The sequence below is a fragment of the Haematobia irritans genome, chromosome 5 (genome assembly GCF_050003625.1).
Source record: "Haematobia irritans isolate KBUSLIRL chromosome 5, ASM5000362v1, whole genome shotgun sequence".
Classification (NCBI taxonomy): domain Eukaryota; kingdom Metazoa; phylum Arthropoda; class Insecta; order Diptera; family Muscidae; genus Haematobia; species Haematobia irritans.
Window position 1 is genome coordinate 154479100 of NC_134401.1, and position 111839 is coordinate 154590938.

The 111839-nt window shown below is 29.4% G+C and overlaps 3 protein-coding genes across 5 annotated transcripts; 1 reads left to right on the forward strand and 2 right to left on the reverse strand.

Moving 5' to 3' along the window:
* Positions 1 to 4824: 4824 nt before the first annotated feature.
* On the forward strand, positions 4825 to 88444 carry LOC142238395 (uncharacterized). Of its 3 annotated transcripts, none has more exons than XM_075310031.1 (6): positions 4825 to 4979; positions 6872 to 7121; positions 60749 to 60920; positions 74110 to 74405; positions 85023 to 85145; positions 88090 to 88444. In XM_075310031.1, exons 2-6 carry the CDS (start codon positions 7065 to 7067, stop codon positions 88141 to 88143), a joined length of 702 nt encoding a protein of 233 aa, XP_075166146.1. In that variant the 5' UTR covers positions 4825 to 4979; positions 6872 to 7064; the 3' UTR covers positions 88144 to 88444. The 3 variants fall into 3 exon arrangements, with proteins under 3 accessions (XP_075166146.1, XP_075166147.1, XP_075166148.1); XM_075310032.1 differs by having other exon boundaries at positions 4831 to 4979; positions 6894 to 7121; XM_075310033.1 differs by lacking the exons at positions 4825 to 4979; positions 6872 to 7121 and adding an exon at positions 19636 to 19781.
* On the reverse strand, positions 42533 to 48292 carry LOC142240464 (uncharacterized). The gene is made up of 2 exons (XM_075312166.1): positions 47432 to 48292; positions 42533 to 42938 (listed from the first exon to the last, which is right to left on the reverse strand). Exons 1-2 carry the CDS (start codon positions 47780 to 47782, stop codon positions 42717 to 42719), a joined length of 573 nt encoding a protein of 190 aa, XP_075168281.1. The 5' UTR covers positions 47783 to 48292; the 3' UTR covers positions 42533 to 42716.
* Positions 88445 to 97805: 9361 nt separating the features above from the next.
* LOC142240141 (uncharacterized) lies at positions 97806 to 98798 on the reverse strand. Its single transcript, XM_075311850.1, has 3 exons — positions 98711 to 98798; positions 98560 to 98667; positions 97806 to 98506 (listed from the first exon to the last, which is right to left on the reverse strand). Exons 1-3 carry the CDS (start codon positions 98796 to 98798, stop codon positions 97806 to 97808), a joined length of 897 nt encoding a protein of 298 aa, XP_075167965.1.
* Between the last annotated feature and the right edge of the window lie 13041 nt (positions 98799 to 111839).

Genomic DNA, 111839 nt, shown 5'->3' on the forward strand with positions numbered 1-111839 from the left:
TAAAAATATTGTGGAAAAATTTGAAAGATTTTAAATTCAATTTGGGAAACATTATAAAGCTTAGAAGAAATTATATTCTATTCAAATAAACGATCAATTCAGCATCCAGGGCCGATTATAAACTACAGACAAAACCCCTCCGAAGTGGACACCCAAATTGCCTACCTCTTGTCCACATTTGGGAAATCTGATAGTTCATTTTAATGTGATAATCTATCAAATGTCTCACGAGTAGTGATATTTTGGAGAGTATGATCTCATTGTCTGATATGTGAATGGAGACGGGGGATTCCCCCTATGACTAACTTTTGTAAAGTATAGTTGGAAAAATTATCTTCTCCTTATAAACCTCTCACAGGAAAATCAGATACAAATCGGGATATCTGTATATACGGGGGCTATTTGTTGTCCTAAAATACCTCCAGATTTCCATTTAGAGGAAAATCGGATAAAAACTATGGGGGCTATATCAAATCCTGGCGATATAGCCCATCTTCGAACTTGACCTGCCTGCCCATAAAAAACGAATTTCGGGAGGATAGCGCCATTATTGAAGGATGTAGCATGATACAACAGACAGACAGACAGACAGACAGACGGACATGAGTATATGGTCTTAGAATTTCTACCTGATCAACTTTATATAGTTGGAAATCGGTATTTCGATGTGTTACAAACGGAATATCAAACTTATTATACCCCCATAATCATTCTATGGTGGTGGGTATAAAAATAATTTTTAATATGGGATTTGTAATGAAAACAAGTATATATGGCCGTAAGTTCGGCCAGGCCGAATCTTATGTACCCTCCACCATGGATTGCGTAGAAACTTCTACGAAAGACTGTCATCCACAATCGAATTACTTAGGTTGTGGCAATACTTACCGATGGTAAGGTATCTTAAAACATCTTAACATCGTCTTCTAAATTGTAAGTTAGTCCATATGTGGTATATGTTAGACAAAAAAGGTATATATAGCTAAGTCTAGATAGCCAGAAGTGAAATATAACGGTCGCTTTATATGGGGGCTATATACAATTATTAACCGATATGGACCATTTCTTATGTGATTAGGGATCGATTTATCTGAGTGTTATATATAACAATAGACCGATATGGACCTAGTTAGGTATGGTTGTTAACGGCCATATACCAGCACAATATACCAAATTTCAACTGACTCGGATGAAATTTGCTCTTCCAACAGGCTCCAAAACCAAATCTCGGGATATAACAATTATGGACTGATATGGACCAATACCTGCATGGTTGTTAGAGACCATATAACATACTAACACCACATACTAAATTTCAGATTGGATGAATTTGGCTTCACCAAGAAGGCAGCGGAGGTCAAATCTGGGGATTGGTTTATATGGGGGCTATATATAATTATAGACCGATATGGACCAATTCCTGCATGGTTGTTAGAGACCATATACTAACATCACGTGCCAAATTTCAACCGAATCGGATGAATTTTGCTCTTCCAAGGGGCTCCGCAGGTCAAATTTGGGAATGGGTTTATATGGGGCTATATATAATTATGGACCGATGTGGACAAATTCCTGCATGGTTGTTAGAGACCATATACTAACATCACGTATCAAATTTCAACCGAATCGGATGAATTTTGCTCTTCCAAGGGGCTCCGCAGGTCAAATTTGGGAATGGGTTTATATGGGGGGGGGGGGGCTATATATAATTATGGACCGATGTGGACCAATTTTTGCATGGGTATTTGAGGCCATATATTAACACCACGTACCAAATTTCAACCGAATCCGATGAATTTTGCTCTTCCACGAGGCTCCGGAGGACAAATCTGGGGATCGGTTTATATGGGGGCTACATATAATTATGGACCGATGTGGACCGATTTTTGCATGGTTGTTAGAAAACATGTACTAACACTTTGTACCAAATTTCAGCAGGATCGGATGAAATTTGCTCTTCCAAGGGGCTCCGCAAGCCAAATCTGGCGATCGGTTTATATGGGGGCTATATATAATTGTGGACCGATGTCGACCAATTTTCGCAGAGTTGTTAAAGACCATATACTTACATCATGTACAAAATTTCAGCCGGATCGGATGAAATTTGCTTCTCTTAGTGGCTCTGCAAGCCAAATCTGGGGATTGATTTATATGAGGGCTATATATAATTATGGACCGATGTGGACCAATTTTTGCATGGTTGTTAGAGACTATATACCAACACCACGTACCAAATTTCAAAGGGATCGGATGAAATTTGCTTCTCTTAGAGGATCCTCAAGCCAAATCTGGTGATCGGTTTATATGAGGGCTATATATAATTATGGACCGATGTGAACCAATTTTTGCATGGTTGTTAGAGACCATATACTAGCACCATGTACCTAATTTCACCCGGATCGGATGAAATTGCTTCTCTTAGAGGATACGCAAGCCAAATATGGGAGTCCGTTTATATGGGCGCTATACGTAAAAGTGGACCGATATGGCCCATTTGCAATACCATCCGATCTACATGAATAACAACTACTTGTGCCAAGTTTCAAGTCGATAGCTTGTTTCGTTCGACATGCTTAGATCGACTCAGAATTTCACCACGACCCAGAATATATATACTTTATGGGGGCTTAGAGCATTTTTTCGATGTGTTACAAACGGAATGACAAGGTTAATATACCCCCCATCCCATGGTGGAGGGTATAAAAAGATCAAAATAATTATAAAATTCCTTTTTATACCCACCACCATAGAATGGTGACGAGGGTATAATAAGTTTATCATTCCGTTTGTAACACATCGAAATATCGATTTCCGACTATATAAAGTATATATATTCTTGATCAGGGAGAAATTCTAAGACGATATAACGATGTCCGTCTGTCCGTCATTCTGTCTGTCTGTTGTAATCACGCTACAGTCTTCAATAATGAAGCAATCGTGCTCAAATTTTGCACAAACTCGCCTTTTGTCTGCAGGCAGGTCAAGGTCGAAGATGGGCTATATCGGTTCAGGTTTTGATATAGTCCCCATATAAACCGACCTCCGATTTGGGGTCTTGGGCTTATAGAAATCGAAGTTTTTATCCAATTTGCCTGAAATTTGAAATCTAGAGGTATTTTATGACCATAAAGAGGTGTGCCAAAAATGGTGAGTATCGGTCCATGTTTTGGTATAGCCCCCATATAGACCGATCTCCCGATTTTACTTCTTGGGCTTATAGAAACCGCAGTTTTTATTCAATTTACCTGAAATATGAAATCTAGAGGTATTGTAGGACCACAAATACGTGTGCCAAAAATTGTGAGTATCGGTCCATGTTTTGGTATGGTCCCCATATAAAACGACCTCCCGATTTGGGGTCTTGGGCTTATAGAAATCGAATTTTTTATCCAATTTGTCTGAAATTTGAAATCTAAAGGTATTTTAGGACCATAAAGAGGTGTGCCGAAAATGGTGAGTATCGGTCCATATTTTGGTATAGCCCCCATATTGACCGATTTCCCGATTTTACTTCTTGGGCTTCTAGAATACGAAGTTTTTATCCTATTTGCCTGAAAATGGAAATCTAGACGTATTTTCGGGTCATAAAGAGGTGTGCCGAAAACGGTGAGTATCGGTCCATATTTTAGTATAGCCACCATAAGAACGATCTCCCGATTTAACTCCTTGGGTTTCTAGAAACCGTAGTTTTTATCTGATTTTCCTGAAATTGTAAATATTCTGGTATTTTAGGCTCACAAAAACGTGTATCGAATTAAGTTTTTATCGATCCATTTGGTAATGCCTCCATATAGACCGACTTCACTTCTTGAGGGTGTAGAAGGCGCACTGATCATGAATATTGCTTGAAACTCAATGTAAAATTTCCAGATTTTACTTCTACCGATTTAAGATTTCAAATCAAGGCGTTATTTTATAATTTTCTTGCACACTTACAAGAGATGTTAATGATTCCTCTCAAACTCAAACAAAAATGGTTCTTATAAATCCAGAATCTGATATAGTCCTCATAAGTGAAATCTTTAAATTTATCTTCGGGAAGTGCCCTCAAGTCCTCAAGCCCTCCTGAAATTTCAAAGGAAACCCTAATATTTGGTTCATGGTGGTGAGTATTTAAGATTCGGCCCGGCCGAACTTAGTGCTGTATATACTTGTTTTATGTCTCATTTACTCTAAAAAGCTATAAAAAAACCCTCAAGACTAGCCAACTTTGTTCTGATGATCTCTCTTAATCTTAATCCTCATAGATCTCTTCACACACGTACCCATACACACTGGCTCACATGTCGGATCCCTCAAATGCAGGGAACCATATAGTAGCAAATTTTCTTGCTTCTCTATATTAAGCTTGATGAAATACAAATCTCCAATAGGCATGCGACAGGTCTTAAATGAAAGACAGCCCCGCTTACATTTAGCCACTCCAACAAATCTCACGCTATAGCGCTATAAAATGTAATATTTGTAAGAAAAAAAGATCCAAATAATTATAATATTCCTTTGTTTATATCTCATTTCCTTGAAAAAGCTATAAAAAAAACCTCAAGACGAGCCTACTTTGTTCTGATTATCTCTCTTAAACTTAATCTCTCACAAATCTCTTCACATACACACGCTCACCCATACACACTGCCTCACATGTCGGATCACTCAAATGCAGTGAACCATATAAAATAACAAATTCTCTTCCTTCTCTCTAGTAAGCTCTAAAAACAGAAGCAATGGAAGCTTCTTGATGAGATACAAATCTCCAATAGGCAAGCGACAGGTCTTAAATGATAGCCCCGCTTATATTTATTTAGCCATTGCAACAAATCTCACGCAATAGCGTTACCATTTTGATTCATACTAAATTCTAAACTGAAAACAGTTTACTCGGGACTACCACGATAAACGGCTGAAGTGAACGGATAACAAAAGTTAACTGCCAATTGAAGCAACAAAAACAAAAATAAAAACCTGAACAAAAAATTTTCCAAGCAAGTGTTGCATAGTTGTAAACCAGTTTACAATGAAAACAAATTAGCAAAATACAAAAAAAAATAATTCCATTAAAAAAATATTTCCCAATTTCATAGCATATGAAAAATATAGCAATTGCAAATTTTTACTATGCCAAAAACGTTGAAATAATAAAAAAAAATATTTTTTAATTAATTCAAGGGAGAACGAAATAAAACAAGTATATACGGCCGTAAGTTCGGCCAGGCCGAATCTTATGTACCCTCCACCATGGATTGCGTAGGAACTTCTACTAAAGGCTGTCATCCACAATCGAATTACTTGGGTTGCGATAACACTTGCCGATGGCAAGGTATCGTAAAACTTTTTAACACTGTCTTCTAAATTGTAAGTTAGTCCATAAGGGGTATATATTAAACAAAAAAAAGGCCGATTAAATACGTATATAATTCAGTTTGACAAAATGTTCTATAGAAATAAAATTTTGACAAAATTTTCTATAGAAATAAAAACTTGACAAAATTTTCTATAGAAATAAAATGTTGACAAAATTTTCTATGGAAGTAAAATGTTGACAAAATTTTCTATAGCAATAAAATTTTGACAAAATGTTCTATAGAAATAAAATGTTGACAAAATTGTCTATAAAAATAAAATGTTGAAAAAATTTTCTACAGAAATAAATTTTTTACAAAATTTTCTATAGAAATAAAATTTTGACAAAATTTTCTATGGAAATAAAATGTTGACAAACATTGCTATAGAAATAAACTTTTTACAAAACTTTCTATAGAAATGAAATTTTGACAAAACTTTCTATAGTAATAAAATTTGACAATATTTACATGGCTGTTAGAGGCCATATACTATTGAAATGTACCAAATTTCAACCGCATCGGATGACTTTTGCTCCTCCAAGAGGCTCCGGAGGTCAAATCTGGGGATCGGTTTATATGGGAGCTATATATAATTATGGACCGATATGGACCAATTTTTGCATGGTTGTTAGAGACCATATACTAACACCACGTACTAAATTTCAGTTGGATCGGATGAATTTTGCTCATCCAAGAGGCTCCAGAGTTCAAATCTGGGGATCGGTTTATGTGGGAGCTATATATAATTATGGACTGATATGGACCAATTTTTGCATGCTTGTTAGAGACCGTATACTAACATCAGGTACCACATTTCAAACGGATCGGATGAATTTTGCCCCTCCAAGAGGCTCCGGAGGTCAAATCTGGGGATCTTTTTATATGGGAGCTATATATATTTATGGACCGATATGGAACAATTTTTGCATGGTTGTTAGAGACCCTATACTAACATCAGGTACCAAATTTCAACCGGATCGGATGAATTTTGCCCCTCCAAGAGGCTCCGGAGGTCAAATCTGGGGATCGGTTTATATGGGGGCTATACGTAAACGTGGACCGATATGGCCCATTTTCAATACCATCCGACCTACATCAATAACAACTACTTGTGCCAAGTTTCAAGTCGATAGCTAGTTTCGTTCGGAAGTTAGCGTGATTTCCACAGACGGACGGACAGCCGGACAGCCGGACAGACGGACAGACGGACGGACGGACGGACATGCTTAGATCGACTCAGAATTTCACCACGACCCAGAATATATATACTTTGTGGGGTCTTAGAGCAATATTTCGATGTGTTACAAACGGAATGACAAAGTTAATATACCCCCATCCTATGGTGGAGGGTATAAAAATACTCATTTCACTTATTAATCATTACCTCCCCGCCTTAGAATATAGCCGGCTTTCTGGCAGCTTTTAAACGTGTTTGGCATATGGAATATTTTTTTTTTTTTGTAGAATTCTTTTCTCTAATGTATAAGAGAAACATTAGCATTTATTATTAATTTTTAATTTAATATCGATAGGTAACACACGAGCTCAATTCAGTTTCATCGACCACCCTGTACCGCATAGTTGACTGAAGTAGAACATAGCGGTTAAAATTTGAATTAATTTTTTGGTAATCTCCCGATTTTTTTTTTTTGCTTGTGAAAGTTAATTTCCGCGTCGTGTAAAGAATTTTTGTGTATCGACTCAGAGAGCCAATCAATCAATAAAATGAGAAATTTCATAATCCTCAGCTGTCTATTGCATGCGGCAATTGCTGCACCACAGGTTTGTATTCGTTTTAAGAGTTTCTTTTAAGCCAACAAGTGAATTCAGTTTAATTCATTAAATAATTTGTCATATATTGAAAGAGTGTAGTAACATTCAAATTGTAAATGTAAGTGGAAAAAATTCAAATTTTGCTATATATGCTAAAATTCAAAATTGCAACGAAAATTTTTTTAAAATGTCCTTAAAATTTAAAAAAAATATTTTTTTTAATAGAAATTAAAAAAAAAATTATAATAAGTTCAAAATGTCTATGTTAAATGGACTAAATTCATAATTTCCAAAATTATATGAATTCAGCAGAAAACAGATATAAGAAAGTCAGAAATAACACCATTTGTTTCTTATATGGGGGTTTCTCTTATACACTTTAAAAGCAGTGAACACACCAGGAAAGAAAATTTTAGTTAAATTTTTTTTAAAAATTAACTAATTGTAGAAAATTTTAACTAAACTGTATTAGAAACGCAGTTGACACGCCGATTTCACAAAAATAAGTAAATAATTTTCGACAAATTCAAAAAACATTATTCGACATAATTCATTTATTTCACCGGTTAAAGAAAATTTCCAAGTTTGAAGAAAATATTTGGAGTTCAAAATTGCAAAAATGCCTTTAGTACCATACGATGGTGGACTCATCATTGGTAACATTTACAACTTTTAAGAAATTCTGAACTATTTTGGGGGAGACAAGAATTTATTTAATCTTTATGCTCCGTTGGTGTATAATTTTTTCCTCTGTTTTAGTTAATTTAACTAACGTACGCAAAAAATTATTAAAGTCATGGAAACTTTCTTAAAACGTAATAAATCCATGAACTAAAATAGAATTACATCGTCTTTAGTGAAATATAGAGTTCACTTTTTTTGAGTGTATGCAAGTATTGTATATTTGAAAAAAGTTTCTTATAAGCACCCAGCAAAAAAAGCGTCGCCAAAAAAGTAATGAAAATGTTCTTTTTGGATCCGGAAGTGGTGCAAAATTGACACAGAAGCGATGAATTTAACATGGGCTTGTCATAGGACGGAAGTTCTCCATTTCTACAGCCGTTGCACTGAATTTGCATCACTTCTTTAGGTGTGATCCAAATTCAATGTTTTGGATGTAAATTAAAAAATTCTGTGATATTTTGTCAAATAAATAATTTTTATAATTTTTTAAAATTTTTAATGGATTTTAACGCTTGTCGGAAATGTTTGACCTCAAATATTTTCAAAAATGCACAATTTTTTCAGTTTGGATTTAGCATTTTTTTCGACAAAATTTAAATAATTTCTACCATTTTATGAATTCTTACTCACCTTTTAACCTATTTGAAACAAAAAAAGTTAAAATTACCCTTTAAAAGTATAAAAAAACCAAGTTATAAAAAATTGAATTAAAAGAACTTCCTGGCTAGTTAAAGTAAAGAACATCATTGGAGGTGCATCTTCTGGAAGTGCTTTTAAAGAAGAAACTATCATCCATATATTTCCAATTAAAAAAACTGATTGAACTAATGATGAATTAAAAAAAATTGATACAATTAATTTTAACATTTTAATCAAATAAAAAATATATCGAAATAAGAATTTAATTTGAATTTGTTGGGGAATAAGTAGTTTCTCTTTATTGGTTCCTCAAAGAAAAATCCAGCTATAATTATAATAGAAAAATTCATAAGAAAGTATAAACTCCTATAAAATTACAAGAAATATTCAAACAATTATTAATAAATAAATAACAATACAATAAATAAGTGAGTCTCAAATAAAAAAATTTTTAATTGAGGTTTGCGACAAACATCAATTAAATTTTTAATTGAACCATAAAAAAAGTAATTTTGTAAAAATTTTATTTCTATAGAAAATTTTGTCAAAATTTTATTTCTATAGACAATTTTGTCAAAATTTTATTTCTATAGAAAATTTTGTCAAAATTTTATTTCTATAGAAAATTTTGTCAAAATTTTATTTCTGTAGGAAATTTTGTCGAAATTGTATTTCTATAAAAAATTTTGTCAAAATTTTATTTCTGTAGAAAATTTTGTCGAAATTGTATTTCCATAGAAAATTTTGTCAAATTTTATTTCTATAGAAAATTTTGTCAAAATTTCATTTCTAAAGAAAAATTTCTCAAACTTTTATTTCTATTGAAAATTTTGTCGAAATTTTATTTTTATAAAAAATTTGGTTAAAATTTTATTTCTATACAAAATTTTGTCACAATTTTATTTCTTGTGTATAGATAATTTTATTAATTGTGTATCTATAATTTTTAACTTATGAGAATTTTCACTAAGTATTTTAATTCATAAACAAGTATATACGGCCGTAAGTTCGGCCAGGCCGAAGCTTATGTACCCTCCACTATGGATTGTGTAGAAACTTCTACTAAAGACTTTCATCCACAATTGAATTACTTGGGTTGCGGTAATACTTGCCGATGGCAAAGGTATCTTAATACTTCCTAACACTGTCTTCTAAATAAATTGTAAGTAAGTCCATACGTGGTATATATTAAAAATGACCGATTAAATACGTATATAAGTCAGTTTGACAAAATTTTCTATAGAAATAAAATGTTGACAAAATTTTGTATAGCAATACAATTTTTACAAAATTTTCTACAGAAATAAAATTTTGACAAAATTTACTCTAGAAATAAAATTTTGACTAAATTTTCTATAGAAATTAAATTTTAACAAAATTTTCTATAAAAAAAAAAAAATTATCAAAATTTTCTATAGAAATAAAATGTTGACAAAATTTTCTATAGAAATAAAATTTTGACAAAATTGTCTATAGAAATAAAATTTTGTAGATTATTTTTGGCTCGAGTGGCAACCATGATTATGAATCGATATGGACCAATTTTTGTGTGATTAGGGATGGCCTATATATAACAATGGACTGAATAGTCTAAGTAAGTCTGAAACTTAATCTGGCTGCCACTTCAACCTAACCTAACTATAGACCGATGTCGACCAATTTTTGCATGGTTGTTAGAGAACATATACCACCACCATGTACCAAATTTGAACCAGATCGGATGAATTTTGCTCCTCCAAGAGACTCCGGAGGTCAAATCTGGAGTACGGTTTATATGGGGGCTATATATAATTATGGACCGATATGGACCAATTCTTTGCGGCTCCGCAAGCCAAATTTTGGGATCGGTTTATATGGGGGCTATATATAATTATGGACCGATATGGACCAATTTTTGCATGGTTGTTAGAGACCATATACCCACACCATGTACCAAATTTAAGCCGGATCGGATGAATTTTGCTCCTCCAAGAGGCTCCGGAGGTCAAATTTGGAGAACGGCTTATATGGGGGTTATATAAAATTATGAACTGATGTGGACCAATTTTTGCGGGGTTGTCAGAGACAATATACCAATACCATGTACCAAATTTCAGGCGGATCGGATAAAATTTGCTTCTCTTTGGAGCTCCACAAGCCAAATCTGGGGATCGGTTTATATGGGGGCTATATATAATTATGGACCAATGTGGACCAATTTTTGCATGGTTGTTAGAGACCATACACCCACACCATGTGCCAAATTTCAGCCGAATCGGGTGAAAGTTGCTTCTCTTTGAGACTCCGCAAGCCAAATCTGGGGATCGGTTTATATGGGGGCTATAGATAATTATGGACCGATGTGAACCAATTTTTGCATGCTTGTTAGAGACAATATACCAACACCATGGACCAAATTTCAGCCAGATATACCAACCATAGAGACCTTATACCAACACCACGTGCCAAATTTCAGCCGGATCGGATGAAATTTGCTTCTCTTTGAGGCTCCGCAAGCCAAATTTGGGGGTCCGTTTATATGGGGGCTATACGTAAAAGTGGACCAATATGGCCCATTTGCAATACCATCCGAACTACAATAATAACAACTACTTGTGCCAAGTTTCAAGTCGATAGCTTGTTTCGTTCGGAAGTTAGCGTGATTTCAACATACGGACGGACGGACGGACATGCTTAGATCGACTCAGAATTTCTCCGCGACCCAGAATATATATACTTTATGGGCCTTGCATACACAAGGTCGTGCGTTCGTAATGCTGGTGACATTTCTGAGGGTTTCAAAACTTCTCTAAGTGGTTTCACTGCAATGTGGAACGCCGTTCGGACCCGGCTATAAAAAGGATGTCCCTTGTCATTGAGCTTTACATGGAATCGGGCAGCACTCAGTGATAAGAGAGAAGTTCACCAATGTGGTATCACAATGGACTGAATAGTTTAAGTGAACCTGATACATCGGGCTGCCACCTAACCCAACCTAACCTAACCTAACCTAAGGTTTTCCAATAATTAAACGTCATTCACGTGGCACTTCCAAAATCCCCTTTAACTAGATTTCAACTGTCAATTGTACAATAACAACGGGATTTCAAACCTACATTTAAAAGATTTTGAGCCTTTGTGAATGGGCTATACAAAAAAATTGAATTATTAAATTTTTTAAAGATTCCTAAACATTTTAATTTATTGTAATGGATTCTAAAGATATTATTAAATATTTTTATACCTATTCAAATTTTCAAAAATCGAACAAATTTAAGTTTACTAAAATTATTATAAAATATTTAAAAAAATCAAGTTTTCTACAGTATTTGCATATTATGAAAATTTCAATGAAAATGCAATGATTTCTATGGAAATTTGAATTATTACATTTAAAAAAATCCAACAAATTTTCTATAGTAGTTTATTTATTTATTCAATCTTTGGATAAATTAATTTTGTACTAATTCTAGTTTTCTGCATCATTTCCCACGTTTTCTAAACCATAATAGAACTTTTCAATAGAATATAGTGTGACCTTTTCCCATGGAAATAAAATGTATTCATCAATACCTATTGGAATATAAAATTAAATCCTTTCAATAATTGCTCAAGTTCAGTGCGTATTTGCATTGACCAATTGCAGTCAAAAAAAATCGGTATTATCGTTTGTATAAAATTACCTGACCGTGTTAATATAACCAATTAATGAGTTGTTAATTAATGAAAACTCCTTTCAATTATAAATGGAGGCATTATGTCCATGCAATTGAAAGCCAAAGGATAAAATTTTGCCAATTGAGTTTGAAAGCATTAATTTATCCCATACTCTATGAACTAATAAAAAAGTCGAATGTTAAAATTATTTACTGATATATATTCACTTAAGTCATTAAACACATGTGAAATTAAAGAGTACTACCATACATATTTAAAGCTTTTAATTTAAACCTAAAAAAATATATGCACAATAGTTTTTTCATAAGAATTTTCCATCATCTGTTAATGGCCATTTAAAAAAAATATTTTTTTGTACACATTGGAATGGAATATCCTCTTTGTGCTTATAATGTCCAGCCTTAGGATAATTCGTTTTAATTTATAACAGAAAATATTCAGGGATTTTTGTTTTTTTGTAAAGAGATACAGAAATTGATAAATAATTTAATAATGCAAAAGGTAAATATCCAACATTTATGCAAAAATATATTTAAGCACATGATCGTTTCTAGGAGGGCCAGTGCAAATGCAAAATCTTGAGTAGAAGCAGTTCGTAGATAGCAGTTGGTAGATAGAAAAATTGCAAGTTTTTGCTAGAGATTTCATATACATAGGAACTGTACCTCATTTTACATCTACAACATTAGTATCCCGGTGCCACTCGTGCCAAAAATTATCAACCAAAATTTGAAGTTATTTTGTGGTTACTATATACAAAAATGTTGTTTTATTCGAAAGAAATGCTTTATATTGAATTTATAGAAAATGTTATTAAAATTTTATTTCTATAGAAAATTTTGTCCAAATTTTATTTCATTTTGTCAAAATTTTATTTGTATAGAAAATTTAGTCAACATTTTATTTGTATAGAAAATTTCGCCAAAAATTTGTTTCTACAGAAAATTTTGTCTAAATTTTATTTCTGTAAAAAAATTTTGTCTAAATTTTATTTCTATAAAAAATTTTGTCAAAATTTCGTCAAAAATTTATTTCTATAGAAAATTTTGTCAAAATTTTATTTCTATAAAAAATTTTGTCAAAATTTTATTTCTATAAAAAATTTTGTCAAAATTTTATTTCTATAAAAAATTTTGTCAAAATTTTATTTCTATAAAAAATTTTGTCTAAATTTTATTTCTATAAAAAATTTTGTCAAAATTTTATTTCTACAAACAAGTTGATCAAAATTTTATTTCTATAGAAAATTTTGTCAAAACATTTCTTTCGAATAATTTTATTTCTATAGAAAATGTTGTCACAATTTTATTTCTATAGAAAATTTTGTCAAAATTTTATTTCTATAGAAAATTTTGTAAAATTTTATTTCTATAGAAAATTTTGTGAAAATTTTATTTCTATAGAAATTTTTTTCAAAATTTTATTTCTATAAAGATTGTTGTCAAAATTTTATTTCTACAAAAAAGTTGACCAAAATTTTATTTCTAAAGAAAATTTTGTCAAAACATTTCTTTCGAATAATTTTATTTCTATAGAAAATGTTGTCGCAATTTTATTTCTATAGAAAATTTTGTCAAAATTTTATTTCCATAGAAAATTTTTCCAAATTTTATTTCATTTTGTCAAAATTTTATTTGTATAGAAAATTTTGTCAACATTCTATTTGTATAGAAAATTTCGCCAAAAATTTGTTTCTATAGAAAATTTTGTCTAAATTTTATTTCTATAAAAATTTTTGTCAAAATTAAGTCAAAAATTTATTTCTATAGAAAATTTTGTCAAAATTTTATTTCTATAAAATATTTTGTCAAAATTTTATTTCTATAAAAAATTTTGTCAAAATTTTATTTCTACAAACAAGTTGATCAAAATTTTATTTCTATAGAAAATTTTGTCAAAACATTTCTTTCGAATAATTTTATTTCTATAGAAAATGTCGCAATTTCATTTCTATAGAAAATTTTATCAAAAATTTATTTCTATAGAAAATTTTGTAAAATTTTATTTCTACAAAAAAGTTGATCAAAATTTTATTTCTAAAGAAAATTTTGTCAAAACATTTCTTTCGAAAAATTTTATTTCTATAGAAAATGTTGTTGAAATTTTATTTCTATAGAAAATGTTGTCGAAATTTTATTTCTATAGAAAATTTTATTTCTATAGAGAATTTTGTCAAAATTTTATTTCTATAGAAAATTTTGTCAAAATTTTATTTCCATAGAAAATTTTTCCAAATTTTATTTCTATAGAAAATTTCGCAAAAAAATTATTTCTATAGAAAATTTTGGCAAAATTTTATTTCTATAAAAAATTTTGTCAAAATTTTATTTCTACAAAAAAGTTGATCAAAATTTTATTTCTATAGAAACTTTGTCAAAGTTTCTTCAAAAAATTTTATCAAAATTTTATTTCTATAGAAAATTTTGTTAAAATATTATTTCTATAGAAAATTTTCTCAAAATTTTATTTCTAAAGAAAATTTTGTCGAATTATTTTATTTCTATAGAAAATTTTGTCGAATTATTTTATTTCTATAGAAAATTTTGTCAAAATTTTATTTCTATAGAAAATTTTGTCAAAATTTTATTTCTATAGAAAATTTTGTCAAAATTTTATTTCTATCAAAAATTTTGTCAAAATTTTATTTCTATAGAAAAATTTTCCAAAATTTTATTTCTATAGAAAATTTTTCCAAAATTTTATTTCTATAGAAAATTTTGTCAAAATGTAATTTCTATAGAAAACTTGGTCAAAATTTTATTTCTATAGAAAATTTAGTCAAAGTTTTATTTCTTAAAAAAATTGTCAAAATTTTATTTCTATAGAAAATTTTGTCAAAATTTTATTTCTAAAGAAAATTTTGTAAAAATTTTATTTCTAAAAAAAATTTTGTCAAAATTTTATTTCTATAGAAAATTTTTCCAAAATTTTATTTCTATAGAAAATTTTTCCAAAATTTTATTTATATAGAAAATTTTGTCAAAATTTTATTTCTATAGACAATTTTGTCAATTTTTTTTTTTTCTATAGAAAATTTTATTTCTACAAAAAATTTTATTTCTATAGAAAATTTTGTCAAAAATTCACTTCTTTAGAAAATTTTGTCAATTATTTTTTCTATAGAAAATTTTCTCAAAATGTTATTTCTATAGGAAGTATTTCTTAGTTGGAGAAGAATATTTTGCAAAATCTACCAAAACTTCAAGAATTCTACCAATCTACCGAACAGTAAAAAAAATTACCTTTTATGGTACAATTCCACAAACTGTGGCAACCATGCTTCTAGAGCATTCTGAAGACGAGCTAAATATTTCAAATTGTACCAAATAGGTCTCTATAGAACAATTGTACTTTTGGGAAAAGCAATGTATCGAATTTAGTACAATTGTACTAACATTTACATCTCTGGCCGATGTAACAATTTCCGCATTTCTCTGTGGAGTTACCAGAACATGCTTTTTCGTTCACATCATTGCTTTGCTAATTTTTCTACTTTGGTTTTTATTTGTTTGAATAGAGAGGCTATGGTTTTTTTAGGTTTGTGTGCTAGGTTTATTTCTTAGTTGTTTATGATTTCTTGTAAATAGTTTTGTTTCGTTATGTAGGGAATCCTAAAATATTTGATGTCACCTGCTTGATTATATTCTTTATGCTTTATTAGATTCATATTAAATTTGCAGTCAATTAGATTATTACACTAATTTTTGGACAATTTTAAAAAAGTGGCTTCGATAACTTAGGTTGGGTTCAATACAAGATTCAGGTTGCCCTGTCTCATGTCGGCTGACATTCACCTAAACCAGTATTCGGCGGTTTGTGCGCTGTAAATTCTTTGCATCGTACCATTCATCATTCCAGGAACTCTGTGTCTCTAATGAATTCCCTAAATGAAAAATGAAGAGCCCCTTCCCTTTAATACAATCCTGGCAACATCCCTGCTATTTTGTATTTATAAAGGTTATCCATTAAAAAAAGTATTTTTTCAGAATTTTTCATTTAATTAACAACCACTCGCGGTCATTCTTATTGGCCTAACTAGCTAGTGAGATATATTTATTTGCATAGCTTACTGTTCAATAAATCATTAAGTGAGAAATTACATTTTTTAAACATATTTTTAATAATTTATGTATATACGAAAAAAACTATTACAATGGTTGCTTTTTTTTACTGAACTACCACTCATAAAAAACATATGCACTAACTTATAATACCCTGTTCCACAGTGTGGCGCAGGGTATAATAAAAACACATTCAACCGTATTGAATGGTTAATATGGGCTACTACTAAAAGTTCATCTTATTACGTCCAGTATTACATAAAATTTGTTTTAACATTGTTTTTTTTTTTTTGTGACATGACACACTTTAACTTTAAGTAATTTCGATTAACACATATGAACAAATTGTGATTAATTAATCATTGTTAATGTCAGGAAAATTCACTGACAGTCCATTAAAAATACAAATCAAATAAATAGAATCATTGTATCGCCATATCATCATCGACACAAGTTCAAACCATCACTAACATGAACCATAAACAATAAATTCACAAAATATCTATAGAAATTAATCTACAAACAGCAACAACAGTGCCTAATGACTGTTAATGATTGTTTGTTAGCGTCAACATCATTTCCAAATGTACAATTATTTTTGATAGATTCAATAAATGAATTTTCCCTTACTTTCGAAATGAAATTGTCATTATTTTTACTTTGTATTTTGTGTGAAATATGTTACAACAACTGTCGATATGTTTTGTTGTTGGACATGCTCATATTTTGTTCTTACTAGCTATTCATGCCTTAAATATGTTGTCAACAGTTCAAATAATATGATTATGTTGTAATTAGTCTTAAAAGAAATTTTATTACACATCTACACACTCTCTCTCTCTCTCTCTCGGTCTCTGTCTTTCCCTCTTGTACTTCCACCAACTCTGTATGTTAACAAAGTCTTAAACGAAATTTCTCACACACCTACAGAAACTAGCCCTCTCTCGTACTTCCTTCCACTTTTCATGTTAACATACTCTCATTTTAGTTAGAGTGTAAATTTACACTCTAACTAAAATGGGAGTTACATTGCTAATTGATTTATTGGCGATTAAAAAAAGAGTGCTGTTGATGTATAGTGCTCCTTTTGTTGTTTATGGATATACAATTAAAATATGATTCATATGGGCGATTTGTATTCGCATATATAAGTTTGTAAATCTAAAGTAGCAGGTACAGTGAAACCTCCTAAATTTGAACACTATGAAAACCGGACGCCTGTCAAAAGTAGACAATTTATTTGAGACGTTTGATATCTTATCACCTTAAAATTAACCTCTCACAAGCGAACACTCCCCAAATATAGACAAAAAATTTTGGCGACCGTGGTTGTCCATTTCGGAGAGGTTTCACTGTATTAATATTAATTTTTAGCTAATTAGTTGTATTAAATTGTTGTATATGGTGCTCGTAGTTTTAATTACTAGAATCACTTTTAATGTACTTCCATTTGCCATTGTAACCATAAAGTCATGACCAGTGACCAGTTGTAGAATGTTTACACAGGCGATCACATGAAAAAATTTAACAATATCTGATTATTGTTAGTTTAATTACATATGTTAGGTTGCAGTATACAGGTATGTAATTATAAATGCACATTTGGAATTTTCCATTGGTCAATTCCAAAAAAAAAATTATATTATACCAATAGAGGTCGTTGTGCTTCGTTAAACTTAAGTATAAACAAAGAAGCAATGAATTTTTAGTGAACATAACTTTCAAGGCAAGGATACATTTTCAAGATAATAACCAATAGCATTTAAACCAGCAAAAAACATTTTCTTTTTGGATCCGAAGAAGCGATGAATTTAACATGGGCTTGTTATAGGAGGGATGTTCGCGATTTTAAAAGCCGTTGCACTTAATTTGCATCACTTCTTAAGGTGTGAGCCGAATTCAATGTTTTGGATATGAATTCAAAAAAATTTTAATATTTTTCCAAATAAATATTTTTTATAATTTTTTATGATTTTTAATGCATTATAATGCTTGTCTCAAAAGTTTCATCTAAAATATTTCCAAAAAGTTGGCAATTCTTCTAGAATGGATTAAACATTTTTTTGGAAGTGCTTATAAACCCAGCAAAAAAAAGAGCTTCCAAAAAAGTAATTTGGATCCCAAACTTGTGATCCGGAAGTAGTGCAAACTTGGATCATCTCGAATTTAACATGGGCTTGTCATAGGACTGAAGTACTTCGTTTTCGGATCCTTTGTGTTGCTTTAGAAGTCGTTCCTTGGAAGTTCATTTGAATGAAAAAATTGAAAACACTAAACAAATTTTTGCACTATTTCACTTTTAATTATTATCAATATTTTTTAATACACTTCTATTTTCTTATTATCTAATTTTTTCAATTTGAACTCAGGGTTTGTTGGCAACATAACAGAAAGCTTTAACACACTCAGCCAGAAACGTCATTGAACATCAAGCATCGAAATGTCAATTAAAATGTTTGTAATATTATCGTAATATGACACCAATGCATAACATTCCAACTACTTCTCGAGATGTTCTTTATTAGTATGAATGAAAAAATAAAGAACACAGGTTCAAATCTCACCAGCCGTTAATTTTTTTTTTAATTATTTTTTTATGTTAAACATCGTTTTTATTTTTGTATAAATATATTTTTTCCATTAAAAATCAAAAAAAAATTATCGTAATTTGCAAAATCTTCTCATGAAAAAAATAGCATGGAAGCGAAAAAGTCAAACGACACTGATTCAAATCCTGGCGGAAATGAAATTTATTCAATGTTATTTTTATTTTTATTTTTTTTTTTGTTTTTTTCTTTTTTTATTGATTTTTTTATTGTTTTTTGCGAAATTTAATTGTTCAAATTGCTATTTTAAGTGAAGTATTTTTTCTAATACTTGCCGAAAAGGACCGCATTAGAAGTGGAAAAAATCGATGAGGCATTCCGGGATGTGCTTTAAAAAAAAGTTTCTAGAACAACTTCCATTTTTTTGGTGGGAAGTTGTGCCTTTTAGAAAAACTTCCAAATTTTTTGGGTGGGATATTAAGCCTATACACAGAAGATAACATAGTTAAGCTAACATAACCGTTTTTCATCAATTCTAGTAATTTGCAAAATCATCTTTAAATTCTTATTTTAAAATAAAGATTTACAAAAAAATATTATTATCGTCATCATAATATATTTATCATCATCACAAAACCACCAATTTATACGAAATTTTTGTACCAAAGAACCCTGGAGTCCTTTTTCGTTTAAACATTAAAACACAATTAAAATTCTTTTATCTTCCTCTTTGAAAAATTATTGTTAATCTCAATACTAATATGACGTTCAAAATCAGTTTCCAATACAAATCAAATTCTACAATTAATAGGGAAAATCTGAATTTTATGACGCATTTTGATTGAAATACACTCTCGTCGTAATTATTTCCATATAATATATATGGCTGTAGGTAAAATCTATAAAGACGTTTAACTACTCTTAAATACAATTCAGTCTTCTAGACAGTCTCAATAAATCGAATAAAAATTGTATATAACGAATAGGAGGTGTTTTTTTTCTTCGTTTAATATTTTACCGAAAATATATTTGAATTCAATTTTATAGTATAAATAAACGAAAGTATACAAATGTTGTTCAAAGTAAGTGAAGTGAAGTGAAGTGATGGAATTAATGCAGATGACTAAGAATAAAATGATTGATTTATAGATAAACATTTTTAATAAAAAAACAAGTAAGGAAAGTCTAAAGTCGGGCGGGGCCGACTATATTATACCCTGCACCACTTTGTACATCTAAGTTTTCGATACCATATCACATCCGTTAAATGTGTTGGGTGCTATATATAAAGGTTTGTCCCAAATACATACATTTAAATATCACTCGATCTGGACAGAATTTGATAGACTTCTACAAAATCTATAGACTCAACATTTAAGTCGGCTAATGCACTAGGGTGGAACACAATGTTAGTAAAAAAATATGGGAAACGTTTAAATCTGAAGCAATTTTAAGGAAACTTCGAAAAAGTTTATTTATGATTTATCGCTCGATATATATGTATTAGAAGTTTAGGAAAATAAGAGTTATTTTTACAACTTTTCGACTAAGCAGTGGCGATTTTACAAGGAAAGTGTTGGTATTTTGACCATTTTTGTCGAAATCAGAAAAACATATATATGGGACCTATATCTAAATCTGAACCGATTTCAACCAAATTTGGCACGAATAGCAATAATGCTAATTCTACTCCCTGTGCAAAATTTCAATAAAACCGCAGCAAAAAATTGGCCTCTGTGGTCATATGAGCGTAAATCGGCCGAACTCTATATATTGGAGCTATATCTAAATCTGAACCGATTTCAACCAAATTTGGCACACATAGCTACAATGCTAATTCTACTCCCTGTGCAAAATTTCAACTAAATCGGAGCAAAAAATTGGCCTCTGTGGTCATATGAGTGTAAATCGGGCGAAAGCTATATATGGGAGCTATATCTAAATCTGAGCCGATTTCAACCAAATTTGGCGCGCATTGCTACAATGCTAATTCTACTCCCTGTGCAAAATTTCAACCAAATTGGGGTAAAACTCTGGCTTCTGGGACAGTATTAGTCAATATCGGGCGAAAGATATATATGGGAACTATATCTAAATTTGAACCGATTTCAATAAAATTTGGCACACTTGACTATAGTACTAATTGTTCTTCTTGTGCAAAATTTTAAGCAAATTAGGGTAAAACTCTGGCTTCTGGGGCCATATAAGTCCATATCGGGCGAAATATATATATGGGAGCTATATGTAAATCTGAACCGATTTCTTCCAAAATCAATAGGGATCTATTCTGAGCCAAAACACATACTTGTGCCCAATTTGAAGTCGATTAGACTAAAACTGCGACCTAGACTTTGATTACAAAAATGTGTTCACGGACAGACGGACAGACGGACAGACGGACATAGCTATATCGACTCAGGAACCCACCCTGAGCATTTTTGCCAAAGACACCATGTGTCTATCTCGTCTCCTTCTGGGTGTTGCAAACATATGCACTAACATATAATACCCCGTTCCACAGTGTGGAGCAGGGTATAAAAACTAATTAATACTTATGCACACATAAACATTTTAAAAATTTTTCAATAGTAAATGTTATTAGTTTTATAACACTGGGTCTTCTTTTTCCAAATCAATTCGTATATATCCTCAGGAAAATGAAAATGATTTAAAAAACTGCTTTCTACATGCTAATATTGTTCGCATCGAAAAACACTAACATGAAACAAAAAGAATTGAACTAATTGAAGAAACTACCCAGCAAAAAAAAAATTGGAAGTTCTTCTAGGCACAACTTTGGTAAAATATCAGACAAAGACAGGAAATTTTTTATAGCCAATGTAACTTTATTTTAGTTCATGAAAATTAGTTGAGTTTAGTACAATTTTTCCAAATGTGAGAAAGTTTTTCTTATTTTGATTATTTTTTGCTTACTTTAATAACGTGAAATTCATGGTGGCTTCACTTTTTGTATTATCAACAAAAATCAATTTTAATAAGATAAATTAAAGTACTCATAGAATCTACTTATATTCTTTGATAGTGGACTCAAAAATATACTTCACATTGTTAATAATTGTTCAATACAAATTAATTTCAATTTTTAAGAAGGCAGTAAACAATGATCACTATAACATTGATTAAAATATCAATGATCACAAATGGCCCTTAGCCTCCCTTACTATTGACTTATCAAACGAACTTAAACTTTAAAATCTATTCCAACTATGAATCACTTGCTACAATTAGAGGGCATTCTCGATTTCTAGCTATTAATTTTGATTAATATACTTACTCATATGGGGTTGTAATCTAGATGAACGATTAATTATTTCAAAAGTAAATTCTGTATTCTAGATAAAAACATTCACTCAACACATGTGTTTGAGTTGTGTTTCCCTACTAGCGATATTTATAAACTAAACGTTAGTTAGATACACTTAAAATTAGTAAAAGAGTACAAAGTTCGTTACTTTTCAATATCAATTTGTATATTCGTTATTTAACTGATACACCAACTACATGATCTCTTCATCAGTATTTGTATATTAAATTAATTTACATCCTAATATCTATCTCAGCTATGATTCACGGGCAACAATTACAAAGTCTATCTAATTTGATTCATTTTAATTAATACACAATTAGCTATACCAAAGTTCAATTCCGATTTCCGTTTAAACTCAGATAATCAAACAAAACTAGCATATATCGATTAGGTGATAAATTTCCTTTTAAACCTACTTGAGTAGTAAGGGAATGACTAAAATTACGATGCATTTTTTGAAAAATGATTTCAACTATAATCTACACGAAGCAGTTTTTCAACGCTAATGCACACAATAAGTCCCTTCAAATTTTATAATTAACAATTTAAATATCTTTTTTATAATACTTTTTGATTTTCTATATCAATTCATATGCAATTCCAGGAATCCATTTTCTAAGCCACAAATTATGTACAATGAAAAAACACAAATTTCAACTTTGTATTATTCGCACTAATTAGGAAAAGTAATCCATTTATTTACTTTTTTTTTGTAAATTAATATCTATTTTAATTATGTATATGTTTTATTTATACAAAAAAAAAATTATGAGGGACTAAGTTACAGAAATTTAACCGTTTAAAGTCTTACTAATAAATTAAAAAACAAGTATATAAAGTAGTAAGTTCGGCCGGGCCGAATCTTAAACACCCACCACTATGAATCAAATATAATAGTTTCCTTTGAAAATTGCGGGGGGGGGTTTGATGACAGATATTTTCCCAAGCAGATCAGTTCAGCCAGTACGCTTCCCACAGATAAATGTAAAGATTTTTACCTATGAAGACTAGATCAGATTCTGAATTTATAAGAACCATTTTTTGTTTGAGTTTTAGAGGAATCATAAACATTTCTTGTAAGTATGCAAGAAAATGATTAAATAACGCCTTGATTTGAAATCTAAAATCTGTAGATTTCCATCCCAATTTTTGAAATGATTACGAGAAGTAAAATCTGGAAATTTTGCATTCAGTTTCAAGCAATTTTCATGATCAGTGCGCCTCTATACCCTCAATAAGTGAAATCGGTCTGTATGGAGGCCTTACCAAATGGACCGATAAAACTAAATCATATACACTTTGTTATGGGTCTAAAATGCCAGTATATTTTCAATTTGTAGCAAATCGGATAAAAACTACGTATTCCAGAAGCCTAAGAAGTAGAATCAGGAGTTCGGTGTAACGGGGCTATACCAAAACATGGAAGGGGTACATACAGTATTCAGCACATTTAAATGTAGTTCTAGAATCTAGACCCCAAATCAGAGGGCCGGTTTATAAGGGGGCTATATCAAAAACTGTACCGATACTATATATATTTGGCACATCCCTTTATGGTCCTAGTAGAATACCCCTAGATTTCCAATTTCAGGCAAATTGTATAAAAACTACGGATTCTAGAAGGGAGCCACCGTGGTGCAATGGTTAGCATGCCCGCATTGCATACACAAGGTCGTGGGTTCGATTCGTGCTTCGACCGAACACCAAAAAGTTTTTCAGCGGTGGATTATCCCACCTCAGTAATGCTGGTGACATTTCTGAGGTTTTCAAAGCTTCTCTAAGTGGTTTCACTGCAATGTGGAACGCCGTTCGGACTCGGCTATAAAAAGGAGGTCCCTTTTCATTGAGCTTAACATGGAATCGGGCAGCACTCAGTGATAAGAGAGAAGTTCACCAATGTGGTATCACAATGGACTGAATAGTTTATGTGAGCCTGATACATCGGGCTGTCACCTAACCTAGCCTAACGGATTCTAGAAGCCCAAGAAGTAAATCTGGAGATCGGTCTATATGGGGGCTATATCGAAACATGGTCCGATAATCACCATTTTCGGTACATCTCTTTATTTTCCAAGAATACCTCTAGATTTCCAACTTCAGGCAAATTGGGTAAAAACTACGGATTCTAGAAGCCCAAGAAGTAAAATCGGGAAATCGGTCTATATGGGGGCTATATCAAAACATGGACCGGTACTCACCATTTTCGGCACATCCCTTTATTTTCCTAGAATACCTCTACATTTCCAATTTCAGGCAAATTGGATAAAAACTACGGATTTTAGAAGACCAAGAAGTAAAATCGGGAGATCGGTCTATATGGGGCCTATATCAAAACATGGTCCGATAATCACAATTTTCGACACATCTCTTTATTTTCCTCTAGATTTCCAATTTCCGGCAAATTGGGTAAAAACAACGGATTCTAGAAGCCCAAGAAGTAAAATCGGGAGATCGGTCTATATGGGGGCTATATCAAAACATAGACCGGTACTCACCATTTTCGACACACGTCTTTATGGTCCTAGAATACCTCTAGATTCCAAATTTCAAGCAAATTGGATAAAAATTACGGATTCTAGAAGACCAAGAAGTAAAATCGGGAGATCGGTCTATATGGTGGCTAGATCAAAATATGGACCGGTACTCACCATTTTCGGTGCACTTTTTATGGTCCTAAAACACCTCTAGATTTCCAATTTCACGCAAATTGGATAAAAACTACAGTTTTTATAAGCCCAAGAAGTAAAATCGGGAGATCGGTTAATATGGGGACTATATCAAAACTTGGACCATCTTCGAACATGACCTGCCTGCAAACAAAAGATGAATCTGTGCCAAATTTCAGGACGATAGCGCCATTATTGAAGGCTGTAGCTTGATTACAACAGACAGACAGACGGACGGACGGACATGCTTATATCGTCTTAGTATTTCTCCCTTATCAAGAATATATATACTTTATATAGTCGGAAATCGATATTTCGATGTGTTACAAACGGAATGACAAACTTATTACACCCCCGTCACCATTCTATGGTGGTGGGTGTAATAAAATGTACACATAAGTACGCATCCAAATATCTTTTAGTGGGACTTACGTTCTATGTAATACTGCTTATAGTTTTTCCAAAAAAATTTAGTTGAATTTTCAAGAAATGAGTTTTAGAACTTTTGCTTTTGACAAATAAATGTTTTCTGTGGGAATTTATTTAAAACCAATTATTCAATGTTCATTAGCTAACTTTGATTAAAGTATCCAAAGATACTTAATTATATACATATTATACTGAAATTGTTTAATAATTATTTAATTCGAATCCTCTTATCTTATACCCAGGACATAATTCGAAATAAATTATAAATATAAACATTACGGTAAAACAACGTCGCTGACAGACAATATTAAATTCCATTAAAGAGAATAATTTAGTATGAGTTGTTAACAAAATTTATTCACACATGAAAACATTTTCCTTCTTATAATGCCAACTTGTAAGTACTAACTAAAGCCTCACGTACTTTCTCCATAACAATTTGCATGAATTTTCTGTTAGGTTTGTTTTATTCTTAAAATTTTAATCGAAATAGAGATCCATAAATAAATCCATATCAATTTGCTTGAATTTTCTGTTAGGCTTGTTTTGTTCTTAAAACTATAACGAAATCAAAATCCATAAATAAATCAATTGGAAATGGTGTCTACCAATCTGCGTTATTTGTTTAGTTTGCATAATTAATCTCAGATTATTCACACAAATATTGAAAGTTGATTTAATTTACACGAATGCAAATGCAGAAGTATTAATAGAAAGTTTACATTTAACTTTTGAATTTATAATTTTAAAACACGTATCACAGAATAGAAATTAACTGGAAGCGGTATAGATAAGCAAAATATTATGTTATACCCAAGCACACATAATAATGTGTGATATAGTCTTTAATAGAACTTTATGATCTGTAGGAAACCATAAATAAGTTTCGAATAGCAATTCTTGTACCTAGTCAGTAACTCGTTTCGATTATGAACAATTATAGAGCCTTTATGGGACTATGTTTCTAATAAAATCGAAAATTAAATTAAAATTTTGTAGATACGGTCCCACATCAGGTGGAGTCACTATGCATATAATAATTGTGCTTTTGAACCTGAACCTGAACACATCAAAAACATCAAAATGTTATGAACACATTGACTTGGCAGACATTTCCTGGGACCTAGATATAAACCCTTGATTGTTATATTAGTCATTTTGCCATATCAATTATCTTACATATACATATTTTTAAGTATTATTTTCATGAAATCTCAATAAGTTATAGAGACAGGTTAACAATTGAAGCCTGGATAATCATTGTGGTAATACGTGAACTAACAATACCGACCTCCAATTCTATGGTACAGTGAAATTGTCGTTGTTCTTCAGGTAAAGCTACCATTACCACAGATATCCTTCTCATTCCGGAATGAATTACCATTTGTCGGCTTACAGCTGCAAAATAGAGTTCCTATTTCATACTAATCTCATCACTTGTTGATCTTTACACAAATGTGTGTGGGTAAGAGTCTAAATAACGAATATTTTATACATGCAATGATCAGGTTTGTTTAGTGACAAGCTATATTGTGGAAAAAATATAGAGCACAGTGTTCAGAAAACTGCACAGTTCCAGATTTCTTGCACACACAAACTTCGTATTCACCTTCTGAACTCTAGGTCCATCTTCTATTACGCACTTATTGTGAAATTTCCATACAAGTTAGTTTACCATGCCAGGAAATTCCTGTTTAATACTAAACTCGTCAATGTAATTTCTTGTGGATCTTAACCCGTATTCTCCCGAGTTATAAAATAATCATCCGATTATAATAATGTTTGATTCACAGCATGTATAGGCTACATTTAGTATATATATGAAAAAAAAATTGTCATATCGGGTTCAGGTTTGCGGAAAATGGGTGTCGCAATTTTATTTTTTCTGTGCAGCGATAACGGTACACTGGTGCATTGAACATGCCAATGTTTCTATCGTCATATGACGACGCTATGAGAATATGGGTTAAAACCCAATTTTGGACGTAAACGATTTACCAATGTGATTAGAAAACTGGACAGTTCCATATTTCATATGCCCAACTATTCCCTTCAGATATAAACTACCAAAACTAGCACACACAAACTTTGTATTCATTTTCTGAGCTCCAGGTCCATCTTCTATTAAGCACTTATTATGAATTTTCCATATCAGTTAGTTTACTATTTCAGGAAATTCCTGTTTCATACTCGTACTAATATCGTCAATTTAATTTCTTATGGATCCTTAGACTAAATTGTGTACGTAATCCCTAATCCTTTCTATGCATACAATGATCAGGTTTATTTATTAACTTTCCAAATCTAGTTTTTATATTGATGTCATGGAAAATGTTTAGGCCAAAGTGATCAGAAAAATTTACATGCTCATCGATTATGTTCAATTGCAAGCTACTAAAACTGGCACACACAAGCTTTGTATTAATTTTCTGAACTCCAGGTCCATCTTCTATTACGCGATTATTATGAATTTTCCATATGAGATAGTTTACCATTTCAAGAAAACGAGTATGAAACTCGTACTAATCTCGTCAATCTAATTTCTTGTAGATCTTTAGACCAAATTGTGTAAGTAAAAGTCCAGAACCCTTTCTACATGCAAAGATTTATGGACTTTCTAAAGCTTTTTTTATACCCTCCACCATTGGATGGGGGTATATTAACTTTGTCATTCCGTTTGTAACAGATCGAAATATTACTCTAAGACCCCATAAAGTATATATATTCTGGGTCGTGGTGAAATTCTGAGTCGATCTGAGCATGTCCATCCGTCCATCTGTTGAAAACACGCTAACTTCCGAACGAAACAAGCTATCGACTTGAAACTTGGCACATATAGTTGTGTTTGACGTAGGTCGGATGGTATTGCAAATGGGCCATATCGGTCCACTTTTACGTATAGCCCCCATATAAACGGACCCCCAAATTTGGCTTACGATTGCTCTAAGAGAAGCAAATTTCATCCGATCCGGCTGAAATTTGGTACATGGGGTTAGTATATGGTATCTAACAATCATGCAAAAATTGGTCCATATCGGTCCACTTTCACATATAGCCCCCATAGAAACGGACTCCCAAATTTGGCTTGCGATTGCTCTAAGAGAAACAAATTTCATCTGATCCGGCTGAAATTTGGTACATGGTGTTAGCATATGGTCTCTAACAACCATGTAAAAATTGGTCCATATCGGTCCATAATTACATATAGCCCCCATATAAACCGATCCCCCGATTTGGCTTGCGAAGCCTCTAAGAGAATCCAATTCGGCTGAAATTTACTACATGGTGTTAGTATATTGTCTCTAACAACCATGTAAAAATTGGTCCATATTGGTCCATAATTACATATAGCCCCCATATAAACCGATCCCCAGATTTGGCTTGCGGAGCCTCTTAGAGGAGAAAAATTCATCCGATCCGGCTGAAATTTGGTACATGGTGTTGGTATATGTTCTCTAATTACCATGCAAAAATTGGTCCACATCGGTGCATAATTATATATAGCCCCCATATAAACCGATCCCCAGATTTGACCTCCGGAGCCTCTTAGAGGAACAAAACTCATCCGATCCGGTTGAAATTTGGTACGTGGTGTTAGTATATGGTCTCTAACAACCATGCAAGAATTGGTCCATATCGGTCCTTAATTATATATAGCCCCCATACAAATCGATCCCCAGCTTTGTCTTCCGGAGCCTCTTGGAGGAGCAAAATTCATCCGATCCAGTTGAAATTTGGAACATGGTGTTAGAATGTGGTCTCTAACAAACACGCAAGAATTGGTCCATATCGGTCCATAATTATATATAGCCCCCATATTAACCGTTCCCCAGATTTGATCTCCGGAGCCTCTTAGAGGAGCAAAATTCATGCGATCCGGTTGAAATTTGCAACGTGGTGTTAGTATAATGCCGCTAATAACCATGTCATAATTGGTCCATATCGGTCTATAGTTATATATAGCCGATCCCCAAAAAATTTTATTTGTATAGAAAATTGTTTCCAAATTTTACTTCTATAGAAAATGTTGTCAAAATTTTATTTCTATAGAATTTAATTAATTATATACTTATATACGTATTTAATCGGCCTTTTTTAGTTTAATATATACCACGTATGGACTATGTGGTATATATTACGGTGTTAGGAAGTTTTAAGATACCTTGCCATCGGCAAGTGTTACCGCAACCCAAGTAATTCGATTGTGGATGACTGTATTCAGTAGAAGTTTCTACGCAATCCATGGTGGAGGGTACATATGCTTCGGCCTGGCCGAACTTACGGCCGTTTATACTTGTTTATATTGATGTCATGGAAAAAATTTAGACCAAGGTGTTGAGAAAAATCTACAATTTCGGATTTCATATGTTCATCGATTATGTTCAATTTCAAACTACTAAAACTGGCACACACAAATCGTTTATTCATTTTCTGAGCTCCTGGTCCATCTTCTATTAAGCAGTTATTATGCATTTTCCATATCAGTTAGTTTACCATTTCAGGAAATTACTTTTTCATACTCGAACTTATCTTGTCAATTTCTTAATAATTTCTTGAGGATCTTTAGACCACCTTTTGTAAGTAAACGTTTTAATCCCTACATGCACAGACTTATTGACTTTCCAAAGCTGGTATTTATATTAGGTTAGGTTAGGTTATGTGGCAGCCCGATGTATCAGGCTCACTTAGACTATTCAGTCCATTGTGATACCACAGTGATGAACTTCTCTCTTATCACTGAGTGCTGCCCGATTCCATGTTAAGCTCAATGACAAGGGACCTCCTTTTTATAGCCGAGTTCGAACGGCGTTCCACATTCCAGTGAAACCACTTAGAGAAGCTTTGAAACCCTCAGAAATGTCACCAGCATTACTGAGGTGGGATAATCCACCGCTGAAAAACTTTTTGGTGTTCGGTCGTAGCAGGAATCGAACCCACGACCTTGTGTATGCAAGGCGGGCATGCTAACCATTGCACCACGGTGGCTCCCGATTTATTTATATTGATGTCATGGCAAAAATTTAGTCCAAAAGGTTTAGAAATCTCTAGAGTTTAAGATTTCAAACGCAAAGCGATTCTGCTAAAAGACAAGCTACTAAAACATCACACACAAACTTTGTTCTAATTTTCTGAGCTTCAGGTCCATCTTCTATTAAGCACTTATTTTAAATTTTTCATATCAGTTAATTTACTATTTCAGGAAAAATTTTTGTTAAATGTCAATATATATTTGTACATTACAATCATAGATTAACTTTGACATCAAATAAGTCTACTACATATATTTCCAATTTTAAATACAACTACCCAAAATTTTTAAAAACAATCAATGTAACAATCCGCACACATAGACATGACATAGATTTTCCGTCACTCAACTTCACATCATAAATTCTTATGACCGTAGATTTTCTTTATCAATTATTATACACTTTGAGGAAATAATTTATTACGAGGCATATAGTAGACAACAATTTTTAAGCCTCCATAACCACATAGGAAACGTTTTACCAACGATACCATGTACAAGTATATCAATTAATCTCACATTATTCACACATATCAAGTAACTTGATTTAATCCACATTAGGAAAGCAAAAGTCTTCTTCACTTTTAATTTCCTTATTTAAAGATTTGTAATTTACATTCGACCAAAGTACAGCAAATGCAAATTAATCTAGAACTAATGGCTAACAACTACAAGTGTAATCAAGTGCAGCAAATGCAAATGTGAATTGAATTTTAAAATTCTAGAAATCTATACTAGATAGAGTGCCTCCTCTGATTTCACAAATCATTGACCAGCGCCTAAGGAAAATAATTTGCATTGTACTCTACTGTCATTAGTGAAACTAGGAAATTATATCATTATGGAAATTTAGTTTGGTTTCTAAGAATTGTGAACTCTGACGTTGTAAACTGAGCCAATGATGATGGTAAACCCAGAACAATAGCATAATTAAATAGGGCTGAGACTACGTCAATGGGTTTTTGTAACCCCAATGCTTGGGCTCCCGCATATACAAAACGAGTTTATAATTACTTCAATGGTGCTTGGACAATATATGATTTAATCTATATTTTTATAGATGGTTGAATTAATTTAAAAGATTGCCATAATGACAATTGAGTACATAAATTAATGACAAGTGACTTCTGTATTCATTTTAAATTCAAGGTTGAAAAAAAAATTTCGTAAGTGTGCAATTTTTTTTGCACTTGTCCAAATTTGTATTTTTCGTAGAAAATTTATATCTTAAAATGTAATTAAATATTATAATTGGGTTTTTGTTTTAAGTCAAAATTGTCATTATGAAGAAGGTTAAAAATAAATTTAATTTATTCCAAATGACTTCTGCAATTCATATTCGACACCTATTAATATGAGGACAAAATTCACTTGCACTGGAAGCTCAGACACATTGTTTTAACAAACAGTTGTATAGAATTGTGCAATTGACGAAAATGTTGGAATTCAGTTAAATTCAAAATACACAGTAAAAATATTAACACTCTCTGTATAAAATTTAATAAGCAAACTTAAATATAATCTGAAACCTATGCCACACCTGGTCTTGAGTACCATATTAGTACAAATATTATAGATATTTGTACTAATATGGTAGTAATAGCGATATGTAGTAGTAATAGCGATATAGAAAATTCCTTCAAAATTCTGTTTCCATTGAAAATTTAATCGAAATTTTGTTTCTATAGAAAAAAATTGTCAACAATTTTTTCCTATAGAAAATTTCGGCGAAATTTAATTTCTTTAAAAAATTTCATCGATATTTTATTTCTTTAAAAAATTTCGTCGAAATTTCATTTTTTTTTTTTTAATTTCATCGAAATTTTATTTCTTTAAAAAATTTCGTCGAAATTTTATTTCTTTAAAAAATTTCGTCGAAATTTTATTTCTACAAAAAATTTCGTCAAAATTTTGTTTCTATAGAATATTTCGCTAAATTTTTTTCCAATAGAAAATTTCGTCCAAATTTTAATTCTATAGAAAATTTTGTCCAAATTTTATTTCCATAGAAAATTTTGTCTAAATTTACTTTTTATAGAAAATTTTGTCAAAATTTTATTTCTGTAGACAATTTGGTCGAAATTTTATTTCTGTATTTCGACGAAATTTTGTTTCTATATTTCGACGAATTCGAAGTATATCGATAGAGAAAATTCCTTCAAAATTATGTTTCTAATAAAAATAATTTTGTCAAAAATTTGTTTCTATAGAAAATGTCGTAAACATTTAATTCTATAGAAAATTTTGGCGAAAATTTATTTCTATTCGTCAACATTTTTATTCTATAGAAATTTCGTTTTTATAGAATATTTCGTCGAAATTTTGTTTCTATAGAAAATTACGTCGAAAATTTTGTTACTATAGAAAATTTCGTCGAAATTTTGTTTCTATAGAAATAATTTTGTCAAAATTTTGTGTCTATAGAAAATGTCGTTAACATTTTATTTCTATAGAAACTTTCATCGACATTATATTTCTTTAGAAAATTTCGTTGAAATTTGAATTTTACAAAAAATTTCGTCAAAATTTTATTTCTACAGAAAATTGTGTCAAACTTTTATTTCTACAGAAGATTTTGCCCAAATTTTATTTCTATGGAAAATTTTTGTAAAATTTTATTTCTATAGAAAATTTCATCGAATTTTTTTCTATAGAAAATTTACTCAAAATTTTGTTTCTATAGAAAATTTCGTCCAAATTTTAATTCTATAGAAAATTTCGTCCAAATTTTATTTCTATAGAAAATTTTGTCAAAAATTTATCTCTATAGAAAATTTCGTCCAAATTTTATTTCTATAGAAAATTTTGTCAAAATTTTTTTTCTATAGAAAATTTGGAAAAATTTTATTTCTATAGAAAATTTTTGTATAATTTTATTTCTATAGAAAATTTCGTCGAAATTGGGTTTCGGTAATTCGACGAAATTTTGTTTCTATATTTCGACGAATTTTTGTTTCTATATATTTATTTTGTTTTTATTGAAAATTTTGTCGAAACTTGTTTCCCTAAAAAATTTCGTCGAAATTTTATTCTATCAAAAAAAATTTCTATAGAATAAAAATTTCGTTAATATTTTTATTCTATAGAAATTTCGTTTTTATAGGATATTTCGTCGAAATTTTGTTTCTATAGAAAATTACGTCGAAATTTTATTTTTCTAGAATATTTCGTCGGAGTTTTATTTCTATAAAAAAATTTCGCCGAATTTTATTTCTATAGAAAATTTCGCCGAAATTTTATTTCTAAAGACAATTTTGTGAAAATTTTATTTCTATAGAAAATTTCATCGATTTTTTTCTATAGAAAATTTACTCAAAATTTTGTTTCTATAGAAAATTTCGTCCAAAGTTTATTTCTGTAGAAAATTTCGTCGAAATTGGGTTTCGGTATTTCGACGAAATTTTGTTTCTATTTTTCGACGAATTTTTGTTTCTATAGAAAAGATATAATTTTATTCTATCGAAAAACTTTTCTATAGAATAAAAATTTCGTCAACATTTTTATTCTATAGAAATTTAATTTTTATTGAATATTTCGTAGAAATTTTTTTTCTATAGAAAATTACGTCAAAATTTTTATTTCTATGGAAAATTTATTTCTATAGTAAATGTCGTCGAAATTTTATTTCTCTAGAATATTTCGTCGAAATTTTATTTCTATAAAAAAATTTCGCCGATATTTTATTTTTATACAAAATTTCGCCGAAATTTTATTTCTATAGATAATTTTGTGAAAATTTTATTTCTATAGATAATTTTGTAAAAATTTTATTTCTATAGAAAATTTTGTCAAAATTTTATTTCTATAGAAAATTTTTGTAAAATTTTATTTTTATAGAAAATTTCATCGATTTTTTTTCTATAGAAAATTTAATCAAAATTTTGTTTCTATAGAAAATTTCGTCCAAATTTTATTTCTATAGAAAATTTCGTCGAAATTGGGTTTCGGTATTTCGACGAAATTTTGTTTCTATATTTCGACTAATTTTTGTTTCTATAGAAAAGTTCGATATAATTTTGTTTTTATTGAAAATTTTGTCGAAATTTTATTCTATAGAAAAACTTTTCTATAGAATAAAAATTTAGTCAACATTTTTATTCTATAGAAATTTCGTTTTTATTGAATATTTCGTCGAAATTTTGTTTCTATAGAAAATTACGTCAAAATTTTTATTTCTATGGAAAATTTATTTCTATCAAAAATTTCCTCGAAATTTTATTTCTCTAGAATATTTCGTCGAAATTTTATTCCTATAAACAATTTCGACGAAATTTTATTTCTATAGAAAATTTTGCCGAAATTTTATTTCTATAGACAATTTTGTGAAAATTTTATTAGTATAGAACATTTTGTAAAAATTTTATGTCTATAGAAAATTTTGTCAAAATTTTATTTCTATAGGAAATGTTTGTAAAATTTTATTTACTCAAAACTTTGTTTCTATAGAAAATTTCGTCCAAATTTTATTTCTATAGAAAATTTCGTCCAAATTTTATTTCTATAGAAAATTTCGTTGAAATTGGGTTTCGGTATTTCGACGAAATTTTGTTTCTATTTTTTTGACGAATTTTTGTTCCTATAGAAAATTTCGATATAATTTTGTTTTTATTGAAAATTTCGTCGAAATTTTATTCTATCGAAAAACTTTTCTATAGAATAAAAATTTCGTCAACATTTTTATTCTATAGAAATTTCGTTTTTATTGAATATTTCGTCGAAATTTTGTTTCTATAGAAAATTACGTCAAAATTTTTATTTCTATGGAAAATTTATTTCTATAGAAATTTTCCTCGAAGTTTTATTTCTCTAGAATATTTCGTCGAAATTTAATTTCTATAAACAATTTCGTCGAAATTTTATTTCTTTAGAAAATTTCGTCGAAATTTTATTTCTTTAGAAAATTTCGTCGAAATTTTATTTCTTTAGAAAATTTCGTTGAAATTTTATTTCTATAGAATATTTCGTCAAAATTTTATTTTTATTGAAAATTCCCTAGAAATTTTATTTCTTAGAATATTTCGTTAAAATTTTATTTCTACAAAAAAAAATTCGCCGAAACTTTATTTCTATAGAATATTTCGTAGAAATTTTATTTCTATAAAAAATTTCGCCGAAATTTTATTTCTATAGAATATTTCGTCGAAATTTTATTTTTAATGAAAATTTCCTCGAAATTTTATTTTTATTGAAAATTTCTTCGAAATTATATATCTAAAGAAAATGTCATCAAAATTGTGTTGTGTAGAAAATTTCGCCGAAATATTGTTTCTATAGAAGATTTCCTCGAAGTGTTATTTCAATAGAAAATTTCTCGAAATTTTATTTGCAATGAAAAAGTCTTCAAAATGTTGTTGTTTTTTTTAATGTTTAACGTATAATATCAAAATAGAGATAAAAAAGCTTATCTTACCAAATTAATAAAATATTGGGAAATGGAAATTAAATGCCAATTTTGTTAATAAAACGTGGAAACAATCTATGAATTACAAATTAGATACTAATCTTTCCTCAATAATCAACTGGGTAGCAGTCTATCAATGAAATACGAGTACCAATTAAGAGATACTAATCTTTCTTCAAATAATCAATTAAACATATCAATTAACAATAAAATTATAAACCTGTTCAGAAAATTACTGCCAAATAGACACTATCGTTCTTCCTTGATTACCCGTTTCAGTAATTAAAATAAATAACACAAAAGAAATTCTAAAATTTACAAAAATACTAAAGAGACAATAACAAATTAAATGAATTAAAATAAAACAAGTCACTTAATTCAACCCCATATCATCATTAGCCTGATGAAATAAATGTTCACAAAAACACAAGAAACTTTATATCCAGTTTAACAAACAAAACTTTTTTTGTTTTCGTACAAAAACATGCTAATTTCTTTTCTTAGTTTTATTAAAAATCCCTCGATAAGAATTAATTTAAATAACCACAGGTTTTCGTTTCATTTCATGCGGTAACAAGCATGAAATGAAACGAAGCTCAATCCCACTACTATGTCGCCAAATATCCCATAAATTTTAAACCAAAACAGGCATTCAATTCCCAACGAAAACAAATCCCAAGTCAAAGAGTCAAAAGAAAAACAGAAAAGATAAAAATTAAATGGCCTCTAAAGTTCATTACGTTCCACCAAATATTCCCTTCCCCTGCTTCCAACAAAACAACAACAAAAAAAAAAACTTGTCAGCTTGGCAACCTTAACAATGACCTTAATTCTAAGATTTTCCTGGAGGGGTATACCCCATGGAACACAAATATCCATCCATTCATTCATTGGCTCAATGAATGGATTAAATTGGATAAGATTTTAGCAATTTCTAACTGGATGCTGACTGCAACATCGCATCATTCAGGCGTTCTATGTCGACCCCTCTACCATAATATCTGGGAAATGTGAAAATTGTATTAAATACCTTCTAGTTTTGTTACAGTCGTCAGGCATTCTAGCAATAATCATGCCACCACCATCATCCATTAATGAAAAAAGTCTGGTTGGCATACAGCCAAGTCTACATGGCAAATGCTGTCCTCCCATCCAAAAACCCATTCCCAGCCAGTGAACTCTGGCAATGACACATGTTCCGAACACAAAACTACTGCAGGCTACAAAAGTCATGGAAGGCCAAGCAAAAACTTTCTATTTAGAAATTTCCTAACGTCTTGTTTGGATGAAAAACTATGTAGGCCATCTTCCTCTATGTTAAAATATCATAAATAATTTGTTTTTTTTTTTTTTTATAGAAAAAACAGAAAATTTCATCAAAATTTTGTTCTACAGAAAATGTCATTCAAATTTTGGTTCTATAGAAAATTTCATAGGAGTTTTGTTCCATAGATATGGAACGATATTGCATTTCTATAGAAAATTTCGTAGAAATTTTAATCCAATACAAAATTTTGACGAAATTTTGTTTCTATAGAAGATTTCGTCGAAATTTAAATTGAATATAAAAAATTGAAAATAAAAAATGTCATCAATGTTCTATAGAAAATTTTATCGAAATTTTTCTGTAAACAATATCATCAATGTTCTGTAGAACGTTGATGAAAATTGCGTCGAAATTTTTTACCATAATAAAATTCGTCGAAATTTAGTTTCTATAAAATATATCGTTAAAAATGTGTTTCTATAAAAGATTTCGTCGATAGTTTGTTGTTGCGTGGGAGTTTTGTTTATATATAAAATTTATTCGAAATTTTATTGTTATTGAAAATTTCGTCGAAATTTTGTTTCTATAGAAATTTCGTTGAAATTTTGTTTTTATAGAAAATTTCTTCGAACATTTTGTTATAGAAAATTTCGTCGAAAAAATTTTTTTTTTAAAATCCGTTGAATAAAATATAGAAAATTTCGTCAAAATTCTTTTTATAGAAAATTTCGTCGAAACATTTTTTATAGAAAATTTCGTCGATTTTTTTTTATAGAAAATTTCCTCGGCATTTTTTTACATACAATTTCAACGAAATTTTTCTTTTTACAGAAAATTTCGTCGAAAACTTTTTTATAGAAAATTTGTCGATTTTTTTTATAGAAAATTTCGTCGAAATTTTTTATATACATTATCAACGGAATTTTGTTATAGAAAATTTAATTGAAATTTTGTTTCTATAGAAAATTTTGTCAAAATTTTATTTCCATAGAAAATTTCGTCAAATATATTTTCAGTAGAAAATTTCATCGAAATTTCATATTGAGAAAATTTTCGAAATTTTATTTTTATGTAGAAATTTTATTTTTATGTAGAAAATTTCGTCCCTAAAGGGAAAAACAAAATATTATGCATTTGATTTTAATAGACTTACTTCAATATTGACCATTAAAATATATTCAAATGCTAGTATGAGTGCTAGAAAAATTAAAGTTCATTTTATTTGCATACTATCCCTAAGCGCCTGCTAGTCAACATTTCCGTATCCGGATCCATACTAAACAAAAGAGACAACATAAAAAGGCAAACACCCATATATGGTGTTGACAACCAAGCTCCGTATTTGTGCTTCCGGCGATGGAATGTGTTCCTTGTCTGGCTATTACATTACTCGTCGTCATTGTCGTTAATAGAAAAGAAATAAGAGTAGTTTTCGAACAAAACCCACGATAGACGAACAGGGTGTGAAGAAATGCCTTTCACCAAACATATCCTATTGTACGAAGCCTGAGAAAAGACTTGTTTTTGTGTAACATATCCTAACAACATTTTACTAAGCAAACAAACTAATAAACTACATACGGTTAGAAGGATATAACTTAAGAGAACATATGTACACCAAGAGAGGGTGAATAGATGGCAAAACTAATATAAAGTAACCATGCGGGAGGGATATGGGGGTGTGAATCTGAGAGAAAATTGGAAGGATGGAGTAAATAGCACTGGAAGAAACTGTTACAAATGATATTGTGAATACTCAAAAAAGGATGTACGAAAAGTGTAATAGAATTGGTTTTACATTAGGTACTTTTTGTTACGAATTTAGTACCCAATGGTACCATTTCATAGCAGGGAACAAAAAAGAGATAAAATGATAGACAATGAAAAATATTTAGTAAAGAACATTGGTAGAAAATGTTTCAATTTAACGGATATATTGTGAATACAAAAAAATGGTATATGAAGAGACCCATTGAATTATTCCCATAGTAGATACTTTTTGTCACGAATTTAGTACTTTTTTTTTTAATTTTATACCAGGGGACAATGAATGAAGTTGTTAGACAATAATGAGTAAAGAGCTCTGCTAGAATATCTTTCAATTTAACGGATATATTATCAATGCCCAAAAAGCATATAAGAGCCATTGAATTGGATCCATACTAGGTACTTTTTGTTACAAATATAGAACTATAAGGTAGTATTTCATAGCAGGGACAGGGAGCGAAGGTGAGGGACAAAGAGAAATAATCAATAAAAATCACTGGGAGAAATTGTTTCAACTTTGGGGGAATACCCAAAAACTTCGGATATTCGAAAAGTACCAAAATTACCAATTGGCTCTATACTAGGTACTTTTTGTTACGAATTCAGTATCCCATAGCACTATTTCATACCAGGGGACAAAAACAGGGATTTTAAGGTAATAGACAATGAGAAATAATGCGTTAATAGTACTGGGAGAATATATTCCAATTTAACTAATATATGTGAATAGCCAAAAAGCATATAACAGTCATAGAATTTCATCCATAGTAGGTACCTTTTTTACAAACATAGTACTATATGGTATTAATTAGTACTATGTTTGTTAATTAATACCACGGATCAGGGAGTGAAGGTGAGTGACAATTTGAAATTATGAGTAAAGAGCACTGTAAGGAACTTTTTCAATTTAAAAGATATGAAAGATGTCAATAGTAATATATTAACCTAAGCCCAATCCCGTACGTTTTCTGGTACTAAAGTCATAATTCAATATTAAAGAATATTCGAAAAAAGTGATAGAATTTATTCCACAGTACATATTCTTTGTTACGAATTTAGGAGCATATGGAACTTTTTATACCCTCCACCATAGGATGGGGGTATATTAACTTTGTCATTCCGTTTGTAACACATCGAAATATTGCTCTAAGACCCCATATTCTGAGTCGATCTGAGCATGTCCGTCCGTCCGTCTGTTGAAATCACGCTAACTTTCGAACGAAACCAGCAATCGACTTAAAACTTGGCACTATTAGTTGTTACTGATGTAGATCAGATGGTATTGCAAATGGGCCATATCGGTCCAATTTTATGTATAGCCCCCATATAAACGGACCCCCAAATTTGGCTTGCCGATCCTCTAAGAGAAGCAAATTTCATCCGATCCGGCCGAAATTTGGTACATGGTGTTGGTATATGATCTCTAACAATTATGCAAAAATTGGTCCACATCGGTCAATAATTATATATAGCCCCCATATAGACCGATCCAGCGATTTGGTTTGCAGACCCTCTAAGAGAAGCAAATTTCATCCGATCCGGCTGAAATTTGGTACATGGTGTTGGTATATGGTCTCTAACAACTATGCAAAAATTGGTCCACATCGGTCCATAATTATATATAGCCCCCATATAGACCGATCCCCTGATTTGGCTTGCGCAGCCTCTAAAAGAAGCAAATTTCATCCGATCCGGTTTAAATTTGGTACATGGTGTTGGTATATGGTCTCTAACAACTATGCAGAAATTGGTCCACATCGGTCAATAATTATATATAGCCCCCATATAAATCGATCGCCAGAGTTGACCTCCGGAGCCTCTTCGAAGACCAAAATTCATCTGATTCAGTTGATATTTGGTACCCATGCAAAAATTGGTCGAAATCGGTTCATAATTATATATAGCCCCCATATAAACCGATCACCAGATTTGAACTCCGGAGCCCCTTGGAGGAGCAAAATTCATCCGATTCGATTGAAATTTCGTACGTGATGTTAGTATTGGGTATCCAACAACCATGCAAAAATTGGTTCATATCAGTCCATAATTATATATAGCCCCCATATAAACCGATCCCCAGATTTGACCTCCGGTGCCTTTTGGAGAAGAAAAATTCATCCGATCTGGTTGAAATTTGGTACGTGGTGGTAGTGTATTATGATATTTAACAACCATGCCAAAAGTGGTCCATATAAGTCCATAATCATATATAGCCCCCATATAAACCGATCCCGAGATTTGGTTTTGGAGCCTCTTGGAGGAGCAAATTTCATCCGAGTCAGTTGAAATTTGGTACATTGTGCTAGTATATGGCCGTTAACAACCATGCCTAACTTGGTCCATATCGGTCTGTAGTTATATATAGCCCTCAGATAAATCGATCCCCAATCACACAAAAATTGGTCCATATCAAGTTCATAATTGTATATAGCCCACATATAAGCGACCCCCATGTTTCAATTCTGGCTCTCTACGTACCGTGTAAAAGTCCATATCGATTCGTAATTATTTGTAGAGTTACCTATACATACCTTTTTTGTCTAATATATACAACGTATGGACTAACTAACAATTTAGAAAACGATGATAAGAAGTTTTAAGATACCACAACCCAATTAATTCGATTGTGGGTGACAGTCTTTCGTAAAAATTTCTACGCAATCCATGATGGAGGGTACATAAGATTCGGCCTGGCCGAACTTACGGCCGTATATACTTGTTTAGTATTAATTTATTCTACACATTTCGTTTAGTTGTGGAAATGTTTCCATATTATGAAATATGTCCTATTGTTTGTCCCCAATAATTTTAGAGAACTACTAACATTATACTAAAGTACCAAATCTCGTACGTTTTCTGGTACTAAACTCATAATTCAATAAAAAGGCCATAGAATTTATTACATAGTAGATATTATTTTTTATTTAGTACCTTATGGTAGTATACTAGATACAATTTATTACAAATTTAGTACCATATGGTACTATTTCATACCGCATCCCATACCACACATTTTAATTAGTTGTGGGGAATATTTTCATATTATGAAATATGCCCTATTGTGTTTTTCCAATAAATTTCGAGAACTTCTAATATATTAACATTACAGTAAAGTACCAAATCCAGTACGCTTTCTGGCACTAAACTCATAATTCACTATAAGTATCATAAAATTTGTTTTATAACATTATATGTGTTTTAAGAAAAAAATCTATTAATTTTCCGCATGTACTCTGCATACAGTCAGGGATCCTAATAAATTTATTAAATTGGTAATGTAAAAAAAGTACACTATCATAATAATAAAATTTAATGCCAATGTAAATTTCTCTCTATTACGTGCTATGTTCTTTATCCCTTTGTTGTCTTGTCATACAGATAAAAAAATGTAATTGTCACACAGGGATCCGTATATGGATTTGTTTCTTATATTAAACAAATCACTATGCAATGAAGCAATTTTCATCTTCAATGAACATAAAATTTTTTTCAATAGATAATGAAATTTTTAACATTAGCATTGATTGCATAGAAAAATCTTAAACTATATAAGAAATGTGAAGATGATTTTATACAGGATTCTAGGATTCAGGAGAGAAATAAAAGTCCGCTTGCCTTACTAGATGAAAAATAGGGTAACTCTTGTAGGAATTGACCATAGGTTAGGTAATACATAATGGCAGACGTTTATTTCGGGAATGTAAATTAAAATAAATTATTATTTTATTTAAATATATATTAAATTATGTACATCATCTTAACTAATTTCAATTAAATTAAATTGAAAAATTAATCTTAATTCAGTATAAATAATTCCAATTGATTAATATTTATTGAATATTTTTTAATAAAAAAATCATAATTTTTTATTTTAATTTTTTTAGTTTGCAATATAAACATTAAATTTAATCTATAATAGATTAGGTTATACATAAAAAAGAAGTCCTTTTTTAAATTTTGTAAAAAAATTCACTTTTATTCATATTTGATTTTAAAATCAGTCATTAATATTTTAATATAAACATTTAATTTCTATTTATATTATATTCCATAAAAATTTGATGTTTCTTTGTTAAAGAATTTTTATCGCAACTTTTTTATCAAACAATAACATTTTTGGCATTTAGTCATCATAAATCCAACCCATGAATTACCAATTTATAATGCAACTCATGATTTGTTAACAATTGAAAATGTATGACTGTGAAATTATAGCCAACACCACCCTTAATGGGAAATATTTTAAAATCCAAATTTTTCATTTGGTCTTCAGCCATATGGTAATCGCTTTGGTTGGCATCATTATTATCGTAAATTTGAATTCCAATTATGGTATAAGTGTTGTATTCGTCCTGAAAATAGAAAATTAAACAAATAAATAAATATATGTATTTTGATGAGTGAATGAATGAAGTCATAGCATGACTAAACATGCCACTGATTTGGCATTGCATTTTCATTGGAAATATTTGGTTAATAAATATAAAAAAACATTTCATGGATACCTTGAATAAAACTGAGAGAGATCTGTACCACAGGTCTGCCACAGTTGGTAGAACTCTACCAAACATGGTAGATTTTATACTGTTTGGTAGATTGGTAGAAATCTTGATGTTTTGATAGAATTTGCAGAATATTCCTCTCCAACTAAGAGGTACCTCACAAATTTCCTCTAGAAATAAAATTTTGACAAAACTTTCTATATAAATAAAATTTTGACAAAATTTTTTTAGAAATAAAATTTTGACAAAATTTTTTATAGAAATAAAATTTTGACAAAATTTTCTATAGAAATAAAATTTTGACAAAATTTTCTATTTCTATAGATTTTGAAAAAAAAACTATAGAAATAAAATTTTGACAAAAGTTTGAAAAAAAAGAAATAAAATTTTTACAAAATTTTCTAAAGAAATAAAATATATGTTTTTTTTTTTTGTTTGTTTATTTATATTTTTTATACTTTATGTTATATTTTGTAACATATGTCCAATTATTTATAATTTTAATTTTATTATACATTATAATAGAGTAGTATCCTGTTGTTGTATTATTGTTAGAAATAAGAGAATTGTTTTGAGTAGTATTTAAAATGTTGATTTAAGTAACTGTATACGGCCTTTCTAAGGCTTAGTTACATATGAAAATAAATAAATTAAATTAAATTAAATTAAATTATGACAAAATTTTCTATAGAAATAAAATTTTGACAAAATTTTCTATAGAAATAAAATTTTGATAAAATTTTCTATAGAAATAAAATTTTGATAAAATATTCTATAGAAATAAAATTTTTACAAAATTTTCTATAGAAATAAAATTTTTACAAAATTTTCTAAAGAAATAAAATTTTGACAAAATTTTCTATAGAAATAAAATATTGACAATATTTTCTATAGAAATAAAATTTTGACAAAATTTTCTATAGAAATATTATTTTGTCAAAATTTTCTATAGAAATTTCTATAGATTTTTTTTCAACATTTTCTGTAGAAATAAAATTAAAAAAAAAAAATCTATAGAAATAAAATTTTGCCAAAATTTTTTATAGAAATAAAATGTTTACAAAATTTTCTACAGAAATAAAATGTTGACAATTTTTTCTATAGAAGTAAAATTTTGACAAATTTTTCTATAGAAATAAAATTTTGACAAAATTTTCTACAGAAATAAAATTTTGACAAAATTTTTTATAGAAATAAAATTTTGACAAAATTTTTATAGAAATAAAATTTTGGCAAAATTTTTATAGAAATATAATTTTGACAAAATTTTCTATAGAAATAAAATTATGAGAAAATTTTCTATAGAAATAAAATTTTGACAAAATTTTCTATAGAAATAAAATTTTTCCGTGTTTTGTTTTTATTGTGGGTTTGTACTTCAATCATATATGTTGTTTGGGTCTCAGCTTTACAATCATTGTGTTGACTAAACTACAAGAGTAGCTTAACCAACAGGGGAAAAGAATGTTTGTCAAATTTATTTGGGCAAACCCCTATAGACTGCAATATGATTGGAATTACCACATTCCTCATCAGCATCCTCTACTTGCAGCAAAACTATCAACCAGAATAAAATCAGGCAGTTCACTAAACCCATAGTGAACCACACTTGAACCTTCCGAAAAAACGTTTATGATAGCAGGCTTATGCCGAACTAAATTCATACAAACATTTCTCTTTTCCTTTGCCACCATCAAATCATCGATTTGAGTGCAGTTGGCTGATTTTATTTATAGCGTGGTTCCTCTTAGAATTTAAATTTTAACATAATTTGCTATAGAAATTAAATATTAACAAAATTTGCTATAGAAATAAAATTTTGGCAAAATTTTCTACAGAAATTGACAAAATTTTAACAACATTTTCTGTAAAAATAAAATTATGACAAATTTTTCTATAGAAATAAAATTTTGACAACATTTTCTATAGAAATGAAATTATGACAAAATTTTCTATAGAAATAAAATTTTACGTATTTTTGTGTGTTGTTGACCTATTTTATGATTATTCTGATTACTAATTTTATTCGGCTTGAGGTCATAGAAACAATCGATTATTGATTGATTAATAATCGAAATAAAATTTTGACAAAATTTTCTATAGAAATAAAAATATTGACAAAATTTTCTATAAATAAAAATTTCGACAAAATTTTCTATAGAAATAAAATTTTGACAAAATTTTCAATAGAAATAAAATTTTGATAAATTTTCTATAGAAATAAAATTTTGACAAAATTTTCTATAGAAATAAAATTTTAACAAAATTTTCTATAGAAATAAAATTTTAACAAAATTTTCTATAGAAATACAATTTTGACAACATTTTCTGTAGAAATAAAATTTTGACAAAAATTTTGTATAGAAATAAAATTTTTACAAAATGTTCTAAAGAAAAAAAATTATGACAAAATTTTCTATAGAAATAAAATTTAACAAAATTTGCTATAGAAATTAAATTTTAACAAAATTTGCTATAGAAATAAAATTTTGACAAAATTTTCTATAAAAGTAAAATTTTGACAAATTTATCTATAGAGATAAAATTTTGAAAAAATTTCCTATAGAAATAAAATTTTAACAAAATTTTCTATAGGAATAAAATTTTGACAAAATTTTCTATAGAAATAAAATTTTGACAAAATTTTCTATAGAAAAAAATTTGACAACATTTTCTATAGAAATAAAATTTTGACAAAATTTTCTGTAGAAATAATATTTTGACAAAATTTTCTGTAGAAATAAAATTTTTAAAAAAAAATCTAAAGAAATCAAATTTTGCCAAATTTCCTATAGAAATAAAAATTTTAACAAAATTGTCTATAGAAATAAAATTTTAACAAAATTTTCTATAGAAATAAAATTTTGAAAAAATTTTCTATGGAAAAAAAATTTGACAAAATTTTCTAAGGAAATAAAATTTTCTATAGAAAAAAAAAATTTGACAAAATTTTCTATAGAAATAAAAATTTTGACAAAATTGTCTATAGAAATAAAATTTTGACAACATTTTCTATAGAAATAAAATTTTGACAAAATTTTCTATAGAAAAAAAATTTTGACAAAATTTTCTAAGGAAATAAAATTTTCTATAGAAAAAAAAAATTGACAAAATTTTCTATAGAAATAAAAATTTTTGGCAAAATTGTCTATAGAAATAAAATTTTGACAACATTTTCCATAGAAATAAAATTTTGACAAAATTTTCTATAAAAATAAAATTTTGACAAAATTTTCTATAGAAAAAAAAAATTGACATCATATTCTAAAGAAATCAAATTTCGGCAAAATTTTCTAAATAAATGAAATTTTGGCATAATATTCTATAGAAATAAAATGTTGACAACTTCTTCTATAGAAATAAAACTTTGACAAAATTTTCTATAGTAATAAAATATTAACAAAATTTGCTATATAAATAAAATTTTTAGAAAATTTTTTCGGCAATAAAATGTTGATAAAACTTTCTATAAAAGTAAAATTTTGACAAAATTTTCTATAGAAATAAAATTTTGACAAAATTTTTTGTAGAAATAAAATTTTGACAAAATTTTCTGTAGAAATAAAATTTTGAAAAAAAAAAATCTATAGAAATAAAATTTTGCCAAATTTCCTATAGAAAAAAATTACAAAATTTTCTATGGAAATAAAAATTTGACAAAATTTCTATTGAAATAACATTTTGACATTTTCTGTAGAAACAAAATGTGGACAAAATAGAAATAAAATTTTAGCAAAATTTTCTGTAGAAAAAAAAATTATAGAATATTTTGGCTAAATTTTCTATAAAATTGATATCTCTAAAAAATTTTAATTCTTGTTTTAGGCCATTCTATCAATGTCTCCCTTTTTCTGCCTTTTGTATAGTAGTAACTTTCTCTTGTTAGTGCAGACTAACATATTTTAAACTTCGACACATTTACAATTCAAGGGATGATCCACAAATAATAAATAAACATTTCTTTTGAAAAACTCTTTTTTTTTTCATAATAACCACAAGAATTGAATCAAACAATACCGAATAATAGCCTTTTTAGGTAAAATTTTCTTCAAATTTTGGTAGATTATTTTTGGTTTGAGTGGCAACCGTGATCTGTACCCCTCTAGAATTCCCTAGACTAGACTTCTCTAGACTTTATTTCGGTCAGTTATCGTTGATCTCTTAATGTTGTGAAGTCAAAGTGTCGGCAAAGTTAAAAGGTCAGAAAGTGAACTTTTCATCAATATAATGTAACTTTTCATTATTATTTATTTTCTGCTAAATAACGAAGTCTTATGGATACATTTCTCTCTTTTGCCAGATAATTTGCTTATATTATTTTCACTTCACATTATTTTACTTACATTTCCCGGATACGTAACATCCATTTCAATAGGTCCTTTAATTTTTATATCTTGATCATATAGGATATTTGAATATTTGGTAACATGACCCCATGAAAACATTAATGGGAAAAATGGTTCCACTGCAATAGACTCCTTTGCTCTTGCTTCGGCCTCCATTGTGTTTTGCAGAATGCCTGAAGGCTTTTCAATAATGTTAGCACTATTCCAAAAATTTGTGTTATCACTTGTCTTATCCTTGCCCGAGGCAAAACTTGTTGCTGCAACCAAGAGAAAAAATGTCCACACCAAAATGTATGAAGTTGAAGCATGACCAAAGAAATTCCTTGAATGGTGACTGGACAAATTCATATTTGGGATAATTTCTTGTGGTTGGTTTTTGTGTTTTGCTGTATTGGGTTAATTGTATTGCTGTCGGGGTTTTCTTTATTTTATTTTAATGAGGCTTTTTAATATAATAATGAAGTTATCCAACAAAAACTTGGCAATCACAAGATTATTTTATTTATTAAATTTTTAACTAAGCGTAAGTAGGTTATCGATTTACAAGGTCGGAAAATATATCAATACACCATCGTCAAATTTCTTTTCACTACACTAATTTAATTGGAAAAATTTAGATTTTCACTATTAACTTTTCCTGGGAACATGTGCGTCTTTTTTGTTCTATGAATTCGTTAAATTTTAGGTGAAATTTACCGCATGTAAATGAACCTATGGCGATAAATGGAAGCCCATAACTACCCCTTCCTCAAAAAACAGAACCTATTCATTGTCTATGGTATTTTAACCAAAAACAAATACACCTAGACCTCGCTTTGCGTCGTTTCGTTATGCGTTGTTTAGAAGTTGCGTCGCTGCTGAATCAGTACTAGTTTTCACTTTGCGTCGTTAGATTTTCGAAGTTGCGTTGTTATCGTTGTTATCAATCTCCAATTTTTGCATGGTTTGCCATAAAAACTCATAATTCACTTTGCGTCGTGTTTTTTTTTGGAACGTATCTGCGACGCAAAGCGAGGTCTAAGTGTAGAGGCAGCCTATTATCAGCACAATGGGCTGGGACTTGGACAAGACTACAGCAAATTGTTATTAGAAAAACTCTCAAAGCTAAACATGATTAAAAGTTTAGTTTAGTTTCGTTTGTTTAATTTATAATACTAAATTAATTAAATAAATTTCGTAGTTTATATGTATATATAGTAGTAAGTTCGGCCGGGCCGAATCTTAAATACCCACCACTATGAATCAAATATAATAGTTTACTTTGAAAACTCTTAGTCGTGGCGGGTTACTTAATAATATATAGAATTTCAGAGGGTTTGATGACAGATATTCTCCCAAGCAGATAAGTTCAACCAGTAAGCTTCCCGGAGATAAATTTAAAGATTCTACCTATGAAGACAAGATCAGATTCTAGATTTATAAGAACCAATTTTGTTTGAATTTTAGAGAAATCATAAACATATCGTGTAAACGATGAAAAAATCCTTGATTTGAAATCATACATCCGTATACTTTTACCGCCATTATTTAAATGATAACGAGGAGTAAAATCTGGTTTCAAGCAATTTTTATGATCAGAGCTCCTGCTATACCCTGAAATCGGTCGATCGATCAATGTCTTACATAATGGACCGGTAGAAATAAATGCGATCAAATTTTTGAGGGTCTAAAATACCAGTATAAAAATTAAAGATTCTAGCAGCAGAAGAAAATTTGTGGCACACCTATTTGTGGTCCTTAAATACATCTCGATATCCAATTTTAGGCAAATCGAATAAAAAGTACGGTTTCTAGAAGCTCAAGACCCCAAATCGGGGGATCGGTGTAACTATATGGGAGATATATCAAAACTTGGACCGACACTGCCCATTTTCGACACACCTATTTGTGGTCTTAAAATACCTCCAGATTTTCAATTTCAAGCAAATCGGATAGAAAACAGAGTATCTAGACGCGCAAGAAATAAGTTACTAGAAGCCCACGAAATAAAATCTGTAGATCGGTCTATAAGAGGGCTATAATAAAACATGGACCGATACGGACCATTTTAGACATATTTCTTTATGGTCCCAAAATACCCCCAAGATTTCCAAATTCAGGCAAATCGGATTGTAACACAGTTTCTAGACGTAAAGTAAAGTTTCTAGAAGTAATATCGGCAGATCGGTCTATATTAGGGCTATGCCAAAACATGGACCGATAGGCATCATTTTCTGCACACCTTTTGATGGTCCTAAAATACCTACAGATTTTCAATTTCAAGCAAATCGGATAGAAAATACAGTTTCTAAGTACAGTTTCTAGAAGCCCATGAAATAAAATCGGGAGATCGGTCTATATGGGGGCTATACCAAAACATGCACCGATACACCCCATTTTCGACATATTTCTTTATGGTCCCAAAATACCCCCAAGATTTCCAAATTCAGGCAAATCGGATTGTAAACACAGTGTCTAGACGCCCTAGAAGTAAAACCGGCAGATCGGTCTATATGAGGGCTATACCAAAACATGGATCGATACACCCCATTTTCGACACACCTCTTTATGGTCCCAAAGTACCCCCATATTTCCAATTTCAGGCAAATCGGATTATAAACACAGTTTCTAGACGCCCAAGAAGCAAAATCGGGAAATCGATCTATATGGGGGCTATACCAAAACATGGACCGATACGGACCATTTTAGACATATTTCTTTGTGGTCCCAAAATACCCCCAAGATTTCCAAATTCAGGCAAATCGGATTGTAACACAGTTTCTAGACACCCTAGAAGTAAAATCGGCAGATCGGTCTATATGAGGGCTATACCAAAACATGGACCGATAGGCACCATTTTCTGCACACCTTTTGATGGTCCTAAAATACCTACAGATTTTAACTTTCAGGCAAATCGGATTGTAAACACACCGCCCCAGAAGCAAAATCGGGAAATCGGTCTATATGGGGGCTATACCAAAACATGGACCGATAGGCACCATTTTCTGCACACTTTTTGATGGTCCTAAAATACCTCTAGATTTCCAATTTCAGGAAAATTGGATAAAAATTACGGTTTAAAAGCTCAAGACCCCAAATCTGGAGGTCGGTTTATATGGGGACTATATCAAAATTTGGGCCGATATAGCCCATCTTCGAACTTGACCCGCCTGCAAACAAAAAACGAATCTGTGCCAAATTTCAGGACGATAGCGCCATTATTGAAGGTTGTAGCATGATTACAACAGACAGACAGACAGACAGACAGACATGCTTATATCGTCTTAGAATTTCTCCCTGATCAAGAATATATATACTTTATATAGTCGGAATTCGATATTTCGATGTGTTACAAACGGGATGACAAACTTATTATACCCCCGTCACCATTCTATGCTGGTGGGTATAATTATTAATTTATTTATTTTTTGTAAAGCAAATTTTAATTTAAGTTATTTTAATTATATTGAATTTAATATTAATTCAATTTATATTATATTTAATTAATTCATAATTTAATTAAAATTATTAATTAACTTTTTTGTAATTTCATATAATATTAATTTATTTTTCTAAGTTAATGTAATTTATTATAATTTAAATTAATATATTGATGTTAATTACAATAAAGTAAGTAATAAATAAATAAATAAAGTTACAAGATTAAGACTCTAGCAGTTAAAGCTTAAAATTATATTTATAATTTTATTGTAAATGTAATTAATTAATAAATAAATAAAGTTAGTTTTATTTAATTTAAGTTATTTTAATTATATTGAATTTAATATTGATTTAATTTATATTAAAGGGTGATACGGTCAAAATTTACGGTCAAAAGGGAAAACGCGTGTAAATCGGTGAAATCGTTTATTTAAAAAATCAAATTAAATTTCTTTTTCAAGTTCAATTAGTATAAAATTCAGGAAAAATATTCAGTTAGGCTTTCGCTTTTCCAAATCAGAATTGCCGGGCCTCACGCTTGACACCTGCCATCAAATTTTGTACAGCCACCTTGTCCACCTTCTTCGCCGCAGAAAGCCAGTTTGCCTTGAACTGCTGCTCGTCCTTAGCAGTTTTTTTGGTCTTCTTTAGGTTCCGCTTGACAATAGCCCAGTATTTCTCAATGGGCGGAGCTCTGGCGTGTTGGGAGGGTTCTTGTCCTTGGGAACCACCTGCACGTTGTTGGCGGCGTACCACTCCATGGCCTTTTTACCGTAATGGGAACCGTGTTTCTTCAGGAAAGACAGCAGACGTTTATTCAAACACTCTTTCACGTAAATTTCTTGCTTGACAGTCCCGGAAGCTATGAAAATGCTGCTTTTCAAGCTACAGGTAGAGATGCCTTGCCAAACCAGATATTTCTTTGCGAACTGTGACAGTTTTATGTGCTTGAAAATATCTGCTACCTTTCCCCTTCCTTTTGCCGTATAACACTCCTGTCCCGGAAGCTGCTTGTAGTCTGCTTTGACGTAGGTTTCGTCGTCCATTACCACGCAGTCAAACTTCGTCAGCATCGTCGTGTACAGCCTCCGGGATCGCGCTTTGGCCGTCGTATTTTGTTTATCATCGCGATTTGGAGTCACTACCTTCTTGTAAGTCGATAGTCCGGCTCGTTTTTTGGCTCGATGCACGGTTGTAGACGATACACCCAGCTTATTTGCGGCATCTCGGAGAGAGAGGTTAGGGTTTCGCTTGAAACTACCGGCAACTCTGTTTGTCGTCTCAGCGGCTTCCGGTTTTCGATTTCCCCCCGATCCAGACTTCCTGGCTGTCGACAAACGTTCCCCAAACACTTTAATTACATTTGTAACGGTTGATTTGGCAACTTTTAGCGATTTTGCCAGCTTTGCGTGCGAGTAGCTCGGATTTTCGCGATGCGCGGGCAAAATTTTGATACGCTGCTCTTCTTGCTTGGACGGCATTATGACAACTGAAGAGTGAATTCCAAAATCAAAATAGGAGAAACATTCTACACACACACACACCTTCAAAATGAGGGGTGTTCAGGTTTTTTAAATGTAAAATTGAAAGAAATACGTCAAGTTTATATTGACCAAATTTTGACCGTATCACCCTTTAGCAGTCAAAGCTTACAATTATTTTTATAAATTTATTGTAAATGTATTTAATTAATAAATAAATAAAATAAATAAAGTTAGTTTTATTTAATTTAATTTAAGATATATTGAATTAATTTATATTACATTTAATTAATTAAAATTTAATTAAATTGTTTAAGTAATTTATTTGTAATTTCGTATAATTTTTTTTTATACTTTCCCATTGTGCGTGGCAAGGGACAAATCTTATCGTCATAAAGTCGTTTTTTTACAAATTCCCTATCAGTCGAAAAATACAAGTTTGCGGTGATATACTTGGCCAGCGTGAATCAATTGTTCATCATCTATTGTCTGGCACAACAGGTGTTGTGGACGATAATGAAGACAATTGCGAACGATCATTGGCGATAATGAAAATTCCTTATCGTAAAGTCATTAATAAAGTGCCGACTGTTGTGAACGAATGATACTTAGTTATTTTATCGATAGTATTGCACATTTCTTGGGCAATTGCGTTAAAAAAAGCAATATAGAAATATAGTCGTATATGGTGACTAAAAGTTTGAACGGCACCCACAATCATAAATTACGTTCAAACTTCTACTACACACGGTGGTTCATAAAGGTATTTCTACATTTAATTATGAACCAAAAATATTGACCAATTTCCATATCCCTTTGGAAATTATCCTTCCGATAAAACCGGTGATCCCACACAAAAGTTATACTAACCTTCGGTGATGTCCTCCAATTAAAAATTGGCATCTGATGTTGACGAAATATGCTGCGAGTTCCATGAAATGTCCCATATCAATTTGTTTACAAAGAGTTGACTTAGCCAATTACACCACGAGTATTCTCCTTTTGGAACCAAGTACAAACTTTACTTTTCCTTTTTGAAAATTGCACTTCAAACAAACACAACTCTTTTCAAATACTCGACAAATGTTGAACATGAGTTAGTGATTTAGAGGACAAATCATTCGTCGGATCACTTTACGATGCCTTCTTTACTTTTCCCATGTCTTGTAGACGTGTGGCTTTGATGGTGTTTGTGTGTGTGTTATTGTGGGTATCCTAGACCATATATGTACACTTTGGCCCAACACTGAAACAAGTAATTGTGGTCATTTGTAATGCTATACTTTTTGGAAGTATGCCTGGGGAAGAACACCATCAAACTCTGCCACTATCGACTATCACAAACCACGACAAAGTCAAGGGAAGTGGTTTATTTCGCTTTGTTTCGTAGTTCTGTTGGCCACACAAGTTTTTTGAACTTTCACCGAAAACCCCACTCATGTTCTCTGTCTAACTGGCAAAGTGACTGAGTGACGGACTGACATACAGCCACTGTGTTGTTACTCGCAATAGTTTTTGTTCTATTGAGTGTAATAAAAAGTTGACTTGAACTCCTCAAAGGCTATTGTCCACAAGAGGCATCAACTTGACCACTTCAATCAAGACTAGGAAAAAGATAACATACACAGTCAGAAAAAATAAAAAAATGTTTGAAAAATAGGTGTAGCAATGGTTGTGATTCTTTTAAAATTTTGTATATCTCTTCAACTGGAATTACAAGTTTGGCCACTGTGGTCATATGAGTGTAAATCGGGCGACAGATATGTATGGAAGCTATATCTGAATCTGAACCGATTTCAACCAAGTTTGGCATATTTTACAAAACTATCAATCGAACTTCTCATTCAAAATCTAATGCAAGTCAAAGTAAAACTCTTACTTCTGGAGCCATATAAGTGCATATCGGGCGAGAGATATATATGGGAGCTATATCTAAATCTGAACCGATTTCTTCCAAAAATCAATAGGGGTATATTCTGACCCAAAACACATACTTAGGCCAAAAATGTGTTCACATACAGACGGACATGGCTGGATCGGCTTAGTGGCCGGACCTGATCATTATTGCCAAAGACACCATGTGTCTAACTCGTCTTCTATTGGGTGTTACAAACACAAGTCCCAGCTTATAATACCCTACTCCACAGAGTGAGTGAGGCTCCGATATGGGCCAATTTTTGTACAGTTATTTGAGGGCTCCTTCAGAGCCTCTTGGAATAGGAAATTTTATCCGATTCGATTGAAATTTGGCACATGTATGCCCTTAAATAACCGTGCGAAAATTGGCTCATATACATTATATATCGCCCCCATATAAATCCACTAACAAGATGTGACTTCTGGAGCCTCTTGGGGAATAAATTGGGGAAATAGGCTAATTCCAATCGGTTTATATGGGAGGTATAGATAATTAAGGACCGATATGAACCAATTTTGATACGGTTGTTTGAGGGCACTAACTAACATTACGTGGCAAAATTCAACCGGATCGAATAAAATTTGCTCCTCCAAGACGATCGGGAAGTCAAGTCTGGGCATCGGTTTATATGGGGACTATGGTTAGGTTAGGTGGCAGCCTGATGTATCAGGCTCACTTAGACTATTCAGTCCATTGTTATACCACATTGGTGAACTTCTCTCTTATCACTGAGTGCTGCCCGATTCCATGTTAAGCTCAATGACAAGGGACCTCCTTTTTAAAGCCGAGTCCGAACGGCGTTCCACATTGCAGTGAAACCACTTAGAAAGCTTTGAAACCCTCAGAAATGTCACCAGCATTACTGAGGTGGGATAATCCACCGCTGAAAAACTTTTTGGTGTTCGGTCGAAGCAGGAATCGAACCCACGACCTTGTGTATGTAAGGCGGGCATGCTAACCATTGCACCACGGTGGCTCCCATATGGGGACTATACATCACATAATTATGGACCTATATTGACCAATTTTTGCATACTTGTTAGAGGTTGGATACTAACATCACGTATCAAATATCAGCAGGGTCGGATGAATTTTGCTCTTCCAAGAGGCTCCGCATGTCAAATCTGGGGGTGATTAGGATGCTACACCTAAAAGTTGTTCGATATGGGCGATTTGTAATCCGACCTACATCAATAACAGGCACTTGGGCCAAGTTTCCAGTTGGTAACTTGTCTCATTCGGAAGTTAGCCTGATTTCAAAAGACAGAAGGACGGACATCGCAAGAAGGACCAAGTTTGTGGAAGCCACAATGGTGCACAAAGGGTCTCATGGGTTCACTCCACGGTTGCCACTCCAGCCAAAAATAATCTACCGAATTTTGAAGAAATTTATTTGAATTTTACCTAAAATTTACCACGTATACAAATCTTATATTGATCACAAAATTGAAAATTTTGTCAAAATTTTAATCCTATAGAAAAATTTGTCAAAATTTTATTTCTATAGAAAATTTTGTCAAAATTTTTTTTCTATAGAAAATTTTGTCAAAATTTTTTTTCTATAGAAAATTTTGTCAAAATTTTATTTCTATAGAAAATTTTGTCAAAATTTTATTTCTATGGAAAATTTTGTCAAAACTTTATTTCTTTTGAAAATTTTGTCAAAATTTTATTTCTATAAAAATTTTGCCAACATTTTATTTCTATAGAAAATTTTGTCAAAATTTTATTTCTATAAAAAATTTTGTTAAAATTCTATAGAAACTTTTGTCAAAATTTTTAAATTCAATAGAAATTTTGTCAAAATTTTATTTCTATAGAAAATTTTGTCAAAATTTTTTAATTTTACTGAAAATTTTGTCAAAATTTTGACAAATTTTTCATTGCTATAGAAAATTTTTCTATAAAAAATTTTGTCAAAATTTTATTTTTGTTTTTAATTTTGTCAAAATTTTATTTCTATAGATAATTTTGTCAAATTGTTGTTTCTATAGAAAATGTTGTCAAAATTTCATTGCTATAGAAAATATTGTCAAAATGTTATTTCTGTAGAAAATTTTGTCAAAATTTTATTTCTAAAGAAAATTTTTAATTTTCAATTTCCATAAGTAGTCTCCCAGTGTATATTGAAGTATATTTCTATAAAAAATGTTGTCAAAACTTTATTTCTTTTGAAAATTTTGTCAAAATTTTATTTCTATAAAAATTTTGTCAAAACTTTATTTTTTTTTTTTTGAAAATTTTGTCAAAATTTTATTCCTATAGAAAATTTTGTTAAGATTCTATAGAAAATTTTGTCAAAATTTTTAAATTCAATAGAAATTTTTGTCAAAATTTTATTTCTATAGAAAATTTTGTCAAAACTTTATTTTTTTTTTGAAAATTTTGTCAAAATTTTATTCCTATAGAAAATTTTGAGAAAATTTTCTTTCTATATGAAATTTTGTCAAAATTTTATTTCTTTAGAAAATTTTGTCAAAATATTATTCCTATACAAAATTTTGTAAAAATTTTATTTCTATAGAAAATTTTGTCAAAATTTTATTTCTATAGAAAATTTTGTCAAAATTTTATTTCTATAGAAAATTTTGAAAAAATTTTATTTCTATAGAAAATTTTGTCAAAATTTTGTTTCTATAGAAATTTTTGTCAAAATTTTGTTTCTATTGAAAATTTTGTCAAAATTTTGTTAAAATTTGTTAATTATATTGAAAATTTTGTCAAAATTTTTTAATTCTACAAAAAATGTTGTCAAAATTTTATTTTTTTTTAATTTTGTCAAAATATTAGTTCTATAGAAAATTTTGTCAAAATTTTATTTCTATAGAAAATTTTGTCAAAATTGTTTAATTCTATAGAAAATTTTGTCACAATTTTATTCTATAGATTTTTTTTTCAAAATTTTATTTCTAAAGAAAATTTTGTCAAAATTTTATTTCTATAGATAATTTTGTCAAAATTTTATTTCTACAGAAAATTTTGTCAAAATTTTATTTCTATAGAAAATTTTGTCAACATTTTATTTTTTTTTGAAAATTTTGTCAAAATTTTATTTCTATGGAAAATTTTCTCAAAATTTTGTTTCTATAGAAAATTTGTCAAAATTTTATTTCTATAGAAAATTTTGTCAAAATTTTATTTCTATAGATAACTAGCGTAACCCGGCCCGCTTCGCTGCGCCTTCCGAAGCGTATTTGGAGGAACATTTTGCATTAACTTAGTCAACTATATCCTTCGTGCTGAAAACAAATTCGAAAAGGTTTCAATTCTTTTACACAAATCGGACTACTTGATTTTTCGTTTATAGGTACAAATACGGCGGGAGAGGGTGTACCCTTTCCTCCAAATTTTTCTGTATTCAAGTAGTTGGACAATCTTCTATATTTCTTGTGAATTTTAAGTGGGGTTTGTCAAGGAAAGGTATCCTTCTCCTCAACATATCTGAAAATTAAGCACTATATTATAATAACATACAAAGAATTACTGTTTCCCATCCAATAAATCGGAAAAAGCAAAAGTAGTAAAAAAATTTACCACATTAACATTTGCTAAAATGTTGCTTCCCTGAAAATTCTTGAAACTTTCCTTCAAGTGTGGGGCAAGGAAGGTTGCCTCTTCGTTCATAACCTTCCCCCACTGCTTTTGTAAATTTCAAGAAAACTTAAATTTTTTTGTAGTTTTAGAGGAGGACCTCCTCCCCGACCAAATGTCGAAAAGCGTATCTTTTGTAAACGTCCCAGAAAATGTCAAGCAAATTATAAGCCTAAAGGGGCGGCCTCTCTTCCGTCCAAATATCACAAAATCAGGTATCAACTATTACGGTTGACGGAGGTTACGATCTATCCCCAGTCCTCTGTAAATTTCAAGTAACTCGGTAAAGTTTAATTGTTTCTCTGTATGTACTTAAGAGAAGCGGATGTCTCCCTATGCCCTTTTATTTTTATTAAAAAATCAGGAACCTGATATAAATTTCGTAACTCATTTTTTCTGTAAAATTTCAGTCGGGGGAGTTTAGTTTTGTTTGAACTTTAAAAAAAAAAAAACAAAAAACAAAATTTGGGCAAAGGGGTGGTCCCCCTCCCCGACCAAATATCGAAAAATAATGTAGCGGATTTTTGTCTACATGCCAACCCCAACATTCAATGAAAATTTCAAGCAAATCGCATAATTTTGTTCCAAGTTTCAAAAAGTAAGGCAAGGGGAGGTCCCCCTCCCCATCCACATATGAAATCATCGGGTACCCCATATTAATTCCATAACCTCACCACATGTTCTCTGTAAATCTCAGATAATTTAGAGAATTTTAGTTTTTTCACTGTACTTTAAAAAAAGTCGAACAAAGGAGAGGCCCCCCTCCGCCACCAAATATCGAAATCAAAAGTAGCGGATCTTTGTCTAGATGCCAACCCCAATCTTCAACGAAAATTTCAAGCAAATCGGTCAACTTTGGTCCAATTTTCAAAAAGTCCGACAAAGGAGAGGTACCCCTCCGCGACCAGGTGTCAAAAAATGAGGTACCCTATTTTCACCACATGGACGCCCCCTACGATCTCTGAAAGTTTCAAGTGAATCGGTTCAGCCGTTTCGGAGCCAACTCGGTACATACAAACAAACAAACAAACAAACAAACAAATAAACATAAATTGAATTTTATATATATATAGATTTTGTCAAAATTTTATTTCTACAGAAAATTTTGTCAAAATCTTGTTTCTATAGAAAATTTTGTCAAAATTTGAATGCTATAGAAAATTTTGTCACAATTTTATAGACAATTTTGTAAAAATTTTTTAATTCTATAGAAAATTTTGTCACACTTTTAGTTCTATAGAAAATTTTGTCAAAATGTTATTTCTATAGAAAATTTTGTCAAAATTTTATTTCGATAGAAAATTTTGTCAAAATTTTATTTTTTTTAATCTTGTCAAAATTTTGTTTCTATAGAAAATTTTGTCAAAATTTTGTTTCTATTGAAAATTTTGTCAAAATTTTGTTTCTATTGAAAATTTTGTCAAAATTTTTTAATTCTATAAAAATTGTTGTCAAAATTTTATTTTTTTTTTTAATTTTGTCAAAATATTAGTTCTACAGAAAATTTTTAATTCTATAGAAAATTTTGTCACAATTTTATTCTATGGAAAATTTTTTCAAAATTTTATTTCTATAGAAAATTTTGTCACACTTTTATTTCTATAGAAAATTTTGTCAAAATGTTATTTCTATAGAAAATTTTTTCACACTTTCTATAGAAAATTTTGTCAAAATGTTATTTCTGTAGAAAATTTTGTCAAAATTTTATTTCTATAGAAAATTTTGTCAAAATTTTATTTCTATAGAAAATTTTGTCAAAATTTTATTTCTATAGAAAATCTTGTCAAAATTTTATTTCTATAGAAAATTTTGTCAACATTTTATTTCTTTTGAAAATTTTGTAAAAATTTTATTTCTATAGAAAATTTTGTCAAAATTTTATTTCTATAGATAATTTTGTCAAAATTTTATTTCTACAGAAAATTTTGTCAAAATCTTATTTCTATAGAAAATTTTGTCAAAATTTGAATGCTATAGAAAATTTTGTCACAATTTTATAGACAATTTTGTAAAAAATTTTTAATTCTATAAAAAATTTTGTCACAATTTTATTCTATAGAAAATTTTGTCACACTTTTATTTCTGTAGAAAATTTTGTCAAAATGTTATTTCTATAGAAAATTTTGTCAAAATTTTATTTCTATAGAAAATTTTGTCAAAATTTTATTTCTATAGAAAATTTTGTCAAAATGTTATTTCTATAGAAAATTTTTTCAAAATTTTATTTCTATAGAAAATTTTGTCAAAATTTTATTTCTTTTGAAAATTTTGTCAAAATTTTATTTCTATGGAAAATTTTGTCAAAATTTTGTTTCTATAGAAAATTTTGTCAAAATTTTGTTTCTATAAAAAATTTTTCAATTTCATAAGTATTCTCCCAGTGTATATTGATGGGCCAAAGGTGAATTTGTTTTCCTTTGGAAAAGTTCTCATCATTTCTGTTTTTCTTAGCTTTTGCGTAACTCTGGGTCCTCTATCAAATGTGATGTCCGAGTGTAATCGAATTACTTTGACTGTTTTTTGTTTTGGTCAAACATTCACTTCACTCGAATTTGACCAATAAAAGAAAATGTTGTTGTAAATCTTCGATTATGGTCATTGTGGTTATGTCGTTCTCTTAGTTCTTAGCCAAACAATAAAATACAATTTAAGGTTTATTGCATTCATTTTGGATTTGTATTAGTGGGGGGAATTTCATCAGTGGGCTAGGGTTTATGTTAAAGTTAAGGTGAATCGGTTTTCATACTGACGTATCGCATTAAGGGAAGGGCACAACAGTTTGTGTTGTTTTATTGCCCCTTTGAACATACATATTTATCGTTTGATAATTTTGTCATTTGTGATTTTTTTTTTTCGTATAGCTCGTTTTTTTATGGTTCTTCACATTTGTATGTTTATTTACAGTTAATCACCTTTAAAGACGGTAAAGTGGGCGTTAACTTTTTGGGCTATCATGCTGAGGCTGGCCTAGGAGGTGGCCAAAATTCACAAAATGGATTATTAGGTGGTCTACATGCTTCTGCTGGCACTCCTTGGGGACAAAATGCCGCTGCTGGTTTGGGTGGCAATGTTAATGGTGAGTTTTTTTTTTTTTTGTCACACAAGTGTAATTTATTATTTATTTATCTTAGACGACAAATAGACCAATTTACAAAGTTAAAATTGAAAAGAAAACAAAAAAAAAAAAACAAATGATAATAAAGACACATGCTCCAAGTCTAACAATAGCAAAGGTCATTGTAATCGCCGCAACAAAACGTCTGATTTTAGACATTTTTGAAAAGTTTTGAAAAAAATGGAAAATTCAATTTTTTTTCGAATTTTGAACTAGATAAACGGGATCTTGTAGCCTGTATAAGATATTCAAAAAGGCTCCATAAAATTAAAAAGTATGCATTTAGTAGCAAAAAATTATTATCGCCTAAAAACGTGGCAAATATGTTGCAAAAGTGACGCAACGGTAACACTGATTTACTGTCGAAAATCTCAGTGATGGAAATGTTATCGAAATTCTCGGTAAATGAACTGCAAACAGTGATTAAAGTGTAGACTGAAGCCCCAGTCATTGAACATCAGATTGAAGTATTAATGTTGGATTAACATATCAAAGTCTCATAACGAAGTTTCAGTGAATAAACTCCATACCGATAACTTAGTATGTGAATTGCAGATAGAATTCCAGTGATTGAACTACTGTCTAATGTCTTAATAATTGTTTGTAAACCCAATTCTTCGTAGTTCAACGGAACGCAGAGGAGGAATATGATCTCCTCCAGACCATAATATTATTTGGATGGGAAACACGAATTGTTGAGAAAAATACTTTTCCCGAGACAAAACCAGATACACATTTTCTGAGAAAATATCATGGTTGCGACAGACATGTTAGACGTCCATCCAAAAATAACAGGTTGGCTGATAAGTCCCCGGTCTGACACATAGATGGCGTCGCTAGTATTAAATGCATTTTTATACCCTCCACCATAGGCTGGGGGGTATATTATCTTTGTCATTCCGTTTGTAACACGTCGAAATATTGCTCTAAGACCCCATAAAGTATATATATTCTGGGTCGTGGTGAAATTCTGAGTCGATCTGAGCATGTCCGTCCGTCCGTCTGTTGAAATCACGCTAACTTCCGAACGAAACAAGCTATCGACTTGAAACTTGGCACAAGTAGTTGTTATTGATGTAGGTCGGATGGTATTGCAACTGGGCCATATCGGTCCACTTTTACGTATAGCCCCCATATAAACGGACCCCCAAATTTGGCATGCAGAGCCTATAAGAGAAGCATATTTCTTCCGATCTGGCTAAAATTTGGTACATGGTGTTAGTATATGGTCTCTAACACCCGTGCAAAAATTGGTCCATATCGGTCAATAATTATATATAGCCCCCATATAAACCGATCCGCCGATTTGGCTTGTTGAGCCTCAAAGAGAAGCAAATTTCATCCGATCCGGCTGAAATTTGGCACATGGTGTTGGACCATATACCAACACCATGTGCCAAATTTCAGCCGGATCGGATGAAATTTGCTTCTCTCTTTAACAAGCTTGCAAAAATTGGTCCACATCGGTCTATAATTATATATAGCCCCCATATAAACCGATCCCCAGATTTGGCTTGCGGAGCCTCAAAGAGAAGCAAATTTCATCCGATACGGCTGAAATTTAGTACATGGTATTAGTATATGGTCTCTAACAACCATGCAAAAATTGGTCCATATCGGTCCATAAATATACGTAGCCTCCATATAAACCGATCCCCAGATTTGAACTCCGGAGCCTCTTACAGGAGCAAAATTCATCCGATCCGGTTGAAATTTGGCACGTAGTGTTGGTATATGGTCTCTAACAGCCATGTAAAAATTGGTCCATATTGGTCCATAATTATACATAGCCCCCATATAAACCGATTCCCAGATTTGGTTTGCGGATCCTCTAAGAGAAGGAAATTTCAACCGATCCGGCTGAAATTTGGTACATGGTATTAGTATATAGTCTCTAACAACCATTCAAAAATTTGTCCATATCAGTTCATAATTATATATAGCCCCCATATAAACCGATCCCCAGATTTGAATTCCGGAGCCTCTTGGAGGAGCAAAATTCATCCGATCCGGTTCAAATTTGTAACGTGGTGTTAGTATATGGCCGCTAATAACCATGCCAAAATTGGTCCATTTCGGTCTATAGTTATATATAGCCGATCCCTTATCACATTGGTCCATATCGGTTAATAATCATGGTTGCCACTCGAGCCAAAAATAATCTAGCAAAATTTAATTTCTACAGAAAATTTTGTCAAAATTTTATTCCTATAGAAAATTTTGTCAAATTTTATTTCTATAGAAAATTTTGGCAAAATTTTATTTCTATAGAAAATTTTGTCAAAATTTTAATTCTATAGAGAATGTTGTCAAAATTTTAAATCTTTTGAAAATTTTGTCCAAATTTTACTTCTATAGAAAATGTTGTCAAAATTTTATTTCTATAGAAAATTTTGTCAAACTTTATTATATACGTATTTAATCGTCCTTTTTAAGTTTAATATATACCACGTATGGACTATGTGGTATATATTACGGTGTTAGGAAGTTTTAAGATACCTTGCCATCGGCAAGTGTTACCGCAACCCAAGTAATTCGATTGTGGATGGCAGTGTTTAGAAGAAGTTTCTACGCAATCCATGGTGGAGGGTACATAAGCTTCGGCCTGGCCGAACTTACGGCCAGGCCGAAGTTATATAGTACCAACCTTCAAATGATTCGTGTCAAAATTTGACGTCTGTAAGTCAATTAGTTTGTGAGATAGAGCGTCTTTTGTGAAGCAACTTTTGTTATTGTGAAAAAAAATGGGGAAAAAAAGGAATTTCGTGTTTTGATAAAATACTGTTTTCTGAAGGGAAAAAATACGGTGGAAGCAAAAACTTGGCTTGATAATGAGTTTCCGGACTTTGCCCCACATTTGACAAAAAACAACAACGTGTTGATGATTCTGAGCGGTGTTTGCAGCTGTTAGGTTAGGTTAGGTTATGTGGCAGCCCGATGTATCAGGCTCACTTAGACTATTCAGTCCATTGTGATACCACAGTGGTGAACTTCTCTCTTATCACTGAGTGCTGCCCGATTCCATGTGAAGCTCAATGACAAGGGACCTCCTTTGCAGCTGTTAACTCGTAATACAGCCGAGTTTTTCCGTCGATATGTGACAATGGATGAAACATGGCTCCATCACTACACTCCTGAGTCGTTGAATCGTTTGTCATCAATTCGTATATATTTGCTCTTACAGAAAATACTTTACATTAAAAAGGAATTTCGTATGTCTAAAATATCGTTCCGGAGGAATGTATTGTTTCTTTGGGTGTAATTAGGCTCTTCTATATAAATCAATCATCAATTAATTGACTTATAAAGGTATATAATCTGTCATTTTTTATCTGACATATGGACTAACAAACAATTACGAAGACAATATTATGAAGTTTTAAAAAACCTTGCCATCGGCAACTGTTACCACAACCCAAGTAATACGATTGTGTTTAAGGGTATTTAGTGGAACTTTTTTACGCCATCCATGGTGGAGGATATTTAAGATTCGGCCTGGCCGAATATTCGGCCATATACATATTCTTGTTTCATATTAATTAGATTTTGGTAAAATTTCTTTCTTGTGTTCTATTGCATGTCAGATACAAATTAAATTAAAATGTTTTTTTTTTGCATTCGACCCTATAACATCCTGGATGAAATTTGCCATTAAATATTTTGCATAAAATAATTCAAATAAATGGTTAACCTTACTAAAAAAATTTTTGTCATTATATTATATCACGGTTATGAAGCATTTCAAAAGGTTACCGGAAAACACAATAATAAAACCACTTCAAAGGAAATCCTTGCCATTTCTTTCAATTTAGTAATTCTGTGAAAATGTCCTTTTTTTCTTCCATTTTTTCCTCGCCAACAATCAGTTAAAAAATCTCCAATTATTGCATTAACTTTCATAATGCCTTGTCGCTTGTTTGCCTCATCACTCAAGCGTATCGCTTAATTGCAGGACAATGAAAAAAGGGATGAGGTAAAAAAACTTATTAAATTATCCATGTCCCCAGGAAGTGGTTACCAGATTTACTTGTAAAAATTACACCACCAATTTGCATTAACTTTTTATAACGCGTTTAATTAATACTATGGATTTTTTTTGCAATAATTAATTTCATTTGTTTACTTTCATCCATCTTTCTTGGCCTGAGCGCTTGGCCGAGTTGAGAAGGTCAAGAGGGTTTCTCGGTGTTTGGGTGTGAGTGTTTTTTTCTATCTTGCAGACCCTTTTCACTTTCACATTTTCTTGTCCTCCATTCCATTCACTGATCTAAGTACAAAAGTGATAAAAGCCGTTTTGGTTAAACTCCAGTCATCCGGCCATCAGAGACGACAAAAAAACGCCACATGGCATTGGCCACGTCCATTAGACGTGTAGACGTGCTTAGAAAATATAAAAAAATCAGCGAAAGGATTTTGGTTTTTGCAAGCAAACGAAATTCAATGTGAAGGCAAACTGTAGATTGCGGTATTGTTCATATTAACCTATGAGCGTACTCATAAGGCTATTAAAGACTGTAATTTCACAAGACGACTTGGGAATTGTTTTTTTAATTATTGGGTAGCCGAGAAAATATTTTCGGATTTCTAATCAAACTTCACCTCATTTTTTTGATATTTGAAAAACTTGGACCGATACACCCCATATTCAATACACATAATTGCGGTTGTGAAAATTTTACAGAATCTAGACCTCAAATTGGAGAGCCTGTTTATAACGGAGCTATATCAAAACCTATACCGATTTACAATATACGTATTCGGCACATTTATGGTTCTAAAAAACCCCTAGATTCCCAGTTTCAGGGTAGCTGGATAACCACCACGTGTTCCAGAAGCCCCATACCAAAACATGGACCTATACACACCATATTTGGCACACCTATTTATGCTGCTGAATTTTGATAACATTTTCTATAGAAATAAAATTTTGATCAAATTTTCCATAGAAATAAAATTTTGGCAAATTTTTCTAAAGAAATAAAATTTTTACAAAATTTTCTATAGGAATAAAATTTTGACAAAAATTTCTATAGAAATAAAATTTTGGCAAAATTTTCTATAGAAATAAAATTTTGACAAAATTTTCTATAGAAATAACATTTTGACAAAATTTTCTATAGAAATAAAATTTTGACAAAATTTTCTATAGAAATAAAATTTTGACAAAATTTTCTATAGAAATAAAATTTTGACAAAATTTTCTATAGAAATAAAATGTTGACAAAATTTTCTATAGAAATAAAATTTTGACAAAATTTTCTATAGAAATAAAATTTTGACAAAATTTTCTATAGAAATAAAATTTTGACAAAATTTTCTATAGAAATAAAATTTTGACAAAATTTTCTATAGAAATAAAATTTTGACAACATTTTCTATAGATATGAAACTTTAACAAAATTTTCTATAGATATAAAATTTTAGCAAAATTTTCTATAGAAACAAAATTTTGACAAAAATTTTCTATAGAAATAAAATGTTGACAAAATTTTCTATAGATATAAAATTTTAACAAAATTTTCTATAGATATAAAATATTAGCAAAATTTTCTATAGAAATAAAATTTTGACAAAATGTTCTATAGAAATAAAATTTTGACAAAATTTTCTATAGAAATAAAATTTTGACAAAACTTACTATAGAAATAAAATGTTTACAATTTTCTATAGAAAAAAATGTTGACAAAATTTTCTATAGAAATAAAATTTTGACAAAATTTTCTATAGAAACAAAATCTTGACAAAATCTTCTATAGAAATAAAATTTTGACCAAAACTTCTACGAAAATAATATTTTGACAACATTTTCTATGGAAATAAAATTTTGACAAAATTTTCTATAGAAAAAAATTTTGACAAAATTTTCTATAGAAATTAGATTTTGACAAAATTTTCCATAGAAATAAAATTTTAACAAAATTTTCTATAGAAATAAAATTTTGACAAAATTTTCTATAGAAATAAAATTTTGACAAAACTTACTATAGAAATAAAATTTTTACAATTTTCTATAGAAAAAAATTTTGACAAAATTTTCTATAGAAATAAAATGTTGACAAAATTTTCTATAGAAACAAAATTTTAACAAAATTTTCTATAGAAACAAAATCTTGACAAAATCTTCTATAGAAATAAAATTTTGACCAAATCTTCTATAGAAATAAAATTTTGACAAAATGTTCTATAGATATAAAATTTTAGTAAAATTTTCTATAGAAATAAAATTTTGACAAAATGTTCTATAGAAATAAAATTTTGACAAAATTTTCTATAGAAATAAAATTTTGACAAAACTTACTATAGAAATAAAATGTTTACAATTTTCTATAGAAAAAAATGTTGACAAAATTTTCTATAGAAATAAAATTTTGACAAAATTTTCTATAGAAACAAAATCTTGACAAAATCTTCTATAGAAATAAAATTTTGACCAAAACTTCTACGAAAATAATATTTTGACAACATTTTCTATGGAAATAAAATTTTGACAAAATTTTCCATACAAAATAAAATTTTAACAAAATTTTCTATAGAAATAAAATTTTGACAAAATTTTCTATAGAAATAAAATTTTGACAAAACTTACTATAGAAATAAAATTTTTACAATTTTCTATAGAAAAAAATTTTGACAAAATTTTCTATAGAAATAAAATGTTGACAAAATTTTCTATAGAAACAAAATTTTAACAAAATTTTCTATAGAAACAAAATCTTGACAAAATCTTCTATAGAAATAAAATTTTGACCAAATCTTCTATAGAAATAAAATTTTGACAAAATGTTCTATAGATATAAAATTTTAGTAAAATTTTCTATAGAAATAAAATTTTGACAAAATTTTCTATAGAAATAAAATTTTAGCACAATTTTCTATAGATATAAAATTTTGACAAAATTTTCTGTAGAAATAAAATTTTAACAAAATTTTCTATAGAAATAAAATTTTGACAAAATTTTCCATAGAAATAAAATTTTGACAAAATTTTCTATTGGAATAAATTTTTGACAAAATTTTCTATAGAAATAAAATTTTGACAACATTTTCTATAGAAATAAAATTTCGACAAAATTTTCTATTGGAATAAAATTTTGACAAAATTTTCTATAGAAATAAAATTTTGACAAATTTTTCTATAGAAATAAAATTTTGACAACGTTTTCTATAGAAATAAAATTTCAGCAAAATATTCTATAGGAATAAAATTTTGACCAAATTTTCTTTAGGAATAAAATTTTGACAAAATTTTCTATAGAAATAAAATTTTGACAAAATTTTCTGTAGAAATAAAATATTCGAACTTGACCTGCCTGCAAACAAAAACGAATGTGTGCCTATTTTCAAGACGATAGTTCCATTATTGAAAGCTGTAGCGTGATTACAACAGATAGACAGACGGACATGCTTATGTCGTCTTAGAATTTTTTCCTGATCAAAAATATATATACTTTATATAATCAGAAATCGATATTTCGATGTGTTATAAAAGGAATGCACAGCAAAATAGTTCATAAAAATGTTTCCAATTAAAGTCTTAATTGAGTTTTAAAAAATATTCAACTAAAAATTTAATTGATTCAACAAATATTTAATTGAAACAAATGTCAATCACAAAAATTAATAGTATCAATTATCATTTTATTTGGATCAATTAATTTTTTAATAGACTTTCAATTGATTTTTTAATTGATACTATCATTTTGTGGTTGAATCAAAAAAAAATATTTTTTTTTTGTATGTGGTGGTGGGTATAAGAAGAGGGCTGCCGCTATACCTAATTTAAATATGTAACCTGTTTTGTCTACCAATTTTTGATTTTTTATCAGTGTGAAATTTTATACACTTAGTTCCTTAATTTTTTTAACCAAATAAAATTCCTTACAAATTACTGTTCGCAGATATTCTTATTTATATCACTGCTTGTTGAGATCCACCATAGCATTGGTGGAGGGGGTATTTGTTGTTGATGTTTTCAAAAAGTTTCTTGTGTGTAATTTACACTTAAAAGCTGAGCTTGTTATCACTTTGGTTAATTACAAACTCTCTCTTGAATTCTTCGCAGAGGGTTTAAAGTAAATTTCATCTGAATGGTCCCCACTCTCCAATTGAGTATATCGACTAATGTGCAGCAATCAGAGGACTCTGGTTAAGGGTGGGGGAGGGGCTGAATTTATACAACCCAACCATGACCAGCTTCTTGTCGAATGTCTGCAATTATTTACACCATCGTCTTGTCGTGTAATTAATTTCACTGGTAAATTGACAAATGTGGCCCTAGGCAGTCATTTTCGGGGGCCATGAGGAAAGGGGAGCCATCCTACAAAGTGAGAAATTTGGGGATGTACTAGCATTTCGGAACAATGCCATCTTTGGGTTGCAATCGCAATCGGCCCCCCACCCCAATTTTTCTGTAAACCGGAACACTTTTAAAAAAGGACTCTCCATTCCTCTCAAAAACGATTCTGATGAAATATTTTAATGGTTGAATGGAACGAAGGCCATTATGAGGTAATGGCCTTCCTTTTTTAAATGTTTTGCTCCACTTTTCTTCATTTTCACCAAAAAGGATTGAACTTTTTCAATTAATCTCCTTGCTGTCAGCGCCCTCTCTATCTCTCCGCTTTGCCAATGATACTTTAATGGATTAAAGTGGCTTACATCACCATCATGCCATGACCAAGAGCCACCACAGCACCATATGGAAATATTTCTATAAATCTAAAAAATTTTCTTTCGGTTAGCTGTAACAAATGTTAATAATGTTGTTCAGTTTTTTTGTCTTTTATGTTAAACAGAAATTTTTGCCCCCAAGTACTTCATTAGTGTCGGTTAGCCAGATGAAGAAATTATGGAACTTCGCTAAAGTCAAAAACTTAGTATTCATTTAATGGCTTTAAAGTCAAAGGGTTGGATGAATAATGGGTTTAAAAGTTGCTTACTAAAGTGCTAAATATAAAATTGAGTTGAGATATAAAACAAGCATATAATTAAAAAAGATTTATGTAGAGGACATTAAAATCCAAACGAATTCGCCAATAGTTGAAGTAGGCAATAAAAAAGCTAATAGAACTTTTATTGTCTACTCCATTTATTATACCCTCCAACATAGGATCTTTATAACAAATCGAAATATTTGTCCCAGACTCATGGTTGCCACAGTTGCTAAAATTCTACCAATAATAATAGATTTTTTACTGCTTGGTATTTTCTATAAAAATAAAATTTTGACGAAATTTTCTATAGAAATAAAATTTTGACAACATTTTCTATAAAAATAAAATTTTGACAAAATTTTCAATAGTAATAAAATTTTGACCTAATTTTCTATATAAATAAAATTTTGACCAAATTTTCTATAGAAATAAAATCTTGACAAAATTTTCTATAGAAATAAAATTTTGACAAAATTTTCTATAGAAATAAATTTTCTACAGAACATAAATTTTGTATATAAATAAAGCTTTGACAAAATTTTCTATAGAAATAAACTTTGAACAAAATTTTCTCTAGAAATAAAATTTTGAGAAAATTTTCTATAGAAAAAAAGTTTTGACAACATTTTCTATAGAAATAAAATTTGGACAAAACTTTCTATCGAAATAAAATTTTGATAAAATTTTGACAAACTTTTCTATAGAAATAAAATTTTGACAATATTTTCTATAGAAATAAATTTTCTATGGAACACAATTTTCTACAGAAATAAAACTTTGACAATGTCTTTATAAATAAAATTCTAAGAAATTTTCTATTAAAATAAAATTTTGACAAAATTTCCTACAGAAATAACATTTTGACAAAATTTTCTATAGAAATAAAATTTTAAGAAAATTTTCTCTAGAAATAAAATTTTGAGAAATTTTTCTATGGAAAAAAAGTTTTGACAAAATTTCCTACAGAAATAAAATTTTTGATGAAATTTTCTATAGAAATAAAATTTTGACAAAATTTCCTACAGAAATAAAATTTTGACAAAATTTTCTATAGAAATAAAATTTTGACAAACTTTTCTATAGATATAAAATTTTTACAAAATTTTCTACAGAAATAAAATTTTGACAAAATTTTCTATAGAAATAAAATTTTGATAAAATTTACTATAGAAATAAAATTTTGACAAAATTTCCTATAGAAATAAAACGTTGACATAATTTTCTATAGAAATAAAATTTGGACAAAATTTTCTATCGAAATAAAATTTTGATAAAATTGTGTATAGAAGTAAAATTTTGACAAAATTTTCTACAGAAATAAAATTTTAAGAAATTTTCTATTAAAATAAAATTTTGACAAAATTTCCTACAGATATAAAATTTTGACAAAATTTTCTATAGAAAAAAAAATTTTGACAAAATTTTAAATAGAAATAAAATTGTGACAAAATTTTCTATAGAAATAAAATTTTGACAAAATTTTCTATAGAAATAAACTTTTGACAAAATTTTCTATAGAAATAAAATTTTGACGAAATTTTCTCTAGAAATAAAATTTTGAGAAAATTTTCTATAGAAAAAAAGTTTTGGCAAAATTTTCTATAGAAATAAAATTTTTGACAAAATTTTCTATCGAAATAAAATTTTGATAAAATTTTCTATAAAAATAAAATTTTGACAACATTTTCTATAGAAATAAATTTTCTATGGAACACAATTTTCTATAAAAATAAAAGTTTGACAAAATTGTCTTTATAAATAAAATTTTAAGAAATTTTCTATTAAAATAAAATTTTGACAAAATTTTCTATAGAAATAAAATTTTGACAAAATTTTCCATAGAAATAAAATTTTGACAAAATTTTTTATAGAAATAAAATTTTGACAAACTTTTCTGTAGAAATAAAATGTTGACAAAATTTTCTATAGTAATAAAGTTTTGACAATTTTTTTTCTGCAGAAATAAAATTTTGACAAAATTTTCTATAGAAATAAAATTTTGACAACATTTTCTATAGAAATAAAATGTTAACAAAATTTTCTATACAAATGAAAATTTGAGATAATTTTCTATAGAAATAAATTTTTGACAACATTTTCTATAGAAATAAAATTGTAAAAAAAAAAATTCTCTAGAAATAAAATTTTGAGAAAATTTTCTATAGAAAACAAGTTTTGACAATATTTTCTATAGAAATAAAATTTGGACAAAATTTTCTATCGAAATAAAATTTTGATAAAATTTTCTATAGAAATAAAATTTTGACAAACTTTTCTATAGACAAAATAAATTTTCTATGGAACACAGATTTCTATAGAAATAAAACATTGACTAAATTGTCTTTATAAATAAAATTTTAAGAAATTTTCTATTAAAATAAAATTTTGACAAAATTTCCTACAGAAATAAAATTTTGACAAAATTGTCTTTATAAATAAAATTTTAAGAAATTTTCTATTAAAATAAAATTTTAACACAATTTCCTATAGAAATAAAATTTTGACAAAAGTTTCTATAGAAACAAAATTTTGACAAAATTTTCAATAGAAATAAAATTTTGACAAAATTTTCTATAGAAATAAAATTTTGACAAACTTTTCTATAGAAATAAAATTTTGACAAAATTTTACTATAGAAATAAAATTTTGACAAAATTTTCTATAGAAATATAATTTTGACAAAATTTTCTATAGAAATCAAATTTTGACAAAATTTTCTATAGACATAAAATTTTAAGAAAATTTTCTATAGAAATAAAATTTTGACAAAATTTTCTATAGAAATAAATTTTCTATGGAACACAATTTTCTACAGAAATAAAACTTTGACAAATTTGTCTTTATAAATAAAATTTTAAGAAATTTTCTATTAAAATAAAATTTTGACAAAATTTTCTATAGAAATAAAATTTTGCCAAATTTCCGTAGAAATACAATTTTCACAAAAATTTTTATAGAAATAAAATTTTGACAAACTTTTCTATAGAAATAAAATGTTGACAAAATTTTCTATAGTAATAAAGTTTTGACAATTTTTTTTCTGCAGAAATAAAATTTTGACAAAATTTTCTATAGAAATAAAATTTTGACAAAATTTTCTGTAGAAATAAATTTTCTATGGAACACAATTTTCTACAGAAATACAACTTTGACAAATTTGTCGTTATAAATAAAATTTTAAGAAATTTTCTATTAAAATAAAATTTTGACAAAATTTTCTATAGAAATAAAATTTTATTGTTGTTTTTTTGTTTTTTGATCTCAGCTTAAAGCCATGCATTGACTAAACTACAAGTGTAGCTTAACCAACAGAGGAAAAGTATGCTTGTCAAATTTATTTGGGCAAAGCCCTATATAGTAGATAATGCTGATGAGGAATGTGGTAATTCCGAAACAGCTGTACATCCAACCATCTTGCAGTCTATAGGGCTTTGCCCAAATAAATTTGACAAGCATACTTTTCCTCTGTTGGTTAAGCTACACTTGTAGTTTAGTCAATGCATGGCTTTAAGCTGAGATCAAAAAACAAAAAAACAACAATAACGATTGAAGAGAAGCCAACAATAACAAACAAAACGAATGAAATAAAATTTTGACAAAATTTTCCATAGAAATAAAATTTTGACAAAAATTTTTTATAGAAATAAAATTTTGACAAACTTTTCTATAGAAATAAAATGTTGACAAAATTTATAAATAAGTAATAAAGTTTTGAAAATTTTTTTTCTGCAGAAATAAAATTTTGACAAAATTTTCTATAGAAATAAAATTTTGACAAAATTTTCTATAGAGATAAAATTTTGACAAAATTTTCTATAGAGATAAAATTTTGACAAAATTTTTTATAGAAATAAAATTTTAAGAAAATTTTCTATAGAAATAAAATTTTGACAAAATTTTCTATAGAAATAAAATTTTAAGAAAATTTTCTATAGAAATCAAATTTTTGATGAAATTTTCTATAGAAAGGAAATTTTGACAAAATTTAGATACAAAAAAAACTATTACAAATGAACAACATCTTCCAAACAATTTATTTTTGTTTTTTGCATGTAGTAATACGACATATCTTCATCAGTATATATCGCGAAACGATTTGTCACAATATTACAACATTTGCCCTTTGGGTCACCATCAATCATATCGCATTGATTCATTTTAAGCGTACAACATAAACTATAAATTTCTCTTTACCTGTTTTCACGTGTATATTACAGGACGTGCTGCTGGTACCTTGTATGCTGGAGCCCAAGCAACACCTGATGTGGGTGCTAGTGCTGTTCTAGGTGGTGATACATCCAAAGGTGGATATGGAGCAGCAGAATCATATGTTCCTGGTAAAGTGAATAGCCGTACACACACAGTTGACTTTGCCAACAGACATCGTGACCATAAAGAGCAGCATGAAGAAAACCATGATGTAGTGGCAGCTGATATTCCACCAGCCACTGAAGGATCCAACAATGTCATCCAGAAAGTGAAGCCACACAAGAAATATCGTGGTGACCAAACTGTAAGTATAGGTGAAAACACACACACACATAACATATTGAGTTTAATTGATTTTGAAAAGGTAACTGATTCAAGGAAAATAAAATTTAAAAAAATATATATTCGATGAAATAGAAAAATTACTAAAACCAACTAAGAGAAAAATTAATTTAATTATAATATTAAATAACTCAATTAGTATTTTTAATTGATTAAAAAAAATAAAAACCCATTTTCAAATTTAGTAATTTGCAAAGAAGCTAATTTTTTTCTGCCGGAACTCGTAAAGCATTCAAATTACTAAAACCAACTAGGAGATTGATTTAATTATAATATTAAGTAATTTATTTTTCTCTCGTAAAGCGACAACCGGTCGATAAAATTAATGTTATCGCCCGGAAAATTTTTGTTTTGTTTAATTTTTAAAATTTAGTTGTAAATGAGTATACACTCCAAATTGGGGATTTTGTAGGACAAGAACAAGAAAATATTGGCAACATTGGGACAACGTCATAAAATTTCGAATTCATAGAATTTTTAGTTTTAATTATATGGATAAATGATTTTTTTTGCATTTTGCGAATTAGTAATTTATTTTATTTTTTTAAGTGAATGAACTACATTCCATATGAAGATTGTTGCCCAAAAAGTAAACTCATTTTTTTTTTTAATAAAAAAATATTTAATTAAAATCAAATATTAAATGTATTTACCCTCATTTTCATAAAGCTCCGTTAGTGTTCCGTTAACTAACAAACTTTTAAACCGTAGTATAGACGAAGCTGTCATCTTGCCTTTATATTCCATAGGCAAGTTAGGAACTTAACTGACGAAAATTTTTCAGTTAAAGTTAATCGGAGAGAAAATATTTGCAATTTACTTACTGTTAACTGGCAGTTAAAGCCTAACGGAGCTACATGAAAATGGCCGTTAAAGTGTTACAAAAAATTAAAATATTGTAAAAATTGTTCAAAAATTGTTGAACTTCATGTTATTTCGAATTAGTAATTTATTTTATTTTTTTAAGTGAAGTGAATGAATTAGATTCCATATAAAGATTGTTGCCAAAAATTAAACTCAATTTTTTGTATTTTTTTGAAATAAAAAAAATATTTAATTAAAATAAAATATTAAATGTATTTAAAGTGTTACAAAAAATTAAAGTATTGTAAAAATTGTTCAAAAATTTTTGAACTTCATGGTATTCCTTGTCTAGTATCCCATTAAATCCATACAGGAGGCTTACGACTATGTACAATTATATGTCAATAAGGGCGAAAACAAAACCAAAAACATGGTCAAAATACCAGAAGAAAATGCCATTGCAACAACCATAAATTCATCACCCTCAAGCATAACCACAGAAGGTGTTCTGCAATTGCATTCTCATATAACACCTTCATCCGAACATCATTCATCATCGACCATACCACCATCATCGTCGCCATTAACATTCTCAATAGGCCACAATGAAGCCTTTGTGAAAGATGGTAGGAAAATGCTTAATATTGTTGGCGGTGATGCTACTACTGCACAATTGCTACATAAATCTTCATTATCTTCACAGCGAACAGAAGCAATTGCTCTGCCATTATCATTCAAATCAACATTACCGTCATTATCATCAACAACACCATTGGCACCATTACCAGTGTCCTTGCCAGCATCGTACTCATTAACTCATCTCAATGAGGACAATTATAATGGAAATTTTAATGACAAATCGACAGTCATCGTTCGACAACATTCCAAAACCAGACAAAGGCAACATAGTCCACAACCACGCCATCGACCTATCGTTGTGGTACATCGCCATTTCCATGGACCACGCCAGCGTAAGATTCAACAACGATTACTATTAAATCAGGATCATCAACGTACCAAAACCGTTGTCCGTACCTCAGGGGAAGCCATAAAAACGGCTGCCGATCAAGAGTCAATTGGGGGAAATCATGAAATGTTGTCCGCAGGACAACAACTGACACAATCAAACCATCCGTTGCCATCACAACAGGTAGTCACTTGTGGTTAAAGGTTATTGCAATAGTCGTGTTTTATTCGAAATTACAAACAATTGAATATTTTAAAAAGGAGAAAAAATTCATATGCTTTATGGAATGCTAGATGTGGCATAATAACTCACTACACAGGATATAGAATCAAGCAAATACTGGTTAAGGTGTATATCAGCCAACTTTTTAACCTCACCTAACTTACTAATTAATTCAATTAAATAAGCTCATGATATTGTGCTATTAAAACTGTATTTTTTTTTTTTTTAATGAAACTTCGCTCCATCTCACTGTTAAAAATCAATGTAAACGCCATGTTTTTCTAACCATTTAGTTAAATCGCCCCTTTGTGTGAGTAACTTATAAAGTACTCAAGTACATTTCCTTGATTAAAGCTATTATATCTAAATGCTTGACCAATAGTCTCTTTGTAAGCATTAAGTAATCTGTAAAATGCACTTAAACCACTACACCTGTAGCCAATTCGAAGAAAGAACAACTCTTGCTCTAACCATAAAGAGGTAAAAGCAAATCAGTAGAGATTGAGATGATTATCAGATTAAACTTTAAACATAAAAATCATCTAATGCAAGAGAGATTCTCGAAGAATATCACGTACACCACCAATAACATCATTCACACATGACTTCATTACTTCGGTTACACAATCAAACCACATCACATCGAAAGCATTTGTAGATGTGCATTTCTCTTGAGAATTCATAGAGATTGATGAGAGTTAGTTTGGCAACTCACATATATACATGGACATTCGTATTTGAATGCTCATCCCTCTATGGACAGGTACCTAGAACATTTTGTGCATCAACGAACACTTTTAACTCCCTGAAATCAAGGAGTATTGAATGTTTTTTTTTTCATGTTTTTTATATAAAATCGAAATGAAAATGGATATGTCTTGATTGGCTTAAATATGAAGTGATCTGTGCTTTTTGTTTTTATTGATAAATCGTTAGATGCATTTAAACTACATTGAATGGAAGTATTCTACGTTGTGCTTGTTGTTCAAGTAACTGCACTTTTGAACTTAATACATAAACTCAAATTTCATTTTGAATGAGTTTAATGGGAATTATATTTTATGCATTATATTTGTTTTTCAGTCTTTTTTGTGTTTTCAAAATGCATCTATCATATGCATTCAATATACTGAAGCGGTGTTCTTGGAGCATTAAAATGTCTTTACAGAATTTCTTTTTGTTTTGACATGTTGGGTTTTTGAAAGCTCCTTCTCAACAAATATTGAATAGGATGTGGAAATCTAAAACCGAAAGCTGTTCTTTATTATGAACAACATTTTTATCTTACCATAAGAAATCAATAAGAGTATAATTAGAATATTGAATCATTGGGGTAGTTTAGAGTGGCTGTCCATTATTTCAGGCCAGTTTCTCAATGTCTTGTTATTATTTATCGTGTCGATAAAACAGCTGATCCCATACAAAAATTTTACTAACCGGAGGTCTATCCACCGGTTAAAATTAATCGGAGGATGAGAAACTGGCCATTAGACTGTTCAGTCCATTGTGATACCACATATGATGACCTTCTCTCATATCAATTGCCGGCCGTTTCTATGTTTTTCTATGCTGTGAAACTATTTAGAGAAGCTTTAAAACGCTTTAACAACGCAATATAACATCCATGGAACTGCATAAATTATGCATCTGACCGCAATATTCTAATATATATTCAAAATGGACATAGGCTTCAGTTGCCATTTATAAAGATTGTGGTTTTTTACATTAGAGTGTGAATTAAACTGTGACTTTTACGATATACATTTACCACGGTATAATATGTGACGTCCCATTAAAAAAAAATAGAGCAAAATTTAACCTTCTCCGATTTACTTGAAATTTACAGGGAACGTAGGAGAAGATTATGAAGATGATTAAAAAGCAACGTACATGATTTTTCGATATCTGGCTGGGGAACGGAAATAGTTAAATAAATTTTGTCGATTTACTTGGATTTTTTTTACTTGGACCGTTGGGTAGTTTGTGAAATCAATATAAGGTATGTGATTTTCCGATATGTGATCGGGGTGGAGCTAATTTTTTAAAATTGAAAGTAGAGGGTTGTCCGTAAAGGGAACTCGGTACATAATTTTTGCACAGGCTTCTGCCAGACTTTTGTAAGTGAAAAACTTAAATTTACATTAAATTGACAGGCAACGTAGAGGATGCAACAGTTTCCGGTATATATTCGGGAAAGGCATGTTCAATATTTTAACAAGATCAATTTTACTTTTACTTTTTCCAATTTATTGGACGGGAAACATTCTTCATAAGTTGTTAAAATATGATGCTTAATTTTGCGGTATGTTGAGGAGAAGAATACCTTTCCTTGACAAACCACACTTGAAAGTCACAGGAAATGTAGAAGATAGTGCAACGACTAGAATACGGAACATAATATAGAAAGAAAACACGACGTTTGTTAAGACCAACCGTATTAAATCTGCATGTACGACATATTTGTGTAAAAAGCAAGTTGTCCGACTTGTTTGGAAGAATTAAAATCTATGGTTGACTAAATTAACTCAAATTCCCCACCAAACTCGCTATTCTTCTCGGCTTAAACTAATCTATCTGGTGGTGACATTAGTAAATGAAATAAAAATGTTCATTTCAAATACGCATAGTTATATATACCCACATTTGGTTTTGAAGTCAAAGTAGATTTTTAGAAAAATACCACACATTACCATTTACACATAAACATCTTCATATATCAACAACTACATCCATATATGCCATATGTTAGAGTGGAACGAATTGTCAAAGATTTTTTTTTCTGGAACGAACTTTTAGACAAACGAAACTCCCCTTTGTTTTAAAATGTTTTCATAATGAGTAAATTAATCCGAATTTATGACAAACGCTGCAACGACTGATTTTAAACTTTATAGTTTATTTTTAAAGAATATTTGTTAACGTAAAAAGAAAACTACATACGTTTGTCTTAAAATTCAATCCCAAGAAAAGAAAGCTTTATTTGAGAGTATCAACTACACCTGAGTAAATATTGTAATAATATGTGGTAAAAATACTTTTTTTCAAGGATCGAGATTTAGAAAAGGAAGAAATTTTAAACGAAATTCCTCTTTTTGTTAAGTATTTTCTTCATGAGTAAAACACCAATCCATGACAATCGATGGTCTGTAACCTTTTTTATTTGCCTTTAAAGAAAAAAACATTCGTCTAAAATTTCGTTCCTCATTTTGAAATATAACGCATGTAGCATGGCGCGAATCAAATCAATAATTCAGTATACACCCAAAGAATAAACACTTTCCTCCGGAACGAAAGTTTAGATTTGCGTTTAAAAAACTTTAAATACTACTCTTAAATAGCGCCGGATTGAGTTAAAGGCGGAACCCATATTGGATCATTATGAGCGATCTTTTGACATGCCTACCCTTTCAATTATCTATAGCTCCTTTAATCGGCGCTCTGGTGTTTCTTATACCTAAATTGAAAATCGTAACGATGACCATTTCCTACTTCGACAAGACGTTAAACAAGGCTAAATGGACTCAGGACCACGGTTGCAACAGTTGATAGAATTCTACCAAAAATGTTAATTTCTTACTGTTTTGTAGGTTGGTAAAATTTTTTATAGAAATAAAATTTTGACAAAATTTTCTATAGAAATAAAATTTTGACAAAATTTTATATAGAAATAAAGTTTTGACAAAATTTTCTATTGAAATAAAATTTTGACAAAATTTTGTATAGAAATAAAATTTTGACAAAATTTTCTATAGAAATAAAATTTTGACAAAATTTTCTATACAAATAAAATTTTGACAAAATTTTCTATAGAAATAAAATTGTGACAAAATTTTCTATAGAAATAAAATTTTGACAAAATTTTCTATAGAAATACAATTTTGACAAAATTTTCTATAGAAATAAAATTTTGATAAAATTTTCTATAGAAATAAAATTTTTGACAAAATTTTCTATAGAAATAAAATTTTTGACAAAATTTTCTATAGAAATAAAATTTTGATAAAATTTTCTATAGAAATAAAATTTTGATAAAATTTTCTATAGAAATAAAATTTTGACAAAATTTTCTATAGAAATAACATTTTAACAAAATTTTCTATTGAAGTAAAATTTTGACAAAATTTCTATAGAAATAAAATTTTGACAAAATTTTCTATAGAAATAAAATTTTGACAAAATTTTTTATAGAAATACAATTTTAACAAAATTTTCTATACAAATAAAATTTTGACAAAATTTTCTATAGAAATAAAATTGTGACAAAATTTTCTATAGAAATAAAATTTTGACAAAATTTTCTATAGAAATACAATTTTGACAAAATTTTGTATAGAAATAAAATTTTGACAAAATTTTCTATAGAAATAACATTTTAACAAAATTTTCTATTGAAGTAAAATTTTGACAAAATTTCTATAGAAATAAAATTTTGACAAAATTTTCTATAGAAATAAAATTTTGACAAAATTTTTTATAGAAATACAATTTTAACAAAATTTTCTATACAAATAAAATTTTGACAAAATTTTCTATAGAAATAAAATTGTGACAAAATTTTCTATAGAAATAAAATTTTGACAAAATTTTCTATAGAAATACAATTTTGACAAAATTTTCTATAGAAATAAAATTTTGATAAAATTTTCTATAGAAATAAAATTTTTGACAAAATTTTCTATAGAAATAAAATTTTTGACAAAATTTTCTATAGAAATAAAATTTTGATAAAATTTTCTATAGAAATAAAATTTTGATAAAATTTTCTATAGAAATAAAATTTTGATAAAATTTTCTATAGAAATAAAATTTTTGACAAAATTTTCTATAGAAATAAAATTTTTGACAAAATTTTCTATAGAAATAAAATTTTTGACAAAATTTTCTATAGAAATAAAATTTTGATAAAATTTTCTATAGAAATAAAATTTTTGACAAAATTTTCTATAGAAATAAAATTTTGATAAAATTTTCTATAGAAATAAAATTTTGATAAAATTTTCTATAGAAATAAAATTTTGATAAAATTTTCTATAGAAATAAAATTTTTGACAAAATTTTCTATAGAAATAAAATTTTTGACAAAATTTTCTATAGAAATAAAATTTTGATAAAATTTTCTATAGAAATAAAATTTTTGACAAAATTTTCTATAGAAATAAAATTTTTGACAAAATTTTCTATAGAAATAAAATTTTGATAAAATTTTCTATAGAAATAAAATTTTGATAAAATTTTCTATAGAAATAAAATTTTGATAAAATTTTCTATAGAAATAAAATTTTTGACAAAATTTTCTATAGAAATAAAATTTTGACAAGATTTTCTATAGAAATAAAATTTTGACAAAATTTTCTATAGAAATAAAATTTTGATAAAATTTTCTATAGAAATAAAATCTGGACAACATTTTGTATAGAAATAAAATTTTGACAACATTTTCTATAGAAATAAAATTGTTAACAAAATTTTCTATAGAAATAAAATTTTGACAAAATTTTATATAGAAATAAAGTTTTGACAAAATTTTCTATAGAAATAAAATTGTGACAAAATTTTCTATAGGAATAAAATTTTTGACAAAATTTTCTATAGAAATAAAATTTTGATAAAATTTTCTATAGAAATAAAATCTGGACAACATTTTGTATAGAAATAAAATTTTGACAACATTTTCTATAGAAATATAATTTTGACAAAATTTTCTGTAGCACTAAAATTTTGATAAAATTTTCTATAGCCTTTGACAAGATTTTCAGAAATAAAGTTTTGACAATATTTTCTATAGAAATAAAATTGTGACAAAATTTTCTATAGCAATAAAATATTGACAAAATTTTCTATAGACATGAAGCTTTGACAAGATTTTCTATAGAAATAAAATTTTGACAAACATTTTCTATAGAAACAAAATTTTGACAAAAATTGTCTATAGAAATAAAATTTTGACAAAATTTTCTATAGAAATAAAATTTGGACAAAATTTTCTATAGAACTAAAATTTTGACAAAATTTTCTATAGAAATAAAATTTTGACAAAATTTTCTATAGAAATAAAATTTTGACAAAATTTTCTATAGAAATACAATTTTGACAAACATTTCTATAGAAATAAAATTTTGATAAAATTTTCTATAGAAATAAAATTTGGACAGAATTTTCTATAGAAATAAAATATTGATGAAATTTTCTATAGAAATAAAGTTTTGACAAAATTTTCTATAGAAATAAAATTTTGACAAAATTTCTATAGAAGTAAAATTTTACAACATTTTCTATAGAAATAAAATTTTGACAACATTTTCTATAGAAATAAAATTTTGACAAAATTTTCTATAGACATAAAGCTTTAACAAAATTTTCTATAGAAATAAAATTTTTGACAAAATTTTCTATAGAAATAAAATTTTGACAAAATTTTTTATAGAAAAACAATTTTAACAAAATTTTCTATACGAATAAAATTTTGACAAAATTGTCTATAGAAATAAAATTCTGACAAAATTTTCTATACAAATAAAATTTTGACAAAATTTTCTATAGAACATATTTTGACACCGTTTGCTATAGAAATAAAATTTTGACAACATTTTCTATAGAAATAAAAATTTAAAACATTTTCTATAGAAATAAAATTTTGACAAAGTTTCTATAGAAATAAAATTTTGACAAAATTTTCTATAGAAATAAAATTTTGACAAAATTTTTTATAGAAATACAATTTTAACAAAATTTTCTATACAATTAAAATTTTGACAAAATTTTCTATAGAAATAAAATTGTGACAAAATTTTCTATAGAAATAAAATTTTGACAAAATTTTCTATAGAAATACAAATTTGACAAAATTTTCTATAGATATAAAATTTTGATAAAATTTTCTATAGAAATAAAATTTTTGACAAAATTTTCTATAGAAATAAAATTTTTGACAAAATTTTCTATAGAAATAAAATTTTGACAATATTTTCTATAGAAATAAAATTTTGACAACATATATAATTTTCACAAAATTTCTATAGCAATAAAATGTTGACAAAATTTTCTATAGACATGAAGCTTTGACAAGATTTTCTATAGAAATAAAATTTTGACAAAATTTTCTATAGAAATAAAATTTTGATAAAATTTTCTATAGAAATAAAATTTGTACAGAATTTTCTATAGAAATAAATTATTAATGAAATTTTCTATAGAAATAAAGTTTTGACAAATTTTCTATAGAAATAAAATTTACACACCATTTTGTATAGAAATATAATTTTGAAAAAATTTTCTATAGCAATAAAATTTTGACAAAATGTTCTATAGACATAAAGCTTTAACAAAATTTTCTATAGAAATAAAATTTGTGACAAAATTTTCTATAGAAATAAAATTTTGACAAAATTTTCTATAAAAATAAAATTTTGACAAAATTTTCTATAGAAATATAGAAATCAATTGCCTGTTTCGGTATCAGGCTAACATGAAATGAAATAAAATTTTGACAAAATTTTCTATAGAAATAAAATTTTGATAAAATTTCTATAGAAAATAAAATTTGTACAGAATTTTCTATAGAAATAAAATAATAATGAAATTTTCTATAGAAATAAAATTTTGACAACATTTTCTATAGAAATAAAATTTTAAAACATTTTCGATAGAAATACAATTTTGACAACATTTTCTATAGAAATAAAATTTTACAACATTTTCTATAGAAATAAAATTTTGACAACATTTTCTATAGAAATACAATTTTTGACAAAATTTTCTATAGCAATACAATTTTGACTAAATTTTCCAAAATTTTGGTAAAAATTTCCTATACAACTAAAATTTTGACAACATTTTCTATAGAAATAAAATTTTGACAAAATTGTCTATAGAAATAAAATTTTGAAAAAATTTTCTATAGCAATAAAATTTTGACAAAATTTTCTATAGACATAAAGCTTTCACAAGATTTTCTATAGAAATAAAATTTTGACAAAATTTTCTATGGAAATAAAATTTTAACAAAAATTTCTATAGAAATAAAATTTTGACAAAATTTTCTATAATTTCATGCATGTTTCATGCAAATTTTCTATAAGCATATTTTCGGATAAGCATACTTTCATGCATTAAACCCCATGGTGGTTTAGGATATAAAATCCAAAACTTTTATCTATATATTTTGCAATCCACCCTTATACGCATATACCATATAATATTATCCTAAATATAAACAACATTATGCACTCATAGCCATAGAACAAATATCACACAATTTTCAAATTTATGGTAACTGCATGGCAACAACAAGAAAATAATATTTAGACAGGAAAAACCCATAATTGTGGCTTGTTTTCGGTAGATTATGCAGAATGGCTGTGACATTTCTCACATTTTAAACGAGGAAAAAACAACAAAAACAAACACCGCTAAAAATATCACCATCACCAATCACAAACACTCGCTTTTTGCCTTTAAAGGCTATTGGCACAAACACAACAAAAATAATTATAAATGTGCATATATATTTGGAATTGAATGAACCAATTTTAAAATGTGAAAATTTTAAATATACTCAAAAAAATATTTTTCGATTTTTTCCTATAGCACATTCGTAAATCGGTGGAAAAACGGCAACTAATCGCTCCTGGATCTTTAAATGGTGACTCGCATAGTGCCGATGAGAACAGTGATGTACCAGCTGGCAGAATTGTCAATTCAGCATTGCAAGTAAGTGTAACGGAAATTCTGTTAAAACAAATTTTCTATAAAAAAAAAAACAAACGATTTAAAAAATTGGTCTCACACCCCATAAAGTGCAGTGAAACCTCTCGAACACTCTGGCCACTTAGAAAAGCGGCCATATCCCAAAAGTGGACAATTTTCGTGAGACGTTATAATATTAAAATTGACCTCTCATAAGTGGACACCTCTCAAATGTGGACAAAATTTATGAAACCGGCGGTGAATTCTGAGTCTTTCTAGCGATATAGTTGTACTAAATGTTAGCGCAATACCAATAGACGGACGGACGTCTGATGGTATTGCGCTAGCATTTAGTATAACTTTGTATGCAATCCCTGGTAGATTGTACATAGGTTAGGTTAGGTTAGGTGGCAGCCCGATGTATCAAGCTCACTTAGACTATTCAGTCCATTGTGATACCACATTGGTGAACTTCTCTCTTATCAATGAGTGCTGCCCGATTCCATGATAAGCTCAATGACAAGGGAAAGTGAAACCACTTAGAGAAGCTTTGAAACCCTCAGAAATGTCACCAGCATTACTGAGGTGGGATAATCCACCGCTGAAAAACTTTTTGGTGTTCGGTCGAAGCAGGAATCGAACCCACGACCTTGTGTATGCAAGGCGGGCATGCTAACCATTGCACCACGGTGGCTCCGTAGAGGGTACATAAGATTCGCCCTGGCCGAATATACCTTTTTGGCGCAAACATTATTTATTACATCTAAATAAATTTATTCACAAAAATTTAATGAAATTTCTTATGTGTGATTTTGAAATAAAAAGAGCATTTTTAATGGTATTTCCATGGCTGGCACCGTTGCCACTCGTGCCAAAATTTTAAGAAAACTTTCTCAAAATTTTATTTCCATAGAAAATTTTCTCAAAATTGTATTTCCATAGAAAATTTTCTCAAAATTTTATTTCCAAAGAAATTTTTCTCAAAATTTTATTTCCATAGAAAATTTTCTCAAAATTTTATTTCCATATATTTTATTTCATGGAAAATTTTTTAAAAAATTCTTTTCTATAGAAAATTTTCCTCACTTTTTTTGAAAATTTTATTTCTATAGAAAATAAAATAAAATTTTCTAAAAATTTTAGTTCTATAGAAAATTTTCAAGATTTTGTTTCTATAGAAAATGTTGTCAATATTTTATTTCTATGGAAAATTTCGTCAAAATTTTATTTCTATAGAAAATTTTCTCAAAATTTGATTTCCATAGAAAATTTTCTCAAAATTTTATTTCCAAAGAAATTTTTCTCAAAATTTTATTTCCATAGAAAATTTTCTCAAAATTTTATTTCCATATATTTTATTTCATGGAAAATTTTTTAAAAAATTCTTTTCTATAGAAAATTTTCCTCACTTTTTTTGAAAATTTTATTTCTATAGAAAATAAAATAAAATTTTCTAAAAATTTTAGTTCTATAGAAAATTTTCTCAAGATTTTATTTCTATAGAAAATGTTGTCAATATTTTATTTCTATAGAAAATTTCGTCAAAATTTTATTTCTATAGAAAATTTTCTCAAAATTGTTGTCACAATTTTATTTCCATAGAAAATTTTCTCAACATTTTATTTCCAAAGAAAATTTTCTCAAAATTTTATTTCCATAGAAAATTTTCTCAAAATTTTATTTCCATAGAAAATTTTCTCAAAATTTTATTTCTATAGAAAATTTTATTTCCATAAAATTTTTTCTCAAAATTTTATTTCCAAAGAAAATTTTCTCAAAATTTTATTTCCATAGAAAATTTTCTCAAAATTTTATTTCCATACATTTTATTTCATGGAAAATTTTTTAAAAAATTCTTTTCTATAAAAAATTTTCCTCACTTTTTTTGAAAATTTTATTTCTATAGAAATTTTTTGGCAAAATTTTATTTCTACAGAAAATTTTGTCAAAATTTAGAAATGTTCTCAAAGTTTTATTTCTATAGAAAATTTTTGGACAACATTTTATTTCTATAGAAAATTTTGTCAAAATTCTATTCCTATAGAAAATGTTCTCAAAGTTTTATTTCTATAGAAAATTTTCTCATAATTTTATTTCTATAGAAAATTTTATCAAAATTTTATTTCCATAGAAAATTTTGTCAAAATTTTATTTCTTTCGAAAATTTTGTAAAAATGTTATTTTATTTTCTCAAAATTTTATTTTATAGAAAATATTCTCAAAATTTTATTTCCATAGAAAATTTTCTCAAAATTTTATTTTTATAGAAAACTTTTGCCAAAATTTTATTTCCATAGAAAATTTTCTCAAAATTTTATTTTTATAGAAAACTTTTGCCAAAATTTTATTTCTATAGAAAATTTTCTAAAAATTTTAGTTCTATAGAAAATTTTCTCAAGATTTTATTTCTATAGAAAATGTTGTCAATATTTTATTTCTATAGAAAATTTCGTCAAAATTTTATTTCCAAAGAAAATTTTCTCAAAATTTTATTTCCATAGAAAATTTTCTATAGAACATTTTGTCAAAATTTTATTTCTATACAAAATTTTGTCAATATTTTATTTCAATAGTAAATTTTGTCAAAATTTTAGTTTTATAGAAAATTTTGTTTTTATAGAAAATGTTATCAAAATGTTATTTATATAGAAAATTGATATACCTCTTAGTTGGAGAGTTATATTTTGCAAAATCTACCAAAACATCACGAATTCTACCATTCTACCAAACAGTAAAAAATCTACCATTTTTGGTAGAATTCTACCAACTGTGATGGCTGGGTGCAGCAGCTTCGTAACGACTAACTGACAAAAGCCCATAATTTTTACAAATAAAAATAAGCTGGAAAATATATATAAGAGTTTAAAAATCATATAATTTAATTTAAATTAAAATTTAAATTTTTATAACATTTCCATAGTAAATTGAATTTTTTCTCACATTGCTGTACTTTTCTTCTTTTTTACAGATTCCCATTGGCATTTTGCAATCCTTACAACAATCATTTGCTCGATTTCCTTAAACTGTAATGGTGGCAAACACTGCAAGATCAACGAATTACTATAATTTGAATTTATCTTAAGTATCTGCTATTTATTTACACACTTACATATATATATTTTTATTAACCAAAATAACATTTTGTACATTATGGCAAAACAAAAATATTTTCTATGGATAATTGTGAATTTTTTGTATTGTACGCCCCCAACATTATCATGAGAACAATTAAACAAAAATTAACACATACCAATTATATTCGGTGAATAAGAGTATTACGAAAAACAAAAACATTAAATAAATGAACCAAAAATCAATGTAAATGGTGTTGTTCTTCTTTTTTGCTCTGAATGTTGAAAATATTTTCCATATTGCCAGGAATAATTGGTAGACGAGCTTGGCAGATTTCCCAATTGACGGCAGCCTCATTATTGAGAATTTTTAATTACAACGTGAATCTGAATCGAAATTGTTATTGGCCATAAACTTGTACTAGCGTAGCATTATTCCAACTCCCCCTCCACTCTCTATCCACAATCGTAAAACCTTAGCCCCTAAAGGGCAGCTAGTCAACTTTTCTGGGCATGCGGTTCAATTATATCGCCGAATTCATTACAGACCATTGAATGGCGAATTAAATTGGTTGCGGATATAATGATCATTTTGGTCCGGAACATCAAAAATTGAAATGTGGAAAGTACTTTTCGAGCAGATTAAAGCCATTAAAAATTACATCGAATATTGCAATAAAGCTTAACGGCCGAAATACTTTCATAGCATGAGAGTAGGGCGTTGTAAAACACAGCAAATAAAAAGGACGAACAGGAGCGGGATGATTAAATTTAACAATATTTTGAAAAGAGTCGAGTAACTTAAGACGAATTTGAAGATGGAAGGATATTAGACTACAAAAAAGATCCCTCTTTTGATATTTCAAATTACTTTCTCTCTCTCTCTCTCTCTCTCTCTCTCTCTCTCTATCTTCCTATTGGATTTCATAAAGAGTCAAATCGTTAGGCCATATATAACTAAAAAGCTACATAATTAATTAAATAATGGACATAAATCGACCATATTTTTGGCTGGTTAAATTTTACATCATTGGTGAATCCATAAACTTTTTTAATTTCATTGAATTTTGGAGAAATTTAATTGTTTTAATATTTACCTTGTTGCAGTAGTTTGAGTAGCTGTTGTTTGTTGGTGCTTTTGTGTCTGGGTTTGTTATGCTGGCATGAAAAAACTAGTTTGAGAGTCAAGAGAGTGAGCTGAAGTGCAAGAGAGTGAACTGAAGTGATGGCAAGCATATTGTATTTTGTAAACATTTTAAATATGATGGGAGGGTTGTGGGCAGGGATGGATATTTTTTCCGTAGTAGCCCTCGAATTATTTAGTAATTTTTGTGTAGACATTTTTGAGCCGATATCAGATTTATTCCGATATCAGATGTACAGTAGTTTTGACAAAATATTTTAATATTTTGAGAAAGTCTTTAACAAACTTATTTGCTAATAGCCTTTTACAAATTTGGCAAAACAGACAAGTTCATTCGGGACGAAAATCTCGATTTTCTAAAAGGCCTAGTCAAACACACGATTTTATTGAATTTCAAGAATGTTTTAGTCGAAAAAAGCATGTGTTTCTATATGTTATTACGCTTCCACGCGAATACTTTCTAGATGAGAATTTTAACAGTATTTCTAAAGAAAATTGTTTCGAAATTTTATTTCTATAGAAAATTTTGTCAAAATTTTAGTTCTATAGAAAATTTTAGTTCTATAGAAAATTTTGTCAAAATTTTATGTATATAGAAAATTTTGTCAAAATTGTATTTGTATAGAAAATTTTGTCAAAATTTTATGCATATAGAAATTTTTGTCAAAATTTTATTTCTATAGAAAATTTTGTCAAAATGTTATTTCTATAGAAAATTTTGTAAAAATTTTATTTCTATAGAAAATTTTGTCAAAATTTTTGTTCTATAGAAAATTTTGTCAAAATTTTATGTATATAGAAAAATTTTTTTTCAAAATTTTATTTCTATAGAAAATTTTGTCAAGATTTTATTTCTATAGAAAATTTTGTCAAAATTTTATTTCTATAGAAAATTTTGTCAAAATTTTATTTCTATAGAAAATTTAGTCAAAATTCTATTTCTATAGAAAATTTTGTCAAATTTTTTTTTCTACAGAAAATTTTGCCAAAATTTTATTTCTATAGAAAATTTTGTAAAAAATTTATTTACAGAAAATTTATGAAGTACCATGAAGTACAACTGTGGCAACCGTGATTACAATACTACAATAGTCTGTGTAAGCGTATATAAAACTAAACAAGTAAGGAAAGTCTAAAGTCTGGCGGGGCCGACTATATTATTATGTACATAGAAAATTTTGTTAAAATTTTATTTCTATAGAAAATTTTGCCAAATTTTATTTCTATAGAAAATTTTGTCAAAATTTTATTTCTATAGAAAATTTTGTCAAAATTTTATTTCTATAGAAAATTTTGTCAAAATTTTATTTCTATAGAAAATTTTGTCAAAATGTTATTTCGATAGAAAATTTTTTCAAAATTTTATTTCTATAGAAATTTTTTTCAAAATTTTATTTCTATAGAAAATTTTGTCAAAATGTTTGTTCTATAGAAAATTTTGGCAAAATTTTATTTCTGTAGAAAATTTTGTCAAAATTTTATTTCTATAGAAAATTTAGTCAAATTTTTTTTTCTATAGAAAATTTTGTCTAAATTTTATTTCTATAGAAAATTTTGTCAAAATTGTTGTTCTATCGAAAATTTTGTCAAAATTTTATTTCTATAGAAAATTTTGTCAAAATTCTATTTCTATAGAAAATTTAGTCAAAACTTTTTTTCCATAGAAAATTTTGTCAAAATTTTATTTCTATAGAAAATTTTGTCAAAATTTTATTTATATAGAAAATGTTGTCAAAATTCTATTTCTATAGAAAATTTAGTAAATTTTTTTTCTTCTATAGAAAGTTTTGTCAAAATTGTATTTCTATATAAATTTTTGCCAAATTTTATTTCTATACAATTTTTTTCAAAATTTTATTTCTATAGAAAATTTTGTCAACATTTTAGTTCTATAGAAAATTTTGTCAAAATTTTATTTCTATAGAAAATTTTGTCAAAATTTTAGTTCTATAGAAAATAATGTCAAAATTATATGCATATGGAAAATTTTGTCAAAATTTTATTTCTATAGAAAATTTTGTCAAAATGTTATTTCTATAGAAAATTTATTTCTATGGAAAATTTTGTCAAAATTTTATTTCTTTCGAAAATTATGTCAAAATTTTATTTCTATAGAAAATTTTTAAAAATTTTATTTTTATAAATTTCTATCAAAATTTTATTTCAATAGAAAATGTTGTCAACAATTTTTTTTTTGTCTATAGAAAATGTTGTCAACATTTTATTTCTAAAGAAAATGTGGTCGAAATTTTATTTCTATAGAAAATTTTGTCAAAAATTTATATCTTTCGAAAATGATACAATGATAAAGTAACAAGATATTCTTTTCTAAAAGAGCATTTCTCTTTTTTTTGCAATTCTCTTAGGAGCATATTCGAATGACTTGGATGTAAAGAGAGCGTTCTAATGAAAATCAGTCGTGACGATAAAAAAAATTATGTATGTTATTACGCAGTAAAAAAAAAACGTCACTAAAAAATTGTGCAAATCTTCTTTTTGGATCCGGAAGTGGTGCAAAATAAGCGCAGAAGCATTGAATTCAACATGGGCTTGTCATAGGATGAATGTTTACCATTTCAACAGCCATTGCACTGAATTTGCATCAATTCTTAAGCTATGATCCGAATTCAGTATTTTGGATGTGAATTAAAAAATTTGCGATATTTTGTCAAATATATAATTTTTAAAAAATGTTTATGATTTTTAATGCATTCTAACGCTTTTCTGAAACGTTTGACCTCAAATCATTTTAAAATTTGCCATTATTTTAGATTGGATTTAGCATTTTTCCGACAAATTTTTAGTACTTAAAAAAAAAGAGAGTTATAAAAATTTAATTAAATGAACTTCCTGTCTGGCTCAAGCTTTCTTTATATAGAAAGTCAGTGATTTGTTTCTGAATTTTTAAAATTAATTTCAAAATATTGAAGTAGCATCATTATCATCGCAAAAATCATGTGGATACTTATTAGGATTACATATGCACAATGAAAACCTATGTAAAATTTGTTTTTGTTTTTCGATATAGCATTACTTCGGGATGTCGAAAGGACAATTTCATTGTTTTTTTTTTAATTAATAAAAAAAATTATGTATCTAAAAATCACAGGCTATTCAACATTTAATTGGATTTTATTTAATTCAATTGATTCTTATTTAATTCAATGTATTATTTCACTTTAACGCAACAAGAAAAAAAAGTAAAAATCAACAACAAATTAATGAAAATAAATTTCAATACCAATGCAGTAGAAGTCGTAAAATTCCCCATAGACTATAACACAACATTGTTTCTCAGTGAATGAAATTTTAAAAGTTCATCTTATTCTCGATTGTAACGAATAGTTTCACTATGTTTGGGCCAAACAAAAGTTTGGGATAATGTTCTATTTTTCTCAAGAAAAAAAAAACAAAAGCACAACAGAAGATCTCAACTTCATTAAAACTTAGATACCAAAAATTTTTCCGTAGAAAAACCCAAAGTAAGGAATAAATCCACATTGAAAAATACAAACAATTCCAAGAATTTCTTTATGGTTTACCCAAATCCATTCAGATGGGAGTGTTATATAAGTGCTCCAGTAATCGATACTGTAGTGACGAGAGAGAGTGTGTATAAAATACACGATGATACTGGAGTCAAAATCAACTTTTGATTTTAATATCTGATCACTTTGAATTTTGACCGAAAACTCACTAAACGACTTTTGATGTTGGCAACATTTTTTAATTAAATTTAGTTGAATTTAATACAAAATACAAAACTTTCTGTAGACCACAGTACATTCTATTCTGCCATTCAAACTAATGTGAATTTTAATCACAAATTCTATGAATATTTTCGAAATAAAAACAAGCTGAGTAAACACGAACAATGCATCTACAACCATTCAAAACGTAGTAAAGCTTTCCACTACTGTATATAGACATTAAACACAAAGGAATTTTGGGAATATCTGAAAATCTGGAGCATCACCAAAATAAGGAGTTTGAAAACAAAAATCAAAAGCTTTAATACAGTAAAAAAAATCTATTTTGTATATCTATCTATCAAATGATGGTCATTAAAGAAATTCTTATTTTAATTTAAATTTTAAAAGGATATTTGGATAAGATATTTTAGTTATGTTAGCATCATAGATATGCACTAAACCAACATTTGTTAATTTTTAGCTGATAAAAACTCACTTAAAATTTCAATATGGTAAAATATACAGGCTATTTGGCTACAACTACACGCAAAAAAATAATTCTTTCCTCCCAAACGAAATTTTAGACAAACAAAGTTCGTTTCTCATTTGCTTTTCGCTGTAAGGAAGTGTCTTTGGAAGAAAAGTATATACTTTTTGTGATAAACGTTTATTCTTTTCCAGGATGTAAAAACAATTTCATAAAGACTAGCTCAAAAAAAACATTATTTTCTTGCTAATTGCATTGTCCCTCACATCTTTCTCACAACCATGAGGATTTTTAGTTCTTAACACCTTTTCCTGTAATACCAACAATGTAGAAGAAATTATACGATTTTATAAATTTTTAAAATTTTTTTTACCTTTCGCCTGGACGGAGAATCGAACCGCGGACCATGCACATTGTAAGCCAACACACTAACCACTGAGCTATGTACCTGTTATGGTCATCAATAGATAAATATCCATATAAGTTATATTTATATAGCATAGCTTGCGGCGCCCACGAACCGAATAAACAAAGTTTATTTAACAGAAACAAACAGTTCGTTTGGCACCGTGGAGCAGTGGTAGCTACGTCCGACTCTCATGCCAAGGGTCGTGGGTTCGATCCCTGCTTCGGCCAAAGTTTTTTTTTTGCTTTTGTTTTTTTTTTACATATATTCCAGATATATTCGGAAGATTCCGAAAAAATGTTCAACATTACATTGTACTATATTAAATTTTGAACTGTAAAATGTGTCTTATTAAAGACCTAAAGTAAGAAAAGAACAGTGTTTGATATAAACGAAATGGACTGTGATGTTATTGCAAAAATAACTTTTTTTATTGAAAAAATAAAAATTTTGTAACAAACGAATTTTTTTGGTAATAAAAGTTTAAAATTTTCGAAGCAATTCAAAAAACTCTAACAAAAGAAAAACGTTTTCGGTACACGTTTTCCAAACGTTTTTTTTCTTTGCGTGTAAGAACAAATTTCTTTAAAATAAAGCATTTTTAATTAAAACAAGTAAGTAAAGTAGAAAGTCGGGCTGGGCCCAGTATATCATACTCTAAACCACCACCCCTACTGAATTAGTAAACATAAGCATTTGAGGGGTAACATTGGTATTGGTTTGAGCGATAAACCGCATTTCCATATTTAAGAACATTAAGGGGTAAATTTTTATGGGAGTTTTGGCACAATCTGAGCAGAAATGTCTGATATTATATATATAGTTGTAGCTGTAGTTGATTTTGCACCTACAGAGTTAGTACACGCCCAGAAAAAACATGTTTGGACATGGTTGCCGCATCCATTTAATGCTTATCTAGAGTATGTAATTGTCGCGAAAACCATGTATTTGGTCTTTGTAAAAATAATTTTCGAGCGGAGAAAAATATATGTTGGCAATAAGCATTTAAATGGTTCTCAAATGCCGCAAACATGTTCTATTATTTAAATGATAGAATTTGAGACCATTATATGGTCGGGAAAATCATGCACCTGACCATTCAATTTTTTTACTTTTTTGCAGAGAAAAAAGTATTGTTATAGGTTACATATAGACATGACTAGATATGTCCCAACAAAATGTCTTTATTTTAAAGATCATTTGATCCAAGTAATTTTTTTTTATGTATAGATTTAGGTTAGATATAGTGACAGACCTATATTTCAGGCACACTTAGACTATTCAGTCCCTTGTGATACCACAGTGGTGAACTTCTCTCTTATCACCAAGTGCTGCCTGATTCTATGTTTAGCTCAATGGACCTCCTTTTTATAGCCGAGGCAGAATAGAGTTCTACATTGCCAGGAAATCACCACCCAAAAATGCCACCAGCATTAAAAAGAGGGGATAATCTACAAAACTTTTTGGGGCTCGGTCAAAACTAGGATTGAACCCATGACCCTTTGTATGCTAGGCGGACATGCTAACCATTGCACCACTTTGGCTCTCATGACCTAGTTTTAAAGCTAGATATCTTCCTAAGAATTGTCTTTATTTTAAAGAAGCGGCATCGTTGGATGGAAATCATTAACAAAATCCTTAGGGGAATATCAAAATCTTTGGATCTAAGCAAATTTGTTTTGAATATAAGAAACTTCGCATCCACCAAATTGTTTGCCAAAAAGGGGACCCAAAACCATCTGCTCAAAAACAATCTACTCTCGTAGATTTTGTACTGAAATCAAATGTCCATATTTTTGTTAAATCCATTCTTAAGATATCCTTAAATTAAATTAAAATTTTCTCCACTCATTTAATTCTCAAAAAAAGTTATATAGCCAATACTATAACTTCCATATGAAGGCATAAATGTTTAACGTACCAAAGAATATCTTCAATAAAATTTAATGTGAAATAGACAACATATTTCCATCAATGCTGGTTGAGTTGGTTCGGGGAATTGAGCAGAATATATGCTCTGTTGTTTTGGATATGAAATTCATACCTAACATTTGTCGAGAATGTGGCAAATGCACATTTCACGCTACATGGCTATTAATCTTAAAAGAATTAATTGAAACATTCCGAAGATATCTGTGAACATTTACTTACTCACCTCACCTTGTTTCCGTATCCTGAGTGCCACATACAAACTCTGAGCATTCACACACACACACATACATCCATGTAGCTCTGTTATAAGAGTATGAGGGTATGTAGTTAACATAAAACCACAGCTACAGAAAAACATGACTATATCGACCTCTCTCTTTCAGAAAAGGTCGTGGCGGGAGTTGGGGGAGAAATAATGACCGTAATGTGAGGATTGTGTAGATATGGTTGAGGTGTAAATGTGTACAAACTACCCAAGTTGTATTGGGATTCACATGTATAAGTTTCTCATTAAGGCAGCAAGTACCCCCACCCCGAACCCTGAAACTAAGTGAACAATAAGCCCTCCCAACCTGTCTATGGGTAAGACCAATATGTCTTCTAGGTGGAAATGGAACCAGCAGAAGGAAGTTAAAGTGTTTAGTGGCATTGCTAATGGAAAGTGGCAACTGACACTGACATTACTTCTGCTGGTATTGTCTTGGCATGGCACATGGGGAGGAGGTCCATTCGACCATTTGAATGTGGAAACAAACAACGCAATTTGTTTTGCGGCTGAGGAGAGGAGCTTCCTCTTATTTGTTTGCCAACCATATGCCACTTCATGCTTCTTTATGTGTAAATGCTTGAAGATTTAAGCGGGGTATATTTTTTTTACAGGGTTGTATCTCTTACATTTTAGAGTTTCAAATTAGGAAAATTAGGAATGAGAATAAGAAATGTCGACTTTTCAAAATTTGCAACTTTTGCATTTGTCTGTTGCATGACACAGACTAGGAGTAGGAGAAATAAGGTGGATGATAGGACGCAACCCTGTTTGACGCCTTTATAGCGTACTTTGCATTTTGCACCTCTATACAGTTCTCGTATTCAGTTCACTATTTTCGGCGGTATTCCTTTGATGCTTAGAGCATCCCACAGTGCTGGATGGGATACAGTGTCGAACGCGCGTCCACAAATAGGAGGTACGCATTGCAGTTGTATTCAATAGATTGTTCTATAATAATTCTGACCGTATGTATATGATCTGCGCACGATCTTCCAGATCTGAACCCTGCCTGTTCGTTCCTAAGTATGGTTCCTACCGCTGGAGATATGCGATTAAGTAGTATCGTCGACAGTAGCTTATTGACTGCATTCAGCAACGTTATACCCTTTCAATTACTGCACAACCTGAGATTTCCTTTCTTTGGGATCGTTACAAATACGCCATCCTTCCAACAATTCATTATAGTTTCTTCTTCCCACACATTTATGATAATTGGTGTTAGCGCTTCTGCAATCGGCTCCCTGCCGTATCGTAGTAGTTCGGAGGGGATATTGTGAGGTCCAGGAGATTTTGAATTTTTCAAATTTGACAGGGCGTTTAATATTTCCGAGAAAGTAGGTGTTGAATTCGAGATATCCCTTCTTGGAAGTCGTCTATTATTAAACAAGCTCCAGCTAGTTGTTTAGTTAGCAGTCGGAGTAAAATTGTTAAAAATGTTGCGCCAGCGTGTTAACTGTTCAGCCGTTGTTGTAATATCATTTTCATTTTTGTCCTTGATTACGTCAGTTGTTCGAGCATTATTTCTGCTCAGTTGTTTAATTGCGTTGCACACAACCCGCATGTTGCCATTTGCCGCGGACTTATCCGCTTCTGCTTATAAATTATCAAAATAGTCCTTGCGGTTTTTTGAGCCAAGTATTTGAACTTCACCGCTGATTGTCGATATTCTATCTTTAATGTCGCTCTAATCGACAGTGTTTTCGCGTAGTAGACTTTGTTCTTTAACCTTTTCCTGGTTTTTCAAGGTTTCGTCAGTTATCCATGGTTTGTGGGATCTTCTCTGAATGCCGAGGACGTCAGCTGTGCTTTGGTGACAGGCGAGATGAATGTCTGGCCAAGAAATATCGCCATTTTTTGCAATAAAATTTTGCCTTACGGATTCCTCGTATCGACTGACGACATTGGTATCCTGTAGCTTGAATAAGTTGTATTTGGGCGGTTTCTTTCTGGGCTTTACAGCAGCAGGTCGAAGTTTGAAGGTACCTAAAATGAGATTGTGGTCACTGTCGATATCAGCACCTCTCATCGTTCTCACATCAAGAAGACAGCCAAGAAATAGTTTGCTGATTAAAATGTGATCAATTTGATTGCGCATTCGGCCGTCGGGGGACTCCCAAGTATATTTATGAATTTTTTTGTGGATGCATTTTGTGCCTCCTATAAAGAGGATATGTGTGGCGCAAAGATCAACCAGTCTGTCTCCATTGTCATTTCTTATTGTGTCGAGTCCGTTTGTTCCCACGACCGATTTGAGGTTGCTGTTGTCATTGCCTACTTTGGCGTTGAAATCTCCAATCGCTATTTTAAAGTCTCCGTTGTGTATGGAGCACAGTGAAGCGTCTAGCTGCTCATAGAAATTGGCTTTAGCTTCTTTGTCGTCTGGCTCTGTAGTACCGTTATGTTTCGAAATTTGAATGTGAAGCGTGCATTTATTATACGGTCAGAGATAGCACGATATTGAATCAGGATCTTTGCTGCTTTCGGTGAAATCAAGAGGCCTACCGCATTTATTCTAGACTTATCCCAGATGACAAACGTATTTCTTGCTTAGTCCCAGTATGTCTATGTTGTATGATGCCATCTCATTACGGACTTGGTTTAATCTAGATGGTTCAGAGAGCATTCGTATATTCCAGGTTCCAATCATAATCCGTTGTTTAAAGCTATATTTCGTCATGGTCAGCGGGTTTGTTTTTGTTTCGTTTATTGATGTTTCATTAATATATTGGTTTTTATTAGGTTGGGTTATTAGCCCAACGCTCAACCTTCTTAAAGGCAAGGGCCCTCAATCGAAATCGGTGTTTCGCAAGACCTCAATTTCTCCTCCTCCTTTCTCCGGGCTTGGGACCGGCTACAAGTGTACACACAGCTAAACACAATTGCCGATAATATGGTATCTTAACATTGCCCTATGGGAAATTGGTGCAAATTGACACGAATGGACCTATCACAGGACTAGTACCAGTGCTCACATTTTTTTTTTTAATTTTCATATAATTTATTAATTTCTATACTCTCTTGATATTAAAATCTAATTGGATCTACACTTCTACTAAAATACAACAATCAGAATTCAGAATCTATTATTCAACATATTCGAAAAACTTGTCCTTTCTGGTCCGATTCGGATGCTTAAAATGAAACAAGTTCCTAAGAGTTTGTCCCAGACTGGCTCATGAGTACCTGTCTATGAGGTAGTCCTACTAAGTTGTTCCAGGACGTGTCCTTTGGAATGAGTTCATCGTGTAAATTTACAAATGACAAATCCATGTTAAAGTGGCCGGTCCCTGCCATACGTTTGGACCAGAACTGGGACTGGTCCACACATATACCAGGTACTAGTCCTGTACCGATCCTGAGGTTGATCCATTTTCCGTAGGGTGCATTCTGAATTGTTGGTTAGTCCAAATGGAGTCTATGCGTTAGATAAAAAGGCAGATTAAATACCTATATATGCCCTTTTAAGTCTTTATCGGATTATATATAGGAGTCTTTAAGAGGATTGCCTTTTATTTATTTATTTACAAAATATATTTCATAAAATAAATTTATAAAATATAATTGAAAGGCACCGGATAACAAAGATCATTTGTGCCTGTTGGATTGTTGCAATATTGGTTTAAATGTTACTTATCTAAATATTATGAAAAAGTTTCTAATTAATACCGATATTAATACGGTTTTTGAGTACATAAAAAGAAAAACAAGTTTAGATGTTTGAGATTCCATGAATTCTAAGGGATTCTCGTATTTTCGGGATCATTATTTTTAAAGAGCAGTCAAGGATGCTCCTAATAGGTATATTAATTCTGGATGATGGACAATCGGAAAGAATATGTTTCACAGAGAGGTAATCGTCACAAAAACTACATTTGACGGGTTCAGTTTGGTCATAATAGTGTTGTGTATTGAAAAGCGTTTTATTCACCCTAAGACGAGCGAGAAAAATGCATTCCGATCTACTAAGGCGGGGGTTGTAGTTAGATCTACTAATAGCTGGGTCTATCAAGCTAAGAAATACGTTGGAATCGCACCAATTGCGAGTGTTAATGTAGACCTTTTTGGACAAAAAAGGTGTTGTTATAACCTTGTGAAAGGAGGGTGGAGTGAATATTTGATTCGAATTTAAGGATCTCTTTGCAATCTCGTCCGCATATTCATTACCGCTTATATCGACGTGGGAAGGTATCCACATTATTATAATGTCAGCTCGAGAGGCGTGGAAAATTAAGTGGTCGAAAACATGGCCCTTATTGGATTGTATGGCCTTTGCCACACTAAGACTATCGGTACAGATAAGTGTCCTACCAGGTTGCCCCGAAGCATATGCTACAGCAGATGCAATGGCAGCCAACTCAGCAGAGAATATGCCAACTCTGTCCGGTAGTCGACATTCCTTTATAATACAGAAGTTCTGGCCAGATCGCCTTATGACTGAAAAACCAGTACGAATTCCATCAAAGGAACCGTCTGTATACAATACGGTTTGTGGGTTATAAAAGGTCATTTTTTCAACCAACAGTGTCTTGTATACATGGGGAGCAGTAAGATTCTTGTTGTATTCGCTTAGACTGTCGTCGAAAAGAATTTTGTCGTTAAAGTCGAATAGTTTGACGGGTCTATCCGGAATAGAAATGTCAAAGTCTGAGAGCAAGTTCTTAATTCTGCCTATAGCAGACACTGGTAATCGAGGCCCATTTTCGATATGTTCCCAAAAGGACTGATGGAGCCCATCCCCGATCATGGTGATCGCTCGAGAGGCCAAGCATATACAGTATTTCTCGTGTAATTCGCTAAAACTTTTAAATTTACCCTCATGCCTTAACGACTCGATCGGTGTCGATCTCAGTAGACCAGTAGCCGTTCGATAACACTTATTCATGGAAGTATCAAGTTTGGAGATGTTGGACCGCGAAGTCCATCCATATAATGTTATACCGTGTGAAAGAATTCCTGATACGAGTGACCTACATATATGAACCGCAACGTCCATATGAGGACCCTTGTTCCTAGAGCAGATAAGTCTCAATAAGTTATTGACCTTTGTCAATTTACTTACTAAGTATGTTGTCTGATCATTCCATAAAAGGTTCTTAGTAAATATAATCCCGAGGACTTTTAGACGTGTTTTGACAGAGATATCATCGTTACCGAGGCGAAGAATATCGATACGACAATTTCTCTTCCTGCATACGTGAAGGAGTTCTGTCTTTGAGTCAGGAATGATTGCTCCCGAATATCTAGCCCAATCCTGAACACGATTGTTAAAACTATTCATATTGAAATCTATGTCATCGTGGTTTCCAGAAAAGATAGCAAATATGTTATCGGCATAAATTCCGACATAGTCGACAGTCGGGTGAGTTACCATGGTATAGGCAAGGCTATTGGCGTATATATTGTAAAGCACAACGGATAGGGGAGACCCCTGTGGAATACCATTGTCAAGTTCGAATGTTTGGGAATAGTGGCCATCGATCTTGACAACGATTCTTCGATTTGACAAAAATGAATGAAGCAAATGGAGTATAGACGAATTCATTCCCCATCTCCCTAATTCAGATATTATCGGAGTTAGAATGACGCGATCGAAGGCTTTTTCCAAATCGGAAGATATAAGTATGGAATGTTTCCTGTTGGAAATATTATTACGGAGCTTCTCTTCGATTTGATGACAAATGCTGTGTACACCATGTCTCGGTATAAACGCGTGTTGAATTTGGGAGATTTTGTCGTGGGTATACGTAACAAATCGTCGTGCTATTATCTTCTCCAGGATCTTTGACATTATTGGTAACAGCGATATAGGTCTGTAGCCTTCCATACGGTTATGGTCCTTTCCGGGTTTTGGTATTGGGGACAATGTTGCAGTTTTCCAATCCTGTGGGTAAGTCCCAGATTGGATAATGTTATTATAAAGTTTGCATATCCTTTCCTTTATAATAATAGGTGCATTGTTGACCATCGGATAACAAAGTTTGTCCCGTGATGGGGTTGAACCCTTAAGGGTCATCAGAATCCGATTCAGTTCGGAAACGTCAATGTCTTGTGTCATACCTGGAAAGTGGTCTCCATTGGATGCGATAGTGGAAACAATGGAGAATTTCTCTCTAATTATAGCGGGGTCAAAAGCTTCGTCGGAGCTCAGAGAACTCCAGAAGGACGCAAATTCACACGCAATTTCCTGGGGGTTAGATATACTTCTCCTAGAGACAGTGATCATAGGAAAACCTAGGAATTTTGGCGATCTTAGACGCTTTACCCTGTCCCAAAGTAAACGAATGTCTAAGAAGGGATCAAGAGAATTTAGAAAGTTTGTCCATGTCTGGCGTTTGGAGATTTTGCATTCTCTCTTAACCATGGCACATGCCCTTCTATAAAGTCTACAGTTTTCGTTCGAGCGGGATCTTCTAAATGCAATCCAGGCCTTATTCCTTATATAAATCAATCTACCAATATACCTGTTGAACCAAATAGGATTATTTCCATTGGAAGGTTTCCGGGTTAGCGGTATAGACTCGTTCGCTGCCTTTCGAAAAAGACGCCCGATTTGAGCGGCTTCTCTGTTGACATCATCAGAATGTTCAAAAGAGTCGTTAAACTGTGACAATTTCGATCGAAATAGAGGCCAGTTGGCTCTCTTGACTTTGAATCGTGGTATAAAATTTCTACTATAAGTTGGTGAACAGGTGGAGATTAAAATAGGGAAGTGGTCACCTGATTCAGGTAAATCCAATCGACACCAGGAAATATTCGGGGCTAAATCGGGACTGCACATGGTTACATCGATTGCAGTAAAAGTATTGCGTGTGCTGAGAAGAGTTGGTGAACCATCATTCAGAAAGACTAAGTCTCTATCTTCCGCAAAGTTTACCCAAAGATTGCCCTGTGGTGAATCTGTGGAGGAACCCCATACGCTACTATGTGCGTTGAGATCTCCCAGAACTATATTATATCCGGTTCTCACAAATGGTATTCTATCAATTGCCTCGGCAGATAAGATAATGTCATGTTCACGATAGATATTTGTAATGGTCGTCGGGTGACCAATATCAACTGTCAGTGTCTGAAAAAGTAATGTATCAGTAGATGTGGTACTAGGCAAAAAGTGTAAGCCATTTTTGATAAAAATGGCAATACCTGCTTTAGCATAATTATAATTCTTGTTATGATATAAAACTGAATAGCCGGGTAAATGTAGTAGATGGGAGTTCCTTTCTATAATGTGTGTCTCTTGTAAGGCAATAATGTTCGGTTTATGTTTAGCAACAAGCATTTCTAAAGCGAACTTATGGCATAAGAATCCCTGAATATTCCATTGTAGAATCTTTACATCTAAATTTGTCATATTCAATAATCTAGAAAAAGGAAAAAAAAGTGATGTAATTAATTTATGATTTATAGTTTGATTTTGATGATGTTTTTCTGTAAGTTTCAGGTGTTATTAATACTTTTAAATCTGGAAATTTTTTGAAGGCCTGAGAACAGGGAGACATTTCTATGTCATCGATTTCTGAATTGTCCCTTGGGGGTGATTCTAATGGATTTGTAGACAGGTTGTCGGATTTAGAAGTGGAACTAGAGGTTGGTTCACTTTTATTAAAATTGTTGCTGCTGAAAGAATTTTGGTTGTGTGTTTCATTATTTTCGTTTGAGTATTTTGAAGTTGTAGTTGTTGTTTTTTCAGAATTATTTGCTGATATAGTGGAGTTGCTTGCTATTTTTGGTGAAGATCTATTTATGAGTGAACTGGAGGTTGTTGGTTGTGGTGAGTTTGTGGGTTGCTGTATTATATGCTGAGGTGGTGAGGAAAGTGAATTTGGTGGTGGAGTGTATTCTGTGGAGTGTGATTTCGTATTTTGGTTCTTGGTGGAGTCGTAGTTACTGGTTACTTGAGCGTATGTAGCTTTTGGTGTATGAGGAGTTATTAGGTGAGCTGATGGATTGGAGTTAAAAATTTTCCAGGCTTCACGGACTGTGCATCGATTGTTAATTTTTATCTTATTCACTGATTTGTGCTTCAAGAAGGTTGGACATTTTGGATCATTGGATGTATGTGATTCGATATTGCAGTTAACGCAAAATTTTCTGTTGCAAACATCATGAGGTGGTGGTTGAGCACATTCCCCACAAAGTGCGATCTTCTTACAATGGTTTTTTGTATGTCCGAGTTTTTGACAGTTTCTACACTTTAGTGGATTTGGTATATGCTCAAATACTGTGCATATGTTGTAGCCTATTTTGATGCGTGAAGGGCGATGTATGTTATTAAACGTTATGACAGCTGCACCGGTGTCTACCAAATTACCATTTTCATTTTTTTTAATTTTGCGAAGTTCCATAATTAATCCGGGGTATTTCATGTTAATTTGGTTTACCAATTCTTCTTCGCTATAGCTTACAATTTTCTCGTAGAATATTTTGCCATAAGAACAGTTGAGTTTGTTATGTAGAGTGATTCTAACGGGAACTATGTCAATGTGTTTTGCATTTAAGAATTTCTCTGCTGCTTTTAAGTTGTTGGCTTTTATGAGAAGATCCCCATTTTTTAACTCTGTTACTTCGCTGTACTCTTTACTGATGTGATCCAGGCCTTTACCAATTTGGAATATGTTGTGTGAACCTAGTGCTTTAGTTTCAGTAGATTTATCGTTTGAAATGGTGGAAGCTACTAAGTATCTTGGAAGGTGGTCATAGTTTTGTATTTCAGAAAAAGTGGATGGAGACTCATCTGTGCTTAGTTGAAGTTTTCTGTTTGGTTTTTTCCGTTTTTTGTCCGGGGAGGGGTCCAGTGATAAAACACTGAACTTGTTGTGGTTGGGGGGGTAAGCCCCATTCATTTTTATGTACGAGCAAAGTTATTTGATACTCTTTTATGTAATATAACGTAGAGAGAAAAACAAAAGCAAAAAGAAAGAAGAGCGCGGGAGAAAAAGTGAGAGGTAAAATAAACTGTATTGGTGCCTTTGATTTGCTTCAACCGTGTCGACGCAAAAATGATGTTTGCTCGGCGATAGCCCAATCAAGACTGGGATTGCCTTTTATATTCCGGGATTAGAGAGAAAATGAAAACAAATATTAATCCTCGAAAATCGCTTTATTATTAGTCAACATATTCCCCATTAAGATCTTTACACTTTTGCATGTGTTTGAAGCAATTGTCGAAGCGCTTTTGGCACTCTGATTGAGATTTCGCTAAAACATGCATTCTGAACGCATCAACCGCTTCGACAGGTGTTGAAAAACGTTGATCTCTCATTTTATTTTTTACGTACGGGAATAAAACGGAATCATTTGATGCCAAGTTAGAACTATACGACGTATGACCATCAATCGAATTCGTTCGGAAGATGGCGTGATTTCAACAGTCGGACATATGAATCGCTCGATCGACTCAGAATTTAACCACGACCCAGGATACATATATACATTATGAGATCTGAGGCAGATATTTCGAAGTGTTACAAATGCAATGACAAAGTTTGTATACCCCCCTGGAGGGTAGATGATAGTTTGCATCAATTTAAATTACCTTAACATAGCGCCAACATATCGCGGGCCCTTCACACTTCAATTCATCCCGGGCCCCTTTTTCAAAATAAGATCCGTAAATCAGTAAATTATAGATCCCATTGTGGGAATGTTGTAACACCATACTCCTCAAACCACTTCCAACCACCACCATTAGCTCTAGTACCAGCATTATACGAATATGTATCCAAATGTACCAACATCAATTTGTCTATGCCCATGGAATGGGAACCAAGAATATGCATAAAATGTATCACAGTGCCCCCAATGACATTTTGGCAAATATATTTTCTCAATTGTATAAAATTCTAGGCCACAAACATAAAAGCAGCCAAGGAACAACATATGATGTCTAATCAGCGAAAAAAAAATTATTTCGATATATTCTCTCTCTCTTGTTCGTTTTCTAGAAACAAAAGAAAGCACTTTGGAAATTGCGATTTCATAATTCGTAAAAAGGAAGATGTTCAAGGACACTGACAAGAGTATTTGAAGGAAGTGTGGTGGTTATGCATTTAATAACTCTCTCTATGTCGAAATGGCAAATACTAGTAGAATTTTCCTAAATACGAATACCTAGTAATTGTTAGTCATAAATTTGTGAGTGAATGAATGAAGTCGTTTCAGGTGGAATGAGAAATTAAGCAATGCTAATTATTTAGTAACATACAAACCACTTATTGGGTAATAAAATAAAGCCACAAATTGCAATTGTATTGGAATTTTCTCAATTAGCTAGAAATATATTTTAATTTGGCAAAACTTATGAAACAATTTTTGAGGCAACTAATGATTCAATTACTTTATTTAAGTTCAGAAATAGAGATCTTTATGTCTTGGGAAAGCAGATTTCCAAATAATACAATATTTTGCATTTCTATAGCTGGAACCAGGGATGGAAAATGCAGTACTATTTATAGTACTTTTTTCAATACTTTTTCACCCTGGTCAGCACCGTAATACCTCCTTTTGTGTAGACATTTTTGAGCCGATATCAGATTTATGTTACACTAGTTTTGACAAAATGTTATAATATTTTTAGAAAGTGTTTAACAAACTTATTTGCTAATAGTCTTTTACAAATTTGCGGGACGAAAATCTCGATTTTCAAAAACACGATTATAGAATTATATATAGAATTTAATATAATGTTTTAGTCGAAGAAAACAAGTTATTCTATGCTACATTTCCACACGGATACTTTCTAGATAAGAAATTATCGACCGCATACTAAAATAATGCCAACCTTACAGTCACGGTCGAAACTTGAAAAAATTTTATTTCTATAGAGAATTCTATCAAAATGTTATTTCTATAGAAAATGTTATCAAAATTTTATTTCTATAGAAAATTTTGTCAAAATTTTATTTCTATAGACAATTTTGTCAAAATTTTATTTCTATAGAAAATGTAGCCAAAATTTTATTTCTATAGAAAATTTTGTCAAAATTTTATTTCTTTAGCAAATGTTGTCACAATTTTATTTCTATAAAAAATTTTGTAAACTTTTTTTCTATAGAAAATTTTGTCACAATTTTATTTCTATAGAAAATTTTGTCACAATTTTATTTCTAGAGAAAATTTTGTCAAAATATTATTTCCATAGAAAATTTTGTCAAAATATTATTTCCATAGAAAATTTTGTCAAAATTTTATTTCTATAGACAATTTTGTCAAAATTTTATTTCTATAGAAAATGTTGTCAAAATTTTATTTTTATAGAGAATTTTATCAAAATGTTATTTCTATAGAAAATATTATCAAAATTTTATTTCTATAGAAAATTTTGTCAAAATTTTATTTCTATAGAAAATTTTGTCAAAATTTTATTTTATAGATAATTTTGTCAAAATTGTATTTCTATAGAAAATTTTGTCAAAATTTTATTTCTATAGAAAATGTTGTCAAAATTTTATTTCTATAGCATAGAAAATTTTTTCAAAATGTTATCTTAGGGAAAATTTTTTTTATTTCTATAGAGAATTTTATCAAAATGTTATTTCTATATAAAATATTATCAAAATTTTATTTCTATAGAAAATTTTGTCAAAATTTTATTTCTATAGAAAATTTTGTCAAAATTTTATTTCTATAGACAATTTTGTCAAAATTTTATTTTTATAGAGAATTTTATCAAAATGTTATTTCTATAGAAAATATTATCAAAATTTTATTTCTATAGAAAATTTTCTCAAAATTTTATTTCTATAGACAATTTTGTCAAAATGTTATTTCTATAGAAAATTTTGTCAAAATTTTATTTCTGTAGAAAATTTTGTAAAAATTTTATTTCTATAGAAAATTTTGTCCAAATGTTATTTCTATAGAAAATTCTATCAACATTTTATTTCTATAGAAAATTTTGTCGAGATTTTATTTCAATAGAAAACTCTATCAAAATTTTATTTCTAGAAAAAATTTTGTCAAAATTTTATTTCTATAGAACAATTTGGCAAAATTTTATTTCTATAGAAAATTTTGTCAAAATTTTATTTCTATAGAAAATTTTGTCAAAATTTTATTTCTATAGACAATTTTGTCAAAATTTTATTTCTATAGAAAATGTTGTCAAAAATTTATTTCTATAGAAAATTTTGTCAAAATTTTATTTCTATAGAAAATTTTGTCAAAATTTTATTTCTATCGAAAATTTTGTCAAAATTTTATTTCTATAGAAAATTTTCTCAAAATTTTATTTCTATAGAAAATTTTGTAAAAATTTTATTTCTATAGAAAATTTTGTCAACATTTTATTTGTATAGAACAATTTGGCAAAATTTTATTTCTATAGAAAATTTTGTCAAAATTTTATTTCTATAGAGATTTTTATCAAATTTTATTTCTATAGAAAATTTTGTCAACATTTTATTTCTATAGAAAATGTTGTCAAAATTTTATTTCCATAGCAAATGTTGTCAAAATTTTATTTCTATAGAAAATTTTGAATTTTTTTTCTAGAGAAAATTTTGTCAAAATTTTATTTCTAGAGAAAATTTTGTCAAAATTTTATTTTTATAGAAAATCTTGTCAAAATTTTATTTCTATAGAAAATTTTGTCAAAATTTTATTTCTAAAGAAAATTTTGCCAAAATTTTATTTCTATAGAAAATTTTGTCAAAATTTTATTTCTATAGAAAATTTTGTAAAAATTTTATTTCTATAGAAAATTCTATTAAAATTTTATTTCTATTGAAAATTCTATCAAAATTTTATTTCTATAGAAAATTTTGTCAAAATTTTATTTCTATAGAAAATTTTTATTTAAAAATTTATTGATTAAAAAAAATATTCAAGATTGAGGAGTTGACAAATAAAAATGTATTTTCTTTAAAACTCAGTCTAAAGGAGCTCTTGACAATAATTTTCCAATGGAATTTTCGTTGAAATTTAGTGAAAAGTACTTTTTCTCTAAAAAAAATACATTTTTTGTACTTTCTTAAAAATTGTATTTAGCATCCCTGGCTGGAACAAAACTAGCTGAAACTTTACATTTCATCTGGGTAAACTTCCAGAGTAAATTTTTATGCAAATAAAGATTCAATTTCTTTATTTAGGTGAAGGAATTGTAAAGAATTAATTTCTTCATTTAAGTGGATAAATTGATACCATCTGAGCTTACGAACGTCTATTACCAAGCGAGATAGCTCTATACTTATTTTTTCCGTAACAGTGACATCTTTGCCTATTGCCAGCAAAAACAAATTGGAAGTTGTTCTCTAAACATTTCTTTTACAGCGCATCCCGGAATCCTCCATCAATTTTTTTCCACTTCCGATGCAGTCCTTTTTGACAAGCGCATCCCGGTATCTCTTATCGATTTTTTTCACTTCCGATGCAGTCCTTGTGGACAAGTCTTACAAAGTACGGAATTAGGCCGTTTTAAGTGAAAATAAAAGTTTTGGACAATAAAATTTCGCAAAAAAAAATGGAAAAATTAGAAAAAGTAAAAAATAATAAAAAAAAATAAAAAAAAAAAAAAACATCCCCGCTGGGATTTGAACCTGTGCCGTTTGACTTTTTCACATCCATGGAAGTTCTTTTGAGAAAGTTTTGCAAATTACGATCATTTTTAATTTTTTGTTTATTTTTAATGGAAAAAATATAGTTATACAAAAATATATAACGAAAAATGCGAAAAATGCTAATGCGTTCTGTTATAGTGCCAACATAAATTTTAGCCCCCCCCCCCCCCCCCCAGAGTTTGAAAACCTATTTACGATTTTCCATTTTTATAAAAAATAAACAAGCCCAGCCAAAAACGCGTCGCCAAAAAAGTAATGAAAATGATCTTTTTGGATCCGGAAGTGGTGCACAATTGGCGAAGAAAGGATGAATTTAACATGGGCTTGTCATAGGACGGAAGTCCTCCAGCCGTTGCACTGAATTTGCATCACTTCTTTAGGTGTGATCCGAATTCAATGTTTTGAATGTAAATTAAAAAATTCTGTTATATTTTGTCAAATAAATAATTTTTATAATTTTTAATGGATTCTAATGCTTGTCGGAAACGTTTGACCTCAAATATTTTTAAAAATTCACAAGTTTTTCAGATTGGATTTAGAATTTTTTTTTTTTTTGACAAAATTCAAATTATTTGTACCATATTATATTCTTACTTCGTTTTTAAGGTATTTGAAACAAAAAAGTTAAAATTTCCCATTAAAAGTATGAAAAACCCAGTTATAAAAAATTGAATTTAAAGAACTTCCTGAGTAGTTAAAATAAAGAACATCAATGGGAGTACATCTTCTGGAAGTGCTTTTAAAGTTGTGTCTTTGGAAGAACTTCCAAATTTTTTTGCTGGGAAATGTGTGGAACTACTTTTACTTGCTTTATTATAAATTAATTTTCGAGTTATTTTGATGTCTAATTTTTTTTTATAATTTTTTAGAAATAAAACATTAATTGAAATATAAATAAATGAAATATAAATGTTGTCAAAAATTTATTTCTATAGAAAATTCTATCAAAATTTTATTTCTATAGAAAATTCTATCAAAATTTTATTTCTATAGAAAATTTTGTCAAAATTTTATTTCTATAGAAAATTTTGTCAAAATTTTATTTCTATCGAAAATTTTGTCAAAATTTTATTTCTATAGAAAATTTTCTCAAAATTTTATTTCTATAGAAAATTTTGTCAAAATTTTATTTCTATAGAGAATTTTATCAAATTTTATTTCTATAGTAAATTTTGTCAACATTTTATTTCTATAGAAAATGTTGTCAAAATTTTATTTCCATAGCAAATGTTGTCAAAATTTTATTTCTATAGAAAATTTGGAATTTTTTTTCTAGAGAAAATTTTGTCAAAATTTTATTTCTAGAGAAAATTTTGTCAAAATTTTATTTCTATAGAAAATTTTGTCAAAATTTTATTTCTATAGAAAATTTTGTCAAAATTTTATTTCTAAAGAAAATTTTGCCAAAATTTTATTTCTATAGAAAATTTTGTCAAAATTTTATTTCTATAGAAAATTTTGTAAAAATTTTATTTCTATACAAAATTCTATTAAAATTTTATTTCTATAGAAAATTCTATCAAAATTTTATTTCTATAGAAAATTTTGTCAAAATTTTATTTCTATAGAAAATTTTTATTTAAAATTTTATTGATTACATTACTACGATTGTCTTTGTAAGCGGATATAAAACTAAAAAAAAATATTTAAGATTGAGGAGTTGACAAATAAAATTGTATTTTCTTTAAAATTCAGTCTAAAGGAGCTCTTGACAATAATTTTTCAATGGAATTTTCGTTGAAATTTAGTGAAAAGTACTTTTTCTCTAAAAAAAATACATTTTTTGTACTTTCTTAAAAATTGTATTTAGCATCCCTGGCTGGAACAAAACTTGCTGAAACTTTACATTTCATCTGGGTAAACTTCCAGAGTAAGTTTTTATGCAAATAAAGATTCAATTTCTTTATTTAGGTGAAGGAATTGTAAAGAATTAATTTCTTCATTTAAGTGGATAAATTGATACCATCTGAGCTTACGAACGTCTATTACCAAGCGAGATAGCTCTATACTTATTTTTTCCGTAACAGTGACATCTTTGCCTATTGCCAGCAAAAACAAATTGGAAGTTGTTCTCTAAACATTTCTTTTACAGCGCATCCCGGAATCCTCCATCAATTTTTTCCACTTCCGATGCAGTCCTTTTTGACAAGCGCATCCCGGTATCT

Bases quoted from the DNA above. Each gene is read 5' to 3' on its own strand.
- LOC142238395 (XM_075310031.1), top strand. From the start codon at position 7,065: ATGAGAAATTTCATAATCCTCAGCTGTCTATTGCATGCGGCAATTGCT. The intron at 7,122-60,748 runs GTTTGTATTCGT...GTTTATTTACAG, and splicing joins CGGCAATTGCTGCACCACAG to TTAATCACCTTTAAAGACGG. The intron at 85,146-88,089 runs GTAAGTGTAACG...TCTTTTTTACAG, and splicing joins TTGTCAATTCAGCATTGCAA to ATTCCCATTGGCATTTTGCA.
- LOC142240464 (XM_075312166.1), bottom strand. From the start codon at position 47,782: ATGAATTTGTCCAGTCACCATTCAAGGAATTTCTTTGGTCATGCTTCA. The intron at 42,939-47,431 runs GTAAGTAAAATA...TTCTATTTTCAG, and splicing joins ATGTTACGTATCCGGGAAAT to GACGAATACAACACTTATAC.
- LOC142240141 (XM_075311850.1), bottom strand. From the start codon at position 98,798: ATGACGAAATATAGCTTTAAACAACGGATTATGATTGGAACCTGGAAT. The intron at 98,668-98,710 runs GTAATGAGATGG...ACTGGGACTAAG, and splicing joins ATCTAGATTAAACCAAGTCC to CAAGAAATACGTTTGTCATC. The intron at 98,507-98,559 runs GTATAATAAATG...ACGGTACTACAG, and splicing joins ATATCGTGCTATCTCTGACC to AGCCAGACGACAAAGAAGCT.